General features: G+C 37.6%; 2 protein-coding genes across 2 annotated transcripts; both read left to right on the forward strand.

Moving 5' to 3' along the window:
• The first annotated feature begins 2,302 nt into the window (after positions 1-2,302).
• On the forward strand, positions 2,303-93,244 carry LOC129721757 (ras association domain-containing protein 10). The gene is made up of 5 exons (XM_055674680.1): positions 2,303-3,173; positions 61,075-61,124; positions 71,191-71,775; positions 71,829-72,127; positions 91,803-93,244. The coding sequence occupies exons 3-5, from the start codon at positions 71,239-71,241 to the stop codon at positions 92,779-92,781; spliced, it is 1,815 nt and encodes a 604-aa protein (XP_055530655.1). The 5' UTR covers positions 2,303-3,173; positions 61,075-61,124; positions 71,191-71,238; the 3' UTR covers positions 92,782-93,244.
• Positions 54,864-55,895, forward strand: LOC129720494 (uncharacterized protein DDB_G0289917-like). Its single transcript, XM_055671976.1, has one exon. It carries the CDS (start codon positions 54,864-54,866, stop codon positions 55,893-55,895), a length of 1,032 nt encoding a protein of 343 aa, XP_055527951.1.
• Positions 93,245-144,179: the final 50,935 nt, after the last annotated feature.

Raw genomic sequence — 144,179 nt, forward strand, 5'->3', positions numbered from 1 at the left:
AAAAAAATCGCAAAATACGTGCCTCAGTGAATTTTACCGAAGTTCTCGTAATAATTTGACAGTTCGAATTCCAGAGTAGCTCGGCGAAACATTACCGAGAATCTCGTTAAAGTTTGACAGGTTTTTGATTTTTGCTTTTACAGAATCTCGGTGTTTTGATGTATTGCCGAGATAAATATATAAATAAATAAATACAAAGATTTTTACCGAGATCTCAGCTGTTGAAAACTCGGTAATTTATTTTACCGTACTCGATGATAATATCTAAGTGTGTAGTATGATCTATGTCTGCAGAAAACACAGAAACACATTTAAAGCTACAAAAAAGCAACGATTTTTGTATTCAAAACAGATTGTGTGTTTGGAAATCCAAGTGATTGTTTATGTAGCAGAGCTTTTAGGAGATTTCAGTATGGCACACATAAAAACATTTCTGCAGATCTCGCTGCAATACTTTGTGCAATGTTTTAGTGTATTTTTAGTATACATTTTTCCTGCAAAAAAAAATCAGTCTTTAAAAAAAATGCTACGTCGATTTCACTACAACCCCCCCTCCCCCCTTGTCAGAGCTTGTCACAAGATGATGATATCCCCCCTCCCCCCCTAAATGCTACGTCATTTAAGTATGGTCCCTTAACAGAAACCGATTTGCCAACTTTTTATTTTCTTCAAGGCAGTGGAAACAGATGAAAATACATACAGTTGAAATTCAGGAATTGTAGAATTTCATCTCATATATCGCTGCTAATTCAAGCTGGTTTTTGGAAATTTGAGGTGAACGTTTCAAAGATCATAGTATTCTTAGTGTAGTGAGTGATTTTGTTTAGTGATTAAAATAAAAAATGGTCCGCTAGTGATGAGAAAAACTTTGGTTGGCTGCTGAACGAGTTCCGTTGTAGCCGTACAGAACAATGCGCGGATTTTGTTTTCTGAGGTAGGTGATTGAAATAAATGAGTTTTCGAGTGCAGATGCCTGATTATTATATCAAATTTAGAGCTTTTAAGTGAGTTTTTGAGGTTTATAGAGGTTTATAGAGAAGGTTTATATGAGAAAGTGAACTAAGAAGAATCCATTCCATGGATTAGCAGATTGGTTTAAGAAGAAAATATGCGTTTTTCCCTGTTTTCAATTGTGTTTACATGTTGAATGAGATGAATATACGGGCTGAGATGAATAATGGAGCAGTTCCCCTATTTGGTCGGCATGCGACCAGACCGAACCAAGCGCTATTTTTGTTTAAAATTGAGTTTTTAACACCAGTGGATGTTAAATTTGATGATCTATCTTTCATGATAAAACGAAATCATTTGAACAGTTTATAATGGTATTATAACAAAATTGCAAACAATATCTTTGCAGCAGTTTGCAGGAAACATACGGGGTGGTTAAACTTTGATCGCCGATTACTCGAATTAAAGTTTTTAGCGCTTGGTTCGGTCTGGTCGCACGCCGACCATTTAGTGTTTGATTTATGTTTGTCATTTGAGTAATATTTTAAAATTTGGCCATTGTTGTCATTACTGTTAATCGTGTCATTTATAACATTTTAATCATGTTTGTCTTTGGAGCCATTTTCGTCATCTTTGTTATTAATAGCCTTTTGCCTTTTGTGTATTGTTTCGTCATTTTGGCCATTCTTTGTCACTTTTGTCGTATTTGCAATTTTTGTCCTTTCTGTAATTTTTATTTGTTCCTTTAGTTTTTGAATTTGATATCAATTTATCATTATTGTCATTTTCGCCATCCTTGTAATTCATTTCGGTTATATCAGTTCATCTGATCTGTATTATTTTCAGGCTCGTTACTTAAATACACACTCTTTTTATCTTGTAACATTTTTGCACAACTCTGATCGTCGATTTGCATGTAATTATAAACTAGCGTCGAAGCAAACAAAAAAGCTGTACGCATGGGGTCAATATGGAACTCGCCAAAAACGTAAAACTCCACTGAAAAAAAAAGCATAAACATACAACATGTGCTCGAGCGCCGCTAGCCAGTAGGCCATGCAGAGCAGAGCCTAGTAGAAGTGTTAAGCAGAGCATTGAACATATGGCTGTCTGAGAGAGAAAGAGAGTCGACCTACGAGGAGCTTTTTGAGCGCCGTCTTACGAGAGGCCACTTGGCATTCCTTGTAGACGGTGAGCACTGAACAAAAACGGCTGTTGCTGCTACTGCTGATGCCTGCTGATGATGGTGTTGGTGTTGGTGGTTCCACTCAAGTGGCTTAACCATGGTAACAACAGGCGGCACAGCATAGAATAGGCTTAGACGGTTTTGGCTTCACGGGTGCGGGTTCAGTGTTGGTTCCGAACTGCTTCGTATAGCACGTACAGAAACGGTTGGATTGCGGTCTCTTGCACCCCCAAACGAACAATTCACGCGTGCGCGCGCATTTTCTTAGCAACAAATTATCAACTGACCGGTGCGCACCTGTTCCGTGTCCTGGCAGAACCATTTTTTTTTTGTTTTTTTTTCGGCTATGCCTGGGGGAGTTCAGTCGAGTGGCTAGCCGCTGGAGTGGTGGACTATCTTGACAGTGGAGTGTGTGATGCGTCGTAAGTGCCTCTGACTGATTGGAATCGAACCCGTTCGAATTTGGACAGAGTTTTACGCCCCCGTCTCCAGGCTAATTACTTATTCCGGAACGCGCGTGCTGCTGGGTGCTTTCAGTGAGTGAAGACGGTTTAGTTTTGGCGTTGAACGTCGCTAAGTAGAGTGAAAGAAAAAAAAGTGAGACTTCAGATCGCCGTCTGGAAAAGGTGCTACATTTACGGTTGGCACCACTTTGCCTTTTGCTTGGTGCGACGACGGTTACGAGGGGATGCTACACCGTTGCGAGCATCGAAGTATGCTATGAATGACTTGGATTTGTGTTGTTGTTTTTTTAAAGTTCGATCTACTCAAATCAACGGAGAAGAAAAGTAAGGGCGGCCAGCCGCTAAATGATTATAATGGTTGTTAGTGTTGTTGTTTAGATTTGGCAGCCGAAACGACCAAAACGTGACAGTGGCCGGTGTCGGGTTGAATGACGGACGGCAGTGTGCTTTCATTGTGAAATATAGCGAGTTTAAATTGTGTTAGAAAACTGTTTATTTTAGTTATGCACCCTGTGGATAATAAGGGATTTAGGAAGTTAATCTGTTAAGGAAAAATATAATCCACATTATCGGTAAGTGAACTGTAATGTTTCTCTATATAAAATTTCGATCATTACTTTGTTAATTTATTGTTTGAAAATGAAAATGTGATATCTAAATGATTTTGCTACCTTTGTATATTTTTGATAGATTCTTTCTTCCTTACTTTTTTTGGAAATACGAAATGCAATTGATCATAACGTTTTTTTGAACGTGTTGTTTCCTGAAAATTGTATAAGCCTGAACGAAGAACAAAATTTGTCTTGAAATGATTAAATTTACCATAAATCTAGATTCAACACTCAAAAGAGGAGTGAGATAAAATCTCCTCTGGTGCCCGACAGAAGATTTATAACGATAACTGGGGAGAAATTACCAGTCTTTAAAAAACATGAGTGTGTTTCTATCCATTAGTTGTTGGTGACTCCATATTTTACCATTCTCTTGAACTACATCAAATAATTATAATCGCAGTGCGAATGCAAATTGGCAAAATAATGTTCCTAAACAATGGAAACGCAGTTTAAAATATCTCAAGGTTAACTTGAATGGGCCCTCCACAACTTTTTCGTTCCTAGATGTGGAGTCTGTTTCCTCAACCATTTTAGTCATTCTATGTAATCTTATCGGAAAAAGTAGATTTTTTACTCGCTCTTTTCCCCAGTGCCCCACACTGAGAACTGATGGTAAAACCATTTAATGCCGATGTTTCAACTTCTTTATTTAAATTTTGATGGTGCGAAAATAGTCAGCTACTTATTTTGGTTGTTTTATTCTTCTCTCCTCTGTTTCTTTGGCGGTTCCATTGTACTGTTTTGTCGACCAATATCATCACAGCTAAGAGGTGTTTTAATTTTTTTATGGTACTGCCGTGCTTTGCTTTGTTTTATTTATGTGTGCTATGGCACTTGTACGCAGTGGAAACATCTCTGTCTATCATAATCACAATAGACGCTAGCGTAATATTCTTCCTTTCAGTTAGTCAAACCTCGAGTAGGGCCAAATGACGAAGAGAAACAATAATAATAACAATAAAAAAAAACGATTAAAACCGAGCTGCAAGGCGTTACCAGTATTTTTTTTTTTCAATCGTATTATTCAGGTAAATTCCAAAGTGGTTCCGAAGAATCTAAAGTATGCGGGACGCGCACAATGTTGGTGGAAAAATCCGCACAACAGCCGTTCAATTGCGGGAAACAATGAAGTGGAGAAAAAAAGAAGCCCAAATTAATCTAACGTATCGAAAGAAAAAGTATCAGCATAGAGTTCACCCTGCGTAGAAGCATTGAAGAACGGCTCGAATAATTCGCAGCACTCTCAACTCACCATCATCAATCTATTATTTATTTACGGCTATAAAAATGCAAGCGGTTTTCGGGTGCGCGAAAAGCAGGCTACGATAATTCTTAACCGTTTCTCAAGCTGGTAGGCGTAATGACGTGATAGAAGGCAATTTTTCCGCGCTCCGTAGCGAAGAAGAAAGTTCGACTCGAATCTAAGTTGGCGCAGGCTCACACAACAATAATAACAAATAAAAAAAAAAAAACAGAAAACAAAAAGCAACGAATTGAACTTGTAACACTTTTCGGTAGCATATGCGATTATTGTAATTAGGGGAAAAGTGCGAAAGGAAAATTTCACCGCGGTGAAAATAGCCACGGACGTCGGAAGCGAGTCGTCCGTAAAATTAAGACCGCAAGCGCGTCTCTGCCGTTCGGACGTTCGGAAAAGGTAAACACATCGAAATTATCACACCCCCGCCTGCCACATACAGCAGAGCGGAGTCGGTGCAAAAAATTAAGTCAACTTTCACAGCCAGCTGTTGTTGCGATTGCGAAGTTGCTTTAATTTGGTTAAAATTAAAATCGAGAAGCGGGGGTGATTGGTTAATGCAGCGGAAAATATGAAGATTTAAACTGTTGGAAAAGTTTGCACGATATTTCAAAGTTCATCATTCCACTTGTTTAGGCGTTGTGGATCACTTTATTATTTATTTTTATTTGGTCAAACATTGTCTGCGATTTTTAATCAATCTTCGACTTTTGAAGTTTTATTATTCAAGTTTTTCTTGAGGTGCTTTACCGTAGCAAGGTTACAGAATCCGCTTTGACATACCGGTGGACGTAGGTTAAATCCCAAGCCGTTCGATGCCAACGGACTAAAGCATGGGTTTATTTTCAGGCTAACCTTTTTTGCATGCTGAATCCTGCAACATCTTGCTGACTTCCTCTTGAAATAATAATTCCCTTTTACTATGAATTTGGTCAAAGGCACAATCAGCTGAAACCTATACAAGCCAGTGATAATATTGGCTAATTGGCTAACCCATGATATAAAAGAAAGTTCAATATATATCGCAGAGAGTGGTTCATAAGAAAAATGCTTCATCTCATTGTTGAATTATTTTTTTTTTCTTGCAAAACTTCGTTCAATTTTATCCGAACTTCGCTTTGTGTAAACCGTCATTCCATTTTTATTTTTGTCATTTTGGTTATTTTCTAGGTTTTGTTTTATTTTCGTCGAAATATGGTATAATGGTGCTTATAACGGGAGTCACTTCACGGTGAAATATATTTCACTCTCACGCTCACTTCACCGTTTTAGTCCTATTCCCGATTCCACCTAAAGTGAGGTGACAAAAATCACCTCCGTGGGGTAAGATTGACAGTGAAGTGAAATTGAGAATAGGACAAGTGAAATGAGATTGTTTCCCAGCTCAAAAATCTACAAGTCCCAGAAAGTCGTTTTTTTCCGTTTTTTAGATAACACCAGATCTTGACGTGTTCTGCATTTCTAAAACATTCGGGATAAAAAAAAATTAATTTTTCGGTATCGAAAATTTCCTGGCAAAAAAAAGAAAATTTGACCGCTTTAAGGCACGGATCAAATTCAATAAATCCAATATTTACCATTAGATCACAAATCAATCAACTTTAAGACTTATGGCATCTTCATGGAATCATTTCACCGTTCAAAATGGTCGTGAAATAATTCTACGCGAATCGTCGCTTTTTCCGTTCTCACTTCACTGATATGACACTCATGATAACCCAGATTTCGCGGCAGATGTCACTTTGCGACGTTTTTCTCACTTATGTGAGTCCCGTAATAGGATTTTGTTCACTTCACTGTGATTTCACCGTGAAGTGACTCCCGTTTTTTTTCCTGTAGGAGACTGAACCACTGCGACCATTGGTAACTAGTAGATCTATTGTAGTATGCTCCGCCTTAATCTAGGTGCATTCAATTTCGGCGCATAACTATTATTGAGTTGATGTCCAATTTTGATTTGCACGTGTATCCCAGTCAGGTATCACAATTCGAATGAAGTGTAATATCTGAGAAGGGCTTTCGTTCCAGATTTCGGAAGGACTTAGGAATCCTTTACCGAGGATACGCAGTCTGCGTTGTATTAATACTATGCATTCGCAAAGTAGGTGTTCAGAGGTTTCTTCTCAAGTCCGCAGAAGCGGCATTTTTCGTCATTGAGTTTACCCATCTTCTTTAGATGGTACTTACTCGGACAGTGACCAGTGAAAAGTTCTGTTATCGTACTAAGGTCTTTTTTATTGAGCCTAAGTAGCGTCATGGTTTTTGAGTAGTTTGGTTTTATAAATTTTTTTGATTGCCGTAAACCAGATACAGCATTCCAATTTTTACTTATGACCATCCTCTCCCACTCATATAGTTCTATTTTTAAAGCTCTTGATGAGACGCCACAGAAGGGTTCTGGTCCTATAAAATTTTCAGAAGAGCCTTGTCTTACTAGTAAGTCGGCTTTTTCATTGCCTTCAATTCCGCAGTGTCCTGGTACCCAGTATAGTAAAACCTGTTTTTTTTGTGCTAGCTGGCGAAGTGAAAGAATGCATTCCCACACTAGTTTTGATTTGCAAATGGGTGCTTTAAGCACTTTGAGTGCTGCCTGACTGTCGGAGAAGATACAGATATTTGCGTGTCTGTAATTTCTCTTTAGACAGATGTATGCACATTCCATGATTGCGTATATTTCAGCTTGAAAAACTGTTGGCCAGTTTCCCATAGAGATATATTCATTTATTCCTGGCCCGGTGATGCCAGCTCCGGTGCTGGACCTTCTGTTTCCCAAGATTCCCGTTCGGTCTCAATGATTTTATAGCGAGTGTCGAAATTTGGCTTATTTTCCAGCCAGTCTTCGTTTCTCACTATAAGTTCGTTTATATGAAAATTTTTCAGTATTTTGATGTGACCTGTTAGATTTTCGTCTAGAAAGTTTTTGTGACGGTTCAGCCTTAGGGCTCTCTTCACCGCCTCCAGTTGCACCGTTTGATCAAGTGGAAGGAAATGACAAATTTCTTTCAAAGATTTCGTCGAGAGTACTTCTCATAGCTCCGCAAATTGATACGCAAGCTAGCCTTTGTAGTTTGCCTAACATTGTTTGAGCGGCCGTTTCATTAGTTTTTGGCCACCACACTAGCGAGGCATAGGTGAGTCTTGGTATAATTATTTTTTGATACAACCAGTGTATCATCCTGGGTTTTAAACCCCTGTTTTTACCAATGGTTCTGCTACACACCCACAGAGCGCTAGTGACTCCCGTAATAAGCACCAATATTTATCTATTTCCTCTGTGTATTAAGGGGTTATATACCTCTTTAGTTTTCAAAAAAATCGAAATATTTTTTATTACATTATCTTGAACTACTACTTGAACATCTTGAGAACATTTTTACAAATTTTCATAAAGATCTGAGCAAAAGGGAGTAAGTGAGAGCGATTTGCAATACGCCTCGCTACGGCCGCATAAGCTAAACTTGAAACTTCAAACGCGATTATCTCGGAATAGTGTTTTTATGAAAAATGACTGCCGTGATACTGATTGCGGGAAAATTACTGAACCGATTTTCTTATTATTTTTTTTTTTAATTTTTTTTAAATTCACAGTTACATTTTGCCGCAAAAAAAATTAATGCAATTTTCAGCGCTCAAAACGTGCATTTTTTGGGAAAAACGTTCCCGTTTGCACTGTGAACAAAATACTCATAAAAGCGATCGTTCAAGGACACGACACACTTCTAAACTAATGAAATAATATGAGTTTTTTGATTTCGGTTGACCCGCTGAGTCTCTATCAGGATCACCGCAAGCCTCTGCGAAAAAAAGCTTACAAATCGAATTGTTCACGTTTTTCTTTTTGCATTATGAGCAGAGCTGCGATTAATCCAAGCAACATGCTGACCCTGACGAGAGAGAAAATATCATCGCACTCGTTTCTTTCTCTAATAAATAGCCAGCAACCATCACAGTAAGCGTGGAGATCCGACAAGTGATTCAATACCTTGTCTCTCTTGTTGCCATTTTCGGCTTCTCATTGTCAATCGTCGTGAATATACATAGTTCACTCGGAAATATCAGTGCAATGCAAATCAAGGTGATTTTTGGAATATCAAAAATCGTTTCAGTAGCGTGATTATGTCAGTGCTAGCTTGAAGTTTGTTGCTATCAGGATTTTTTAAAATTGATCTGCTTTGCGGTCTGTGACGATCCCAACTCAAGATATGGCAACCAATGAGCTAGGTTTATAATTTCAAACCAGTGGTTATAGGTGTCGCTTGATGGGCTGGCACAACAACTCCGAGTACTCGGAACACAACCGGAACAGGTCCGCATTTTTACATTTTTCAATGAGAGGCATGGTAGGATTTTGAGCACTTCTAAGCACTGCTTTGATCATCGTTACCATGTTACTGAAACATATTCCGGCCATATATCCGAAACCAGTCGATTAACTCCGGCCATCCTCTTCGTTAAAAGAAAATATGATTGAAAACTAGGAGAAAAGCAAAACCGTTCCGAACCAAAATTGAACAGTTTCAAAGTTGAACCGTGCCAACATTTAACAGGATCTGTATATAAATATACATACCCATACATATTTAAAAGTTCTCTGTTTTGCCACCAGCGATTCATTTTTTGCCGCGAACTAACACTGTCTTTAGTTTTACCTACAACAAGCACAATATTCAAGAATCAAATTAATAAACTCATGCTGTCAAAAAACAAATAAAAATGCAATATTATTTTTCAGATATGAGATCATTCGAAAAATATTAATAGAATTCTTTTTATTACAATTGGTGTTATGAAGAAGCATATTTTCTACTGAGAATAAAAATGAATGATCATACAGATTCAAAATGTACCAAACTAAAATACGCTCAGTTACAAAACGAAGTAATAGTTGTTTATTGACAATGCTTTTAGTCGGCGTGCAGCCAAACCGAACCAAGCGTCGAAAAACATTTACCGCCGCAATTGCTGTGTACAAGCTGTTACAGAGAATTTTTGTTATAATATCGTTATCAAATGCTCAAACGATTTCGTTTCTTCATAATAGATAGATTATTACTTCTCATATCCACTGGGTGTCAATAACTCAATCTGAGAAAACGGCGCTTAGTTCGGTCTGATCGCATGCCGACCATATATTAATATCATACATATCAATTGAAGAAAAATCATTGATTTTATGTTTGCTATCCTCATAACATCATGCTGTCAAAATGAACTTGATATTTCTGCTGGTTCAATCTCAGTACAGCCATACCCGAATGATCGAGAAAGATAGCAAGAAAAAAATGAGAGTGAGAGTTGACGCTAAGAGAATCATTGTAACATCGCAAACTCTTTTGTAATGAACCATGCATCGTAGTTGGCTGATTCTGGTGTTGCATCATTTTGGCGTAATGTCAGTAGTATGATATTGACTTTCCGCAGCTCTGATTATGAGTTTAATATGGGGTAATTTAGGCTTTTTCTGGTATTAAAAATCGTCTTTTCACAGATTTACATGCAGAAGCATTTCTACCTTAAAGATCATTTTTGTGACTTTTTCTGGCCTTGAAGACGCCTTTTTCTGACAACCTGGGCTTAATTTGACTTTCTCAGATCTCAAAAAGCCTTTTTTCGCCATTCTGAGCTTGATTCGGGATCGTTTCAGTTTTGTATCTTCTATGGTCTCATGAAACGTTTTTCGTTTCTCTTGCCTTATATTAGTTTGGATTCATTTTAGGCTTGTTCTGGTGTTGAGAGGCGTTTTCCCAATCGCGTGTTGAATTTTGGCTTCGTTTTTCTTCTGTGCTTTTCTTATGTAGCTTTTGTAGTGTTTTGAATTGCTAGCCTTGTTTAGCGTTTTTCGCCATTCAGGGCAAAATTTGGGATCATTTCCTGGGTCGGCCTTAAGAAATATATTTTTCTTAATTTGAGATCGTGTTTAGCCTTCTGCCGTTTTTACGCCAACCTGAGCTTAGTTGTAGATTTTTTATTGGTCTTCCTGAGCGTTTGTTAGCTATTTTGAGGTAAAGTTGGAAATAACTTCTTCATCTTAGCCTTTTTAGCTGTATTTTTTGTTACCATTCTGAGCTGGCACAGTTTTCTGTACCGGTTCTTCATAACTTTATTCCGATACTAAGTTAAATTTGGGATTAATTTCTTTTTTTGTTTTAAGAAACATACATTTTTAGCAAAATTTGTGATCATATTATATTGTCCATTTCTTCAGAACTGGAAAAAAATTTTAAGTTCATTTGTTTTTGCTTTCAAAGCATAAATCAGAAATATTTTTTAGCTTTTCTGGCCTCAAAAATTTGAGTTACTTATCTTTACTATGAGTTTTGCACACATTCTCGCCCTACCTTCCACTTTGACCCATCCCTGAATGATCGGAAATTTGAGATTTGCAGCCAAAAATTATTTTTTTGACGTCAAATTAATGATTTTCTACTGTAAATGGTTTTGTTATATAAGAAAAGTGTTGTAATGACAATGGACTGTTTATAAACTACGTGAACTAAGGGAAATCTCATATTTTTACGAAAAACAGAAATAATTCCTGAATGTGTTTTGGACCAAATTGTTATGATATACAAAGAATCCAGTTGATAAGTCATTCAAAAATTTAAACCTTTTCAATCATCTCTTTCTACCTAAACGCAAATTTTCCGCAAACTCTTTCATAGATTTTTGATGGGGTCAAATAGGGTGCTCAGGCACATTGTATGCTTACATTTGATGTTTTGATGGTCTAAATTATGAAAATTACACATACTTTCAATATGGCCTACGGCTGAGAAAGCTGAGTAAACGTAGAAAAAAGAGTAAAAGTATAAAACTCCTTCACTTACCACGGTGACAAATATGGTACCATTTCCTCTCCATCACAGTCGTTGGAGATGCAGAGGTGAGCTTGGTCTCCAACAACACTTCATTCCTTACTTCTTCAACCGATCGGGTGAACGAAGCCGGCGCCTTTATCGATCTATGCAAAAGCAGAAGTTATTGAATTGTTTTACCTGAAAAATGGTGAATGAATCCCAAAATTATTCGAAATGTGGTTCTTTTTGTAGCTCAGATCCATCATGGAGGGGCAACTACGAAATGAACGATCGTCGAATTTGAGCCCCCAATTGGGATAAATTTTGAGCCTCCAATTTGGGATAAATTTTGGACATTTAGATGTGTTTTTTGCCACCCGTTTTGAAAAAGTATTCTTATTGTGTCTTTTCTAGATTTAGAGCATTTTTTGGGAACAATTGGTTTTTGGCCTTTTTTACCTTATGAAGCGTTCTTTCACTATTCTGAGCTCAATTTGGATGATTTCGGTTTTTTGACCTTTTATGGCATTGGCCTCAAAAGCATTTTAACAGCAATAACTACGTAAATAACCACATGATGAAAGTGATAAAATGTTTCACGGTAAAACTTCCACCAACAATTAACACAGTCTTCATGAGTCTTTCGGTTGTGACATCCTCTAGATCACTGTTGACAGGATATCCCCGTCCCAATTAGTCAACCAATAATCGCTTACGCGTAGACTATTTTGATGTCTCGAATGTAAAGCTTTTACGAGAAATTTAGAACAACCCGTTTTATCAAACAAGTTAACGATCTAGGGTAAATAAACCTATAGTTAACTCTTTCCTATATTCGCCAGATCTTTTAATTAATGCGAAAATTCGAGGGTTTTTTTTAGAAAACTTTCATTGGGATCTTCATCTTATCCTGTTAATCTGCATCAGAATCACGAGAAACATTCCTAAATTCCGATATGATGTTAAGAGAAATTTAGTAATTTCAACAAGTGAACCACTACAGGAAAGGGGTAGGTCAATTAACCCTACATTGCCGCTGCCAACCAACAGTGGCGCGACTCCATACAAAAGATATCCAAGCAAAAAAAAAGGCTCTAGTTAAAGAAAATACGGTAAATTAACCTAAAGTGGACTCCTCTCCTATAGTGCACCACCCGCCAGATTAGATAGATAACTCAATTTATGCGAAAACTCGAGGGGTTCGCAGAAATCTCCCATCGGAAAACATCTCATCCAGCCAATATGCATCAAAGTCACGAGAAACACATTTTTGAGGTAAGGCCTCCTGAATCCATACGCGATGAAATATTCATTTGAGCATGCAAACATTTTGAGAAAAACGAGTTAAAATTCACTAAAGTACATATTTCCATGGAAACCTGATTTTATCAGTCTCCCACGGTAGTTTTCAACTTAGCTCTCCAATTTTCAAGCTCTATGTTTCTAGAGTAACGTCTTCTGAATCGAAAGATGGTGAAAGATTTATTCTAGCATGCACAGATTTGGAGAAAAGCAAGTTCTTATAAGAACTCGTACTTTAGTGAATTTAAACTCGTTTTTCTCAAAATGTTTGCATGCTAAAATAAATATTTCATCGCGTATGGATTCAGGAGACGTTACCTCAAAAATGTAGAGCTTGAAATTTTAAAGACGGTTTTGTTGCTTGAATTTTTATAAAATTACGTAGTTTTGTGATTTTTTACTTCTACCTGACATGATTTGATACATGAAGCAATTGATACGTATGAAAATTCCCAGTGTTTGCCTAATCTGTTTGAAAAATTAAAAAAAAACAGACATAATTGCGTCTTACAAAAACGGGGAGGGGTCCAGAGGAGTGGCACCTAAACCAAAACTTAGAGCAACTATTCCACTTGAATAAAATTCCAAGTTTTTTCAAATCGGCCGTTCCAGTGCTGAGAACGAGCATTTTCAAAAAACAAGTTCCGTCCCGGGTCTTTACGGGTTAACAAATTCCGATTTTTGTTGAGAGAAATTAAATCTATCAAACGAGTGGTCCACCATAGGTCAATTTACCAACATGATGGTTTTTATATAATTTTTTGAACACTGCACCGGAATTGGACTTTTTTGTATAAAAATGTGTAGAATGGATTAGTCAGCTTAATTCAACATAAATCGGAGTTTATAAATGTTTGTGATGCAGATTGACATGATAAAATATTTCCCGATGAAAGTATTCTGAACATCCCTACAAATAACGCATGAATTGAGTTAATCTGGCTGGTGGTCCCCTAATGGTTGATTTACTCTATTCCTGACGAGAGGTATTATTCAAACTTTTTTATGTATTACATAGGGTAGATTAACCTTTAGTGGACCCCTTTCAATTCAATTAATTCAATTCTTGTGGAAACTCGACGGATTTTCAAAAATTTTCATAGGGAGACATCTCAATCTGATGAGTGTTCCACTGTAGAAAAGGGGCCTTCTATAAGTTAATTTATCCTATATGAGAAAAATGTTACTACGCTTTTATGGCTCTAGCAAATAAAATTGATCATGCCTGAAAAATTTTTGTATACCAGCAAACGGGAAGAAACATTGTTCATTTATCAGGAAAATAAAATATTCATTTTTCAGGGCAAAATTTGCTTGGATGTACCACCTTCTTTAGTGGACCGCCCGTCAGATTAACTCAATTTATGCGAAAGCTCGCGGGTTTATTAGAAAACTTCCATCGGGAAACATCTCATCCCGACAATCTGCATCATAGTTACGGGATTTATTTATCAATCCCGATTCAGGTTGAGAGAAATTGAGTAAATCTTACGAGCGGTTCACTATATGTTAAGAATCGATTGTAGGTTAATTTGTCTACATGGTTTTTAAATAATTTTGAAACGCTGTTCTGGAATCTGACATTATTTTCGTTTTAAAATGTGTAGGGTAAACTTACCTATAGTGGACCCTTTTTTTAAAGTGGACCACTCATCAGAATAACCCAATTTCTCTTAACATGAATTCGGAATTCATGAATGCTTCTCGTGATTCTGATGCAGATTGGCTGGATAAGATGTTTTCCGATTGATGTTTTTTGAAAATCCTTCGAGTTTTCGCGTAAAGGAAGCTAATCTGGCGGATGGTCTACTATAGGAAACTCACAGATTAACTCAATTCATGCGAAAATTCGAGGGATTTTTTAGAAAACTTTCGGAAAACATCTTATCCAGCCAATCTGCATCAGAGTCACAAGAAATATCTGTAAATTCTAATTACAGGGTAAATTAACCTATAGTTGACCCTTTTGCTTCATTAACCCATAGTGGACCACCAGTAGGATTAACTCAATTTCTCTTAACATAAATCGAAATTCACAAATGCGATGTAGATTTGCTGGATAGGATATATCCAAAAGGAAGTTTTCTTAAAATCCCTTGAATTTTCGCATAACTTGAGTTAATCTGACGGGTGGTCCTTTATAGGAAAGTAAGATTCATATAATAAACCAGTCTTAATTAATGCAATTGATCAGACTAATACAAGATACCTTCGTTTATCACTACCAAGATGAAAGCTTAATTAAGCTTTTGGATTTTGTGAAATAGAATTGATTCTCCTTTTGATGGTTCGGGTGAAATTCTTGGTGCTCATTCAAAAACTACGACAGGGAAAATATCGAAAAGTTAGAATAAAACTAATTCGGGGGTTGTAGAAAATATGATAATGTGAAACATGAGAGTAAACTCGAGTAAGTTATTGGACAAATATACGGCTCCCGTTATTATTTTAACTTACATTACCCTTTACTATCTGTTTCGTTATTCATATAATAATTTCAATGTTTTAGTCTTGTTTTAATTGAGTTTTTAGTTCATCTCGTTCCAGCTGAACTGTTTTTTGCATTGCATTCCGTTTTCTGTACTCAATTTCGTCGTAAATCTTATATATAAAATAAAGTTACATATATGTGCGACCGCCCATAACTATACAACGGAGTGTCCGATTTGAGCTGGCTTTGTTTCGTTGTGTTCGTCTTTGTTCAAGGAAAATTGTTACGGCGAGAAAACTAGGAGAATATAAAGGAAAATGGTACGAAAGTAGAATTTCCATATAACGAAGAAATGAGATCGCAGAAGGCGCAATGAACAACAATAATATGACAGCAATTTAAAACAGGTGACTCTCGACAGTTATTTTCAAATCATCCCTAAAAACCTACCACCGGAAATTAAATACAAATAGGAGTACACTCGACTGGTGGTTACCGTCACGGTAATCAGTTGAACTATCTAAACAAATGAAAATGCAGCTCTGTCTGTCTGATCCATATAGGCTTGGAAACCACTGAACTGATCGGCGTGAAATTTCGTATATAGAGATTTTGGGGGCCGAACAAATATGACTTAGATAGTTCGAGACCCCTCCCTTCTCTGGAAAGGAGGGGTCCCATACAAATGAAACAGAAATTTCTGCACATCTCCAGGACTAACCAAGTAAATGGAACCAAAAATTCGGCAGGTTAATATTTTTAGGGAAAACAAATATGCCTCTAATAGTTTAACACCCCTCTCTTTTTTATTAGGGAGGGGTCCCATACAAACAAACCACAAATTTCGCACAGCTCGAAATCCAATCAAGCAAATACAACCAAATTTGCTATGTGAATGTTTTTAGATGTAACAAATATGTCTTTAATGGTTCGACACTCCTTCCTCTTCTGGAAGGAAGGGGTTCAATACAAATTAAACTCGCGAAATAACCAAGTAAATGGAACCAAATTTGGCAGGTGAATATTTTTGGGGGTAAAAAATATGTCCATTATAGTTTGACATCCCTCCTTCTTCTGGGAGAATGGGGTTTTCTACAAATGAAACTCAATTTATTTCACAACTCCAGAACTAATCGAGTAAATGGAACCAAATTTAGCATGTGCAGGTTTTTGGGGGCAGAAAATATTTTAATGGGGGTTCAACATCCCTCCCACTTCTGGATGGGAGGGATCTTATACAAATCAAACATAAATTTCGATGGTGGTTTGATACTCCTCCGTACTCTGGAAGCTTACAATGATCGGGTCGTACACAGGAGTCAAAACTCGACTCCAGACACCATATTTAAATTCAAGATGGAAACTTCCAGGTATTTCCGGAATCGTAATGGTGCACGGAAGCCACAAGTCGACCTCAGACAACATTTTGAATTCTAAGATGGCGACTTCCGGTGTCTGTAAAACAGCCGAAAATGACCCCAAATAACACCTAATATAAGTGTTTCTTAAATCAGAATGACGCTCAGGGGCTAGAAATTGTCTCCAAACGTCATTTTGATATCCAAGATGGCCACTTCTGGGTTCGGAAAAACCGCCGAAAAAGGCCGAATATTACTTAAACCTGTAGTGCTCAGTGGCGCCTTTGGACGTTCTTCAGTCAAACCTCTAAAAAGCTTCAATGAGGACTCAAAAATGTTTATGAGGCTTCATAGTGATTTTTTCGAAGTCCGTCTAAAAATTAATTTGGGCATTAGAGGGTTAATATGGATATTTCCGTAATCAAGATGATGCATAGAAGCCAGGCATTGACCCTGGACACTATTTTGAATTCAAAGATGACCACTTTCAGTTTCTGGAAAACAACAAAATTACTGAATACCACCCAATATGGGTATTTCTGAAATCAGATCGATGCCAGAAAAACAGCTGAAAATGATCGAATACCACTCAATATGGATATTTTCAGAATAAAGGTGATGTACAGAAGCCAAAAGTCGAGCATTTCGATAAAACCAATCATTTCAGACGATTTGCCTTTTGACTTTGATCATATCCCGATATGGCCGATTCATCGTGCATTTGCAGACTATAAACAAATCGCAAAGAATCAATAAATTTGGGATGTTTAAAATTATTAAATTTTACACAAAAATGGGCTAGACGAAGTTTGCCGGGTCAGCTAGTTTTTCTAATTTTACTCTCAAAATTTGTCTCATATAAATGGATCTTTTTATGTTTTTTGTTTTTTTTTTCTGATATTTAAGTGATATATAGTATTCGACGGCTTCTTCAAGTCGTTTGTGTTGTTGACCGGATACAGCTTAATTTGCTCAACTCCTCTTGATTTATTTAGGTTCTCATATAATTTATTTTACCCCTCGACAATCGTGTATAGAAGAGCGCATCTTACACACTTACAGAAATGACTTCATTAGTAATAATTCGCCTTTGAGAACCTATTGGTATCAGGGCTTCACTCATACTTTGAACGACGGCGTAATGAAGGACGTTTACTTCCAATTCATAACAATCAAATTAGAGGAAGCGAGTGTAGTTTCATAAGCTTTTTTTTCACTTTCTTTTAGACAAAGAAAACCAAACAATCAGGTACGAGCACGCAAATAGAGCGGCTAGAATGTAACTGTAAAAGTAAAATAAATACGATCGAAAGCTTTGTTTTACTTTTGGTAACTTTTCTTTTAATGAAATTAATAATATTGAGAGTAGAAGACAATGATAAGAATAACATCACGAATTTTGACTTTTTAAACTGACGAAAATCAAATATTCTACCTGTTTTCTATTTTTTTGTTGTTTTCGTCTATCATTTCAGTGACTGTTGTAATTCTGATTCTTGTAATTTTTGACGTTCAGTGTGATTTATATCTTTTTTTTCGTTTTTGTTATTTTTGTCGTTCTCGGCACACAAGTGATTCATGTCATTTTTGTCACTTATGCTGTTTTTGTCATTCAGTAATTTTATATCATTTTTGTCGTTTTCGTCATTCATGTCATTTATGCCATATTTGTTATTTATGTTATTTTACTAAGCTCTGTCATTTTTGTCATGTTAAGCATTTTTGTTGCAAGTATAATTAAGGTTTCCACATTAAAAACCCTAAGAATGAAGTGTTTTCAGCACAAGGTTTTCGCGAACGATGCCCTTTTCAGCATGCCGGCGCTCTCAAGGCATCCTCCATCCATAAATAAATAATTAATGTAATATTTTATTACCTGGGATGCAATTTACAACCCCGCTGCCCCTAATCCCTAAGCAATTGAGAAACGTTGGCGCGCAAATCAAATGTCCCAATCGGTGTGCAATAAACTATGGGAAAAATGCCAAACCGGTCACCGCAGACTTCAATTCAAATTAACTTCATTATGTCAAATAAAATCCCAGACAGTCAGCCGGTGAATGCTCTCGACGCAAACTCAACCGATTCCGTTGGCTTGGCTGTGCAAAAGGCAGTTAAGATTATTTTCATTAATCTCCGCTTGACATGGTGGCGCACAGCAGCCACCGTAAGCTCGCTCCGTTTGGTTTCCACCGCAGAACCCTTCGGCCGTTGAGTTGGACGCGGTTCATATAATGAACGACGTGACGATCTAGCTCGCACTCTCTCAATCGCATCCAGCCTCCCGGGGGCCAGGGTTTGGCCGTTTGGCATCAACCTGCTGCACACTCCCCACCAGCAAATCGTTCTTCATCTATCGCGGGCTGGCTTGACTGGAAGCTATGAGATAACTCTTGGTGTGCGGTGCATGATTCAGTTGGCGCTCGTGCCACCTAAAAGGCCAGGTAATATTTCACTTTATAGAGCATGCGGAATAAAAAAAAACGTAACCTGCAAAATGTACACGCGCGCACATTTCCTTTCGGATGGGATTTTACTCATGTTTTGTGTTTTTTTTACGCAATCTTCATAGCACCGCAAAAGGCCCCCCGGGTTAGAGACTGATCTCGGGCCGCAGCAAACCGAACCGGTTGCCCTCGTTTTTGCGCGGTTCCTTTATCATGGAGTTGACGGGGGTAAAAAGGACTACGACGGAGTAAAATGTGACATTAAAACGAATATAAAACTGGTCCATTTACTGTTCAGTTCTTTCCTCCCTTGGCCACAAAGTGCGCGAACCCTCGCGGGAGCAAAAGCCGACTAGATATTTATTAGTTTCATTTCATTTTCATTAATGTTTTTTTCACTTTCCTTTGCTGCGAGTGCAGTCCGACTGTGTTTAACTGGAGTACAATGCTGTTATAGAGTGATTTTCTTCTTCTTCTTCCTCCTTCGACTGTTCACTTGAGAAGTGCGAGCACTTAGGCGGGTTCGTGGCTGAATGGCCAACTGACTTACCACGACGGGCTGACCGCTCTGAATGGTGCGTGTATGCTTCGGGCCGCTAGTGATTGATGGATCAGCCAGAAGCCGATTGATTTCCAATTTGAATTGTTATCGGAAAATCAATTCCAGCACCATAAGGGGCGGGCTGCCACCTGCAGGGTGGCATGCCTTTTATCGTTCGCTGCAGCGAAACTGAAAGTTCAGTCTTCCCCAAAACCGATTTAGCTGTTAGCTGTGTGTGAAACAGAGATCATGAGATATGAGATTTCGCAACCAAATATTCACAGCAGGAAAGTTAATGGCTAATGGACTGCAGTTGGCGCTAACGGCTGTTGGAAATGGTAAGAAAATTAGTAAAAAGTGATAAAATAATACGCACTAGATCGTTTTGTGGATCGAGCTTGTTACTCTTATTTCTAAGCGAAATTCTGCTAACGAAATTGCAAATAACCTCAGGCATATCCTCATCGTCTCATACAGTATCATTATTAGGCAAATAAAAATTATTTATTCGCAATTTATAGTTACTTTATTGCCAATTATTGCTTTAATTATGTCCAGTAGATTAAAATGGTTTCATGTTATTGATTTCAGTTCACCTCTAAAGTCTAGTGTAACGAGTTTGCTAGTAATATTCATTGCGAGTAATGGGGCAGGCATATGTTGAATGACTTTGTGGAAATCGATGAATGGCTTAATAGCTTATGACTTTTGCGAGCGATACTGCAATCTTATAATTAGTGTTTTATGCAATAGAAAGATTGGAACATTTAAAAATAATGAATGAATTAGAAAGTCCACTGTGCATCGTAAACGTGTTGATGTTGCGATCAAATTGTACACTGTTTATCGCACCTCAAGATAAGGTTATGCACAATGCGATAAAGAGTGAAATATGAAAATGAAAGCTTAGAGAACTTAAAAGTTCAAAGCTCATAAACTAAAATTGGAAGTTAAAAATCTCAAATCTTAAAACTAAAATTTAAAATCTAAAAGTCAAAAAGTCTTGATAAGAAATAAATAACACATCGGAATTTGACACATGAACCATGAACCTTGCGCTAAATAACGCAAGCTTTAATTTCAACCATTCGATATTTCCTCCCACAAAAACGCACACGAGAGCAGAAACGCACACAAAAAGAAAACCATCTGTCAATCGCAATCCCAAACCCGTAACAAAGAATAACTCACCGGGTGCACAGAAAGGAAAGAGGAAATTACTAAATATCGACACTTCCTGCGTCGCGTGTGCATTCATTGTTGTGATTTCGGTTTCACCTTTCGAGGTTGAAGGGTTCCTCCTGCCGTGGGTGTGTGTGCTTCGAACAATGTGCCACTGGTATCCGGATGGTGTTGTATATGTACGTGCGCTCCCAAGCCCCCCTCGTCACTTGTTGGCGATAGATTGACACATTAATGTTACTCGCGCGGTTGGATGGCGAGAGGAGTGGTGGCGGGTCGCAGTTTGCAAGAATATAGCCCTAGACGTCGTCGATTGGTGGCTCCCAGAATGTGCAAAATAATCCAGCGGGGAAAGGTGCAGCAACAGCCGGCCGCGACAGCCAGCCAACGATGATGCTATACGACGATGACGATGACAATCAATCAATTTGCTTTTGATTCGTAACGCCAGATGCATACTTAGCAGTAGCATGCGGACGACGCTGACGAACGGCGCGACGCTTACCGTTCCTGGGAATCTCACCGATTGTGGTGAGATTCTGGAATAACGAAGAGTATCAGTGTATGTGTGGCATACTTTTACGTTGTGAGGATTGAATTTGGGGTTCGTCGCTTAAGTTAAATGGGTAAAATTTATAACTTCATTTTTTTTTCTTTTCAATACAAATGTGGTCGGGTAATTGATGTTCATCTTGTATGTTCCAAATGGACGCCTGTTGTTGAGTCATCATGCTTTGAATTCGCAGCCGCTCCGGATTTGATGATGATCCGACCGACGATGGTCGCGACCAGACTCTTGCCCTTGCCGGTCTTCGACATTCTCATTGTCGCAATAGCGAAGAGCAAAAAAAAACCTCGAACGGATAATAAAATCACATCACGATTCTGAATGCTGCAGAGTGTCACGGGGCGCAGATGGATTGGAACTCGGAGCGAATTTCTCATTCAATCATATTCCACACCGTCGCGCAGGCGACACCGTTAGCTATCTGCTGTTTGTGAGAATTTTTACGTGTGCTGCTCATGTACATACGGGGAGCCGCGATTCGCGCAGGGAATCGACGTGGGAACTAGCGGGTTCACACCTACTGGGACCGCAATGTTTGCCCTGCTGTCAAAAACACCGAATCCGTTAGGAACCGGAAAATTGAAATTTTACATACCAAGCCGGTTCTTGTCGCGATTCGATGAGTGATCGGCGATTGTGAGGATCATCTTCTCGGTTGGTTTTTATGGTGATATGAATATTAGCCGCCACTTATTTTTTTAACGATTGGTCATGACATATATATTTTTAATGACTTCAGTTTCCTGTTCAGTCGAAGTGGCCTGACTAAAGATTTAATGACACTTAGGAGCTAATTCGAATTTAATGGCGAGAACAAAGTTGATGAGACATATTGTTAAGTATTCATAAATGCAAATAATTATTGCATCGCTTTTGCAACACAATTTGTCTAGTAAATTGGTTTCCTTACTAGCAACTATTCCTCTTGTTTAGGTTCCGTTTCTAAGTCTGGTTAATTGTGGTTCTGAATTCGAATTTCTGAATTTTTTTTCAAAGCTCGAATTAAATTATAATAACTGTGATGCTTCCACGACTCCTAGGTTCTCAAGCTTTTGCATATACTAAAGTAGCAATAAAGAATTGTATTGAAAATGATAAATTATTGACCATCAAAACTAAATAGTAACTGATGTTGAAAAAATCGTTCGAAAAATATGACTTTCTCCAAATGGAACCAGAAGTTATCATCCAACGTCGCGGCTGAGATCTCCAATCTTATGCCTGGAAAACACAAACTAAAATTTGTGAACTGCGTAGCCCCAAGGTTACAAAGTAAGCTTTGTCAAGCGGCTGGTCGTGGGTTCGAATCTTAGTAGAATCAGGCCATTCAATGGAGTTTATTCTCAGGCTCCCCACCAGTTACCCTTCCTTTATGCTGAAATCTACAAAACCTTTGCGTGACTTCCTCTTAACAAATATAAGTCCCTCTTATCAATAAAACTGGCCAGAAGGACGCACGACGAAACTTATCCAGGGAATTATAATTAATGATATTTGGCAGGAGGAACGAGGCTCGGTATAGGAGAACAGTAAGCGTGTAAAATGGAGGGTAGCAAATTTAACACAAGCACTGATAACAAATAATAATAAGCAAGCCACTTCTCAAAAGCGAGCGGTATTGCTAATAATGGAAGTGCGGGATACAGCAGACACCCGGGCATATCTCATAATAGATCAACGATTCTGGTCGCAGTGAGGAAGTCCATACAGCAAAAAAAAGTAGGGGGGTGGTATCCAAGACACGACTGCATAGATGACGTAGGACTGCAATAGTTTTATATTTACTTTTGAGGCTCTGTTCGATTTGAGCTCGTTTTACTTTTGGCACGGTTCGTTTTTGGTACAACGAGCGGTTATGTTTAGTCACATTTTTTAGGTTTCTTGATTTTTTCAACCAATTTAAGCTTAACATCCTCCAAAAGAAAGGTATTTTGGTTGTTTATGTTGCCGAAGTGGATGATCGGAGTCGGTAAAACAGTTCTTGAGATATGACCGGAACATGTTTCATGTTTCGGTAATATAATGATCATGATCAAAGCAGTACTATGCCTCCAATTACTTGGGTGGAAATATCAAGTAACTAGGTCGTCAGGCCACTTGAAAAGTAGAAAAGTCATGAAAAGATAAGGGACCATACTTAAATGACGTAGCATTCATGGGGGGAGGGGGAATATCATCGTTTTGTGACAATCTGTGACAAAGGGGAGGGGAGGGGTTGGATTAAAATCGACGTAGCATTTATTTTGAAAACCGATTTTTTTTACAGGAAAAATGTATACTAAAAATACACTAAAACATTGCACAAAGTTTTCCAGGGAGAGCTGTCAAAATCGTTTTATCTGTGGCATTCTGGAACCTTCTGAAAGCTTTGCTATATAAACAATCGCTTGGATTTCCAAACACACAATCTGTTTTGAAAACAAAAATCGTTGTTTCTATGTGGCTTTTAACAGTGAAAATTACAACATACAAGTTTATTTTTAAAGCTGGTAAGCGCAGGGATTAGGTTTTTATATAGATCACGCGAAGTTGCATAAACATCTTTCCTTCTCGTAGCAATACACAAACCCTTCGAAGCAGAAAGCATTAGTCCAGGCCGGAATTAACGTCATATTAAATACTGTCAAAAGTGTATGAGTGTTAAATAAATTGAATTAGACATGGTGAATTGTTTTTTTCAAGTAATTTTTTTTTGTATTTATGTTACCACTTGTATTTTTGTACGATTCTCTCAGAACCGGAGGGGGGAGGGAAGTAATGGAATGCTACGTTTTTTCAGGGGGGTCTAAATTTTTGTGACCAAATGCTACGAGGGAGAAGGGGGTGTCTGAAAATCATGAAAAAAATGCTACGTCATTTGAGTATGTTCCCAAACCATTTATTTTTGGGCATGGTTCAATTTTGGTAACAGAAAAAAAACTGGCGTGGCCAAAATCGAACGAGGTCAGTTTTTTAATTATTTATTTTCAGCACTCTAGTTTAGAAGAAAAAATGTTCTCTTTAATATTGATGAATACCTTTCATTCTGAAATAGTTAATTTTCTTCAATACGCAAAAAGGCAACCTTCTATACAGATCTAAATTTAGTTCGATTTAGTAGAAATTGAACCTCCCTCTATATTTATTTGTCTTGTGAAAGATAGCTTACTCATCGATCACAAAGCGGCAAAGATGTCACATGAAAATTTGTTCCAGCAGTTACAAGTTCGTGGAAAAAACTACGATGAAGAATTATAGTTTTTAGTCGAAAATGCATATTCACAGAAAATTTAAAATCGACATAAAATTTTATAAACATGTTAACATTCAATTGAGGTCAATTTAAACATTAAATCGGTAAACAGAATCAGAAAAAAATTAAATCAGTTTCAAGATACCAAAAAAGTTAAAGGGTATGTGCTTGAGTGCACAAACGTAGGCTTGACGTGGGACTATTGTGAGTGTAAAGATTTAATTCTGCCATAGCCATAGTATATAACACACACCAAAATACCATACACAACAATCCATGAAAAAAAAAACACACACGCTACTCACACACTCACACACACACACACACACACACATACACACACACACATGCTACTCACACACACAAACACACACGCTACTCACACACACACACACACACACACACACACACACACACACACACACACACGCTACTCACACACACGCTACTTACACACACGCTACTCACAAACACGCTACTCACACACACGCTACTCACACACACGCTACTCACACACACGCTACTCACACACACGTTACTCACACACACGCTACTCACACACACGCTACTCACACACACGCTACTCACACACACGCTACTCACACACACGCTACTCACACACACACATACACACGCTACTCACACACTCACACACACATACACACGCTACTCACACACTCACACACACGCTAACGCTACTCAGGCACACACACTTGGTATACGACACACTATACCTACACAAATTACTATCGGCAGCATCCAAACGGCTTCCAAGTCTTCCAATGGTCCCTTCCAACGGCTTCCAATGGTCCCCAGTGCCGATCACGTCCAGTTTCGGGCTGTATTCCAACAACGATATCTGAATTAGATTACCACTGGTGGGGTCCAACTCAGATCGAAGGGAAGCCGAACTGTTCGCTTTGACGGTCGGCCAGGGAATGAGCTTCTCTTTTTTTTTTTTTTTTTTTTTTTTTTTTATAGGGATTTTAACCGTGACGGTCATTCGTCCCTATGGTTATTGTAACTTTGTATTAAATTTTGTCGTACAGATTAGATTCTTTTAGGAAATTTATTAGTTGTTTCTCGTAAGGTGGTGAGACAACTTCCTCCAAACTATTACTGAAATTGTTCGATATGCGTTCGGTATGGAAAGCTCTACAATCCAACAAAATGTGACTAATATTTAGGGGAAGTCCGCATGTTATGCAGGTTGGTGGATCAGATTTATCTATTAAAAAGCTATGAGTAAGGCGGGTATGCCCGATACGGATTCTGGATAATATTCGACGAGTTCTAGGATTTTTGTTGTCTGGCCAACGGGTGGTGGAGTTTTTTACTTTTCGGAGGATACATGTTCTGTTTCGGAACCAATCAATGTCCCAGCTGTTACGGGTTATAGTGTTTGCCCATCTGATGGCGTCAGAGGGTGGAATGGGTGTAACCTCACTTTCTTTATCGCGACCAAAACCAGCAAGTTTATCTGCCTCTTCGTTACCAGTTATCCCAGAGTGACCGGGGATCCAGCAGAAATTGATATTTTTTTGCAGAGCTTTGAGTTCAGTTTCAATTACCCAAGGGTGTTTATTCACATTAGATCGCATAGCAGTGAGACAACTGGCTGAATCACTGAAGATAACTGTAAGTTTCGGAGAGTCCGGTACAATGTTACATGTTTTCAAAAGTGCAAAGGCCTCCGCGCTGTAGATAGAACAGATTGGTGGGAGGGAAGCATTTAAGTTGAGGTTTGGTGATTTGGAGAATATGCCATAGCCGACTTTTTCGTCTTTAACTGAGCCATCTGTGAAAATGTGTTGGTAATTTTTATATTTATCGGAAATCAGTTGATGGAAATGTTTTTGGACTATTGAAGGAGTATCGCCAGCTTTGATTAGATTTGAGAGGGATAGGTCTATGGTGGGGGCATGAGTGTTCCATGGACGATTTTTTGATCTAGGTAATACTGCTATTGGTGGGATTTTGCATTTATTCATGGATTCCATGAGACTGTTTGTTCTGACTACAAGTGGGACCTCATCGCGGCTGGTAATGCTCAGCCAGCGTATTGATTTTCTTACCAGGCATTCTAATAGGTAATATTCATAGGGAAGTTGACCACATTCTGCCATAACTGCTTAAGTTGGACTTGTGACGAATAGTCCGGATGCTAAACGGAATGCCTTGTTGTATAATGGGCGGATTTTTTCAGTAACTGTATCACCACCAAGACTATAAAAGCCTATTCCGTAGAATATTTTGGGAAGCAACCATGCATTTAAGATTCTGATGATCGTTGTTCTGTGGCCACAAGGTATTCTGGCCAATAATTGTAACTACTCGCATTTTTTTAACGGTATCCTTTCGGATAGCTTCAGCATGTGTTTTGAAGTTGAGGAGGCGGTCAAGATGAATACCAAGTAATTTGAGGCTTGGTTTTGTAGGGATGGAGATTTGTTTAATTTTTAAAATAGGAAGTTTTTTCATTTTTTGTCGGTTGCAACTGATGTGTAAAAGTTGAGATTTGTTGGGAGCAATAGTAAAACCTCTTTCGTCAGCCCAAAGAGAGACCAAATTGACTGCTGATTGCATTTGCTTTCGGGCTATTGATTTGAAGTTGTGGAAGGATATCAAAGTTATATCGTCAGCATATAAGAGAATATGTACATTATGAGGAATGATTTCAAATATTGATTGCATGCAGATAAGGAAGAGTGTCGGAGATAGAACGGAGCCTTGAGGTATTCCATTTTCAAGTGTTTTAGTTTCTGATTGTGTGTTTCCTATAATTACTCTGGATTTTCTATCCGTAAGGAAGTTTGCAATGATAAGACTCATGCGGCCCTTAATTCCCCATTCTTCTAATGATTTAAGAATAGGAAAACGCCATGCTCGATCGTAGGCTTTAGCAAGGTCTAATGAGACAATATCACCATGCATCTTTCGTTCGCGATGTTCCTCTATAATGGCTTCTAATTCAGTAAAATAGTCGTCAACACCTTTGTCGGGGCGAAAGGCAAATTGTCTATTGTCGAGCAGGCCATGGGACTCTAATTCATGGAGCAAACGTCGGTTAACCATCTTCTCAAGAACTTTGCCAATGCAATTTAACAGTGTAATGGGTCTGTAATTGTCTGCGATGGATCTGTCCTTATCTGGTTTAGGGATTGGAACAATGAAGCCTGTTTTCCAATCCGTTGGAATATTGCCTGTTGTCCAAATTTTGTTATATATTGATAATAATATGGTTTTACCGATAATTGGCAGGTTTTTGAAGAGAGGATATCCGATTTCGTCAGGACCGGCCGAGAAGCCTTTTAACTTGCTGAAAGCCCAATCAAGTTCTAATAAACTGAAATCATTATTATATTCCAAGTTGGCATCAGTATCAAAGCAAGGTGGGTTCGATTCAATTACATTTTTACTAGTAAGGAAATTCTTATTGTAGTTAGTGGAAGATGAGGCAAGGGCGAAATGGTTAGCTAAATGTTCTGCGTTAATTAAGGGGTCGGATGATATTTGATCGTTAATCTTAATATTGATAGGGGTCCTGCCACGAGCGCCTTTTAAACGATTAACGTTATTCCATAATTCTTTAGAAGTAGTTCCGAGGTTTATCGATTCTATGAATTGGTTCCAACTGTCCGTTTTAGCTTTGTTCACTATAAGTCTGGCTGAGTTTCTAGCATTTTTGAATTCGGTGAAGGTGTCCGAGTTTACCCTTTCTTCTCTTGGGATTTTTTGAAGAGCCCTCAATTTCTTGCGCCTTAATTTAATTGCTTTTTTAACTTCCGGGTTCCACCAATGTACCGCTTTTTTCCCAAGTTTGCCACTTGTTCTGGGGATATGTTTGAGAGCTATTTCAAATATCATTAAGGAGAATTTGTCTGGGGAGGAAGGAGGATTGGTAGAGAATAGTGTTTTGATTTCTTGTTGGTATTCGGGCCAGTTTGCCAGTTCATACTTCCATCTAGGTCGAACAGAATCGCTTGGTTTATCTCTGTTAAACCTGACAACTATAGGCATGTGGTCACTACCACAGCAGTCGTCGTGAACCTTCCATGTTAAATTATTGGCAAAATTCCAGGCAACGATGGAGAGATCGATCGGGCTGGTGTTACCATTAAGCGGGTTAATTCTAGTATGACTTCCGTCATTTAGTAAAACGAGGTTCTGTTCCTCAATGAAACTCTCTATAGCACGACCTCTAGCATCATATCGATGGCTACCCCAGGTAATAGAGTGGCTGTTAAAGTCCCCCAGAAAAAAGACTGGAGACGAAAATTGATCCAATAATTGTTTAAGTAATTTCTTAAGCTGGTCTATATCGTTGTAAGATTGGGATATATATATAGAGACAATGGTGGCTTTGATTGGATTATCGATTTCTAGTGCTATTGCTTGCAGTTGTGATGAGATCTGGACTCGGCGATGTGGGGTATCAGATTTAATGGCTATTCCAACACCAGTTTTTAGAGGGTTGCAAGAATTTTCATGGATGTACAGTTTGTAATTTTTGATATAGTCGATGGAAGAGTTTGATTCCGGAATAAGGGTTTCTTGGAGAGCAATGACTAGGGGATTGTATTCGGTAATCAGAAGTTGTAACTCGGGTAATTTTGCTCTTAACCCGTGTAAATTCCATTGTAAGGCCAGAATATTCGGATCGACAGAAGGCTTGGGGTTGCGAGTTTTGTTTTTCTTGAGTGGATTGAAGGCTGTTGATAGGATTGGTTACTATATTGAAATTTTTAGAATTGTGAATACTGTCAATTTTGCTGTAATCCCCTGGGGGTTTCTTAAAAGATGGGGGTTCTATTTCGGTTGTGAAATGTCGCTTGTGAGTTTTTGAGCTTTCCATATTTTGAACAATGATATTGGAGGAAGTTCCGCTTACCTTACTTATATCTGTGTTATGTTGGCTAGAGTCAGTTTCCATATCTGTTTCCATAGTTTTTTTCTTTGTTTCGCGTTTGTGTTTCTTTTTCTGGGTTTTTCCTTTTTCCAATTCGTCCAATCTACTGGATAGTTCCGAAATCGTTTTCATTAGCTGTTTGATAGTATTCTCCTTTTCTTTCAATATTTCTTCCAGATTATCAGTTTTGTGAAGATCGAGTCTTTGTTGCACATTAGAAATGTTGGCATACGATTTAGGACCATGAGACCGTTCGTATTCTAATCTGGCTTCCTTGAATGATACACCGGAGCTACATTTTATCTTGATTATGTCCTTTTCTTTAATAAAAAATTTGCAAAAGTTGCTCAATGTGATATGTCCCTCTTTACAGTGTAGGCATTTTGTAACAAACGGGCAACCTTCTACCGGGTTAACTGGGTGAATTTCCGAGCAGTTCCGACAACGTTCCTGCCCTTTGCAGCGCGCTTTAGTATGGCCATATTCAAGGCACCTAAAACAGATCATTGGTGATGGGAAATAAATACGGGTACGCACTCGAAGGAAGCCAAACATTATGAACTTCGGGATTACCGTGCCGCTAACTGTCAAAATCAACATTGGAGTGTTGACTCTTCGATTCCCATCCGACCGGGTAATGCGTTGCACTTGCGAAATACCTTGATCTTTGAGCTCAGTAATTAATACCTCTTCCGATAGATTTATTGCCTCTACGCAGCTGACCACACATTTCACGATATTTAGATTAGGGTGTAATTTTATCTCTACTTGGGTTTTATCAATTAGTTCCTTTAACGCTATTAAACGTTTAGCTTTTTCCTCACTGCGCACTTTCAACACGTATTTTGTTCCTTTGTCTTCTGTATAGCAGTCGTCCAATTTTCCTCCAGCAGCTCGTTCTAAAGAGCGGCCGATGATAAATGGATTGTCAGGAAAACGTCCCTCAGTTGGTATCATTGATAAAATAGTGAGTTTGCCGTGTTCCTTATTCGGATCCATCCAGTCAGGTAATCTGGCATTTCCATTTCCCCCCACGGGGGAGGGGTAATGTTCCGTTGCCATGGCCCTTAGGCCAAAATATTATTGCGTTGCGATGCTCCAGAAAACAAAATAACTCTGTGTTTCCAGTAATAAACTCTGCTTTTCGCCGAAAACTGAATATTTCAAATTAACAAAATTATAACGCAGTAAATTTTTCCACTACGAAAATCGCTGTTAGACGTCTGAATCCTTTGAGCGATGAATAATGAATGAATGATGAATGAGCTTCTCTCAACACGGAATGTCCTTTTATATCGTCACTCAGTGTGGGAAACTTGGGTGATTGGGGGAAGAACCAATCACGTGGAAGCATCTCTGCTTTCTTTCTTCGTCGCTTACGTTGGGTGATGAATGCGATGCCAATTGGCTGGCATTGCTAGCCAATGACTGAATGCGTGAAATCATTTCGTCTATGTTTTTGAAGTCTGCGTTAGGGAATCGTATGAAAAATGTATGTGGATATTCGACCTTCAAACTTTCCCGCAATTTTCACGGAGTAATAAAAAAATGGTAACTAAAATTATCATGTTATATAAATCTTGTATATTTTAGCTTTCAAACGGTATATTAACTATTGAAATCGGAACAGTTGTTTGAGCGCTATTAGCATCTAAAATCTTCCATTCCGCCAACCAAAAACGTTACATGTACAATCCAGTTTTCCAGTAGGTACCTTAGTATAGTGAAGAAAGACGTAGTCCCACGTCAAAACAACGAAGATGTCATATTTGAAAATCATATGTCTGTTCTCTTCAGAAATAAACCAGAAATTTTGAAGAATTCTATTTTCTTTTAAATACTCTATATTTTGTTATTTAAATAAATCTAAAAAAAAACAGAGTGTAGAGTTCAAAAATAAACAACGCATTTTATCTGTACAATGCACCAAATTTATTTACCCTGCTATTTGCTTCTACCGACACGTACAGAATTTTGTGGTCCTCGGCGGCGCAGCGTATTTTGTGGCACCCGAATGATCAAATTGAATTTTGATATTTGCTACTATACGAAACCAGAAGAAGAAGATGACAATTCAAACGGCAATTCGATTGTGTTCCAGGTCACAACACGATATCTACGCGTTAGTCTAACACACACAAATGTACGTCGACAGCAGCAATGTAGTTTACACTTCGCTTGGCTGCACGCAAATGGAGGTCGAGTTTTACTGCACTAACGACGAGCAACCAGCGCTATATTCATACATGGTTCGGTGCAGTACTGTTGCCAGTGCCAGCATGTTTTCATTCACGACATCAGTTTTAATAATATTCTAACAGCAGATCGTTCAATTGTCTGATAGAGGAGGTTGTTATGAACCTTCAAGCTTCACGAAAAAGCTTCACTTTCAAGACATCAAAATGTTCTAGGATCATAGAAACAAATATTAGTTGACCTATTGGGACGGGGAGATTCTGTTAAATTTTTTTTGCCACTGATATATACTGCCTATAAACGCATACCAGTCCCATATGGATTTTCATCGTTTTTGAGTTAAATATCAGATTCCATCTATTTCTTGCTCTACTATCGATTAAGGAAACAAAAAAGTATGTTTTATTTGAAAAAACTCAGAAAAAAATGTGAGGTCGAATTGTCCCATCTTGAAAATAATCACATATCAGTCCCACCAAATGTTTTTCCTGAGTATGGCCAAATTTTTTTCTACAATCATATAATAAATACTTGGTGTTGTTTTTTAAGCTTTTTACTGTTAAAAAACCATGAAATAATTATTAATTGCAAGGTTATCTCAAATAAATTCTACACGAAAGATAATTTTAAGTACACACTGAAACTGCAACTTTTTCTAAAAGTTCGTTCCCGAAAGGTTATTCGTCAATCAGAGGGATAATAGCCTCGAGCAATGCTGCTTTCTGTAACGGGCTAATTTCCTGTGGATTATCTGCTCACTTAAAACAATTATTCAAGTTGAAATTGTCAGAACTCAGAAGTTTTTAGTTGCTTAGCTAAAAACAGCTTGTACCTCTTCTCATCGCCGTCGTCTTTCGTCAAGTCACTGTTGTAATGATATTGGAAACTTCTTTTTCTCAATACCACGTTTCCAAAATGCTAAATACACGGGCTAATGCGGAATAATTTGATTCAGCAAGTATTGCGAAACACTGAAGACGTGAAGACATAAGAAAGGATATTATTCAGTAGCATATCCAAGACTTCAACCTTATATTTTGCTTTTTCAACGACGATCTTAAAGTCGGGGTAAGTAATTGGTGGATGTTTCCGCCATTCTCCATGCAGAATATTGCGGCCATAAACGTCTGCCCATACTAAAATACTTGAGAAAAATATGGAGTAGTTCACCGACTGGTTGAAAGTGACACTGGTATGCGATTATTTTGCTACTCGATGGCCTAAACAATCGCATATCACTCTCTACCTTATTTTTCATTGTAATTTTCACGACAAAGGCAATTCTTCAATGAAGAAGTTATGATTGAGGTCTATTTCATTACGACATGACGAAAAAATTAGAATAACCCACCCCAAACAGGAGAGATATCCACAACAAGAAAAATATCTTCAAGCGCTGTTTTCTCAACTTGATGATTTTCCAGATGGGACTGATATGCGATTATAAGCAGTATAGGCAATCACAGCAGGCAATTGGTGTCTACTCATGAAGTCTGTGCCAGGCGTGCTCGCATGTGATTGGTACATTGTTTGTGAAAATTCGACCTTGAAGCTTTTATTTAATTTTCACTGTTTAACAATGAAGTGACAATGATAACTAAAGAATCAAAAAATTGTCCATCATTTTATCAATCCAACGACATATTGATTATCGTGATTCATACATCAGTTATCCGTTTCAAATCTTTCATTCCAACGTTACACCTTGGTTTTAGTTTCCACAGAATGTATCTCGATATAGAACGGTTAGACGTAGTCCTACGTCAAAAAATCGCGTGATTTTGAACAAATCGTGGTAAGTGCCTGTGTATGTGTGTATGTGTGTGTATGTGTGTATGTGTGTGTATGTGTGTATGTGTGTGTATGTGTGTATGTGTGTATGTGTGTATATGTGTGTATGTGTGTATGTGTGTGTATGTGTGTATGTGGGTGTATGTGTGTATATGTGTGTACGTGTGTATGTGTGTGTATGTGTGTGTATGTGTGGGTGTGTGGGTGTTGTATCTTGGTTCATACACAAATGTCACAAATCGCATAATTTCAAGAAAATCGCGTTTTAAACAAGGTTTCGTGAGATGAAACTTAATAGCATTTGGCATGGTTTGCCTCCAAAAGCCAATGTTGCAGGATACCGACGATATGTGCAAATTTAATAGAGTTTCGAATCTATTTTCGACGTAAGTTGTCAAATTATACAAACTCGAGTCTTAAGATGTCGCTGTCGTCCCGAAATTATGAAATTCGTCGAATAGCCTGAGTTTATTTAAATCTGTTCTTGTAAAAAATATTTGCATATACTTGAGAATGGTTATTGCAATTTATAAAATAAATGTTAACCATGATGAACCATGAAGTTTCTGATTACTCAATAGAAAAATCGTGAGAATGAATGTTTGAGTGTACATTTTTTTAGTAGTTTTTAATGGTAAATAATAGTTGTTATCTCGTAAGGGAGTCAAGTTCTGTTCGATTCTGAAAATTCTTATTTCAGCAGAGGTTGGTGTAGATTTATGATCCTCGTGGCTCTGTGGTTGGCGATGTCGGTCGGCTAGCTCTCGCACACGATTGTGATATCGGGTCCGATTCTCGATCGAGTCGAGGATCTTTTCGAGCTGGACATTTTCTCGACTCAGCACTGGGGCACGGTGTATCGTTGTACTTATCCTACAAAAAAAATGTGCCAAAAAATAATATCGATAACGAATTCACTCAACTAATCTAGTTGATCGAGACCGCTATTAGCCCCAAGGTTAAGCGTGCGATATTGTTGTTGGTGTAGATTTGCAGATATTTCACCAACAATTAACACCCACGATATATCACAAGGTTTCTTTGTCGTACCATCAATCAATAGCCGAGTACTGGAGAAACAGCGCCAAGAGGTGTGTCACAAATTTTTGACGCACTATTTGCCTTAATTATGACGTCTCTTTTTGGACGTGGACGTGAACGTTGTGTCCATGATTTTTTCCCCTTACTCTTCTAACTTGTTGCGGAAATAGACAAACTATTTGACGGAAAAGTAAAATATAGACTGCTTATCACAGTAGATATTTGTAATCTTGATCAAAAAGACATGATCATGATCATTGAATTCTACTGGCATTCAACTGGGTGTGCCTTCCTGTCATTGTTACTTCTGACTCCACTCTAGATTTCTTCGAGATTTTTCCGCATATTAAACAAGGTTGCAGAAAACAGAATCCACCTGTCCAATGTTTGAATTCAGACAAAACAACATATTCCTGGTGAGAACACAGAGCGGTTACCTTGGTTTATCGTGTTTCTACAGACACCGAAGCCCCTTACCTTGTCCTTCCCAAAGGAATGTCAGCCATTTTTCTCGTTCTACGACTCTACCATAATTAAAACTCAATTACCATTCATCATGACCCGTTCGAGAACCGCTCGCTTATCCTTTCGCCCGATTCTGTCACCATTCGGTTAACCCGTGTGCTGTGACTGCGTTTTATCTGTCTCTCCACCACAAACAAGACATTTAATAATGAATGTGATTTATGAAATAGAGTACAAGAATCAGTCGAGACCGAATCCCACCCGTTGTCGTCGTCCGCCTCAGTTTCGCTGACAGTCGGGGTGTGTATTCCGCCGAGCTTGACAACTTGTACAAAGAGTACACGGCCGACTTGCACCAGCAGCCACCTCAAAGACCCGGTGCCGGATCCAGACGAAGCACTTTGCGTTTGATGATTAATTTCCCGTCCGTAAAAATCTATCTGAGAATATAGTGACTCCAATCGCAATGCATCTCAAGGTGGTCTTGACCTATCGTGTAAGGTTCCGCGTCCTGATTCGTTAGCTTCGAAGCTGCAGCGCCCTGGTCGGAAAATAGAACACATACAACACAAGTCGAGCAACGAAAGACAGACACAGAGAGTTTCCATTTCGGAACACCTTGGTAGGTACCTCGACTCGACATAACAGCAAACTTGTCAGCATATCGAGCTGGTAATTAACTTTAGCACGCTATTCGGTTCGGTTGAGTTGCCTTTGCTTGCACCGGCCGATTATTACGAGTGTGTGACAGGAGCAATTTCTCGAGCTGCACTTGACTTTTGTACACGCGGGTAAACGAGAAGCCTCTTGTGTTTTTGAACAGCAACATCAGCTTATTGTGCGCGCATGATGTGAGCATTACCCCTTCTCCTCTCCGCTTGAAGAGTGTCCCAGCCCAGGTTGTTCATAGTTTTGCTGACTTGAATTGCAAACGGTAGTTTACACGGACAAGCTTTGTTTGTTCGCAGCTCGTCGCAATCGCGAGCGACGACGGACGGGGGCTTAAATAGTACACAAGTACTACAGAAATCTCGCAGGCTCTCTGAAGGTAGGTACGTGTGGATCACTTTAAATTGGTTTGGGAAACGAAACCGGTCCAGGCTTGGGGCTTGGGTAATGTTCGGAGCTCGAGTGCAATTAAGCATAAAAAGTAACTACAAAAGTAGGTGACCTGTGCCCTGAGCGACACTCTCAATAAACTCAGTCCCAGGGGCGAACTATTGTTCCTGGTGTGCTACTCGTGTTACACCCGTTGCATCCCACGTTATGAGCGCGGATAACGACGTAAACGAGGCACAAATGATATGAGTCCAATAATAATACCTTTGAGTAACTTACGCATAAAAAAATGTTATTCTTTATTATTTTTATTCACGTAAACGCCGGTATGCAAGAAGACCAACTTTTGTTAGTTCAATTCATAGACCTTTAGTGAGTAAATGTAGTACTTAATGAATCAATTGTTTTTTCATTTTTTCAACTGTATTTTTTTCGTAATTTTCTATCAATTTTTTTTACTTTTAATGTTTTGGTTTATCATTTTTATACTTTTTCTTTTTTTGTACTTGTTTAAGGCATTTTCCAGTTTGGCTCTTTTTTCAAACTTTTTGTTATGTCTAGCTCAACCGGAACTGTTTTCAATTTCCTCCTTGTCTCTTGTGACCTTCAAAGTGATCTTCAACGGTTTGAGTACAAAGTGTTTTCTGTTTTTTTTTCTGATCTTTCAAATGATTTTGCAGCCATTCTAGGTTTAATCAGAATGAATTTTGTGCCGTGTAAAATAAATTTTATGTGAAAAAAAAAAAATCAGAATGAATTGACTATCAGTTTTTTTCTGTGTTTGTTTATACAAATGTTTGATCGAATTTAAAATCATATCAATCATTTAAAATTTTAGATTGTAAAATTTATCGTCCTCTTTCTATTAACGCTTTACCCAACTTTGTAATAATTTTTTTTTGTTCTGTCGTTCTGGTGATTTATAAAGGTCAATTAGCAAGATTATTCAAATTTGTTTTGATCCTTTTCCGGTCTTAAAAAGCGCAATTCAGCGATTTTCGATTGTTATCTAAAGCAGGCTAATACACCAACAAAGAAAGTAGACCTTGCCTTTTCGATTCCTCTGAAGACAAGTCAACCGTCTCCGTAAACCCGTTTCCCTCATTACAATTGAAATCTTTCAATTCAATCAATAAAAAGAACCGCTTTTTCCGCTTTCCCTGTACACTGAAGTGGGCAAACTCAATTGTCGAAGAAGATAGAAGAAAAAAAAGAGTACCGCACCCACTGCCAGCCAGGTGCGGAAATGGGACGCTCTGGTGTTGAAAACAATTTCCATCGCCACCAGCCATGTTTCTTCATATATCCATACATCTCATCAAGTCCAGTCCGGCCGAAGCTAACGGAAATATCCCCATGTAGATGGATAATTAATATTTTTGTTTCGGTCTGCGGCTCAAGCCGCAAACGGACGCAACGAGCGCAATAGAATACTGGTCTGGTCTGGTTGGAATAGGGAAGCAATTCGAGCCACACGTGGTGTGTCTTTCGCCACGCTTCGCCGGACTCCGTCTTATCCATATCACGCGGCCCGCCCAGAGGCACATTATTCACAAACATACGAAAATTAGTCCAGCAGCAGCTCGCTGCTACTCTCCATAGCCTACATTTTTTTCCCTCCGCGATAAAGACTTTACTCCTCCCATGTCACGTTTTTCGATGGCAGCGAACCCCTCTCAACGACGCAAGAACCGCAAGCAGCCGGCAACAATAGGTTCAATGCCCAACTGTCTCGTGGTCGTGTGCGCGACAAAACCAAGTTTTGGGGTCCCATAGAGTTCCAGTGACTGGTTGTTGCCTAGCCGCCCGCACCGACAGTTGCCTTGGGGCTTGCTCGCTAATGCTTCATGAATCGCAAAGTAGATGCCTTAATGACCCCCTCCCATCCGAGAGAGAGAGAGAACGAGCGAAAAAACCCTCCAAGCAAACCAGAATGTTGCACCATCATCCGTCAAGCGGTAAAGAGCATCCGCAGCTCATGGTCTTATAAAAGTCATCATAAAAATAACAGAAGAGAAACAAAACAACGCGCACAAAACCGCCGATTACGAGACTAATCACGAGCCCCTAGTATGTAGAGGTACGAGTATCTTTTGAACCGAGTGAAGATTTGAAGAGTGGCGGCTTCACTAGGCCCTCTGAGCCCCCAGAGCGCTTAGAATTCAAAGCAGCGGTGTGGTGGCTCATCAAAAGAGGCAGTGCACTGAAACCACAATATAAGCAACATAATAGCACAGTAATGTTCTGTTTTATTTTCGACTTGGCTGATCACGATTGTCGAAGCAGAAAGTGGGGAAGAAAAAAAAAACGACAGCCACATCATACCGACACAGGTACTCCGCAGTGCGCACAAGAAAAGATCACTGCTCTTTGATAAATCGCTGCCCGGATAGATTCATGAGGGCGCGCGAGCGTTCGATTCACTAGAGCGTGGCGGAAGGCTTTACCGAACTTGCGAACAAACCGAATTCAATTAGGTACTGCGCGATGCATTATGGGTGTTATGCTAGGGCGAGAAGTTTCGTTGGGCGTCCTTCTGGCCAGTTTTATTACGAGAGGGATTTGTTTTGTTGGAAGGAGGCCACACCAAAGGATTACAGAATTCAGTGTAAGATTCAAACCCACAACCATCCGCTTGACAAAGCGGACTCTAAAGCCTTACCACTACGCAGCTCCCCTTTATGGATGTGTGATTCCGTAAAATTTTATAGAATGATGAATTGCAACTTTCATTGAAAATTTAATCTGATGACTTTCCTCATGCATTTGAAAAATACGGTTGCTGATAGCAACAATATCGCTCGCTAGCTTGTGGGCCTAATAGCGGTTTCAATCAACCAGATTATCGATATTGTTTTTGGCACATTTTACATGTGTAGGGTAAGTACATCGGTATACCGTGCCCCAGTGCTGAGTCGAGAAAATTTCCAGCTCGAAAAGTTCCTCGACCGGATCGGGAATCGTACCCGTGTGGGAGAGCTAGCCGATCGACATCGCTAACCACAGAACCACGGGTATCACGGTTGCACATAGACAAGTTTTAAATATGGACCATAAGTTTTAAGTTTCATGTTTTCGATTGACTTAGACAAATATATTATTTTCCGTGCTTGTGTGCATTTTATCTACTTTTAAACTGTAAATGTAATACACTCCTGATATTCACTAGACAAACCATAGACATACTTGTGCGTAGCACCAACAATATAACCATACACATTTGTGCGTGGCCCCAACAGCCTTTCTATGGTATAGTGGTTTAAATCGGATCTCCAACTCATAATATTTTGCATTTGACTGAGATATGCTACACACATGCATACACACACACCTGTCTGTTAGTCAAATCCGGTACCAAATATACAAGAGCGCATTGTACTGCACTAAGCAATCGACTGAGCAGAGTAGAAACCGGAAATAGCTAGAGACGGGTAAGAGCTTTATGTATGTATTGAGGTGAATCCTGATCCGACGTATTTTTCCCTGCCAACATACATATCCTTCCTGTGATCTTTGTATAGATGCTTAAATTCTCGATAAAAATTAACAGCAAATCAGAAAATATATTCAGTGGTACTGACATGCAATTGTTTCAAAGATGGGACAATTTGACCCAATACTTTCTTCTGATTTTTTAAAATTTAGAAACTATTTTAGACTTAATCGAGGCAAGACTTAATTAGTGAATACAAAAAGGGTATCAAAAGGCTGCAGAGTATTTGCTTGCCGGGTTCGTCACTTCTACGTTTGCTTACGGAAAAACTCATTTGATCTCTAGAAAAGTTATCTTCGCTAGGGGCACCAAAATTCTCATAATTAATAAATTACAAAGGTAACTCAGGTTATAGAGTTATAACCTGAACTTTTTTCACTATTATAAACATTTGTTCCACAGGCAATGATTTAAACTATGTTTGGCAATCTGGTAATGAGTTACCCATGGATAGTTTTTTTAATTTACTTGAATTTCAACAGATTTTGCTAAGATTTGATAATACGCATATTCACAAGAAATTTTCTTGTGTAATTATTCTCGTTTTACCCACTTTTAGTTTTCAGCAATCATTTTCAGTTTTTGTATTGAAATAGTAGTAGTTTGATTTGTGTAGAAAAGATCGCACCATAAACCTCGATGGATCCAGATCAATTCCTTTCCACTAACACTAATTCCTTCCTTTGATACTTGTGGATGATGCAGAGGATTCCTCGGTCTCTAGTATCAACAAGTATTGAACTAACACTCCCGATATCCCTTCCTCTATTGATCTGCATTGGGCGTGGTCAGCTTCGTTATTGACCAGTGAAAAGAAAGATCACCAGGAATTGTACATTGAGAATGGCTTGCTACTCTTAGGCACCATTTTGACGGTTCTTTGTGCAATTCGAGCTGATTCTGGTCAATCACGGGCAACACACGGGCGATCAAATATGCTATGCTATGCTAATAGGAGTAGTTTGAGGAGCACAGGGCTTAAAACCAAAAGTCTCTGTGGGGAAATTTGCTACAAATGATGCTTAGAAGTTACAACAATTTATATATGTGGTGCGTAACTAACTTCTCGATATTTGCTAAAAGATGGTGCCAGCAGTGAGTGATGTTCGATTGTGACATATCTAAAAGTGCAAAGTTAGCAATTCCATTGTGGATTCGTATGATTTGTGGGAAGAGTTACTTTTGTTATTTCATTTGAAGAAAATGACGACTAAAGCGCATCGAGAGTTGAAAAAAAATACGGAAAAGCTGCTTTAAGTGAAACAACGTGTTGTGATTGGTACTGTCGCTTTACAGACGGCAACTCCGGTGTTGACGGCTGCTTGGAGGAACTACTGGAATAGGATCCATGCCGAATGCAGAAACAGTGTGCTACGGTATTGGGAGTGACTCGTCAAGTCGTTTCCCAGCAACTGCAAGCTTTGAAAATAAAAACATAAACTCTAAGAAAAAATTATATATTTTTTGAAAAAAAGTTAAAAGATAAATTAAAAATTAATCATCTACCAAAGCTCATTTTTAAAAAATCTAATCATGGAGAAATCAAGGAAACAGGGTACATTTTTCTATGAAAAAACGACATTATTATCTACAACTTTGCCAAAGAGAATATGCCAATCAAACAAGCCGTTTTGACTGTAAAAATATTTTTAATTCCTCATAGAGTGCTCTATTGTAGAGATGGTCAGATTTGATGTTTTTCAGAGCCCAATTTTTTTTGGTTGAAACCCGAACCCGATATTTTTTTTTGCTCAAACCCGAGCCCGACCCGATCCCGAAAATTTTCTTTCTGTGAAACCCGAACCCGACCCGAGCCCGACATTTTGAAACCCGAACCCGTGATTTCATAGACCCGAACCGGAACATTTTTTTTTTCAACCTAACCCGAACCCGACCCGTACCCGACACTTTTCAAAATTTTCACACCCAAACCCAACCCGAACCCGACGGGTACGGGTCGGGTTCGGGTTTCCGGTTTGAAAACCCGAATCCCGACCATCTCTACTCTGTTGAAAGTTAAAAATATTTCTACAGCCAAAACGGTTTGAATGATTGGCATAGTGTCTTCGGCAGAGTTGTAGATATCAATTTTGTCCTTAAAAAAAAAAAAACAATATGTCACCCAAAACGAAAATATAACAAAAAAAACTTTTTTCTAGCGGGGGCCTAGTGTGGTTGGTAACGTCTCCGCCAACCACGCTCGACGCCTGGGTTCGAATCCCACCGCCGACATAGGTGTCGATGGTTGTGAGGTGGCGTGATCCACTCACAACCAACCCAACTGGTCTAGATTCAATCCTAGCCGACACCGGGAGATTTTCTGAGGCGAAAAATCTCTGGGATCACGCCTTCCACCGCATGAGGAAGTAAAGCCGTTGGCGCCGGTCCGTTAATAAACGGGTCGTGAGTTAGGGTCCTGGGTGTGGAGTCGCCTCCCTGGGCGTCGGTGATTGGCCACAACAGTGGCGGAACTAGACCGACGGAAAATAAGCGAGAATAAAAAAAAAAAAAAAAAACTTTTTTCAAAAAATCATAACTTTTTTTACTGATTCCTTCTAGATCGGACCAATTGCATTGCTACACAATGCTACACAATGTATTCTTTTGTATTTTTAATAAAAAAAATTAGATACAGGTCGGACTCGATTATCCGGGGACTCGATTATTCGGGGCTTGATTATCCGGGGAAAATGGTTCGATTATCCGGAGTATTTTTTCTGTATTTCTATACCATATTTTTGTCTTCCAAGTCATTGGGAGGTTCGGAATCGTTCAAAATTGTAACGGTACAAGCCCTATTTTGTTTAGGCAGTTCGTTTTTGGCAGTTTTCTCGTCGTTTTTTCAACCAATTCTTACTCAACAACCCCCAAAAGCAACGTTTTATGGTTTTTTGCTGCCGATGAGGACTACCGCTACAGGTCAACCGGTTTCGGATTGAGGGCCGAAACATATTTCTATAATATAATGGCCATGATCAACGCAGTACTTAGAACAACAAGCAGGACTGTCCCGATTGTGTTCCGGTTACTCCCGGATTATTGAACCAAAACTTATCAAGCGAAATCAATAACGACTTTAAATTTTCTGTAAAATATTTCCTCTAATCTCTCGAAGACTGTCTTTCTAATGGTAGTATTAGTTTTTTTTTATTTAGTTTTTACATCTTCGAGATGATTCATATAACATAGCTTATTATTACGTATATACAATATGTATAACAAACGCCGACAAACAGTCTAAAGACAATTTTTAATATTTTTCGTCGGCACATGTATTGTGTACAATATATTATAATAGAAAACTCACTGTTCTATATGAAAGATATTGAAAATTTAAAAAGAAACGGCTCGATTATCCAGAGCGAAATGGTTTTCAAAACTCCATATAATCGAGCCCGACCTGTATTTTAAAAATAAGCTTTTTTAGATAAATAATTTTTAAATTTTCTTTTAACTTTTTTCCAAAAAATAAATGTTTTTTTCTTAGTGTGTATGATTTCTTCGGAAAGATAAAATTACTAACTACAACTTTGCCGAAGACGTCACACCGGTCAAACGAACCGTTTTGGACCTAAAAATATTTGCTATCATAACACCTTCCCAAAATAGCATTTTGACGTGGGACTACGTCTTTGTTTTCTATACTGAGATGCATTCTGTAAAATATGAAACGCAACTGGCAAATGTTACGTCAGATTTCAAACGATAATAACAGCATAACCACGTGATGGATAACAATAACCAGTATATTGTTGGATAGATAAAATGTGTAACAATTTTATAATACGCTAGTCATCATTATTATTTCACTGCTCAACTGTGAAAATTGATAAAAAGTTACAAGAAAATTTACGCGAACAATTGACCAATCACACGCAAGCATTCCTAGCACAGACGATGTGAATGGACACCAACCATTCCCTGTGATATTCTCTGTATCAATATAAAAAAAATGGTCAAAGTTTCCCCGTCCCAACAGGTCAATTTAAGTTTGCTTCCATGAACTTAGACTAATTTGAAGTCTCGAAGGTAAAGATTTCTCGAAAAGTTTTGAAACAAGCCTTTTACTTGAACAATTTCAAAACCTGCTGTCAGAGCGCAATAAAAACTGATGTCTTGAAAGAAAACATGCTGGTAAAAGCAACAATACCGTACAGTATAAAATACATATTATGTAGAGCAAGACGCCGCTGGTCTCTCGTCGTCTATGATTGCAGTGGTACACGAATTCTATTTCCGTAAAATCAAGGAAAAACTGCAATGCTGCTGCATTGATAGTGATTAAAAGTTTATCTCATAAATATGGTTACCCCAAAAAAACATAAACTACTTAACCAGAATTGAGCATTTTTGCAACGGTCATAAGATTTTTTTTTGCATTTTATCTTCGATATTCACCAAATGATCGCGATCGAAAGAGTAGATTTCTGATAATACAAATTTATATAAGCTTGTGAGCCAGCGAATGCTTCTAAATATTTTGTCGATTCACTAGAATCAATTCAGAATCTTTTTTCACATTTCAACATTGTTAGATGATCTATTTTTGTTTTCAACTTAACAAATAATATTCTTACGTATATTAGCTGTCTTCGTAATACAGTGAATGTAATTGTTCGCAGATGATAAAAACTTGTCAAACAAAAAACAGAAATTAATCATTTCGAACTTTAACTCCCTTGTAATTATTGATTGTTATGATTTTTCTTGGAACTTGATGATAATTTTGTTCAACTTATCTCCTTAAGTTTCCCTATGAGTGAACCTATGTAACGGCTTCTAAATCATTTTTATAATAAGGTTCATATAATAAATTTAATTTGATCAGAGTTTAAAAAGACAAAAACATGTTTTATGATAACGTAAATAATGTTGGATTTGGTTTATGAGGAAATAGAGTTAATTCTGATTCAGACGCATTGCGAGAAATTCTTGGTGCTTCTTCAATAACAACGACACGCTTGTGCCTTGTTAAAAAAATTTTGTTCGCACAAAGAAACACTACACAACATCGTTAAGTGTAATCGAAGTTCTTTCGAGTATTGTTCAATATATTTCTAAAAAGAAAATTTATGGGGAGTCTGCGTATAAAAAAATACTAAATCACAGGACAAACGAACTGTAGCTGTCTGCAGATTCATTTGTAACTAAAAATCTTTCTAACTACAGTTAGTCCCACATCACCATTTCATACAACCCTAGGGCTGTATACCTAGTAGTATTTCAATTGCTTCTCAAAAATGAGTCGTGATCCAAAAAATTCAACCAATAGTACAAAATGGCATCTTTTGCCTATAGGAACGTCTATGCAAAGTTTCAGCCAAATCAAAAATGGTCGATTAAATTGGTTACTCGTTTTTTTTTTGAGGAATTGCTCTAACCTGTAAAATTTCTGTTTATATGAAAAAAAAAAGAACTTTCTTCGAAAAACCTTTTACAGGTGTTGTTTTATTTTGGCAACAGGCCCAAATTGAATTTATTTTAAGATGCCTACCGGACTAAAGGAAAAAGTCAATAACCAATCCGAACAGTATTGTTCGATACCTACCGGACTGAAGCGAAGGATGGTTACTTGTGGAAACACGTCCAAAGTTTTTATGTTGCCAAAATTGAACCGTGCCAAAAACGAACCGTGCCAAACTCGAACGAGGTCTGTTTATGGCAGAATTAAGGTTTTCCTTCGAGGTAAGGCATTCTATAAAAAGTAATGATGAAAAGATACTGATTTTAACACACTTCTACTTACTTTACTTTCATGGTGCCAGATCGTTGAGATCATATGCATCCTCGTTGACAGTGCACATCCAGCGCGTTTATATTTGTGTAATGTTTATATTTTTTTGAGATTCGAGTACCTGCAAATGTGAACCTTTGAATACCCGCGGCAGTTTTATATATATTTTTGTAAAATTTCGTTTATTCCGTTAAAACTCAACACGAATTACGTTACACTTAGAGAACTAAGCGAAGCTTGATAGAAACCCAAAAATAAAATTGTCAACTGAGGATTTACCAAAATTTTAATTTCGGAATAAATTTGACCTTGCACCAGACCGTATTGAAATCGGTCGAACGATGATTAAACGAGTGCAAAATAAGCAAATTTCAGCTCGTGACCCTTTATCTATGGATTTAATCTGAAAAATCAACAGTTTTGCTTCCAAATCTGTTTCTGTTTAAAGCCTTAGGACCTTAGAGAAATCTCGGATTTTTTCTATAAAGTAAAGTGGCTTTCTTGGGGATGTAACAGTACTCATTTTATTTAATTATTGTTTCAGAAAAAAATAATATTATGAAAAAATATTATACAAACAGTACAGTCCAAATAAGCACTGACGAAGGCACTATGTCAGTGCCGAAATACGAATTTGCAAGTGAAAAGTGAAAAGTGATAGAATTAAATAGTGAAAGTGAATAAAAAGTGAAAAGTGTAGTGAAAATTTTTCTATCAAGATGCTCGAACATAAGTGAATAAACATAAGTGAATAAATATAAAAAATGATCATTTTCATCCCATTCTAAGGTAATTCTCTGCAGCTATACTGTTACTATAATGTTACCTTTTTACGTTACATGATTGAACGAGTCAATTCCTAGGTATATCGTTTTGTACACTTCAGATTTTACATTTATACGGATTTTTAAAAATGAGCTTTTTTATATTATTAATTTTAAATTTTTCTTTCACTTTTTTTTTAAATAATAATTTTTGCCTTCCTCCTAGAAAGGTATACCAATCACTGGAAAAACCAAAGGTATAAAAGTGCTCCAAAGAGTCGAATCTCATATATCAATCAACTTAGTTTGACGAGCTGAGCATTTTCTGTATGTGTGTGTGTATGTGTGTGTGTATGTAACGCTCTCCCAATCTCACTCGTTTTTCTCAGAGATGGCTGGACCGATCTTCATGAAATTAATTGCAAATGAGAGATCTAGTTGCCCCATAAGACCCTATTGAATTTCATGCAATCGGATTTTTATTTTCGAGGTTATGTTTAAAAATGTAAAAATAACGAAACAGCTATATCTCAGAAACCACACAACCGATTTCAATAAAATTTATATCAAATGAACGGGCTATCTTAAAAACCCTTAACTTTTGAATTTTATATAGATTGAACATGTGGTTCAAAAGTAATGAAAAGAAACGTTTTCTTAAGACTGTTTAATTTCACTCATGTTTCTCAGAGATGGCTGGACTGATTTCCACAAAATCAGTGTCATATGATAGGTCTGGCTACCCCATAAGACTCTATTGATTTTTTTGCAATCGAACTATTACTTTGCCTGTTAAAAATATGAAATCTAGCTATGAAAAGAAACATATTCCGAAGAATACATAAACTCTTTCACTTTTCTCTTTGCTTGCTTCGCTATTATCAGATGAACGGGCTAGTTAAGAGTTAACTGATGAATTATGATTTAACACGTGGTTTCAAAGTTTGGCTGCCCTATACATTCCCATTTCATTTGATTATAATCGAACTAAGCAACCATTATGTATTAAATCTATTTATATAAAAGAGAAGTTTTGTATGTATGTATGTATGTATGTTCCAGCATAACTCTCGAAGGCCTGAACCGATTTCAACCAAACTTGGCGTAAGTGTTCTTTGTTCAAAGGAAGGGGTCATAGAAATATTGGATAGGAGGAGGGGTCACCCTTAAAGAAGGAGGGGGTCAAAAGTAATAAATTTTCATACATAATGGAAACCCTTCATTGAAATTTGATGATTTTCGGGTTCTTGGTCATATTTGGAGGCTGGAAGTTGATGTCCAGAGACCGAAACATGACGTTCGATGCCATTTTCAATCCAAGATGGCAACTTCCGGTTTCTGGGAAGCCATTTAAAACTGTGGAAAATGCTCACAAACCCCCCAATGTTGTTGTTTTCGGAGCAAAAATGACTCTTAAAAACCGGTTATTAGTGTCTGACGATACTTTGAAACTTGGGTTGTCGACTTTCGGTTTTTGGAAATCTGCGAAAATTTATAATTGAATTATATACTTGGATATGTGGGTATTTTCTGGATGACGGAATGATTTACGGAATGACCTCGTCATACGAAAATTGATAATATATTTACAAATATTGGTCTTTTTTGAAACGTAGTGACGTCTGTTTGCAGCTGAAAATCGTCTTTCGTGCAAATGTTTCTAAATAAGTGTTTCAAAACATCCAACCTGCTTTGATTCGTTTTTGGAACGATTTCTTGACATATTTCTTGCATAATTCGATAACGGAGAGTCCCATCTAGCGCTGCTGAAGCTCAACTGTTACCGAAAAGAAATTTGGTTAAGAGCATCGATCAAATTAGATAAGAGCTCCTAAAATCCAGCTATTTTTTTGAAAAAAAAAAGTGTTTTGTATGTATGTATGTATGTTCCAGCAAAATTCTCGAATAACTGTACCGATTGCAACCAAACTTGGCATACGTGTTCTCTGTATAGAGGAAGTGGTCATAGAAATATTGGGAAGAGAAAGGAGCAACCCCCAAAGGAGGAGAGGGTGTTAATCGGTCAGAAAATCAAGTTTTTTTCATGTATTATGGGAACTTTCTGAATGAATATGATAGTTTTCAGGCCTTTGGTCATGTCTGGAGACCGGAAATTGATTTCCAGAGACCGAAGCATGATGTCGAAAGAAGAAAGGGGTAGCTATCAAAGAGGGAGGGAGTCTTAATTTATAAGAAAGTCAGGTCTTTTAGTGCCCTATGGGAACTTTTTGAAAAGGTACGATAACTATCATGCCCTCGGTCGGTCATGGCCGGAAGTAGATGTCTAGGGACCGATATATGATGTCCGACGTTTTTCTAAAACTAAAATGGCGACTTTTGGTTTCTGGGAAGCTGTATGCAACTGTAGACAACGTTTACAAACCTCCAAACATTGGAATTTCAGGAACCAGGAAGATTTTTAGAAACCAGAAATAAAAGTCCAACAACATTTTTTTAATTCAATATGGCGACTTCCGGTTTCAGAATTTTGTGAAAAAAGAATATATGCTTTGCAATATGTATATTTTCGATATCAAGATGACGTCCAGAATCCAAACATTCATGTCCGGCACAAATACTTAAATCATACATGGCGACTTACATTTTCTGGAAAGATTACTAAAATTGAGAAGAAGGCTTGGACGTTATATTGAAACGTTGTTTTGAAATCAAATCCACGATTTCTGCTATGTCAGTCAAGCTATGTAAAACTGAATAAAATGGTTAAATAATGTCGAAATTTCTAGAGAGAGAACTATGTTCAGAAAATGACAACGGGCGTCCTACGCTATTTTCCAATTCAAGAAGAAAAATATTCAAATACTCCCTGATATAAGGTTCATAGGTCAGAGCTGACTCCCCAAAACCGAAAATTGGTGTCCAAACGTTCGGTATAGTGAGGGTTGTTTTTCTGCGTTGGAAGTTATTCAAAACTTGAGGAAAATGTGGAGATAGACCCCGTATCTCCAAATTGTTAATTGATTCATGAAGACTGATGTTCAACTATAAGGATGACATTGATATTGTTTACACAAAAAAGTAAAATGATCAGATATAGCAAGTTATTATTTTAACTATCAGGGGTGAGTTTGGCTCTTGATTATGTAATTTCAGTGTAATTTGAGTTTATTGTAAGTCAATCGATACCGTCGAAGATGCTGATGAGACAATCCATTTTCCAACGGAATTTTTGAACTCACTCGACCCTGCTGGAATGCCTCCACATCGATTGTTAATCAACGAAAAATGTGGTATATAAGCAAGTTCTTAAGTAAAACAGAACTATTATTTGAAATGATGAGTTGGAAAAAATATATGGAAATATAGAAAATTATAGAAAAAGCAGAAATTTTTTGCACGAGCAAGGCCGGGTACATTCAGCTAGTTGTTAGTAAAACAATGAAAGTCTATTATCTCAAAGATTACACGATTTATTTGAACATACGTCATACGAACGAGTCATCTCTCAAACTTACAAATAACAAACTTTATAACAATTTGATATGTGGTTCAAAAGTTATGGAAAGAAAAGAAATTCAAAGGCTATTTAAAACTATACCTGCTTTGATCATTATATGTGGCCTCAATATAATTTGAATGTGGTATCGAACTATTTGAATGTTCCCGGTATCGCTCGTGACTGAATTGTTCGAAATTAAGAGTGATTTCTTTTATTTTGCTATTTCTTGAGCATTTACATTACGTCAAATTTCATATTTTATACTTCAACTACAACATCATTACTTTAGAACCCAAAAAGTGAATACACATTTATTGGATTGAAGCGTTCATGTAAATCTACTTTTACAAATAATAAGTTTGAATGAGAAAGGCCGGGTCTGACCGCTAGATGGATTAATTTAGGTTTCTTAGAGTATCATCTACAACTTCACACCAATCAAGCAAACTGTTTTTGCCCTAACAATATAGCTTCTCAAAAATGAGTCGTGTTCCAAAAAAATAAACCAATAGCACAAAATGGCATCTTTTGCCTATAGAAACGTCTATGCAAAGTTTCATGGCCGATTAAATTGATTGCCCGTTTTTTTGTCGAATTGCTCTGCTACAAAGGCCGTGTTTAACTGTACGAGCCAACAGAAAAACGCCAAGTGCCATTTACATTTTTTTGTAAGATTTGGAGCACTGCGACCAAAAACTAGATCTTTTGACGTACACTCACAATAATTTTATTTTGAAAAGTCACTAAATTTTCAATAATCCGCAACATATCAGTAAAATTTGTTTCCAGGTACAAATAGTCGAGAAAAAATTGGCATATCCCTGTATTCTAATCTAAAAATGTCCAGTTTTAGTTTCTGTCGTTTTTTTCACGCCTCAATTAAACTATTCCGCTTAAGCTGTTTCTCCTAAGCCAATCAATATTAACGTGATCAACTTTCCAATTGATCTTGTGAGACCTAACTAGTATTGGAAAAAAGCTTACTTTGAAGGATTGACAGTATACGACCAACGAGCAATAAATTTATCACCTATTTATATTCTATAATAGATTGAAGTTGATTTCCCACTTCACGAAAAATTGTAATTGATATTCCCCTTCTATAAAAAATTGTTTTATTCGATTCGCAGACAGTTCATAAAACAATTCGTTGCCAGCTTAGTATTGTACGTAGCAATTATAAAAAAATCCGACAGTGTCGAACTACTGGAATAACAACCAAGGTGTTAAACTAGCATGTTGCAACTGTGAAAGAAAAAACATGCCAGAATCTGCCTCGAACATGCAAAATCCGCCAGCCGAACTTGCCTATCGCTTGACAGGTGCCATAACCCAGCCTCTGGTTATCTAAAGGCCAAACCGGCACTTCTAGCTCAGCACGAAACGGTCTACTGTGCGCGATCATTTTATTGTCTAGTATATTTTTTTTCGTTGTTACCTTGCTGTCTCTCTCTCTCTCTTACCTTGGACCATAACAAGGAGTGGTTAAGTTAGTGGCAGCAGCAGCTAGATCGCGCAAATAATAAAGTCATGACAAAAACGTTCAAACACACAAACACGCACCAGACAGGCACATCAATCGGAAGCCATTAGCATTCCTAGCAAAGCTGGAAGCTCTTTATTATCACCAGTGACGGGTGGGGCATGCCAGAACTGAACTTCACTCGCGAGGATTCTTCTTCTTATTTTTTTTATCTTCCTTACCAGCGAATCCAACGATTGTGAGAACTAGCCAAACAAATCTGCAGACGCATAAACTATTAAACCGCTTGAGCTGGCCGGCCACAAAGCGACTTTTGAGAGGGAATTTCATCATTCGACTTTTTTTTTTGATTACACAGTCGTTCAGACGGATTGAAGGTTGACCGGAGTCTGCACACGGATTCCTGGCGGGTTTTTTAATTGTAATCAACATGCGTACGGAGCGCGTACAATCCGTTCGACTGACTGGCTGGCCTTGGGGGGCCGGTTCCGGTTTGCGAAGGAGACCGGCTAATTAGCGGTCATTTAAGGGTACTAATGACCGACCGGGCTGGGAATCCACGTTTCGCTTATCGTCATCTGGCGCGAACCAGTTCGGGCGGTCTCGGCCGGTCGGTCCGTGGCGATTGTAATTTGAAAGTGAGAATTTTTTTCCAACCTGCCTTGTCATCAGGTTCTAAACTGTTGTACCGGATTAAGCTATTAGCGCTCTCGTATAATTACTGCCGTTTAAAGGCTAACGCTTTGCGGTTTTCTAGGGTGGTTTTGTTTCTCAATCAATCGTTATTACCGCGCTCTGATAGAATGAGAAGATAACCTTTGTACTGAAAAGGAGGACATTCCGTGACCTTCGCGGGGTGTCCTCAATTGACGAAAATAAAAGCCCATGTTTAGCTTTATGGAACCATTAGCAGCTATATGTAGTGACATCAAAAAAATATCGCGAACAAACCACTTAAAGCTTAACACGGTCGAGTGACTTCAGCCTCTCGAAGTGTCGTCGCTCGCGAACGCATCATTCGGCGAGATGACTCTCCTGCCAGTCAAGTGCGAGTCAGAAAGATTCGCGACGGTGAACCTGACTTTGTGTACTCAGACAAGTCGCTGGTCGCGACATGATTCGTGAATCCCCAAAGAGGTGGAGAAGAAATAAAAAAGGTTAATCCATCGTCAAACAGAAGAAATAATTGAATTCGGGGCCAATTATTATTTACCGCTTGTTTACTAAATTGAAACCACACGAGTCACCGTTCACCAGAGGTGCAGCGACGGAGGGGAGAAAACACTTCTTGAAAGTTGTGAACACAAGCTCCAAGCAGGTAAAACTCTCCGTGCTAACCCGAATGCAGGACCATAAAGTCAGCCACTGGTTGACGCTAGTGGAGCATACTTGGGTAAAGGCCGAATTCGCAACTCAAGCTGCCTTTCTAGTGGCTTTAGCTCGCTTTTGTACCCATAGGTTATGATTTTACTGCTGCTAATCCATTCAAATGTATGCGCTTGCTTTAGTGTACCATACTTAGTCGCGCGCCAATGGCTTAAGCTGTATTTTGTGTAACTTACGAGTATAATGCTCCTTGCAGGGAAGCTTTTTTCCGATTTGTTCTGTACGTGGGAACGATGTTCGAGAAGTCAAACTTTTGCTGATCTTTGGTTAAATGAGAATTAAATAAAAAAGAATTATAAAACGGTTCTAAAAGACTTCCTTGCGGTACAATCTCAAAGCTTATTGATCATTTAATTTTTAAATCATCTGGTTAATAATCAATTGTTTTTGTCCTTTATGAGAAAGTTTATTGCTTGCTGATGTCAAATAAAAAATATATCTCTGAAGACTAATATGGTATATCCCAGATTATGAATTTTTTGAATTTTATGAATTTCCCACAACTTCAAGAAAATTTTTCCCAAGACCATAAATTAATAACGAAATCTACCTTTTTCCCATATGTTCCCAAGAAACCTTTTACCCATATGCTTTCAAGAAAAGCCAAAGCAAAGTATTGCTTTGTTTCCCACTCACAAACCATAATTTCCAAACCACTCATGATTCCCACAAGTCCCAAAACGATTAACAAATCCTTTAATTTTCTCACCAGTCTAAAGTACATGTCCAGCAGTTATTCTGGGTCATGTTCTTTCCCAGCCAATAAATTATTTCCAACCTCACAAGTTGCTTAAAGGAGCTAATGCACTTGAGTTGCATAATGCCCTAGTGCCATAGTGAGTATCCAATTACACCCATAAGTAAATTATCCAGACCTATCCCAAGCCCAGTGCGATGTGCGCACATGGCTGAAAATAATAAATAAAATAACATTCAAGCTAACTGCGCCTGCCGCGCACGCTTGTATGTTATGTATCTCCTTTCACCAATCGTACCGGCGTTATTGAGCTGGCCCACGATTGGTTGACAATTATGTGAATAGCTATGTTTTCCCTCTCTACTTTCTACTCTTGTACTAAAATGACTAGGATTAAGGTTTTGCTGTATCTGGAAGAATTAATAAAGAACATTCTTATTTCAAACGCTAACGTGAAATGTTTGATTGTTGCAATATCCAGAAGAACGTTCCCTCGGTTTAATGTATGTTAGAATAGTTTATGGCGACCGTGCAGCGACGCGAACGGGTGAATAAGTGAAAATAAGGAGTTAGTATCCCCGCGCGTTTGTTGCTTTTACACCACCAAGTGTGGAATAAAAATGTGTATGTGAAAATCAGTAGTTATTGTCCACGCGTGTCAATCAGTGACATCAAGCAAATGCATATAAAATTTCGAACATGAGAATGTCGTTTGCAGTTGCGATCTTTGTGAGAGAACAAAAGTGACAAGTCTAATTGTCTAAACTGAACTGAACACCCGAGTGAGAATAAAAGTGACAAGTTTAATTGCCTGAACTAAACTGAACATCCGAGTGAGAATAAATGGTGGCAAGTTTAATTGTTTAAAATGGGGAAAACGCAGTCAAAATCTGCGACAGTCCACAACGCGGACCCCCAAGTGAACATAATTAATACGCAACAATTACATAGTGAGTCGTTGGAAACTCACGAAGTGCTGTTGTGGGTAATATTGTGCGCGACGGGCTTACAACTGTTACTCACCGCGTACAGCTTGCTAAAACAAAAAATCAACAAACGTGCTCTGAAAATTGCAAAAAGCTTGCAAGAAGTACGAGTAAATAACGTGTAATAAACTTATGTGACATGGGCTACTACCTCGCCCGAAGAAGGTAAACAGTGTAAAAAAAAAAATTTGAAACATTTTTGATAAAAAACTTAACGGTAGCTACCTCGCCCGAAGCAGGTAAACAGTGTTTAAAAAATATATATAAAAATAAACCAAACAAATCGTCACCATCAATGGATTCACTAGTGTACAGTTATCGAAATGTTCGCATCAGCAGCAGAGGTCAAGCTTCATCACCGATTGTCACCCAGCCTGTACGACACGACAGCAGCAGTAATGCCAGATAAGTGATACTTGTGTTTGTATAATAAATATAATAATTTAAAATTAAAAAAAAAACCGCTAGAATTTTGTGTTTGCATAATCAATATAATAATTTAAGATTAAAAATCTGTTCATGCTAAAATTTAAGCAAATGATTTTGCATCATATCGAATTTAGTTAGTAGTAGATGGAGCGGTTGAAAGAGATTGAAGCTTTCATATACAGAGAATATCTTAATTTATATAAAAATAAAACTAGAGGAAGAACATTATCGGGCATACAAACCAAAACAATTCAACTTCAGGAATTGTTTACAGAATATAAAATCTTATTACAATCCCTACGGTATAGAATCAGAACTGAAAACTGGAATGAGGAAGTAGAAGTCTATACTAAATTAAAGGAAACATATAACAAATGCATAAATATTCTGGACAACACCCCAGTGACTCAAAGAGGGTATGATAGTGAGCCTGAAGTTACTTATAAAAAACTTCTTCTGAAACCCGACATTAATGATTCGCTTTCAAGAGCAAACAGCGATAATAAATTAGCAACACCGAGTACCACTAACTCGTTCTCGAGAACGAACAGTGATATTCACTTAATAAAAAGAAAATTTAAATTAAAAATTTTAGCCAAATTAATCATTTGGTGTAAACGTGCTCATACCGCAGTATCAATGGCACTTAATATAAAAACAGCAGCCGAACTGGCTACCTTAATTCCTGCGTATGATGGAAACTCCGGAGGAGTTAAATCCTTCGTGGACGCAGTAAATTTAGTTGAGACAATAGTACCCGCTGAAAACAAAGCAGCGGCTATTCAAGTTATTTTTACTAAACTAAGTGGGAAAGCGAGAAATCTATTCGCTACAATTCCGGATGATTATGACGGAATTACCCAAGCTTTGATCAGCAATTGCAGGGAGAAAAGTACGTCAGATTTAGCTAAAAGTAATCTGAATAACCTAAAGTTAAAATCTCCAAGCGATTTGCAAAATTTTACTAAGCAAGTAGATTCACTTGCTGAAAAATTGACTGAAACCTATATTACCGAAAAAATTCCGAGCGAAGTCGCAAAGAAAATGTCTCAAAAAGCTGCTATCCAAACATTGGTAGCGAATGCTTCAAACTCAGAGACAAAAATAATGTTAAAAGTAGGTAAATTCACCAATCTCCAGGAAGCCATTAATATAATGGTGGAGAATGAAAATGTTACTACGTCAACATCGAACGCAGTGGTACTAAACGCCACGAGTAACAGAAATAGATATCAAAACAATAACGTGAACAGGATACCGCAGAGGAATAATAATCAAAGAACTAATTTCAACAATCGATATCAACCACGATTCCCACTTAATAACTATAGAAATCATAGCAATCATAACAACCAATACAATCAACAGCAGAACAATAGAAACTTTAATCGGTTTAATAGAGGTTTTAATCAAAATTACAACCAAAACCGTCAGTTTAACCCGAATAGAAATTTCGAAGCTGCAAGAATGTTTTTCGCAAGACAGCAAAACATTCCGCAACTACCGAGCAATATTCCAACTCAACATCAAGAACGCTTAGTTAATCCCTGCTATGCTCAAGTAGCAACGGGATCCAATCAACCAAACAGTCAGCAAAACGCTAATAACCAACAGTTAGCAATACCACAAAATGGATTTTCCAATCCAAATTATTTTTTTGGCCAACAGTAACAATTGATCCTAGACGTCGACTAACTAGTCAGTTGTTACCAACCGCCACACCGATATTGACAATTAATTTAAATGCATCAAACTTTATCCAGGTCAAAGTGCACATGACCGGGAATACAATTTGTAATTTAATCATTGATACTGGAGCTGATATATCGTTATTTAAAGCGCGTAATATCAACCCAGATCAATCTGTAAATATTAATAATAAAATAAAATTAGTTGGTATTACAGAAAATAGCGTAGAGACTTTAGGCTTAGTTAACACCGCACTATGCTTTAACAATAGCCTAGTTTTGAACCATAATTTTCATTTAGTTACGCCCGATTTACCTATTCAAGCGGATGGTATTTTAGGACGTGACTTCTTGATTAATTATAAATGTATTGTAGATTATGAATATTGGCTACTTACATTTAACATAGAAAATATACAGATAGCAATACCCATTGAAGATAATTTAAACGACGGCTTTATGTTACCAAGCCGTAGCGAAGTTATCAGAAGAGTCCCACATTTAAGAATCTCAGAAGACATGGTAGTTCATTCTGAAGAGATTTATCCAGGAGTATTTTGTGGAAACTCCATTATTTCAGCAATAAAACCTTACGTTAAGTTTATAAATACTAATAATGAACCATTGTATATATCTTATTCTCAATTTAAACCTACGTTAAGTCGTTTAACTGACTATGTTATTCTTAACGTGAATAAAAACAAACGTCAGCATGAAAGTAGATGTGAACAAATTTTAAATAACATTAACATGGAAAAAATTCCGCAATATGCTAAAGAAAAATTTATGAATTTAATTAATAACTACCAAGATATTTTCTGTTTACCAGAGGAAGTGGTTTCGCAGAATAATTTTTATTCTCAGAACATTGTTCTTAATGACAATATTCCAGTATACATTCCTAATTATAAGACAATTCATGCACAGCACGAAGAGATTGACAAACAGGTGAACAAAATGTTAGAGAGCAACATAATTGAGCCCTCAGTATCTTCATATAACTCTCCAATTTTACTGGTGCCAAAGAAGTCTAATGACAATGAAAAAAAATGGCGCTTGGTGGTCGATTTTAGACAACTCAACAAAAAGATTTTAGCGGATAAATTCCCGCTACCGAGAATTGATGACATCTTAGATCAACTCGGTAGAGCAAAGTATTTTTCAACTCTAGATCTCATGTCAGGTTTTCATCAAATACCGCTAGACAATGAATCTAGAAAATTCACCGCCTTTTCAACAAAAAATGGTCATTATCAGTTCACAAGATTACCTTTCGGACTAAATATAAGCCCGAATAGTTTTCAACGAATGATGACAATAGCCATGGCAGGTTTGACGCCAGAGTTAGCATTCATTTATATTGATGACATTGTAATAATTGGTTGTTCAGTTAATCATCATCTTTCAAACCTAACTCAAGTTTTTGAACGTTTGAGATACTATAATCTGAAACTTAATGCACAAAAATGTAATTTTTTCAGTACAGAAGTGACATATTTAGGTCATAAGATTACTGATCAAGGTATGTTACCAGATGATTCCAAATTTAAAGCTGTGTTGAATTATCCAATACCATCAAATGCAGACGAAGTTAGAAGATTCGTTGCATTCTGTAATTATTATAGGAAATTTGTGCCAAATTTCGCAACGTTGGCATATCCTTTAAATCAGTTGTTAAAGAAAAATACGACGTTCGTTTGGACTGAGAAATGTCAAATTGCATTTGACAGTTTGAGAAATATTTTAATATCACCAACATTGTTACAATATCCCGATTTTTCAAAGGAATTTATACTGACGACAGATGCTTCAGACGTTGGATGTGGAGCAGTTCTGTCTCAACAAACGCAAAATGGAAATTTACCAATCGCTTTTGCAAGTAAAGCATTTATTCAAGCAGAGAAAAATAAACCTGTTATTCTGAAAGAATTAACGGCTATTCATTGGGCCATTAATTATTTCAAGCCTTACTTGTATGGAAGAAAATTCACAGTTCGGACAGATCATAGACCTTTGGTTTATCTGTTTGGAATGAAAAATCCTACTCATAAATTGACCAGAATGCGTCTCGATTTAGAAGAATATGACTTCACAATAGAATACATTCCAGAAAAAGGAAATGTAGGAGCTGATGCGTTGTCTAGAATAATTACAACCTCAAACGAGTTAAAGAATATAAATATATTAAAAGTAAATACGAGATCTATGACTAGAGAGACTCGAAAGAATAAAATAAATGATATTATTACGGGTGAACGGGAGTCGACGCCAGAAGAGATTGATCACCTCTCCGCGTACTCGACTAACAACCCCTCTGAAACAAATAAATTACTTAAATTAGAAACAATTGTAGTCGCAAATGAATTAAAGTTTATAATCAAGAAAAATAGTAAAATTGTTGCACAAGTGCATCAACAGTTAAATAACGGAAGTCAAATTTTAGAATCTGCTCTTCTGAAATTAGAGGATATCATGGTAAAAATGAATCAAGGAAAAATAGCGCTGTCGACTAACGACGAAATATTCAAAATGATTACTGTCGAAAATTTCAAAAATATAGCCAATACACTAGTGTATTCTATACAAATTATAATTTATAAACCACCAATGATGGTTACAAAAAAGGAAGTAATACAGAAAATATTACACGATTATCATTACACACCTACAGGAGGACACGTAGGACAACATAGACTATATCTTCAAATAAGGGAAGTTTACAAATGGAATAATATGAAAAGATCGATTGCAGAATTCATCAAGGCCTGTGAATTATGCAAACGAAACAAACTCATAAAGCATACAAAAGAAAAACAAATAGTAACTACAACTCCATCATTCCCATTTGAAATTATATCAATAGATACAGTTGGTCCGTTACCTAAAAGTAATAATAACAATAGATACGCAGTGACTATTCAATGCGATCTAACAAAATACGTTGTATTAATACCAGTACCAACCAAAGAAGCAAATGTTATCGCTAAAGCGTTGGTTAATGATTTCATACTAACATATGGAACATTTTTAACTTTAAGATCCGATCAAGGAACAGAATATAATAATGAAGTCTTTGATCAGATCTGCAAAATATTACATATCAAACAAAAATTTAGTACAGCTTATCATCCTCAGACAATCGGAGCGCTCGAGAGAAATCACAGATGTTTAAATGAATACCTGAGATCTTTCGTTAACGAGCATCAATCTGATTGGGATGAATGGTTGAAATTTTACGCTTTTAACTACAATACTACTCCACACACAGATCATGGATTTTCTCCACATGAACTTGTTTTTGGAGTTAAAGCTAAATTACCACAAGAAATTTTCAAACAAGGAATAGAACCAGTTTACAACTTTGAACAATATAGTAAAGAATTAAAATATAAAATACAAAAATCGAACGAAATTGCAAAAAATAAATTGATTGAACAGAAAGTAAAACGAACAATTTCAACAGAAATAGGTACAAACCCGATCCAATTAAAAATAAATGATACGGTTTATCTAAAAATTGAAAATAGAAGAAAACTAGATCCATTTTATGAAGGTCCATATATAGTAGAAGAACTTTTAGATCCAAATTGCAAAATAAAAAACATTAATTCAAACCATTCAATACTAGTTCACAAAAACCGTTTAATAAAAACTTAAATTTCATATTACATTTCAAATTACATGTATTCAAATATTTCCAAGATATTATATACTCAGATAGCATATATAAATTAAAATCATTTTCATGTATTTTAATTCAAATAAGTAATCAAACGAAGTCAAAAGCACAGTATTAATGATCATTCAATGTAATAAAATTCAAATACCGTTTGTAAGAGAAAACATAGCACATCCTATTTTTCAAATTATTACAAACTGTTGACAACAATAAATGGTTTCATTTCAATTTCACCATTTATGTTCCTCTTGGAGGGATGGTATGGTATATCCCAGATTATGAATTTTTTGAATTTTATGAATTTCCCACAACTTCAAGATAATTTTCCCAAGACCATAAATTAATAACGAAATCTACCTTTTTCCCATATGTTCCCAAGAAACCTTTTACCCATATGCTTTCAAGAAAAGCCAAAGCAAAGTATTGCTTTGTTTCCCACTCACAAACCATAATTTCCAAACCACTCATGATTCCCACAAGTCCCAAAACGATTAACAAATCCTTTAATTTTCTCACCAGTCTAAAGTACATGTCCAGCAGTTATTCTGGGTCATGTTCTTTTCCAGCCAATAAATTATTTCCAACCTCACAAGTTGCTTAAAGGAGCTAATGCACTTGAGTTGCATAATGCCTTAGTGCCATAGTGAGTATCCAATTACACCCATAAGTAAATTATCCAGACCTATCCCAAGCCCAGTGCGATGTGCGCACATGGCTGAAAATAATAAATAAAATAACATTCAAGCTAACTGCGCCTGCCGCGCACGCTTGTATGTTATGTATCCCCTTTCACCAATCGTACCGGCGTTATTGAGCTGGCCCACGATTGGTTGACAATTATGTGAATAGCTATGTTTTCCCTCTCTACTTTCTACTCTTGTACTAAAATGACTAGGATTAAGGTTTTGCTGTATCTGGAAGAATTAATAAAGAACATTCTTATTTCAAACGCTAACGTGAAATGTTTGATTGTTGCAATATCCAGAAGAACGTTCCCTCGGTTTAATGTATGTTAGAATAGTTTACTAATTTTTTTTTTTTGCTTTTTGCGCCTCTCAGATTATGGTAAAAGAATTTAATTTCGTCTTGTGAACGTTTTTAGCTCAATTGGTGTCTTTCTAATTCTTGTGTGGTTCAAAATCCTTTTACTTTATAAATAAATTTTTGAAGAATTTTCTCAGTGGAAATTTGGAAACGCTTAATTTTTTACATATTTCCAAACATAGACTTGTTTTCTGATTTTTACGCCTGTAATATTTCCATGAGTTATCTTTTCAATACAACAGACTCACGACATCAAATTCACCAACACAAGGTAATAGTTTTTCTCTATGGAAATGGTACCAGTGTTGATTTAAAATCATCTAACTGCATGCGCATTTATCGCACTTCCACCATTCATTAACTGCCGCCGATAAAATCTGCTTAGCAATTATCCTTTCATTCTTTGTGTGTTTTTTTTCTTGTCTCCCCATCATTCCAGATCGCAAAGTGACTCAGGCAACCACCAAACTGGAATAATCCGCTGCTAAGGTAGGTGTTGAAGAAATTTCTCCCTCTTTATTTCCCTTATTATTGTTATTATTTTCTTTTTAATAAATCAACGTCCCATATGGACGCATCCCGACTGATGGCGTTTGAGTGTGCCTTCACCATAACAACAACAACAACAGCAGACAACCCAAAAGCTGCTAAATCATAGTAATTATTCGCATATTTAAATCGCACACCGCGGCTTAGGCAGAGCCCGCGCGCGACTCAATAACCGTCCATGACATAATTAAAGCATCTGTTCACACGAAATCTCGAACGTGGGGAAGTGGCGCTGTTCGTTTGACGCCGAGCTTCGATGTTGTGATTTGTGATGCCGCCACACCGCGTCGTCGTACTTTTCCCACCCGGAGGCAAGTGGTTTTTCAGTTCGCTGGGACGGCGCGATGGTGTAAATGTGATGTGATTAGGGAAATGCAGCGGGCCGGGGAGAAGTTAAATGCCTCTTCTGGTCACGCACGTGGCTGTCGTCACAGAAGCTTAGGTTCAGAAGCCGAGAAGCGGAGCTCTCAGCTGTTAAAAGGAGGTCGACTAAGTCGAGTGGAGATTGAAATCGGTTTTTTCTTTTCCACCGCGCATGTTCTGAACGATGTGAAGCATTAAGGGGCTACCATCGAGATGACTCTCAATGTGCGGTACTGGGTCAGCTTCTGGAGTGACCACTCTAATAGGTACGGTAAATATGGTAATTGACACGCACGCAACGTTCCATAAATCTTTCGAATATCAGATAGAGTCTGATCGATGATATATCAATTCTTTTAGTCCACGGCTGGGGTATGAAATGTGTGTCGTAATTAGTACCTGCATGATGCAGGGTACGGTTGCACACCGCGCATGCACAATACCACCGAGGAATGGCGGTAAATTGGTTGCAACATTTTAAGACAGGTTCTGAACTGGGCGCGGGATAGCGCGACAATCTTACGCAAGCCATTTTTTCTCATCGATTTAGCGCAGAGATTAATAACTCAATGTGTAACGTTCGGGGTTTGGCTCTGAATTACAATAATTGATTGCATCATGGTTTTTAGTCCGTTTGTAGTGACTTCAATTAAAATGGTGTTTTTCATGAAAATCGGCAGAAATTGCACAAAGAATCCTTTCAAACATGCAAAGCTTGATGATCGCCTCTGCTTTTTTTTAATAATTAATTATTCTCGATGCAGACTAGTTGAGAAAATAATTTCAGAAATGTTGTCTCTGGGCATCCGGCCGATTGATGTATTAGAGTACCAATATAGTAGAAAATCCAACTACGTGTTCATTAGTTTTTCATAAGTTTTTTTTGTGTTTCACTATTGTTATTTATAGCTGAAATCAAAAAAAATGTTGTCTTCAGCAAAGTTGTATACAAATTTCCGTACAAAAAAATTTGTTCAAGAGATTTTTAAGGTTTTCATGGCAAAGTTGGTTAAATACAATTTAATACAGCATTCTGAAGTCTGGATGGTCGACTTGTGACGAGACGACTATATTCCGATTCTGATTATTCTGGCGTTTTGTAAATAAAACTTGGGACTTTATTGTGTTTCTAATTTGATATTAAAATTTTTAAAATTTCGAATTCATGAAACTTTTTGTGTGAACAAAAAAAAAACATGGAACTTTGCCATTTTTTTATATCAGGTAGCTCTCTTAGCTTAATCATAATGTTAGCTAACTTATTTAGGAATATCCTGGTTTACTCAGGGCATTTCACCAAATATTTCGCGCGCTATTATATTCGGGCCCAGTTCAACCAATTCTAAAACTTTGATATTCGGCGGCCGCGCTGAAAAAATGTATATTTCATACAAACCACGCACACGTGTGCCTAGCCTAACAGCATTTTTTAATGTTGGTTTGAACCGGATTCGAATCACAGAGCACAGTACACTTTTGGTATTTACTAGACTAACCACGCAACTGACTCCACCAGCATACCGTTGTTTGTGATTTAAATTAGTCTCAAATCTGGAAACAGAACAATTTTTTGCTCTTCTGAAATAAATAAAAATTATATAATAGTGAATGCGTGGTTTCTACAGCATTAATAATGTCTGCTGGTTTAAACCAGTACCAAATATAAATAAACTGGGCGTGCCTTTCTAATCAGCCGAACGAACGAAGAAAAGCTTAATAGAGCATCACTTATCAAAGTGAATCCTGATCCAACGTACCCTTCCCTACTAACAAAAACCTCCTTTCTGTGACCTTTGTGGAGATGCAAAGGTTAACACGGTCTCTGAATAGCAAGGGTCACACTAACATCCCTCTCCTCTTCTTGCAAGGATTGCAAGGACGTGGCCGGCGTCGTTGATGACCCTTCAAAGTATTGAGCCACTAAAACTTGTACAATGAAAATGATCGGTCACTCCCAGCTCCATTCAGTTGATTCACTGTGAAATTTTACTGATTCGGATCAATCACCGAGGTTCAACCATTGATATGTGCAGTCAGTCAAGCTAAGCTAAGCTAAGCTAAGGAATGTTGGTTAAATACATTTTGGCTTCTTACTTTTGACGTAGGACTACGTCTTTGTTTTCTATACTAGATTACATTTTGTGAAATTGAAAACGAAACTGGCAAATGTTGCGTCAGATTTCAAACGATTATAGCAAGCGAACGACTTAATGCATCTTAGTCTTTTATATGTCGGTGGATAGATAAAATGTGTGACAATTGTTTGATATAATGTTTAACAACAACATGGACGAAATAAATTCCACTGCCTAAATATTTTGACTCAACAAAGTGTTTTGTTCCGTTTGTCTTTCTCGAGACTGCGTGGCCACGCCCTCATAGCAAAAATCTACACAGAACTCGATACAGAAGACTGCATGTAAAAAATCAGCTTCAGCCTAGTTTGTCACACAATAGCGAGTGGAGTATAGCTGTTAGAGGTACGCGACATTGAGAAACGAGAGCTGCATACGAGTCAACTTTTAGGCACTGCGGAGCATGTTACCTTTATTTTGCATACGGCAGCATCAGTTACCTGGATTCCCAGGTTTCAAGTTCCGTCTCTTTCGTAATACAAAAAATATCATCCACATATCTTCACCACCGGATTGGTAAAAGATTATTGGTTTCTAATTTGTTTTCTATGTTTACCATGAATTGCTCACATAAAAGGGAGAAAGATGATTTCCCATTGGAGCTCCATTTGTTTGTTTGTAAAATTCACCTCGAAAAGTGAAATAATTTTCTTCCAAACAAAGGCGGGTTAGTTTCGTGTGACTAACGACTTTCTTTTTCCAAGTGCTATCAGTATATCGGAGGAATTAACCAATCCACAATGGACCAGAAACCAAATTTAGAGGGAAATTTGGGTCTATAGCTCTATAGCAACATTTAAGAGAGAAACTTTCTTCTACAAAGTTGCTACATATGATAAAGCACTTATTGAAAAATTATCCAAAATTAGGGTGACCAACATTTTCAATACAATCAGGTATCTAACTTTTTCATTTTTGTGGATAAAAAAAGAAATTGTTCTACAATGTTATAGCTCCATTAATTTCAAGTAACTTTGTAAAAAAAATTTTTCTCTATCTTTGAATACAACCGATTTATATTGAAAAAAACACATTTTACCCTCTAGCTTTTTTATTTCAATTTTCATCTCAAAACTGTCTTTGAACGACTTTTAGAGCTTTTTAAGAGAAATAATTTGCAATACTGACATCGTGAATATCTCGATTTCACTCAAAGTTATTAATATTTTTCATAAAAAAATATGCGTTTTTCATTTGTATGTCATTCTTTTTGGGAAAAACATAAAAAATATCTCTTGGTCTCATTTTGAAGGGCATACTTGATTCTATAAATGGAGGATTTTTTAAGGATATGTTATTTTTTGGTTCACTTCTGGTCACTTCCTCGTTGATGAGCCTCTTGTTGCCAAACATCGATACAAACCACCTGTTCCGGTACCAAGAAATGCAGCGACGGCACTCAGGCTCTGCGGTACATTCTTACACTCACTCAGACCATAGATGACAATCAGTATTACCGAGAATCTTTTTCGTTCGGTTTGGTAAGAGTACTATTAGTACAATCTTGTGGAACTTCTCGGCCTTGTAATTTCCTTCTCGGTAGTGCAGCGTAACGAAAGAAACACCAGCTTTGGCTGACTAACCGCGTGAACACTATCCCGGATAACTTAATTTCAAAACAGGAAATACATATTGCTTTGCGAAGCTTCACATTCTCTTGGCTTAACTTAACAAAGATGAAATATAAAACCAAATCGCAAATCGTTGTGCAATCCCTAAATTCACCCAAATACAAGACTAAAAAAAAGGTTCTGCATAAGTGTTAGTTTTGAATAATAATAAGAAGAATTGTATTTTGTTGGTTCAAACGTTATTATTTTTGTGAATTATACCCTTTTTCATGAACGAGGCAGCATAAGCCGTGTGTTCACTGCGGTTGATCATGCTCAGCTGTAATCTCACAAGGAACCGTCAAAATGATGCCTGGGAATAGCAAATCATCACACTTGTCAACACGGGTGCACTTTAAAAGCTTAAACCGAAACATTTTATCAAAACTACACGATTTGTTCAAAACTACGCGACTTTTTGTACGCGATACTTTTTTTGCGCGGCCTTATCAATCGCGTAAAAAAAGAATCAAGTGTGCAAAAATTTCTCTCACTAAACTTGCATTTTATCAGGCATCGCCGAAGAATAGGTGTTCCTTATTTTTATTTTGAAGTAGAATACTTCCCTTAGGGTGTGCGGCTACATAGGGATGTGAAATGAAAATCTAAAACCGAAAAAAGTGAAAAATATGTCCAATTTCAAATGCTAATAAATCGGTTAGTATTCGATGGATTTCTTTCGTTCGTTCAGCAATGGATTGGAAAATCTTCTTAGATTCTTTCAAAATGAAAATGATTGTAATTTCATTATTCAAACTATTGTACTATTGAAAATAGTCAAGCCTTGTCAAAATGCAAAATTCGACCTCTGATTGGTCGTTATATGATTGCATCCCAAGCACGGTCGACAGAATCATATACCTTGCAATTTAAAATATGATATTTGGCCTATATAAGAGCCTGTTTTAGCCGAAGCCACTCATAATAGTTCTAGACAGCGACAACAGCAGCAGTAGCAGTGCAGTGGACACTAGCTATAGCGGATAGCGGCCATAGCTGTGGCATAGCAATGGATAACGCACTAGTTGCAGTGGATCTCAGCATCGATAGCAGCAGGGCCAGCTGATGCAGGGGCAGCGTTACCAATGGCTGCGTATAACGGCCATAACTGTGGCATGGCTACGGATAGCGTAGCAGTAGCAGCGGGCTTATCTGACCATGAAGCATTTATGCAATAATTGAATGAAAATTGCAATTGCAGCATTCGGTCATTTTCAAGGCTACTAAATGTTTTTGGAAGAGCTAATGAATGGTTATTGATAAACTGTGACAGAGGTTTGATGCTGCTGCAAATGCACAGCCGTTTGATGTTTATTACGATTTGTTGATACTGTGCTTAACAAGCGGTATATACGGAACAAATCCGATTTCAAAATGACTGACACGCAAGCAGCCGGGTTATTTTCTTGTAAAAGTATTCTACTTCAACATTGCGGTCGTGGCTTTGCACACAACCCTCTTGTGATTTTTTCAACAAAAATGAGTTAAAATGTTCGTTCATTTAAAAAAAATAGCAACCGATAACGACAATATTCAATAGTGAACTTCTGAGATATTAAACATTTCGAATGACATGAACATGAACGGATCAGAAAGTTATAAAGAGAGAGAGAGAGAGAGAGAGAGAGAGAAAGAGAGAGAGAAAGGAATATAGATAGAAAAAAAAGAAAAGTGTGAAAGAGAATAGAAATGAGACTGGGAAAAGAGCAAGAGAAAGAAAACGAGAGAAAGAGAGGGAAAGACAATGATGTCAACAGAAAGAGAGATAGAGAAAGAAAGATTAACAGAAAAGAAAAGTGGAATGTTCCAGTTTCTCAGAAATTGATATATTTTATAACTTAAATAGAAAAAGAAAAAGAAAATTAGTATAGAGGAAAGGTAAAGGAGAAAGATTCAGGCAGGCAAAAAAGAGAGAACTTAATAAATGGACAGAATCAGAAAAACACGAAGAAAGAGAAAAGGAATGAAAGAAAGGAATGGAGAGAGTGGACAACTGCCATATAAAATCTAAAAATTTTGTATGGACCGTGGACATTACGCATACCCCCCTTCAAAACTGTCCACGTGGAATGTGGACGGCCCCAAAGGGAGAGAGAGTTAAAGAGACATGGAGCGAGGGACAGAGAGTGAGAGAGAGACGGATAAACAAAGAGAAAGGGAGGGAGAGAGATAGAAATAGAGATAAAGAGAAAGATAGAGACAGAGATAGAAAGAGATAGATAGAGATAGAGAGAGATAGAGAGAGATAGAGAGAGATAGAGAGAGGTAGAGAGAGATAGAGAGAGATAGGGAGAAATAGAGAGATAGAGAGGGATAGAGACAGATAGAGAGATAGTGAGATAGAGAGAGATAGAGAGATAGAGAGAAGAGAGAAATAGAGAGAGATAGAGAGATAGAGAGAGATAGAGAGAGATATAGATAGAAAGAGAGATATAGAGAGATATTGAGAGATAGAGAGAGAGATAGAGAGAAATAAAGAGAGATAGAGAGATAGAGAGAGATAATGAAATAGAGCGATATACAGAGAGATAAAATGAGATAGACAGAGATGGTGAGAGAGAATTAGAAAGGGATAGAAAGATAGAAAATGAAATAAAAAGAGATATAGAAAGAAAAATAGAAAGAGATAGAGAGAAAAAGAGAGAAATAGAAAGAGATAGAGTGAAATAGAAAGAGATAGAGAGAAATAGAGAGAGAAATAGATAGAGATAGAGAGAGAAAGAGAGAGATAGATAGAGAGAGATAGATAGATAAAGATTGGTAGATAGAGAGAGACATCGAGAGAGAGAGAGAGAAAGAGAAATAGAGAGCGATAGAGAGCGATAGAAAGAGATAGATAGAGAGAGATATAGAGTGGGACAAGATAGAGAGAGAAATAGAAAGAGAAAGAGAGAAAAATAGGAAAAGTTAGAAATAGATTGAGATAGATAGAGAGAGAAAGATAGAGAAATAGAAAAAGAAATAGAAAGAAATAGAAAGAAAAAGAGTGAGAGATAGAGAGAGAAATAGGAAGAGAAAGAGAGTGATAGAGAGTGATAGAGAGAGAATTAGAAATAGATAGAGGTAGACAGAGATAGAAATATACAGAGGAAGGTTGATAGAGAAATCGAAAGAGATAAATAGAAAGAGATAGAGAGAAATAGAAAGAGACGGAGATTGATAGAGACATTCGTGTAATCTTTGAGAGAATAAACTTTCAATATTTTTACAATTTAACACATAATGGTTAAAATATAAGTCCGATTACACTGGTCAACACAAGTGTGGCCCGAAGGTCTAACTAAGAAAAAATGAAAAGTTGTAGTTTTTCCTGTGATTTTTTTCTTTCTTGGGCAACTATTGTGAGTTGTAGAGCAGCATTTTTTTTGATTTTGTCAACCAGTGTTATAATCAAATGAAATGAGTACCAATAAAGCAACTAAACCTTCAATTTAAAACTAAGATTGTTGAAATCAGTTCGGCCATCTTTGGCAAAACGAGTGAATTTGAAAAAGATTTTTGAACACGTTTCTTTTCATAACCTTCGAACTACATGTTCAATCATCATAAAGTTCGTTGTGCAAGGGTTTTGAAGACAGTCCGTTCATTTGATACATATTTTATTCAAATCGGTTGTGTAGTTTCTGAGATAATGAAGTTTTAAGATTTTCACATTTTGATACATAACCTCGAAATTAAAAATCCGATTACAATTAAATTCAATAGGGTCTTATAAGACAACTAGACCTTTTATTTGAAATCAATTCCTTGGAAATTGGTCCAGCCATCTCTAAGAAAATCGAGTGAGATTGGGAGAGCGTTACATACATACATACACACACACACAGACACACACACACACATACACAAAAACATACAGAAAATGCTCAGCTCGTCGAAATAAGTCGATTGATATACGAGATTCGACCCTTTGGAGCACTTTTATACCTTTGGTTTTTTTAGTGATTGCTATACCTTTCTAGGAGAAATTTTAGTCAATCAATCGTCGTACAGTAAAATAGTTTTTGAATTTTATTATTAGCTTCTATATATCGCACGCTTAGCCTGGGGGCTAAAAGCGGTCTCGATCACTTAGTTGATTATTAGCTTCTGCTCTTTCAAAAAAATTAAACAAATTTTTCAAAATTGTATATTGTAGTTTCAACGCCGTACAACCAACCGGGGGGAAAAGGACCCCCGTGTACTCCAATGGTTAATAGCTTGAATCATAATTTTTGGGCAATGAAACTTCTCCTGTTTCAATATTGCAATCAATATTACATGCAAATCATTGAAAATTTTTACTCAGTTGTGATTCTCCAGGACCTTCATGATGTATATCTTCGAGCATGTTGATATTAATTTCTAGTTGATTGTGAACAAACACGAGTAACTGTAGAATAAACAATTTAAACATTTTTCTCGAGAAAACTTTCCCCAGAAGTGATCGTCTTTTTAACGCCAGACAGTCGTGGGCGAATGTGTAAAGCACCCCTCTTGGTGCTCACGTGAGGCCCTAGCAGGCGTAATTACACTGTCAGGCGGTAAAATATCCCTAATTACGGAAACCATTACACGACTGACCGATTGGCAGATCGACGCTGGCTCTGCGCCTAGGATCTCAGCCTCTCAGCTTGAGGCCGGCCGCCCCGCCGGCCTGAACGCAACAACGGCACACACTCGGTTGCCGGGGAAGGGTGTTACAATTACATAACCTACTTTTACACCAAACCTATTTTCGCCCGCATAACACGTTTTTCTAGGTGAGTGAGATGATGATGCTGCTTCTGCTGCTGGTGATGACGGTGGGAAAGTATCTCCGCGTGCAGTGCCTTTAATGGACAATTGCACCCCAAAATGGGGTGTCGAAACAAAACAAAACGAAACCGAAAAAATTCTGCGGTTCGAGCTTAATTAGTTCCCACTTCCTCGGTTTTGGGCAACCTTATCTCGGGCGGGGCGGGGGTGATTCGAAAAATGGCTGCTGCAAGGGAAAGATCGAGCGGAAATCGAACCGGTGGCCAGTTCCAATTAAAGTTACAGTGCTGAGTTATCCAACGTGTGTGCGAAACGGATCAGCCCAGCAGCCAGCGTTGAGCGTGTAAAGTGTTGCACGATTGACCTTTCGTGAATTAAAACTTCGTCAGCGATGGGTGCCCCAGTGCAAAATTGTGTTTTTTCTCTTCTTTCCTGCTTTTCAGTTCGCAGGATTTTTTTTCTTCTACATCGATTTTGCAATATCCGCTCTTTACGTTCGATCGGTTTGTTAAATGAAGTGCAATGGTCGATTATTGGTGGCAGTTATTCAACAGAAGACCCCAGTAAGCATGCACAAATGTCAATTATGAGCGACTATTGTGTGTTTTGTGAATTTTATGCTGTGAAGAATTAAAATTATCAATCGAAACAATGGTTACACCTGAAAGATCATGGTCGCAGTCATTGTCTCTACCTTTACCTTCAGAGTAAAAACTGTACTTCAAGCAGAACAGGAACTTCGAAAGGTCATTCTAGACGGTTTCTCGAACTTTTAAAATATAATTGGAACTAAAAAGTCAACCTTCTTCTGACGCAAATACCTAACGCTCTTTGTTCGTTTTTTTTTGTGGCCATATTCGCGGTTGGTCTTGTCTCAGTTTATCCTATTAATTCATATTCATAGTCCCGTTAGTCTTTGTATTGAAGTTCCCTTCCGTTCGCAAACTTTATCTCCAATCTTATTATTTCGTCCATTTGGCATGTAATCTTTCACCTGTGGCATAATTGGTCCCAATTATTGGAGCAGGTTTCGCACACGTGACCGATATGTTTACAAAGTTTCTAATCTAAACGTTTCGTTTTTGTGTTTTGCAACTCATCGTTCTTAAATCGATTCGCTTTAATTACATGTTTTTGTTTTCTCTCAATTTCCCTTTTCAGCATGCAGCAGAACGTCCCGACGGACTCCGGTTCAGACCAATTAGAGCGATGAACAGTGCCGCCGTCGTCAGTCGGTTGAGTGCCAGCGCGTTGGTCAGTCGCCATGCGCAGACTGCACCCACCGCGATCGTCCCGATGAAGCTCGGTGCAGGAGAGCTTCTTCAGCTACCGAAGGGCTCGAAAGAGCGCTGGATGTTACCGGGCAATTTGCACCATTCGTTGCTGGTACCACGGGTCAGTGCCGAAGCGGCGGTTAGTGGAGACGAAGAGGTAGATGAAGACGAGGAGGATCGGAGCTCGCAGAGTGACGGCGATGAGTCATGCGGAACGGTTAGTGACTGTTCTTCCGAGGAGATTCCGGTGTGGATCAAGGGGGAGCAACGGTTCATATCGGGCGTTACGGAGGAAACGACCTGCGCGGATCTGATTGAGGCGTTAATTCAGCAGGATGGTGTGGCGTTGCCGGCCACCGCGGACCCAAAGGATTACTGTATCACGGAGCGCTGGAGGCAGGTGGAGCAGATCTTGGATAGCAAAACCAAAATTTGGCAGATTTGGTCGGCTTGGGGAAAGGAACAACCGGAGGTTAGTAGGAAATTTAGTTTTTGTTATTGTTTTCATCAGCACATCATTCATAGGTTAAATTTATTCTTCGCCGGGCGGAGGGATCTCACGGGTTGGCCATGGCGTCAACGTCCATTGGTGCAGGTGCAACGGGCACCGAACGAGATAAGGACAGTGGACGGGGCAGTCCAACCGGGAGCATCAACAGTGCAATAGTGCGTCGGAAGCGACACCGAGCGCATAAATCGTCGTTCGCTTGGATGACCCACGGAACGACGATTCATCCCAAATCGTCGAAAAACTCGATCGAGCGTCTTATGACACTGATTCTCGAACAAGGCGACATCATTCAACAGCAGCTGACCAAGCTAAGGTGAGACCGGGGTTTTAAGCCGCGGGGGGTAATGAATGGAATGTATTTAGCGTTTGTCCTCTCTGTTCTGTTCGCTCGGACGATTAAGTCATGAATAGCTGCTATTCTGGTTCAGTCGTTTTGCCACAGTGGGAGATTTATATAAAATTATAAATATCTTGATCGTTTACTTGGTTTACTGCGAACATAAAGATTAGAAGAATAACGTGGTAATTAGTTCAAATTATTAGGTGACTAACGACGCCATGCTCGTGGCGGTTTTGGCAGTTTCAAGAATTACGCTGTTGATGAGAGGGTTAAGTAATAATAGAGCGGTTCGAATAGAAATTACTTCAATAGAGGCTAATGAAATTATATGGTAAAGACAATGTCGTGCTAGACAAAAAAATTGCACATCGTTGAAATATTTAATGACAAAACAGTCACAGTTTCAAGCTCAGCAAAAAAAAAAAAATCGACCGATCGACATAAATATATCAGAACTCTGTATAACAGGATATTGACAAACTAAAAGATTTACTTTACCAGAATGCCCTTAACTAATTTTGGTACCGTGGAATTAAAAAAAATATTTGAAGAAAAAATTCCCGTAATATTCTGTAAATATATTAGTAATGCTTTTCAACCTAAGGATGAAAAAGTAAAGTAAAACTGATACTGAGCGCATGTTTTCAATTGCTACCAAGTACTAAAAAATCAAAGCTTCGAAGCTAACAAATTTACTGTTTATTGTATACAGAACTTGCGACCATTTATTAATATATGCAGTGTTACGATCTCACTAACACTAGAAATCTTTCCCAAACCGAGATTCAAAAATACTGGTATCTACCTCGAGACTAGGTGGGAGGCGTAAATTTTAATTCCTAAATCATGAATCCGAAATTTAATACATAATGATAATTTAATTTCTGAAAATCCATATTTTGAATCAAAACTTTCAATTCTAAACCCATAATCTCTGAATCCAAACCTCAAAACTTTAAGTTTAAAATATGCCAAATAGCAAAATTCAAACACCCAAATCCATATTTTACAATCCAAAATTAAAAATCCTCAATTCATCCATCTACCAAAAATTTCAAATTCTAAATCCTGCATTCCTTCTAAATCCTTGATTTGCAATTGATAATTTAGTACTTTTTTGGATCTAAAATAAAAATAAGAATAGTACGGTTGTTCTCAGATTTGAATGTTTTTCCTTCAATAACAATTTTGACAATTATATAAAAAAAATCATTGTATAATCCAAATTAGTATACAAATTGGATGTGAATATTTTATACATTTAAAAAAAAACTATTACAAGAAAAAATTTATTTCGCATCGGAATTCGCATTTCGCATCCCAAGAATGATGAGAGTTCACTAGTAATATTCGTTTCATTTGCATTTTCCTCCACCGTGAAATATGTAGCTAACGGATTTTTTTAGCTTATATATTTTTACGAATTGTTGAAAAATATTTCTTGGTGATTTACATCCATTATGAATCTTGTTAAGAATGGCTTCTAAGATTGTAGTTTTCCCCTAGTTCTTTTTGTCCTGTATTGGCTCATCGCTGCGACCAGAAAGATTGCACTGTTGTGGTTTTACCCAGGTGTCTGCTGTATATCGCACTTTTGTTTTTATCATAACCATTATTGAAAGTATGTAATATGTTTTTTATTTATCTGTGTTTGTATGTATGTTTTTTTCCTTCCTTTGATGCTAACAGTCCTTCTTGCCAGAAGTATCGCCAATTAGAATTCCATGGAAAATTGTCAATCATGTATCCTTTTGGCCAGTTTTATCATGAGAGAGACTTATATTGTCAAGAGTTAGCCAGTATTGAAGAGTTCAACGAGAAGAGAGAGCGAGGGAGTAAGTGAGGAGCCTGAGGATAAACCCATGCTTATGTTTTCGGATATCGAGTGACTCTGATTTTACCTAGATTCGAACTCACGATCAAGCGCTTGTCAAAGCGGACTCTGTAACCTTGTGGTTATGCAGGTCTCCTTTCCCCAGAGCTGTTCAGAATATCATTCAATTTATTAATATTTTGTACCTAAAATTTGACTTAAAAAAGTACTCTTCGATTTATTCGGACTTGTGATGCTACGACGGCATTTTGAACACGACTAAACATGTTAGAGAAATAGAGTGTGTGAGAAGTTTAAAAAGGGGTAAGGATTCCTTCACCTAGGGTGATATTTTTCGGCGAATGGTATTGTACTTATAGAAAAGTAATTCAAATTTAAGTTGATTAAAATGAACCAAATTTAATTCTACAATACCGAAAAATCTCAGAGAACCAATTCTTTTTCCCGAATTTTCTCTCTGTTTACTTTGGCCTTCTCGCTTTTAATTGCTACAAAAAAGATAACCTCATTAGACAATGAGGTTATTATTTACTTTTTCAACTTTGGCCACGCGGTCGACATTGTTTTTTTTCATGGGAAGTAAGGTGTCGAATATCGAGAAAGAATGTGGAAAATGTATGTTACCCATACTATTTTTCTCACTGAAAAAGCATAATTTGAAACAACATACTATGCGATGGAAGATTGTTTCGAATGTCTGAACGTGAGTGGGAAACACATAGTTTTTTCTATTAGAGTGGATTGTAAGGGTTTTTCTCAATTTTGGGAAGAAGGCCGGTGCACCTCCTCCACTCACGAGTCGTTGGTCATCTGGAAGGCATTACTTACGCCAATCAGCCGATGGCAAGTACTTCTTTATATAAAAATATTTCAATGCTACCTAAACTGGTTTATTCATAGGATAAATCCAACCAATAACAAAATTTGAATTTGTGAAAATGGTACGACGGGTTTTAAAATTTGATCTTCGTTTCCAATGGGTAGAGTCGAACATAAGATTTCAAGAAAACCTTTTCTTCATGTTTTTTATCCACACACTAAACCGATCTATTGTACACCCATATAATTTTAATAAATCTAAACCAATTAGTCTTAGCCTGCTACTCAAACGGAGCACATCTTTCTATGAGAAACTGCCCAACCAATCTGATAGTACGCTCAATAGTTTTAAGACCATAACTCCGAGTTATAGGGGTGTTTGAAAAACTTCAAGTATGGGTGCAAGTAACAATTGTGCAATTCAAAAGAAAAAGGTCATCACTACAGAATCTTATAATTACGCAACGTTTACTCCGCTCACTTCCAAATAATACCATTCTCTTAGCTTCCTTGCGTAACGTGATGACATTCTATCTGTATATTAAAACAATGTACGAAAAGTGATCTCATATCGTGTTGGCAAGCAGCGGATTCGAGCCGAAGAAGCACTCTCAGCCACGCGAAATTATAACACGTTGTATCGTGTCCTGGAAGACAACAATATTCTATTCGTGTGGGCCAGCAGACATGATGATGGTCACAAATGGAGTTTGAAAAGCTGCTAAGAACAAATATTTTGTTAAAATATATGCAATTTAAGAGCTATGCACTTCAGCTAGTCACTTATATCCGAGAGAATCGTGAAAATTATTACGATTTGGGGATTTTTTAAATATTGATTTGTGATCTAATATTAATATTGGATTTATTTCTCAGTAACGAAATGAATCAGAATTCGATCCTTGCCTCAAAGCGGTCAATTTTTCAATTTTTATGAAATTTTCCGATACCGAAAAAATTTTTTTTTGATACCAAATGTCTTAGAAACGTAAAAAACGTCAAAAAATTGACCGCTTTGAGGCAAGGGTTTTTTGAGCTGGGAGACATTCTCATTTCACTTGTCCTATTCTCAATTTCACTTCACGGCGGTAATTTTTGTCACATCACTTGAGGTAGAATCGGGAATAGGCCTAAAAAAGTTAAGCAAGCGTGAGCGTGAAATATATTCAGTGACTCCAGTAATAAGCATGAATATTCATGTTGGGTGGCTGTTGTTTCTGACTGTTTTACAAACACCGCAAATAGATTTTAAAACATCTAGAGTTGATTCCTGGCTTTTGAGTATGATTCTGTTGGCAAAAACCGCCATATCTGACAATATTCAGTCACTTTCCAGAACTTTGAAATGACGTCTGGAGTTGATTCTCAGTTCCGGAAATGTCCACATTGGATGATAATTTTCTCATTTTATTTTATCTTTTTCTGATTCATACACCATTTAGGATAGTAAAAAGTCATCTGGAGCTGATTCTTGGTTTCGGAGTATCATTGGATTCCGGGAATATGCATTTCGGATGATATTTGGTCATTTTGGGTTGTTTTCCGGAGGCTGCAAGTAGCCATTCTAAACATTAAAATTATATCTGAGGTCGGCTTCTGGGCGTTGTTTCGGTCCTGAAAATAAATGGTAGTCGGCCATTCTATGGTCCAGTACATCTCAGAAACGAAGGGAACAGTTTCGATACGATCAACGGCGTTACAGAATTTCATTTCTATATATAATATTTCATAAAAAAAACAAATAAACTGTATTAAATTAACCAAATTATTCATAAAGTTTTATTAAAATATTTTTAACACCGTAGCAGTGATGAAATTATTCATCATTCCGGCTAAGTTTCACCTTCGACAAGTACCAAAAATCATCACAAGTATCAAATGTCAGCACATAAACCTATTTTAGTATTTTAAGGGAATGTGGGCAAAATCGACATTTTACGTAAATCAGACACCTACCATTCGATTTCTAAGACTTTTTACTCCAAATAAGATATAATTTAACTATCACTTTAAGATATTGGCGCATTACCATTAATGCTTAAACATACTCGATATTATTTTGCTTTGTGAAATATACTAAAACCATGCCAAAACCGTTTCGTAGAATCACCGTTTTGAGCTCAGTTTTTGTCCGATTTAAGATCTGTTGTTTTTTCAAAAGATGGGTAAAAAGATGCTTATATGTGGACAAACTTTTAGAATTTTGATATTTGGTCTTGAAACAAAATGGCGTCGAAAAAACATCAAAAATTTCCGGTTTTTCAAAAATTCAAAATGGCGCCATTGTTGCCCCTTAAGTTGAAATATGTTCAAACACCGGGAAATTTATTTCGCATCAAACTTTATCAAAAAATCATACAAAGAAGCCAAGGCAAAAAAAAGTGTTGCACTCTGTTATCTAACTTGTTACATAGCCGTTATGAAAAATTCCAAAAATTGCCAAAACGGCGGCCATTTTAAAACAATATTAATTTTTTGATGAAAATTTACTATTTAAAAAATCATTAGAAATTGAATAATTCAGATATTGAAAAACGTCTATGTAATCAGTCAGATGATCCATTTTTATATGCCAGGGAAAAAATTCAGCCCATTCGGTTAAGTAGATGCTGAGAAAAACTTACTACCAGTTAAAAAAATATGGTTTCGAGAAAAACGCTGCCAACACACAGTGGTCTAAACTCGAAAAATCGTGATCGTTTTAGATTCGAGTGTGAAATATGTCAATCAAAGAAATAGTTATCGGTTTCCGTTATACTCTACTAAATTTTTTGGAAATAAATATTAAAATTCAGTCCGCAAATATATATTTCGACTGTGACGTACAGTCTTCCTCAGTGCTTATGTGGACCAGTCCACATAAGCACTGAGGAAGACTGTACGTCACAGTCGAAATATATATTTGCGGACTGAATTTCAATATTTATTTCCAAAAAATTTAGTAGAGTATAACGGAAACCGATAACTATTTCTTTGATTGATCTCAATCACTCTGCTAAGACGCTCGTTATAGATTTTCTAGATGTGAAGTATGTATTTTATGTACCCAGAGTCTTTAGAAAGTTTATTCCATATAACAAGACCTTTCTTTTGGCGTTTTCGGTTTTTTGATCAATCCCCCTAGTAGTTAGATATGAAAACTATTTTTTCTATTTTTCAAAATACCAGATTGCTTTCTTCAGCAAAATTGTAGGAAATACTATGAAAAAAAAAAAAACAATTTCTGAACACTGTAATCTTCTATCTGTACGTCTCATATGACGAAATAGAGTTTTACGGGGAACACTCCTCAAAATTCGTTTTTGACGTGGGACTAGGTCTTTGTTTACTATACTGAGATGCATTCTGTAAAACTGGAAATGAAACTGACAAATGTTGCGTCAGATTTCAAACGTTAATAACAGTATAACCACATGATGGATAACAATAACAAATATGTTGCTGGATAGATAAAATGTATAACAATTTTGTAATATGGTAGTTATCACTCTAATTTCATTGCTAAGCAGTAAATTGATAAAAATTTTCAATGACAAATTTACGCGAACAATGAACCAATTGCATGCAAGCATTCCTAGCACAGACGACGTGAATGGACACCAACCGTTCCCTGTGATATTCTCTGTTTCAATATCGAAAAAAAAATTGACAGAGTCTCCCCGTCCCAATAGGTCAATTTATTTTTGCTTCCATGAGCTTAGACTAATGTGATGTCTCGAAGGTAAAAGTTTTCCGAAAAGTTTGAAACCAACCCCATACTTGAACAATTCCTAAACCTGCTGTCAAAACGTAATAAAAACTTGTGTCTTGAAAGAAAACATGCTGGTATAAGCAACAGTACCATAGGAGCAGAGAGCAGCAGGTCTCTCGTCGTTTATGATCGAAAGGTACTCTTCTATTCGTACATTTCAGCGGTACACTTCCATTCGTACTGCAGCGCGCAGTACTATTCGTATTGCAGTGGTACACTTCTGTTCGTACATTTCTATTCGTGTGCAATCGAGGAAAAACTGTAATACTACTGGTGATTGACATTTTACCTCATAAATATGATTGCCATAAATTACTCAACAAGAATTGTACATATTTGCAACGGTTATAAGTTATATTTATTATATTTTATATTCGATATTCTCTTAATAATCCTGACCGAATAGTATCGCAAAATTGAATTCCCAAATATACAAATTTATAGAAGAGTAAGAGCCGGTGAATGCTTGTGAATTTTTGGTCCATTTACTAAGATTCATTCCGATTTTTTTCTTATATTTCAAAATAGATGATATTTTATTATTTTAAACTATTCCATAATAAACGTTTATTAGCTGTCTTCGTAATACAGCGAATGCAATTGTAGGCAAATGAAAAAAAATTGTCGAGCAAAAAACAGAAATGTAATTGTTGATTGCTACGATTTTTCGCTGAAACTTGTTGATAATTTTGTTCCACATATCTTCTTGTGTTTGCCAATTAATGAACTTTCGTAAGGGCTCCCATATTATTTTGAAGGTAAGAACCATATTATAAATTTGATTTAATCGAAGTTAAATAAGACAAAAACATTCATTATTATAAAGTAAGTATTATTGGATTTGGTCTTTGAGGATATAGAGTTAATTCTGACTTTGACGCATTAAGAGAAATTCTTGATGCTCCTTAAACAAGAACGATAAGCTTGTGCTTTGTCAAATGCACAAAAAATTCTACAGGCATAATATCGCCAAATATAAACGAGATTTTTTCGAGTGTTGTTGAATATATTTCTGAGGCTGAAAATAAAAGTACGTAAGTCTCCGAGCAAACACATTGATTCTGTCTGCGGGCTCTGTATATTTTGGAACAAAAAATCCCCTCATTACAGTGTTTAGTCCCACGTCACCATTTCATACAACCCTAGGGCTGTATACCTTGTAGTATTTTTTATTAATTCCTTCTCCGTTTTCGCGACAAAATTGTTGGAATAGATCTTGCGCTTCCATCTCCTCCAACGATCGCTTCGAGTAGTGAGCCGACGCCAAATCTGGCCAGAACACCGTGTCTTCGCTCTTATGGTATTTCTTGATGAACGACGCAACTTCTGGCAGGCATTTCGTACTATAAATTTCCCCGTTCACGGATTTGACATCCCATTCTCGCTGATTGTCAGCCGGTTCTTGGGGATCTTGGTGTGTGAAATAAATTTCACCTCGGAGCTCACTTCCTTCGTGGGAGAAGTGAAATACGAAGTACCCTGCCAGTCGTTGCCATCCAAGGTGAGATAGGTCTCGTCGTCCATCACCACTGCCATGTCGCGATTCGCCGGGAAAATCGACATGATCATCTTATTCAACCGCTGTCGCTGCGTCATCGCCTGCAGCTCCGAGACCAGTGGACGAGACTGCTGCTTCCTGACATGTATGTCCATGTTCTCCAGATACCTTTTCACTGTTTCAACGCATGCACCAACCTCCCCAAGTGCACTCAGCAATTTAGCCACTTTTCCCTCGGTCTTCCTCTTCAGCATCCTTTGAAGCTTCTTGTCGCTCAGGGTCGTTGGCCGTCCGGAACCGAGCTTTATTTCGATGCTCTGATCGTTGTCCAATAGTGTCTAGATGTTGTAGATGCCGGAAGGGCATACCCGGCGCCCACAAAGTGCCGCACGATGTCCATTTTTGACGCGGCGGGGTACCGTTATTTGAGCGCGCACACTTCTGAACGGAGTAGCTTCACTTTTTTCGCCATCACAGTTCGAGGTTGACTGATAGAGCTGTCATTTTTTTTTGCTAACTCATGGTTTCCCGATCAGAAAGAAAAAACAAAAATGTAACAGAAGTTGTTAGTTTGTTACGGGAAAAACCTTACAGGCTGTGTTTCCAATTTGGTCTCGTTAGGTGTTTAAATAACAGAAATTGTAACAGAAATGATTCTACTAGTATCAAACACATATCAAATTTTGTTACTAATATATCAGCTTTCTAACAAAATAAGATCGTATATAGAACAATATAATAACAAACATTGTTAGAAACAACAGGTTTTGATAAAAACGAAAAATTGGTTAGATTTGTTTCAGAACTACTTCATTTCAGGTTTTGTTATTATAATTCATTCAAATTCAATTTTGTTATCAAAATTATATGGAAAAATACAAAATTGTATCAAAATATGTTATTTGTATCTCACGTTGATAAAATGACAAGAAATTAAACAGCTTGCCCCCAAAACAACAACCGCATTAACACCAAACTGGCTTTTGCCAGGGATACGCCGAGCAAATAAGCGTCTGCGCGGACTCGATGGATCAGCCCAGGCCGTCAGTGACTCTCAGGTAGGATCTAAACCTTTAGGGGAGAGCATCGTGTCTGTCCCTACTAGTAGTTACGCTAATGAGAAGCAAAAATTTTGGCTGTACCTATCTCGAATTCGCCCGGAAGTCTCTGTCGATGCTATTACATCTATGGTTAAGGCCAATCTGGAAATCACAACCGAACCTACAGTTGTTAAGCTGGTCCCCAGAGGAATGGACACAAGTACAATGAATTTTGTCTCCTTCAAAATTGGTATCGATCCCGCAGTAAAATCGAAAGCACTTGAATCGTCAACATGGCCAGAAGGATTATTGTTTCGTGAATTTGAAGATTACGGTTCAATAAAATTTCGCAATCGTTCGGATTCGGAACATGGCACACCGCGTCAACAGCTCCCTGTGAGGACATAATCCACGCCCGACCGCCACCGAGACGCAATGTTTTGAGCCTTAAGGAAGCTCCTTACCCCCCCGATGCAGTCGCGTCTATCGCAGCCAGCCCTCATCTTAGTCGTCTCGGTCCTGTTATCGGTTGGGGGAACGGGGTTTTCCGACCCGCCTCACCAGGCAAGTATTGTAATTCGTGTGAACAGATTTCGTTTCCTGATTTGACGATGAATTTTAGCAACCATGAACGAGTCAGCAGCGATCTTACTACCACCTTTAACGTGATGTCATCTACAACATCGGGACGCAATGTGCAAAGCTTTACGGAAGTCCCCCATTCGTCCGACCCAGTCGAGCCTCTTGCAGCCAGCGATCAACATAGCCGTCCCGATCCTGCGGTCGGAGTGAGTGGTGGGATCTTCCAGGATGCCAGCTCCGGCAAGTATTTTACCGTTGACATTGATTTACTCTCTGAGGAGGCTTCATCTTCCAATTGCGTTACTCTTCCACCATCTGCGCCATCTGCACGTGGTACGATGAAGGATGGTATATCGATTTATTACCAAAACGTTCGTGGATTACGCACTAGAATCGACGAAGTGTTCATCGGTGTGGCTGAATCCGAATTCGACATCATCGTACTGACTGAAACATGGCTAGATGAGAAAATCTACTCAGCGCAATTGTTTGGCGGGAATTTTTCAATTCACGCGGCGGCGGCGTACTTATTGCTGTGTCAGCAAGATTGAGTGCATATATCGACCCTATTCCTATCTGTAACACGCTCGAGCAGATTTGGATCAGAGTGAAGCTACCGCATCAATCATTGAGTGTTGGCGTCATTTATCTGCCTCCCAACCGCAGAGGTGACCAAATTTGCATCAGGGACCACATACGTTCAGTAGAAGCAATTACCTCCAACCTTAGTCTATGTGATCTGGTATTGTTATTTGGTGATTATAATCAATCAGGTTTAGTTTGGAGCTTCCCGATGAATGCGCCACCAACAGTTGACAGCTTGAAGTCTCGTATATCTGTTGCTTGTGCATCTCTCCTGGATGGTTTTAGTGAGCAGGGCTTCGTGCAGATCAATCATGTTACAAACAGAAATTCTCGCCTACTTGACTTAGTTTTGGTCAATGAATGTACGTTCCCGGTTTGCTGCGTTCGGGAAGCTGCTGAGCCATTGACTTTACTTGACGCTGACCACCCCGCAATCTAAATTACTGTTCAGCCCTCCGCACCCATTGAATTCGTTGAAACTCTGGACGAAAATAACCTGGATTTTAGTAGAGCTGATTTCGCGTCCCTCAGTGCGGCACTTATGCGTGTCGATTGGCGTCGCTTAGAGTTGTTCGAAAATTTTGACGATGCGGTCAATCACTTCACACATATTTTGAAACAACTGATATCAGACTCGGTACCTGTCTGCCAACCTCCTCGAAAGCCATCTTGGGGCAATGCACATTTGCGACGTTTGAAACGTCTGAGATCTTCTGCTTTACGTGCTTACAGTAGACTACGCTGCCCACTCTCTAAACAGCAGTTCAGCTTGGCCAGTAGTAATTACCGCTCCTACAATCGTTTCTTGTACCGACGATATACCTTGCACAAGCAAGCAAGCCTTCGTAAAAACCCGAAACTGTTCTGGTCATTTGTGACTTCTAAGAAAAAAGAGGAAGGTTTACCAGTATGCATGTTCTTAAAAGACGAAGAGGCCAACACATCGCGCGAAAAATGCGAACTTTTTGCTGCGCATTTCAAGGATACGTTTAATTCGGTCATTGCTTCAGACGCACAGATAAACGCTGCTATCGAAAACACTCCACGTGATCTCCTTCAGTTGAATATCTTCCACGTGACCGATCATCTAGTTGAAAAAGCTATAAAAAAACTGAAATATTCGAGTTCTGCTAGACCTGACGGGATTCCTTCTTGCGTTCTCAAAAAATGCATGGCTGCGCTTATTCGACCTCTAGTTATTATACGGAATCTTTCCCTTCAGCAGAAAACATTTCCAACGATGTGGAAGAAATCGATAATGTTTCCAGTACACAAAAAAGGAGACAAACGAAATATCGAAAACTATCGCGGAATCACGGCACTTTGTGCTTGTTCGAAGGTGTTTGAAATCATCGTCCATGAAGCGTTGTTTGTTTGTAGCTCTCAATACATTTCCGTGGATCAGCACGGCTTCTTTCCCAAAAGATCTGTAGCAACGAATTTGACTCAATTTGTCTCTTTTTGTTTGAGCCGTCTGGGTGACGGGGAACAAGTAGACGCTGTTTACACAGACCTGAAAGCTGCTTTCGATCGAGTCGACCACGGAATTCTACTGAGTAGGATAGAGAAACTTGGGGTTTCTGGTGATCTCGTAAAATGGATTAAATCATACCTGACGGACCGAGATCTCTGCATGAAAATTGGTTCGGAAGAGTCAGAATATTTCACGAATCTTTCTGGCGTCCCACAAGGAAGCAATTTAGGTCCCCTGCTTTTCACTCTGTTCATTAACGAAGTTTCATCTTTACTGCCACCTGGGTGCTGCCTATTTTACGCGGATGATGTAAAAATATTCGCGGTAATCAAAGCCTTATCCGACTGTCTGGAGCTACAACGTTTGATCAACGAATTTGAGGCATAGTGCACGAAGAATCTGTTGACACTAAGGTTCAGAAGTGCAACGTAATAACATTTCACCGCAAGCTGAATCCAGTCTTATTCGATTACACCATACTTAATCATACATTGCAACGGGTAGCTCACATTCGTGATCTAGGTGTAAAACTTGATTGTGCGCTAACATTTCGTCCACACTTTGATGAAATGATCTCAAAGGCTAATCGTCAGCTGGGATTTATTTTCAAGATAGCTAATGAGTTTCTGGATCCTTACTGCCTTCGATCGCTCTACTGTTCGCTAGTGCGCTCTATCCTCGAGTCTTGCTCGGTAGTCTGGTGCCCATCACAAGCAAACTGGATCGCTAGAATCGAGTCTGTCCAGAAAAAATTTCTACGATGCGCACTTCGCATGCTACCCTGGAACAACCCGTTAGACTTACCCTCGTATGAAGCTCGATGTAAGCTACTAGGACTTGAAACACTCGAGCAGCGACGAACTACTGCTCAAGCCGTTTTTGTTGCTAAAATCCTTTCCGGACAAATTAGACTGCCCTGCAATACTACAACAGATGAACCTTTACGCACCCGAGAGACCACTCCGCACAAGAGACTTCCTGTACCTCGAGCCAAGCAGAGTGAACTATGGGCTGTTTAATCCAATTCGATTTATGGCCGCCCAATTCAATGCTGTCTACGAACTTTTCGACTTTGGGATTTCGATTGATGCCTTCAAACGACGACTCTCTTGTAGACGACAACTATTTTAAGATGTTTAGTGTAATTATGTTTGTAACTTAGATTTATTTCACATTAAGACCATACATGTGTCAGATGACTTTACAAATAAATAATAATAATAAAAAAATAATAATAATAATCATGTTTTCAATTTTTTTCCGGGAAGAATGTTGCATATTGACAAAAATGGACATCGAGAAACTCTTCGACAGAATTGATACCCAATCAGTTAAAAATATCAGCATTATAACAAATCTTGGTATTTTGCTACCAACTTTTTGTATCAGCTTGTGTTCTAAACTCGGTCTCGTTTATAGTTAAAATATCGAAAATCATAATTACATACTGAGTATTACAAATTATAGGAAGTTCCGTAAGGTTTGTTATAAATATGCTCTAAAAAACACTTTTGAACATTCAAGTGTATGATAACAGAATTTGATATAGCTCTGTACTTTTTATCATTCTGGCATATCAAGAATATTACAGGCTTCGTTATTTTATCTGATTTATTTGTGTTACCCGTTTGTTATAATCGTTTGATCGGGTAATGACTATGTTTTTGCCTTTCTCCTAGAAAGGTATAGCAATCACTGGAAAAACCAAAGGTATAAAAGTGGTCCCTGTGGCCGAATGTTATATACCACTCGACTTCTTTCGACGAACTGAGCATTTTCTGTATGTATGTATGTATGTGTGTATGTGTGTATGTGTGTGTGTGTATGTGAAACTTTTTTTTCTCACTCACTTTTCTCAGAGATGGCTGGACCGATTTTCATAAAATAATTGCAAACGAAAGGTCTAGTTGCGCCATAGGTTGCTATTGAATTACATTGTAATCGGATTTTTAGTTTAAAGGTTATGTATTAAAATGTAAAAAACACGAAACATCAATATCTCAGAAACCACATAACCGATTTCAATAAAACTGGTTTCAAATGATAGGGGTGTCTCCAAAACCCTTAACTTTCAAATTTCGTTATGATTGAACTTATGGTTCAAAAGTTATGTAAAGAAAAGTTATCCTGAGGTTGTTTAAACTCACTCATTTTTCTCAGCGATGGCTGAACCGATTTTTACAAAATGTGCAGCTTTTTTTTCGCACTTACTTCGCTCAGCGATAGTCTGACCGATTTTTCCTATCTTGGTGTCAAATGATGGGTCTATTTGCCGCTTAGGTTGCTATTGAATTTCATTGTAATCAAACTTTAAGTTTTGGCGCTGCGTCGGAATGTGAAAATCGTTCTTATATCTCGGAAGCATACATAGTTGAATTCAAATTAATGGGCTTTTAAACCCTTAAACAATGAATTTCATAATGTTTAAACATGTGGTTTGAAAGTTATAGAAAGAAACGTAACTCGCAGACTGTTTAAAACTAAAGCTACGATCAAAATATGTGGCCTCAACATCATTTAAATTTGATGTTGTACCATTTCAATGTTTGCGGCCTTGCTCGGGATTGAAGTTGAAATTAAAAGTCATTTCTATCATTTCACTTTTTGCCTTTCTCCTTGGACTCACTCACTTTTCTCAAAGATGGTTGAACCGATTTCCACAAAATTAATGTCAAATGAAAGGTCCAGCTGCTTCATAACACCCTAATGAATTTTGCTGTAATCGGACGGTAACTTCGTTTGTAATGTATCGAATTGTGAAAATCACGAAACTTCATTATCTTAGAAACTACACAACCGATTTGAACAATATTGATATAAGATGAACGGGCTAGTTAAGGATTAACTGATGAATTATGATTGAACATGTGGTTTCAAATGTTGGCTGCCCTATACGTTCCTTTTTCATTTGATTATAATTGAACTTAAGCAACCGTTATGTATTAAATTGTTAAAACAACGAAAGTCTATTTTCTCAAAGATTACACGACTCATTTGAACATAACTAGTGTCATACAAACAAGTCATCTCTCAAACTTACAAATAACAAACTTCACAACAATTTGATATGTGGTTCAGAAGTTTTGGAACGAAAAGAAATTTAAAGACTATTCAAAACTATACCTGCTTTGATCAATATGCATGGCCTCAACATGATTTAAATGTGGTATCGTACTATTTGAACGTTTCCGGTATCGCTCATGATTGAATTGTTCGAAATTAAGAGTCATTTCTTCTATTTCGCTATTTCTTTAGCACTAACATTACGTCAAATTTCATGTTTTATTGTGGAGCAGTACCACCGTCCCCCGTAGTTTAATTGGTCAAAACACCATGCCGGAGACAGGGATATTGCGGGTTCAAGTCTTGTCGGAATGCGGTATATTTTTCCAAATCTGTATCATATTTCCAATTCGCTTATTTTTCGCTCTCTTTACTTCACATACTGTCTGCTTAATGAACCTGGATATAAGCATTCATGTAAATCTATTTTTACAAATAATAAGTTTGAATGAGAAAGGCTGAGCCTGACCGCTAGGTGGATTTTTTTAAATATATCACTACAATATATACGCATATACCCGAGTGCCTTCCGTTCATCCTCCGGGCAACACAAAATATCGTCGGCAACGATATTTTTTCTCTCGCACGTCGGCAGCACGGCAGCAACTCGGCGCTGCCCCGGTTTCGACACGGCGCTTCGGGGTGAATACGTTCGTAAGAACGCATGCAATCAATCTAAAACAAGCACGGACGGCACAGACACGGCTCTAAAATTACGTAACAATGAACAACTTGACCCCCTCCAAATTTTCAATTTTGTGCAAACATTACAGTTACGTAACTGTGTCAACTACCCCCCCTCCCCCTTACAATAATTACGCAAACTGAACCCCCATCACCCTTCCCCTTCATGCGTTACGTAATTTGTGTACGACGCCTTTCTAAATTTGACGTGGAACATTCTCAATAGTTCGGAAGAAATATCCGGAACAATGTCTACACTAAAGGCCGATTTAGTAAAATTATTATGCCGTCAAATTTCACCCCAAGATGTTTTTGTTTTAAGATTTTTGACGTAGAACTACGTCCCTCAGGAAGTTCGGCTACATAGAGATGCAAAATGAAAATCTTAAAACGGAAAGAAGCAAAAATATGTCCAATTTCACACAAAAATAATACCAATCTCTCACGGAAATATGTAATGAGAAGGTGATATGAAATACACATGAAATAATACAAAAGTAACAATGAATGACTCAGAAAACATACAAAATAGTGCAAAAATTAGTCAAGATTAATACAAAAACTGCATGAAAATTGAAACAAAGATAGTACCAGAAAAATAATACAAAAACTACACAAAAATGGTGTAAAACCTGATCTAGTAATGTCACAAAAAGTGATTAAAATGGGACAAAATTTTTGAATATAAATAGAAAATGATTGTAGAATAAAACAACCAAATAAATAAAAATGTCACCCATAAATAATATGAAAAACTCACAAAAATTAAAACCAAAGTGACGAAAAATGATTATAAAATAAAACATAAAAATTAGATAAAAAAGTTAATAATAGGCGACAACAAATAACGCATGAATTTAATGATAGATATAGATATATCAAAATAATACTGAAATGATGCAAAAACGACACATAAAAGTTACATAATATTCAAAAATGGTAAAACAATAAGATAAATAAGTGATACAAAGACAGTAAAAAATAAACACAAAAATACTGCAAAAATGACCCAGAAATGATTTCACAGTGACTCAAAAAGTTATACAAAAATAGTACCGAAATGATAAAAAAAGACACATGAGAGATACTTGAAACCAGTCAGAAGTAACAAAAATTACGACAAATAAATGACACAATAATAATACAAAATAAACACAAAAATGGTGAGAAATTACACGAAAATGATACAAAAATGGTACCGAAAAGTGATACAAATATAGAACGAACATGAATCAAAATCGACACGTAAATGATACAAAATCAGAACAGGAATGACAAAAAAAAATGGTAAAATGGTAATACAAAGTGTTCATCAACGAAAGTCAAACGAATTCGAAACGACATGTAAACGATTGTGTAACTCTCTTAAAAATAATAGAAATGAAAATAATGAAAAAAGGCACAGAATAAAATAAGAAATCTGAAAATACGCCACGAATAAGAATGGTTTGGCTGTGGAAGAGTAATGCGCCTTCCAGTCGAAAACGAAACTCAAAATCAGAACCAAAAATTTTAGTCAAAGATTTAAGTGTTTTCAGGATTTTGCTTGGGATTGCTGAAACAAACATTTTGTTAAAACAAAAGAGAAAGAGAAGTGAAGAAAACAAACAAGGAGATAAGAGAAAGTAAAAAAAGAAAAAAAGGAATGAAAAAAAACAAAAACTGAATAGAATTAGGAAATTTGAAGCTTAAAACAAATGGACAAGCTGAAATAAAACAAAATAAAGACTAAACTGGTAGAAGACATAGAGAGTTTATGAGAATCTCAAACAGATACGAGAGATAATATAAGATCAAACACTGACAAATTTAATAGACCGCAAAATTGAAAAAAAAATATTGAATGAACCATAACATAGAAAAAATAAAAAAGCGAAAGTAAGATAAAAGAAGTGATCGTGTAAACAAACAAATCGGATGACCCAAAGGTCAAAGAAAGATTGTGTGAGAAAACGATAAAAAAACGAAAGACTAAAATATGAAGAATTTACGGAATCAGGTGTAGATAATCAAAAACCCGCAAAACAAAGCAACTTGTAAGTTTAAAAAGCCGAAAATAAGAGTGGCAGCAAATAAAAAGACATAAAATTGAGAAAAAATTGAAATTGAGGGACGGTGGGACAGAAAAAAGAAACACAAAAACAAAAAATAAGCCAAATTGAAAAACAGAAAGACTGAAATAATGAATAAGAAAGAAAAAAAGACAGACAAAAACATGGAAATATAGAAAAAAAAAACAGAATTATTGAAAGAGAGTAAAGCAGAATGATTAAACGACGAAGCGGCAGAAAGACAAAAGAATAGAAAATTTTTAGAAAGTCAAGCGACAGAAATACATTAAGACAGAAAGACAGATACACAAAAATGCATTAACACAAAAAGATACAAAAATAGACAGTTCAAAAGTCAGAGAGACAGACAGGCAGAAAGAAAGAAATACATAGAAACATAATGGCCATTTGAAGGATAAAAAGACAGTGAGACAAAGGGACGTCAAGGCAGATCGAAATATGAGAAGACAGTTAGACAGAACGAAAGAAAAACAGAAAGACAAATAGACAGAGAAGGAGCAATACAGGAAGACAGGAAGAAAGAAACATAAACAGAAAGAAAGATAGAAAAAAAATACATTTAGGCAAATAATGCACATAAACAAAGATAAGTGGGTCACAGAAAAAAATAACACAGAGAGACAGAAAAACAGACAGACACAAAACAAAAAAAAACAGATCGACATCAAAAATGAATTATAGAAGAACAAAACGACCGAAAGTTTAGAAGACCGAAACAGAGCTAATTAGAAATAAAAAAAGGAAGAGATCAAAAAAGGAAAATGCAAATATAAAACAGGAAGACAGATATACAAACATTTCGAAAGACATACTGTGAAAAGGACAAAAAGACAAATAGTAAGATAGGTAGTAAGACAGATTGAGAGAAAGTAATACAGAAATACGAATACTCAAGGAGCTAGGGAAAACAAAAAGAATGACAAATAGCAAAAATAGAACGAAAACTGGTCAGGAAGATAATTAAACGTGAACGTTAAATATCGAACGCTGATTACTGACTGTCGGACATAACACAGAGATGCGATCAGCATCATATCCGATATCGAATTAAACAACGAATTGTCCCTTGCCTTGTCGGTTTTCGGATCATATCATTTTATTTTCGAATGACTGGATGAACGATTCTTCCACTGAACTGTGGCTGCCGTCTAGTTTTTAGTTTGAATAAAACACTGGATGTATTAAAAGCCATGACAACAAGGCTGACGTAGAACTACATAGAGCTGTTTTTTGCAACACTTGCATTGTTGCATTCGGGAGTGATCGTGAATTCTTTGAATGATATATGTTACGATGCTGAAATTATGATAGACTATGTTGATAACTTTAATTCAACATTATTTATTAGTGTTTTAGTTATTTGACCTCTAAAAAAATTGAATGGCAAATTGAGTCGATTTACGGCCTATTGATAGCACCCCGGCTCTGGCAATACTCATTTAAGCTGATATTTTCGTGGATTGCCCATTAGGATTGTTGAATCTAATATTTTTAAGAGTGTGACAGAATTTCGTAATCTTTCCAGCACACAAAAAAGTGGACAAACGAAAATTTCTAGCTTGTAAGTATATATTCAAAATTATCGTACATGAAGCGTTATTTGCTCGTAGCTTCTAAGACTTATTCGTGGATCCGTAGCATGACTTCTTCCCCAAAAGAACTGTAGTAACAAAATTTTCAACTCACCTTATCCTTTTTGAGCCTTCTGAAAGACGGGGAACAAGTGGGAATTGTTTACACAGACCTGAAAGTTGCTTACGATCGAGTCGACCACGGAATCCTGCTGAGTGGGATCAAGACACTTTAAATTTTTGCTGCTTCCATAAAATGGATGAAATCATATCTGATCGACCGAAATCTGTGCGTGTAAATTGGCTTGGAAGAGTCGGAATATTTTTGCAACCTTTTTGTCGTTCCACAAGGGAGCTCTTTGGGTCCTCTACTATTCACGCCTTGCATCAACGGAGTCTCCACTTTACTGCTATTCGTGTATTGTATTTGATTACATTCTACTAAATCATATATTGCAACGGATAGCTCGCATCCGTGACCTTGATGTAAATTGTGATTGTGCGCTCGGATTTCACCTCACTCCAATAAAATTACGCGGCTTACGGTTAGCTGGGATGTATTTTTAAGAAAGCTGCTGAGTTTCTGGATCTTTACTGTCTTCGATCGCTATACGCGCTACAACCATTATATTACTAAAGTTTTCTTTTTTCGCTCAAATCAATTTTCAATTGCAGGGACCGCGAGCTCCAAATTAGCAAAATCGAAGAAGACCGCCACCGGGTGCGAGAACGGGCGCACGGCAAGAACTACCTCCTGGAGACGTACCTGAAGGGTCTGTCGGAAGCGGCCGAAACGGCGGACCCGACCGCCGGCGATAGTGGAATAACATCCGAAGCAACGACGGCGGCCTCGCCGGAAGTGGAATCCTGTCGGGATGCAGAGTCTCCAGGAGCATCAGAGGAGAAAAACACCAGCCTAAAGGATCAAATCCAAATGATGGAGAAAATTGTGCAGCTAAACAAGCAGATAGTGAAAGAAGAGGAAATGGCGGTGAAGCTGTACGATCGCATCCGACGCTGCCAGATGGACATTCCCAACCAAACGCCGGAACAGGTTGAGGAAAATCTCTCCAAGGTTAACGCAAGCATCGAAAAGAACCAAAGTGAACTGCAAATGATTGATGAGTCACTGAAGCAGTCCGAGCTTGTCTTGCAGGAGAAGACGTTTTTACTGAAAACCCTGCAGGACCAACTGGACGAAGCCGAGACGGAAGCGAACGTCATAATGGATTTTTCCGCACCCAATCCGGTGCTGAGCATAAGCAGAGGCAGTCCTGCGGCTGTCGTTGAGCCTCTAGGATCGACCACCCCCAAACAAACAACCGCAGACGACAGTTACCCGATATTTACGAGCAAGGACGTACCGGATCAAGCCCAAAATGCCCAAACTTTGCCGCGAAACCAACGCTTTCCGGTGACCCCCCAAAGTGCTATTCCGTCCATTTCAGTTCACCAGATTAATAAGTTTATCCAGTCCAACAGTAGATTGGGAAACAACTGCAACACAATGTTGGACGACAAAACCTGCCCGAAGCAGTTGTTCAACTCAGTATTGGGGGCGCAGCCACAGCCCTCAGCTTCTGCGTTGTCTCCTGGTCCTGGTCAAGACATACCTCCGGATGATGATCTTTCTAACATTGGAACGCTAGTTTAGGAAATCAAAGAAAGTGCTCGAATAATTCGTTCATCAAATGCTTAGATTAAGTCACACTCGATGTAAGCGCAAAAACAATCATTCTTATAACCAAACATATCACCTAAGAGTAGCCGTTAGGATCGTTCAGTGCTGAGCTTGCGATATTTTTTTTTCTCTCATAGCTTCCGTAGGATTACGACGAATTGTGTGCAGTTTTTTGTGTTTTGCTGCTATTTTGTTTTCTATGTTTAGTTTTTTTTTTTAGTTTTTTTGATAAACTAGTCATAGTAAGATTTCAGTGCATTTCTGAGGATAAATTCATCAAATAAACGTTTGCAACGAATAAACTAAACGAACAACTCTAGAAGACAGGGCTATTAGTGAAGATGCATAAAATCATCATATTCTCTATATTTATGCTGGCGTTTGTCGATTAGTTATTTTGAGATAATAAAAAAACCCGAAGCTACCGGAATACCAAAACCGCAATCCGCTGTTGAACACGTTTGTGAAACAGTCACTTCACAGCCCCATTAAAATCCGTTCCCACACACTGGCTGTGATTGAATTCGCCCGCACCTGTGCGTACGGCAATTAATTTCATAATTTGTGTTGTTCTTTGAAAAAGGTTTGCAAACAGCTCAGCTGCCAGCCAACGCCAGGATCATGGAACTCCGGAACACGGATTTCGTCTGTGACCGCCAGGCGAATTAAACCCGCTTTTCCCCCACCCATCGCGATATTATTTTCAAAGTTCCGTTTCGCGCAACAGGCAGGCGGCGGGTTTTGGAAATTCATTATTTAAAACAAATTTTCGCGCGAGCAAATTAATGTTAATCTCATACATAAAACCTACCAGGCGGATTTTGTGGACTCTGACTGAGTGCGCACATACACAGACACACACACACACACACCTGGAGTGTGTTCACATGTGAAGCACCCGCGGGCACCGTGTTTGAACTTCGAAAGGACATAATTTATTCAGGACCCATGTTCACACAAATACAACATGGCACCCGAATACACTTTTTCCACCCACTCTTTCCCGCAGACCGACCATCAGCAGTGGACTGTGGACACACACAACGCGTTTAATAGATGCAGCGAAATGCGAACGGGATAAATGTTATTAATTTAGATTTGCATTTATAATCGGCCAGAAGTCAAGACCGAACTGAACAAAGCTCTGCTATAGGAGGACTAGGGGCGAGAGCGATTGTGTTGTTGCCTGTACAGTGTCGGTAAGGGGAAAGGCTTGGGAGGGTGGGGAGACACTTTTTCACACATGCAAATTTGTGTGAGCGAGACTCGGTCGCGTCGTTGTCGTCGTCGTCGGTCGCCGTTTGCCCGGTGGTGCTCTGTCATCGTCAGTGTCGTCGACTTTCTCGTTTCCGGTTCCGCTCGGTGCTTCCGGTGCTGCCGCGTCACCCGTCGGAAAGGGAAGCTCAGAATCGGGAGGCTCCCGGGGAACAGGGATGAAGTGCGTGGGGATTCTTTATCGAAAATTGATGAGAAATGAATAACACAGAACGAACGATGTAATGATGGAAATGATCTTTGATGGTGATGATTCTTAATGGCGATGATTTTTATTTGCGATGATTTTTTATGGCGATGATTTTTTATGTAGTGATAATTTTTTATAACGATAAGTTTTGATGGCGATGATCTTCGTGATGATAATTTTTTATGGCGATGATTTTAAATGGCGATAACTTTTGATTGCGTTTTGATGGCGATAATCTTTAATGGAGATGATCGATAAAGGTGATGATTTTTAAGGCAACGATTTTCGATGGAGAAGATTTTTGTTGGCGAAGATTTTTGATGGCGAAGAATTTTGATCGAGATGATTTTTTGATATGATTTTGTTATGGGTATGATTTTGGATGGCGATTATTTTTGATGACGATGATTTTTGATGGTGCTAATTTTATTGGCGAGAACTCTTTGATATAAATAATTTTTGATAGCGATGATATTTGGTGGCGATGATATTTGGTGGCGATGATTTTCCACGGCGATTATTTTTGATCGAGATGATTTTTGGTGGCGATCAATTTGAATTGCGATTATTTTGAAAGGCGATGATTTTAAATAGCTATTATGTTTATAGACGTTGATTTTTTATTGTTATGATTTTTGATGGCGATGATATTTGATGGCGATAATTTTTGATGGTGTTGATTTTCAATGGGGATGACTTCTGATGGTGGTGATTTTTAATGGCGATAGTTTTTTAAGGAGATGATTTTTTATGACGATCATTTTTGATGACAGTGATTTTCAATGGCGATGATTTTTTATGGCGATTATTTCTGATGGTGATGATATTTGATATTTGATAGCGATGATTTTTATGGCTTATTATATTGGCGATGATTTTTAATGGCGTTAACTCTTTATGGGGATGATTTTTGATGGTGATGATTTTCAATGGCGTAACTTTTTATGGCGGTGATTTTTAATTGCGATATTTTTTCATGGAGATAATTTTTGATGGTGATCATTTTTTATGCCAATGATTCAAGGGCAATAATTTTTTATGGTGATGGTTTTGGATGGCAATGATTTTGAACGGCGATCATTTTAAAGGCGATGATTTTAATTGGCGATGATGTTTGATGATGAACATTTTTGCTGACGGTGATTTTGGATAGCAATGATTTTTTATGTTATTTCATTGGCGATTATTTTCAATGGCGATGACTTTCGATAGAAATGATTTTTTATGGCGATTATTCAGATTTGCGATGATTTTGAATGGCTATGATTTTAAATGGTTGTTGTTTTGGGTGGCGATGATTTTTGGTGGCGATCAATTTGAATGACGATGATTATTGATGGCGATGATGTTTGATGGCGATGATGTTTGATGGCGATGATTTTTGCTTGCGATGATTTTGATTGCGATGATTTTGATTGCGATGATAGTTGATGGCGATGATAGTTGATGGCGATGATAGTTGATGGCGATGATAGATGATGGCGATGATAGATGATGGCGATGATTTTCGATTGTGATGATTTTCAATGAGGATGACTTTTGATGGCAATGATTTTTAATATCGCCATTAGAAATTTTTATGGAGATGGTTTTAGATGGCGATTATTTTTTATGCCAATGATTTTCAATGGCGATGATTTCTGATGGTGATGATATTTGATGGCGATGATTTTAATAATGATTATTCTATATGGCGATGACTTTTTATGGCGATGATTTGCTATGGAAATGATTTTTAATGACAATGATTTTTGATGCCAATGATTTTCAATGGCAACGATTTTTAATGAAGATTATTGTTGATGACGATGATTTTTGAAGGCGATGATATTTGTGGCGATGATTTTTATGATGTATTTTTTTTAATGGTGATGTTTTTTCATGTTGATGACTTTTTATGGCGATAATTTTCATGTAGATGATTTTTGATGGCGATCATTTATGATGGCGATCATTTATGGTGGCGATGATTTTGAATTGCGATGGTTTTGGGTGGCGATGATTTTTGATGGCGATTATATTTGACGGCGATAAATTTTCATGGCTTGGTTTTCAATAGCGATGATTTTTGATAGAGTGATTTTCAATGGCGATAATTTTCGATGGTAATAATTTTTGATGACGATGAATTTTGGTGGTGACGATTTTAAATGGCTAAGATTTTGAGTAGCGATGATTTTTGATGGTGTTGATTTTTGGTAGCGATCATTTCAAATGTCGATGATTTAAGAAGGCGATAATTTTCAATGGCGATGATTTTTAATGGCAATGATATTTGATGGCGATAATTTTTCATTGCGATGTTTCTCAATGGCGATGATGTTTGATGGCAATGATTTCTTATAGCGATAATTCTCTATGGAGATGACTTTCAATAGGGATCATTTTGATGGTAATGATTTTCAATGGCGATGATTCTTTATGTAGATGATTGTTGATAGAGATGATTTTGGGTGGTGATGATTTTTTAGGGCGATGATTATTTAATGGCGAAGATTTTTGATGGCAATGATTTTTTGCTATGATTTTTGATTTTCAATGGCAAGGGTTTTGGGTGGAGATTGGATTTGTTGGCAGTGATTTTATAGGGCTGATATTTGATGGCGATAATTTTTCATGGCACTGTTTTTTAATAACGATTATTTTTGAGGATGGTAATTTTCAATGGCGATGATTTTTGACTGCGATGATTGATGGTGGTGATCATATTTGATGGGGATGTTTTTCAAAGGTAATGGATTTTTTTGTGATGACTTTTGATGGCGATGATTTTCAATGGCGATGATTTTGGGTGGCGATTAACTTTGATGGCAGCGATTTTTTAGGGTGATGATTATTTGATAGCGATGCTATTTGTTGGCGATAATTTTTTATGGCGATGTTTTCAATGGCGATGTTTTTAATGGCGATGATTTTTTATGGCGATGTATTTCGATGGAGATGATTTTTTTGCTATGATTTTTAATGGCGATGGTTTTACCGGCTATAATTTTTGATTGTGATGATTTTAATGGTGATCATTTTTGATAACGATGATATTTGATGGCCAATATTTTTGATGGCGATGGTTTTTTATGTGGATGATTTTTGATGGCGATGATTTTCATTGACGATGATAGTTGATGGCGATGATTTTTGATGGCGATAATTTTTTATGGCGATGGATTTTGTTGGCGATGATTTCTGATGGCGATGATTTCTGATAGCGATGATTTCTGATGGCGATGATTTTTGATGTTGATGATTTTTGATGGCGATGATTTTTGACGGCGATGATTTTTGATGGCGATGATATTTGATGGCGATAATTTTTGATCGCGATTATTTTGTATGGCCATGATTTTCATTGGCGATGATTTTTGATCCAGATGACTTTGTATGGCGATGATTTTTTTATGAAGATGATTTCTTATGTGGACGATTTATTTTGGCGATGTTTTTCATTGGTAATGATTTTTGATGGCGATTATTTTGTATGGCGATGATTTGCAATGGCGTTGATATCTGATGGCGATGATTTTTGATCCAGATGATTTTTAATGGCGGTCATTTTTATGGTGGTGATTATCGATGGCGATAATTTTGGGTTAGGATAATTTTTGATGGCGATAATTTTTCAAGGCGATTATTCAATGGCGATGATATTTGATGGCGATAATTTTTCATGGCAGTGATTTTCAATAACGATAATTTTTGATGGTGGTGGTTTTCAATGGCGATGATTTTTGACTGCGATTATTCATGTTGGTGATCATTTTTGATGGCGATGTTTTTCAATGGCGATGAATTTTTTCGCGTTGACTTTTGACGGCGATGATTTTCAATGGCGATGATTTTGGGTGGCGATTATCTTTGGTGGCAGTGATTTTTTAGGGCGATGGTTATTTGAGATGTTTTTGCGTGATAATTGATGGCGATAATTTTTTATGGCGATGTTTGTAATGGCGATGATTTTTGATGGCAATGATTTTCAATGGCAGTGATTTTTACTGGCGATGATTTTTGATTGTGATGTTTTTGATGGCGATGACTGTTGATGGCGATGATTTTTGATGGTGTAAATTTTTGATTACGATGATTTTTTATTTGGACGAATTTTGATGGTGATGACTTTTGATGGCGTTGATTTACGAAGGCAATGACTTTTGATGGCGATGATTTTTGATGGCGATGATTTTTGAAGGCGATGATTTTTGATGGCGATGATTTCTAATGGCGATGATTTCTGATAGAGATGATTTCTGATGGCGATAATTTTTGAAGGCGTTGATTTTTGATGGCGATGAATTTTGACGGCGATGATTTTTGATGGTGATGATTTTTGATGTCGACGTTTATTTTGGCGATGATTTCTGATAGCGATGATTTCTGTTGGCGATAATTTCTGTTGGCGATGATTTTTGATGTTGATGATTTTTGATGTCGATGATTTCTTATGTGGACGATCTATTTTGGCGATGATTTTTGATGGCAATGATTTTTGATGGCGATGGTTCCTGATTCCGATGATTTTTATAGCGATCATTTTGCCTGGCGATGATTCTGGATGGCGATGATTTGGATGGCGATCATTTTTGATGGCGAAGATTTCTTATGTGGACGATTTTTTTTGACGATGATTTCAGATAGAGATGATTTTTATGGCTATAATGATGATGATGACTATGAAAAATTGGGGATAATATGAAGAACATAGAAAATCCCAAAATTACAACACTGCTCATTTGACGGTCAAGAAATGACAAACGGCAAACAGGAGCACTTTTTCCATCGATTCAACATTGAATGAATTCACCACCACCCGACACAGTTGTGGTGGAAGAAAAACAAAACTCGCTTACCGGTCAGTCTAGCTTCCCAGTCAAAACAGAAACAGAACAAACCCGGCCCGACAACAAGGGGAAAGCCAATCAGATCAAAATTTTTAATCCGATTAAACCCCAATCGTGGCAACATAAATTATTTCATGCCCGGTTTATTTTTTTTTGCTAACGCCGGCAATTGTTGGGCGGAAAAATTCACAGCAAAATTAAAGAGGTCACACGAAATAACTGCAAAGGTAAACACCGGGAAAAGAAAGTTTTAGATTCCTAAGCCCGGTCCTGTGGCCGATCCCGGTGTCTGTCCAAGAAAGACACATTTTCGGAAAATGGCTTCTTTCTCGGGTGGTCAAATATTGACACTTGCCACTGCGCCCCGCCGTCCTTCGTGGCTTCTCGTGACAGAAAAGGGCTCCCGGTTTTACTGCTGCAAGTTATCTCGTTGTAGGCGAAGCACGTGTCTTCCCACTACCGCAACCGAATCCGTATCAGTAAATGCTAATCACGTACTTTTGCGGCATTTTTCAGCGGTTCGCTTGTCGGGGTGTTTTTTTTGTTTCGTCCCGACAGAGTAATCGGAAATGGTTTCGAATGCATCACAAGGATGGTTTTGTGCTGAAAAGACTTCGCCACCCTGAGCCACACTGAGAACCTATTACGCGGTTCAGTGTTTCAAGACGTAAACATTGAGTGTGCAGTAAACTGAGTTGTTTACCGTACTTTCTTGGCTCGAGCCCGAGCCGAATGAGAAACTTTTTGGCGTGAAGTTTACCGAATTCATTGGAATTCTGCACGAAAGTCGAAAACTTTTGTCTATTGTTACGAAATTGAAAGCGGAAGTGAACCACGCTGGGAAAGTTAAATATCTTTTTTTCCTGATTTTTTTACTACTTTTCAAAGCTTCAGAAGGACTTTTTTTGTGAAATTTACTTCCAGAGATGAATATGGAACTAACATTGAAAGCGGATGATGAACGAGAAAACAACACGAAAATCATTACTTTGATTGATAGCTGCACGTACTCACATGTTGGAAAGCTGATATTATCTCTGTACGAAAGAAGGAACCCCTGAGTCAATACAATGGACGGTTCTGTGGCAAAAAGGCAATCAATCGAATTGAAACCATTGAGTTACCACAACGCGAGAAGATTCATTTCCCCGATATGGATCCATTCCACTTTGGGACAATTAAATCATGATACCTGTATCCATGGCAGCTTCTTTCAGACAAATATTTTCTTCTCCCATTTTCATCCATGGTTCATTTACACTCCTCTAGTTGTATCTAAAAACGCATCTCGTATCCTGCCAGCCTCTCGCTAAATCACCCGAAGAATGGCTCCCCCGCAAAAACCGTTGGAAAAACTTTTTAATAATATTTGTCAAACTTTTCCTGCTTACTCGGCACTTTAAAGCTCGATTGGTGCAGCAAATGAGCGAGAATTCAACGCCGGTTGGGCGCGTCAAGAAATTGGCTTTCCGCTGGGCTGGGCGAAATAGTTGCGATAAATTTCCTTCCAACTTTAAATTGACCGCAGCTTTTGAAATCGGTTCGAAAACGAGAAGCGAGCGAAATCTGTCTACTTTTGCCGGATTCGTGCCCCGGTGTACGCGGCAAAACTTCCGCACTGCAAACGGAACGAAAATCAAATCAAATATAAATGGTAATAACAATAATTTGAGATTATAACTTTGCACAAAAGAACGCCACTTTCGTGATTCCGTTCAACAGTGCACACAGGGAGAGGGTGGAGAGCAATAGTCCGAAAGTAAGTAACCTCATTATTTTTCCCTAGACGAGTAAAACTTGCCTACAACGGGGAAAGATTGTTATCTGCTGAGGTGAGTTGATTGTGGTTTGTAAAACTAGAGTAGAGAGGAAAATTTGCACTGAATTAGAAGCGTGGAAAATCATCTCACGCTTTTAATTCAGTGAAAATTTTCCACTCTACTCTAGTCTAGGTCTTCCGAAACTTAATACTTATCAAAAGTAGAACAGACATTAAGCTTCTCTGATATTCATAGGCTATAATTGGAACCAATCTATATTCAAACGCACTACGCATTATTCATTTTTTTCTAGTTACTAATGTTTAGCACGTATTCGCCAAGCTGCGATGGAAAAAGGTATACAAATTTTAATGAACTTTTTACCCACTGTTAGATAAAAGCAATCAAGGGAAATTTCGAAAATTTTGGCACTTGCAAGCGTGATTGGTTAGACATTAGGTTCAATGTTCCTAAGAATCCAAATAGAGTTTTGGAACTCCCGTAAACGCGTTGGCGCTAGATCGAACAGCTGTTGCATAAGAATAGGCGGATCATATTATAGGTATACCTCGGTTTTACGGTTTCACGTGCTTCAATTTTACACACATTTTACCTCAATTTTAAGCACACTTTTTACAAACACAATTAATTCCAATGTTTTTGTGGTTGGTTAATGACTATACTAAAGGCGCGAAACAGACAGATCGACTTGAACTGTCCTACAGTACGGTCGCATTTTACCAACAGCTCGAGGCTAAGTCTTAGACTACCGAGAGATATTGAAATTTTGTTTTTCGTTTTGAACAGGCAATCTTCTTGAAAGACTACCTGTTGAAACGCAAAGTAATAAATTTGTTTTTAACGTTAACGAGTGTTTAGTGAGTAAATTTGGTTTGAGATATTTCTACTAAAATTCTATAGTGAAGTGAAAGTGTAGTGAAGTTGTCTAGTTATGCCTGGAAAAAATAAAAAAGCTCGCTTTGATGCGGCTTCAAGGAAACGTGAGGCCTCTCCTCCAAGTGACACTGAAATTTCGACTAACAGGTATGATATTCTTTCTTCCGTTGGGGATCAAGAAATTCAAACTTCTCATACTGAGCATAAAGCCGTTATGAAGAAGGTTAAAGTTCCACCTATTGTGGTATTTGTAGCAAATTTAAAAGCATTTCTATCAGAACTTTCATCATTTCTGTTGGATGTGAAAGTTAATTTTCAAATTGGCCGCCAAGGCGAAATTCGCATTTTGGCCGAATCTCTTGATGGCCATAAACATCTTTTACAGTATTTGACTGAAAAGATGTATAAGTTTTATTCTTTTGATGCCAAAAACGAGAGACCGTTTAAGGCTGTTTTGAAAGATCTTTCAAATGACCGAACTATTGAGGAAATTTAAGAATGTTTGTCAGAATCACTTGGTTTCGCTCCCAACCAAGTAATTTTGATGAAACGAAAGGCAAATGCCAAAATTAATCAACTGGAATTCACCAGGAAAATTACTTAGTACATTTTGATCGTACCAAAGTAAATAATTTGAAATGTTTGGAAAAAGCACGTGTTTTATTCAACGTGCGAATAAAGTGGGAAAATTTCAAGAGACATGGAGAAATCCATAATCTTACTCAATGTCGGAATTGTCAAGCCTATGGGCATGGAACTCGAAACTGCCATATGGCAGCAAAATGTATGATTTGTGGTGAAAGATACCTGCCCCGTGAAAGAGACCACTAATAGTTTCAAATGTGTAAATCGTGGGGGAAATCACAAATCGAATTTCTTTAATTATCCTGTAAGGTCAAAAATTATTGCTTCCAGACAACGTAGGAATTCTAAGCAACCTGTTGTCAATGTGGGTATACAAAAGACTTTTAATACTGTTCAGGCATCACCAGCACTTTCATTAGCAGGTGTGTCTGTAGGTAATAATTTAAATTCAGATAACAAATTTCAGACAAAAAATCCTGCTCAGGCAAAACCAGGCTGTTCATATGCCAGTGTCCTTACAGGTAATATTTCAAATTCAAACAGTAACAAACCATTAGTGTTTGGTGCTGAAAAGTCAGCCAGTATTGATTTAGGTAGTCCAACTCCAGAAAAGATTGAATACCTATAACAATCCATGCTGCAGCTAATGTCCGTTTTGTTGAACTGTAACTCGATGTACGAGGCTGTTCAAGAAGGTATAAAATTTACAACTAATATTGTTATGAAATTGAAATTCAGCAATGGTATTAAATAATGCTGTAAATTTTCTAAATTGGAATGCTCGCTCTTTAAAAGCGAAAGAGGATGAATTTTTCAATTTTTTAACAGTCCACGATGTGCATATTGCAGTTGTGACTGAAACACTTCTAAAACCAAATATTAAACTAAAAAAGAACCCAAATTACATGGTTCATAGGTTTGATAGAATTGATGTTGCCGGTGGTGGAGTTGCAATAGTTATCCACCGTCGGATAAAACATCGTGTTTTACCCCATCTTGAAACCAAAGTTATCGAGAGTTTGGGAATTGAAATTGAAACAAGTATTGGCATTTTATTTATAGCCGCAGTGTATTTGCCTTTTCAATGCACTGGTGAGCGAAAAAATTATTTCAAGGGAGATTTGCGAAAACTCACAAGAAATAAATCTAAATTTTTAATCATCGGTGATTTTAATGCGAAACATCGATCTTGGAATAATGCTCAAAGCAATTCCAATGGAAGAATATTGTTTAATGATTGCTCGGCTGGATTTTATTCAGTTTTATTTCCAAATGGTCCTACATGTTATTCTTCTATTAGGAATCCATCTACAATTGATTTGGTACCAACAAATCAAAAACAATTAATGCAGTGATTTATTAACTCATGCTGACTTTGATTCTGATCATCTTCCCATAACATTTTCTATTCCCATGAAACTATTTTTAATCCCACTAGATCTGTGTTAAATTATCACAAGACTAATTGGGATAGATATCGTTCTACGATCGAAGAAAATTTGAATGATGATATTATTTTACAAAATAGTGCTGACATTGACAGAGCATTAGATAATTTTAGCAGCCTAATACTCAATACCCGGAATTTATCAGTTCCTAAGGCTCGAGTGAAATTTAATGCACCAATTATTGACAGTGAACTTCAACTTCTTATACGTTTGAAGAACATACGGAGACGTCAATACCAAAGATCTCGTGATCCTGCTTTGAAAATTATTTTTCAAGAATTACAAAAGGAAATTAAACATAGATTCACTCTCTTGCGAAATGAGAGTTTCATGAGAGAAGTTGAACAACTAAAACCTTATTCAAAACCTTTCTGGAAGCTTTCGAAGGTTCTTAAGAAACCTTCGAAGCCCATTCCAGTCCTTAAAGATGGTGATTGCATTTTTCTAACGAATGAACAAAAATCTCAAAAACTTGCTCAGCAGTTTGAGAGTGTTCATAACTTCAATTTGAACGTAGTAAGTCCTATTGAAAATGAAGTAAACCAAAAGTATGATCAGATCACCACCCAAGAATTTCTTTCTGAAGAGGTATTGGAAACAAACTTGAATGAGGTGCGAACTATTCTCAAAAAATTCAAAAACATGAAAGCACCAGGAGATGATGGGATTTTCTATATCCTCATCAAAAGACTTCCCGAAAACTCTTTAAATTTCTTGGTAAAAATTTTTAACAGATGCTTTGCACTAGCACATTTTCCTACGAAATGGAAAAATGCCAAAGTCACTCCAATTTTAAAACCCGAAAAGAATCCAGCTAAGGCATCAAGTTATCGACCAATTAGTTTACTTTCCTCTATTAGCAAACTTTTTGAAAGAATAATTCTCAATAGAATGATAACACATATTAATGAGAACTCAATTTTTGCAAATGAGCAGTTTGGTTTTCGCCATGGGCATTCCACAACTCATCAGTTACTTAGAGTAACAAATATGATTCGAACTAATAAATCTGAAGGCTATTCGACTGAAGCAGCTCTACTAGATATAGAAAAGGCATTCGACAGTGTTTGGCATAAAGGTTTAATAGCTAAAATGTCAAATTTCAGTTTTCCACTTTACCTTACAAAAATGATACAAAGTTGTTTAACTGACCGCACTTCTCAGGTTAACTATCTAAATGGTAAATCTAATAGATTGCCTGTTAGAGCTGGTGTGCCTCAGGGGAGTATCTTGGGCCCAATCTTATATAACATTTTACTTCTGATCTTCCTGATTTACCACCAGGTTGTGAGAAATCTCTGTTTTGTGACGATACAAGAATTTCCGCAAAAGGAAAAGCCTTCGTGTTATACGCAGTCGGCTACAAAAAAGTTCAGATATATTTTCTTCATACTTGCAGAAATGGAAGATTTCCTCTAATGCTTCTAGAACACAGTTAATTATTTTTCCTCATAAGCCAAGAGTTTCATTTCTCAAACCCACCAATAACCACGTTATAAGGATGAACGGTGTGGTCTTAAATTGGTCTGATCAAGTTAAATACTTAGGGCTAGTTTATGATAAGAATCTTACTTTCAAGGAGCACATTGATAATATCCAGTTAAAGTGCAATAAGTATATCAAATGTTTATATCCTCTTATCAACAGGAATTCTAGACTTTGTCTCAAGAATAAACTGTTAATTTACAAACAAATATTTAGACCAGCAATGTTATATGCAGTTCCCATCTGGACAAGTTGTTGTACAACTAGGAAGAAGACACTTCAAAGGATTCAGAATAAACTTTCGAAAATGATTTTGAAGCCTCCTCCCTGGTTTAGCACAAACGAGCTACATAGGCTCACTAATGTAGAAACATTAGAAAATATTTCAAGCCAAATTATCAACAAATTCCGACAATAATCGTTGGAATCCTCAATTGCAACGATTAGCTCACTTTATAGTCAGTAAGATAGTTTTAAGTTTATTTTAAGTTTTGTTTTATTCCTTTTTTTCCTTGACAAGTAGGTTTAATAATTTTCCTACAATTACATTAACTTAACTGCGAAAGCTAATAACATTCAATAATATAAAAAAGCGTACAAATATATATAACAGTGTTGAAGTGTCACAATTTGTGGCAGAACACACAATATTATTTCTGAATAGATATTAGTACATAAATAAATCATTACAAACATTCCCCCCCCTATTAAAAAAAAAGGCGCGAAACAGCTCCCGCTAGTGAACCCCAGCCTTCCGGCTGCCGAACCCCTACCTTAACGCGGTACCAACTGAATAGACCGTGTAACCAGCTTCGGTGGGACTGCTAGACACATGCAGGGGATGGGGCTGCTTTCCTTGGAAGAGAGCTAATTGGGATCGACACCGACGGAAGCGTTATAAGTAACGCAGTGTTCATTCCAGGTCCTGATAGTACCCAGGATTTTAATCAATGGCACTAGTATGCGGTTGGTCGCTGGCCTTGCAAGCCCACATCGTTGAAAAACAACAGTAACAAAAGAACATGGAACTGCGGTCTCTCAATATTCTAGGAAGTCCGAGGGATTGGAGACCCGCAAGTTGAACATAGTAGCGCTGCAGGAGGTATGCTGGCAAGGGACGATGGTGTGTACGTACAGGGATGATCATACCATCTACCAGAGTTGTGAAATCACACATGACCTGAGAACAGCTTTCACAGTGATGGGCGTGGTACAGAAGCGAGTGATCGGGTGGTAGCCGATCAATCCTAGAATGTGCAGGTTGAGGATGAAAGGCTTTTTCTTCAGCATTAGTATTATTAACATGCATAGCACACCCCTTGGAGTACCGATGACGACAAAGACGAATTTTACGCGCTGTTGGACAGTGAACACGACCGGTGCCCAAAACATGATGTCAAGATTACCATTGAAGATTATAATAAATAGATTGGCCAGGAGGAATATAGACCGGTGATTAGACGATTCAGTGCACACCAACTGACGAATGAAAATGACCTCAGACTATTCGATTTTGCCACCTCCAAGAACATGGTCATACGTAGCACCTTCTTCCGTCATAGCCTCCGCTATAGATTTCTCTGGAGATCACCAAATAGAACAGAAACACAAATCGGCCACGTTTTGATAGATAGTCGACAAAGGGCCACCAGGAAGAGAAAGAATGCGAAGAGCACGAGCAGCTGCATCAAACACACGAAACACGAAAATTCTACCAAAAACTCAACGCATTACGCAGAGGCTTTGTCCCACGAGTCGAATCATGTAGGGATCCGGCAGCTCATGAACAACAAAATACCGGGCTACGGGCATGATACTTGGACAATGCTCGAGAAGGACTTGCAAGTGCTCGGAGTTTTTGAACGCCGTGTGCTAAGAACCATCTTTGGCGGTGTGCAGGAGAACGGTGTCTGGAGTGTCGGCGAGCCCAGTATTCAGAAAGTGGCTAAAGGTGGAAGCTGGGCAGGGCATACAGGCTATACGAAACTAGGCGGTTTCCTATTACCGGCGCACAGTGCACAGTGGTCCACTCTAGAGCAAAACACGGTCAAAACCTCAAACTCATTTTTGAACGATTGGTATTGATGATTTACGGTTGTCGAAACATATCCCTCGTCAAAGTAGGCTTCATATATGTAATATATCTGGTTTTTATAGATAAATTATTTGTTATTTTTGTTAATTTCGATGCTTTCTTCTCAATATTTCACTAACCACTTGATCGATATAGCTCCAACCATCGTCAAACAAACGGGTTTTCAGTCTTTTTAAACCCTATTGTTTATTATTTCAAATCGGAATAACTGTTCTAGAGATATGATCGAAATAGTACCAAAATATTTACATAATATATACTTAGAACAGCCCGAAAATGGTCAAAACTGGTCATCCGACCACTCTAATGATTCGGAATTAAAATGGTAGGTTCGCAGACAGACGTCCAAGCTGAGTTCCAAACTTGTGTAAAGATTTTAAAAGTAGCAATCCGTAACCAGATGGCGCTACCAGTGACGCCGGACTCATACACCAGCGAAAAAAAATGTATTGTAGCGATAAGGTCATCAGGCGGCACTAGTGTACAAGTGATTTATAACGCAAATCTCTTTGAAAATTTACACAGAATTTTCGATCAATTTTGTTCTTGCTTGGACGTCTGTCTGTGGTAGGTTGATTGTGACCTCATAATGTTTCTTGGTAGTTACTGATCAGTGTTGGACATGCCCAGTCTATTTATAACTAAACCGTTCCGTCATGCGACCCTTCTTTTACTGGATTTCCTTGAAGGGCTAGTTCGCCAACATTAACCTAATCAATTACTTAAAATTTAATGTAGTAGAAGTGCATTCTACCAGGTTTTTATCAGATACCTTAAGCATTAAACGTTGAACGAATTTTCATACAAAAGTTTTTAAACTGTTTATTCTCCAGTATACATAATATTAATATATATTAAGATCAGAGCCGGATTTATGGGGGGGCCAGGGGGCCCGGGCCCCGGGCCCCCACAATTTTAGGGCCCCCACAAATCGACAAAAAGATTTTTCTCTTTAAAAATGAGATTTAATCAAAAGTTCGATTGACAGTAAGAAAATTTGAACAGACCATTTCAATCTGACACTTTCCTTCAGTGTTATTTTTTCGCGAGCGCCAATATCACAACTACATCCATAAGAGTTCACCTTGGATTCTCTTGGAATAACACACATTAACACACCATTTGAATCGAACCAGCGCGCATTAAACGCCTAGAGTTAAAGTTTAGCCGACTGTCACTAAAAGCGCCAATCGAACAGTCAAAACTCGTTCCAATCGAACATCAGCAATGTTAAAACTATGATGAAAAAACTGTTGACTGTTTGATTGGAACTTTTCAGTGACAGTCGGCCAAACTTTAACTCTAGAGCTTTAGCGCGCATGGGAGGTAAAGCAAAGAAAGAAAATAACCCACAAGTTTTTTTGATGCATTGCTTTTGCTTACTTGTCCGAATCAGGGATACCAGATGTGCTTTTCAAAATGCAGATTTTCTGAGCTCGTGTGCAGATTTTATTGACCTGCAGATGTGTGTAGTTTTTTCGTAGTTTCTATTATTGCCAGAGTCGTCTTATATTTGCGCCGTCTTTCTCAAATTGTGTGCAAATTTTTGCCTGTGGATCGCATTTTTATTTTCAAATTGCGGTAGTTTTTTTTTTTCAGGTATCAAGAAAAAAACTTGAAGATGAAACTTATTAAAAATAGGTTGCGTGTGACTGTGAAGAATGAAAGGCAGTCAAACTTAGCATTATTAAGTTTCGAGTACGAGTATACTGAAGAAGTTGAATGTTGATTATTTAATTAATAAGTTTTCTGCAAAAAAACTCGTAAAGCATAGTTTACAGTTCCAAGCGAAGTGAAAAATTTGACAAGTGAAAAGGCGTAAATTCTCGCTTGCGAAATCTGTCGTGAAAACCCGTTTGTGGAACACGCAGGTATTTCACCACCCTGCAGTTTACAGTTTAAGTGAAGTGAAACTCACGAGTTTACACTCCGAGCGAAGTGAAAATTGGCTGCAACTGACAGAATAGAAACGCACGCAAGTTTTCGCTTGCTGTTCCTTTTTTCACTAGCGCTTGCATGCGTGAAAGAAATAAGCCCAAGTGAAAAAGATGAGATCCACAACCATCGATTTCGCTGGATCGAATTTGTTTACAGTTCCAAGCAAAGTGAAATTTTTTGCAGGTTGCATTTTTCACGAGCGTGAAAAAATGAACATGTTGTATGCGATTTTCACTTCGCTTGGAGCTCTAAATAGAGCTTAGGAAAAAATTCTAACAAATTTTTGGTAATTTTTCAATAGCAAATAAATGCTTTTAACTCGTACGATAAAAAACAGTTTTGTTTTATTTTGGGCCCCCCACTATAACTGGGCCCCGGGCCCCCACAATCGTAAATCCGGCCCTGATTAAGATGTACTACATCTACTATATAAAAATGGAATTCCGTAACGCTTGATCTTATTGATATTATTCCCTCCGTCTCTGTGGTGTACAGTAATCATCATCATTTGAAATCGTTCTAAATCACAAAAATAAGCGGTGACATAAAGGGTTTTTAAACGGAAAATGTTCGCTGATGTTCAGGAAAGACATTCGAGGAAAAATAATTAGTATCTGATTACTAAACCTTGAGATATTATTCACAAAACTACGTAAAACATGCAAAATTATGACTTTTCAAGCTGAATTTGCCTCTAAATCAAAATTCAAAGCGATGACATGTGATTCTTTTTTCATGAAAATGTTTGTTAATGTTCATGAATGACATTTGAGGAAAAATAGTTAGTATCTGATTACTACAATTTGAGATATTATTCACAAAACTACGTAAAACATACAAAATTATGACTTTTCAAGCTGAATTTGCCTCTAAATCAAAATTCAAAGCGATGACATGTGATTCTTTTTTCATTGAAATGTTTGTTACGTTCAGGAAAGACATTCGAGGAAAAATAATTAGTATCTGATTACTAAACCTTGAGATATTATTCACAAAACTACGTAAAACATGCAAAATTATGACTTTTCAAGCTGAATTTGCCTCTAAATCAAAATTCAAAGCGATGACATGTGATTCTTTTTTCATTAAAATGTTTGTTACGTTCAGGAAAGACATTCGAGAAAAAATAATTGTTATCTGATTACTAAAACTTGAGATATTATTCACAAAACTACGTGAAACATGCAAAATTGTGACTTTTTATACTGAATTTACCTCTAAATCAAAATTCGAAGCGATGACATGTGATTCTTTATTCATTGAAATGTTTGTAATTTTAAGGAAAGACATTCGAGAAAAAAAATTAATATCTGATTACTAAAACTTGAGATATTATTCACCAAATTACGTAAAACATGCAAAATTGTGACTTTTTGTGCTAAATTTACCTCTAAACCAAAATTCAAAGCGATGACATGAGATCCTTTTTTCATTAAAATGTTTGTTAATGTTCAGGAAACGACATTCGAGGAAAAATAATTAATAGCTAATTACTAAAACTTGGAATATTATTCACAAAACTACGTAGGACATGCAAAATTATGACTTTTTATACTCAATTCGTCTCCAAAACTCAAAGAGAAGACATATAATTTTTTTTTTCATTAAAAAGTTCGTTGATGTTCAAGAAAAACATTTGAGTAAAAATAACAGGTATTTGATTACTACAATTCGAGATAATAATCACAAAACTACGTGAAACATGCGAAATCATGACTTTTCATACTGAATTTGCTTCTAAATCAAAATTCGAATCTATGATCTGTGATTTTTTTAAAATGAAATTAAGGGAAAATAATAAGTACCTGATCATTTGAAATTTAAATAATTTTAATAAATCTACGTGAAAAATGCAAAACCAAGATTTTTAGGCTTAATTTGTCTCTAAATCATAATTCAAAGCGATGACATGTGTTTTTTTTTTCAATGAAATGATTGTTAATGTTCAGGATTGAAATTTGAGAAGAAATGTTAGGTATCTGATTACTGAAAATGTAGATATCATTCACAAAACTAAGTAAAACGTGCAAAATCATGAATATTTAGGCTTAATTTGTCTGCAAATCAAAATTCAAAGCTATGATATGTGATTGTTTTCCAATAAAATGTTAGTTAATGTTCAGGAAAGACATTTGAGAAAAAATAACACGTCTCTTATTGCTAAAAGCTGACATATTACTCAAAAAACTACGTATGTTCGAAGCATTTTTGAAGATGATTTTCTGCATACAAAGAAACACCTTAAAATACTCTCTGTGATTTTTGTTTTTGAAAAACATATAATACATGCAAAACTTTGACTTTTTAAGCATAAGCTCAAGTCGCATCTAAATCAAAATTCAAACGATGACATGTGATTTTTCTTTCAATAAAATGTTCGTTATTTCTTTAATATTTCCAAATATTTTTTTGTAGAAAATCCATGTTTTGAATCAGTGCGAGTCGAGCATAGAAAATTTACATTTCTGATATATTCGTAGATTTGTGAATAGTAACACATTACGGGGTTCGATTTACTTTTTTTCCTTCACCCAAACTAGATCTTGGAACATTTAGCTGGAGGAAAGGTCCCATTTCATTGGTTTGAACATAGATTAAGAGGCGACTTAAGCATTGAAAATCATTTTTTTATTTTCTACATAGTTTTGTGGATTAAAGCACAATTGTTAGTTATCAGAAAACTTTCACTTCTTCTCAGACGTGTTCCTTGGACACCAACAAACATTTTCGTTTTGAAAAAAATCACAAGCATCTCTTTAGATTTCATTATAGAGGAGAAATAAGCATGAATGGTCATACTCAATTCTTCTTACTTACTCGAATTTCCTAAACAGAGCTTTTACTGTAAACGATTGTCAAATAGCCCGAATATCACCCAGTATAGGTATATTCGAAACTGGGACGACTCCACACAACATTTTCCAAAACGGCGGCTTCCGGCTTCAGAAAAATGACCTAAAGTGGTATTTGGCCAACTATTTCAATAATTCCGAAAGTGGAACTCCATACGTCGTTTGGAATTCCGATATGGCGACTTCCAGTTTATGTGTGTTCTGTTCTCAAAATATTGAAGTATTTAAACTCATGATGAACGTATAAGATGTGAAATATTTTTTAAGTAAGTTGTGCTAAAGCAGTAATGAATTATAAAAAATGATTCTTAAATTTAAAACCTTTGATCCCGAGCATCGCCGGGAACGTTCAACTAGTTATTAATATAACATTTGTGAGATTTGAAGTAAAATAAAGAAAAATTATTAATCTGAAACAAGGTGCTTATTACGGGAGTCACTTCACGGTGGAATCAGAGAGAAGTGAATACAGTCCTATTATGGGAAAAAGAGAGATTACGGTCCTATTATGGGAAAAAGAGTTAGTGAGGAAATCGTCGCAAAGTGACATCTGTCGTGGAACCCACGAAGATGGGGAAGGTTAAAAATCGATTCATTTGTGATCTAATGATAAATAATGGATTTATTTTTCAGTAACGAAAAGAATCAGATCCGTGCCTCAAAGCGGTCAAAGTTTCAACTTTTTGACCGATGAAAAAAATGCACCGTAGTGCATGGAATTTTCGATACAGAAAAAATTTTTTTTTTGATGCCAAATTTCTTAGAAATGCAGAAAACGTCAAGATCTGGTATTATCTAAAAGAACGAAAAAAATCGACTTTCTGGAACATAGAAATTTTTGAGCTGGGAAACATTCTCATATCACTTGTCCTATCCTCAATTTTATTTCACTGTCAATTTCACTTCACAAAGGTAATTTTTGCCACCTCACTTGAGGTGGAATCGGGTATCATCATCTAATTCTGAGCCAGATTGTTTTTTTTTTTTTTTTTAAGGGGGGATTTGTTAGTAGCTTAAGTATTTATGATAAATATTAGTAAATAATGAGTATGTGTGTCCAATCACAAATGGTGACTTCTCAGCACTGTTAGAAATTTGTAATTTTATTTGTTAGGATTTGTTTGCTTTCGCAATTAGGACTTATCATTCGTAGGGATTTAAACCTACTTGTCAGAAAAGGGGAAGTAAACTTACAACTAACTTAATTGCTAACTTATTGGCTATAAAGAGAGCTTATCGTAGCAATTGAGGATTGCAACGATTTTTGTCGAAAATTGTTAGTATTTTTATTTGACATAGCTTCTAATGGTTCAACACCAGTAAGTCTATGTAATTCGAGTGTACCAAACCAAGGAGGACGCTTCAAAATCATTTTCAGAATTTTATTCTGAATCCTTTGGAGCGTTTTCTTCCTTGTTGAACAGCAACTTGACCAGATCGGTACAGCATAAAGCATTGCTGGTCTAAAAATTTGTTTGTAAATCAAAAGTTTGTTCTTTAAACAAAGTTTAGAATTCCTGTTAATAAGAGGATATAAACATCTCGTATATTTGATGCACTTGGCTTGTATACTCTCAATGTGCTCTTTGAAAATAAGTTTTTTATCATAAATTAGTCCCAAGTACTTAACCTTGTCGGACCAACTTAAAATAACCCCATTCATCTTGACAACGTGATTATTGTTTGGCTTGAGGAAAGAAGCCCTAGGCTTATGAGGAAAAATTATCATTTGAGTTTTAGAAGCATTGGGAGAGATTTTCCACTTTTGCAAGTAGGAAGAAAAAATATCTAAACTTTTCTGCAATCGACTGCATATGACACGAAGGCTTTTTCCTTTTACGGAAATGCTTGTGTCATCGCAGAACAATGACTTTGTGCATCCTGGAGGCAAATCAGGAAGATCTGAAGTGAATATGTTGTACAGGACTGGACCCAAGACTGAACCTTGAGGTACACCTGCTCTGACAGGAAATCTATCAGATTTTGAATTCTGATAGACAACCTGCAGAGTTCGATCAGTAAGATAATTTTTTAAAATTTTGATTAGGAAAATTGGAAAATTAAAAGTTTGCAATTTCGCAATCAAACCTTTATGCCAAACACTGTCGAATGCTTTTTCTATGTCTAAAAGAGCAGCTCCAGTGGAATAACCTTCAGATTTGTTAGCTCGTATCATATTAGTAACTCTGAGCAATTGATGAGTTGTGGAATGCCCATGGCGAAATCCAAACTGTTCATTTGCAAAAATTGAATTTTCGTTGATGTGTGACATCATTCTGTTAAGAATAATTCTCTCAAACAGTTTACTTATTGAAGAAAGCAAACTGATTGGTCGATAACTTGAAACTTCAGCTGGGTTCTTATCCGGTTTTAAAATGGGAGTAATTTTTGCATTTTTCCATAATTTGGGAAAATATGCAATTTTGAAGCAGCAATTGAAAATTTTCACTAAAAATTCCATTGTGCTCTCAGGGAGATGTTTGATTAGTATATTAAAGATTCCATCGACACCAGGTGCTTTCATATTTTTGAAATTTTTAATAATTGATTTAATCTCATTCAAGTTAGTTTCAATTATTTCTGCAGGTAAAAAATTCTGGGAAGAAATTAAATCAAATTGACGTGTGACTTCATTTTCAATTGGACTCACAAAATTCAAATTTGAGTTATGAACACTCTCAAACTGCTGAGCAAGTCTTTGAGCCTTTTGTTCATTGGATACAAGAAAACGTTCACCATCTTTTAAAACTGGAATAGGCTTTGAAGGTTTCTTAAGAATCTTCGACAGCTTCCAAAATGGTTTTGAATATGGTTTCAATTTTTCAACTTTAGTCTCAAAATTTTGATTTCTCAGAAGAGTAAATCTATGTTTAATCTCTTTCTGTAAATCTTAATAAATAGTTTTAAAAACAGGGTCACGAGAACGTTGATATTGACGTCTGCGGACATTTTTCAAACGAATTAGAAGTTGAAGATTTTCGTCAATTATTGATGAATCAGATTTCACTTGAGCCTTTGGAACAGAATAATTCCTGGCATCAACAATTGCACATTTTAATGCTTCCAAAGCGGAATCAATATTCACTTCGTTTTGCAAATCAAGCTCATTATTGAAATTTCTCTCAATATGAGTTTTGTATCTTTCCCAATTAGCCTTGTTATAGAGAGAGTTTCTGGCAGCAGGGCCATTGGTAGGCGCGTTAAAAATTACTCCGTAATATTTTCGCGTAATTCGAGTGTATTCTGCTGGATTTATGGAAGAAGAGTCTGAAGTTTGAAGTGATATAATAGTTCAAGTATGCATTGTGTGAAGTTGGCATGAAAAAAAACGATATCATGTGAAAATCGTCCGGCAAAATGTGTTTCAATTTTCTGTTTTTTTTGTAAGCCACATCCAACGAAGAAAAAAATGTCAAAGTGTTACGTCATACAGTGGCAAGTGCTATAGTAAATGTTGAACGAAGGCGGAAGGAAAAGGGTCGAAGAACCTATGTACCTAAATCTAAGTATTCTGCTTTTATTCGTTCAATTATTGTGTCATATAACTAGCGCCAGTTAGCAAAAAATGTTTCAATAAGAAACTGCTAGAAAGATAATTCTAATTGGAAAATTTTGCTGTAACACCTGCATTGTCTGTCTGTAGGGATGTGCAAGTTGTTACGTGTTAATCGATATTTTTTCGATATATACACAGAAAAAAAATATTTTAATTTTAAAAGTGAAATAAATCTACAAGCAGTAAGTGTCATGTTTAGTTTTTGCGTTTCATGCGTCTCGTGGGAGCAGTGTACTGACGTCGGCAGGGATACTTTAAATACCCTGCCTGTGTTGTCAATTAGCTGTTTTGAAAATAATTGGTCTTTTATTTGTTTATTTTTTTGGTAGATGCCAATCTGGGTGCATTGCTTACAATATGTCGAGATTTATTTTAGCGTGGTTTTGTGGAGTCGTTTCATTTGCTAAAGCTCTGCTTGAACAATCAGAATTGCCCCAATAAGTGAGAGCTTTAATCCTTTGTACACGCTGGCTCTAACAACACGGCACTAGTAGCATTAGAATATAATTCAGAAACTTATCGCGGCCTGACCGAACAGTTATGGACGTTTGGGTATAAAACTGACCCTTGTTTTATGATTTTTCTAGCTTTTGAAAAAATATTGAAACACATAGACAATTTTGATTAATTATGTGAAAATCTTGTTGGTCGGAATAGCAACTAAATTTTGATTGCGATTGCTTTGGCATTTTATCAATCAACTTAGAATTCTGTGTTGTTCGATATGCATATTGCATTTTTTTAAATTTTTGAGCTATGAGTGCATGAAACTTTGCCAGTTTTTATACTCAGTAGGTATCTTAACTTAAATACAAAACAAAAGATTATCGGGGCGAAGCACCGTGTCCTCTCGCGTATGCGTCGGTGAGAGGGAATATAGCGGTCGTACATAATGCTCCGGTGTAAACGTGTTTTCGGCCTTGGTGAGCTTTGCTCATCTAAGGATTATCGGTGTATTGTGATTTCCGAGATGTACCAAATCATTATTTCGGAGACTGTACGCCCGTTGGTTCTTTTTTAGCACGTTACGATTCAGAGTAGGTTTCGTTCGTTCGATAAATATTGTAATTATTCAATCGCGATAAAGACAAACCCTGCATGGATGCCAAATCTATTTCTGTTTCGCCGGGTCCCTTTTTTCCTGTTTTTTCTCTTTTTAATAAAGCAGGTGTTTTGGCTTCTTCGTCATACCAGTGGTCGGCACGCTCTTGTTTGCTTTCGGAGAAGGTAGTTTAGTTTCGCGCACGGTATTTTGACTGCGCTCAGTGTGACTATCTCAATACGGCGCTCTATCGGTTATTTGAGCTGGTAACAATAGTTTTCGTAGTTTACGGTCGGCGTGCGGTTGTTGCGTTTTACGAAATCCATTCGTTTCTAGGTGAATTTTGGTTTGGTGTGTTTGGTGTTTGGTGTGATACAGACTGTTAACGATTGGTAGGTTGCCGAAGATCGTTGCGCGGTTCTATTTATATCGTCTCCTGGTGGCCGGTTGCCCAGAGACCGAGAAGTAACCATATCGTTCGCGAATTTGTGCAGAAAAGATCGCACCATCAACCTCGATGGATCCAGATCAATTCCTTTCCTCTAACACTAATTCCTTCCTTTGATACTTGTGGATGATGCAGAGGATTCCTCGGTCTCTAGTAGCAACAAGTATTGAACTAACACTCCCGATATCCCTTCCTCTATTGATCTGCATTGGGCGTGGCCAGCTTCGTTATTGACCAGTGAAAAGAAAGATCACCAGGAATTGTACACTGAAGATGGTTTGCTACTCCTAGGCACCATTTCGACGGTTCTTTGTGCAATTTCAGCTGATTCTGGTCAATCGCGGGCAACACACGGGCGATCAAATATGCTATGCTATGCTATGCTATGCTATGCTTTCCCAATTAGCCTTGTTATAATTAAAAACAGAGCTCATAGGGTTTAAAACTGATTCATGTGATAAAGAAAAAGTTATTGGAAGATGGTCAGAATCAAAGTCAGCATGTGTGATCAAATCACTACATACATGACTTTGATCTGTTAGCACCAAATCAATTGTTGAAGGGTTTCTTACAGAAGAAAAGCATGTAGGACTATTCGGAGACAAAATAGAATAGTATCCTGAAGAACAATCATTGAATAAAATTTTGCCGTTGGAATTACTTTGAGAATTATTCCATGAACGATGTTTAGCGTTAAAATCGCCGATTATGAAAAATTTCGAACGATTTCTGGTGAGTTTTTGTAAATCACCTTTAAAATAATTTTTGTGCTCGCGTGTGCATTGAAATGGTAAATATGCTGCGGCAATAAATAAAATCCCAAGTTCAGTTTGAACTTCAATTCCCAAAGTTTCAACAACTTTCGTCTCAAGATGGGGAAGAGCACGATGTTTGATTCGGCGATGAATAACAATTGCAACTCCACCGCCGGAACCCTGAATCCTATCATATCTATGAACCACGTAATTGGGATCATATTTTAATTTTATGTTAGGTTTCAAAAATGTTTCAGTAATAATTGCAATATGCACATTATTTACTGTTAAAAAATTAAAAAGCTCATTCTCATTGGCCTTCAATGAGCGAGCATTCCAATTTAATATTTTAATTGTTTTATTTAAAATCATTGCTAAATTTTAAATTAGAAACAATTTTAATAGTAAAATTTGTGCCTATTTGAATGGCTTCAAACATTGATTTTGCCTGCAACATGGCGTTCATGAGATCGAACATTGCCTGTTGCAAAAAAGAAAGTTTACCTGCCGTAATAGGCCCCAGGCAGTTGACATTAGAAAAAATATTTTCGGCAGCAATATTGGCTGGAGTAATAGGTGTACAATTATTTTCTAGCGTGTTTTGCTTACCCATATTAACGGTCATTTTCGAACTACCAACACTAGGCGGTATAATGTTCGAACTACCTGTAACCTGTGCATAAGTTAAACGGGTATGCAAAGGAGTAGGTAAACTATGCGTCACTGGTACGCTTGGAGAATTTTGTTTTGAAGTTGGTTTTAATTGAGAAATTGAATTTTGTTTACCTTGCCTTGCCTTAACAATTGCTAAACGGACTGGGCATTGATAAAAATTTGACATATGGTTGCCGTTACAATTCGCACAGCGAAAATTTTTACTCTCTTTCACAGGACATGTGTCCTTTTTGTGAGAAGAGTCTCCACAGTTAAGACATTTTTGGTCCATGTTACAGAATTTGGAACCATGGCCATAACGTTGGCAAGTACGGCATTGGGTGATATGCTTTTCACCTCCGCCATACTTCCTATAAATTTCCCACTTTACACGCACATTATACAATGCATGTGCTTTTTCAAAAAATTTTAAGTTGTTAACCTCATTGCGGTTAAAATGAATTAAATAATTAACAAGGGAAATTCCAGTTCTCTGACTGTTTTCGCCTCGTGATTTTTGTTTCATTAGAATTACTTGGGTAGGGGCTATGCCAAGTAATTCTGTTAAAGTAAGTTTGATCTCATCAACGGTTTGATCGTTGGTGAGACCTTTCAAGACAACCTTGAACGGCTTGGCGTTCTTGGTGTCATATGTAAAAAATTTGTACATCTTGTCAGTTAAATACTGAACAAGACGATCACGACCCTTTACTGAGTCGGCTAATAAGCGGCATTCACCTCTACAGCCAATTTGATAGGTAACTTTAACGTCAGAAACAAACGTTGAAAGTTCCTTTTTGAATACATTAAATTCAGAAGAAATAGTTACCACAATAGGTGGAACTTTCTCCTTTTTTAAAGATTTTATATTTTGTATAGTTTCATTATTAATAACTTCCATTTCACCAGCTTCTTGCTCAGGCAAAATATCAAAAGGATTGTCACTACAGACACTCGAAGTGTCAGAAAGAGATGCCTCTCTTTTCCTCCCCGCAGCGATGCGAGGTTTCTTTTTCCGTGCAGCCATTTCAGGTGATACGAAAAAAGTTAAAACAAATGTAAAATTCAAAAGTAGGTAGTCTTGAGAAAGACAGATGGGAAATAACTTTCAGGTAATCTTTAAAAGACACACTGACAAAACACAAACTTTGAAGCTATAGGCAGTCAAAGACCAGTCCACAAGCAACCGAAAAAACGTCTGATCTGTAGGACAGTTCAAGACGCACTCTCTGAGCCAGATTGTGATTTATCAGTTTCTTCACGTATTTTATTCGAAACTGCCGTTTGTAAAGCACGTGTTCCATGGCTACTACGATTCAATGAAGCGCATGAACCCGATTTGCAATCAGAACAACTTGTGTAAAAATTTGTTCTTGCTCTCTTGAATTGTATGAAAAGCTATTTATCGGTAGTTTTCGATAACTCAAACCTTCACCATTTTGATGCTTATGAAATTACCTTTCAAATGAATTATATTGGATAGCGGGCTCTCATGGGCAACTATAGTTTCAAGGCATATATAACCCGAGATATTTTTATTAGACAACAATTTAACACGATACACAAACATCTAGCTGTTTGGAAGTTTCTTTAAGCAGAATAAATATGCCTTGGGCATATGTAAACAGATTCTCTGAAGACGTCACTCATGTACGTGCATCTTGTGAAGCTACAGGATGGTTTCAAGTTATGTAATGCATACAATGATTATCCTCGAAAAACACGATGTTTGTCCATTCCAAATGCTGTAAAAAAATCAAAACTCAACGGATTACACTAAAATTTTGGATTTTTGTCCCAAAAGGATTAAAGAAGCCTAGAAAAATCTAATTTGATGAATTGGTTCATTTTGACTTTTGAGGTTTTGGCTGCCCTTGGACCACTGTGCAGTGGTCCAGGAATGCAATCTAGCGGAACAAAATTAGTAACTCTCGATCGGGTTGGTTTTTTGAGATAGTGTTTTCGGCAATGTTCATGAGAATAATCAAGGAATATTTTCGTATGAAAATATTTCTACTAAACGTGTACTAAACTAGTACTAAAATTTTTTTCTTCAGTTTTTCAATTTAGAAGGATGGTTTCTTTTACAAAGTTGTTCATTAGCCAATAATATAAAACTCTTCCAAAGTCACCACTATTCAAGAAGCCATAGTGTATGAGATATTGATTTTTTGGACAAAATGGACAAAAAAACTTTTATTTTTAATTTTTTTAAATTTTTATTAGTGTACTAACGAACTTTATGAGCTTCTAATTAAAAATCTTTTAAACTTCGAACTTTGCCAAAGAATAAGGATGGCTATGGCCTGAAGTTTTTGAAATATTTAAAAAAACGAAAATCTCGATGATTTTTTTTTAAATGTCATATCTCCATAAGCGCACAAAAGCGCAACCTGCAACTCTCAGGGCTGAAAGAATATTCAAATAGGTGTGTCTAATCAAAATTTCGGCCCGGAACTCCTTGGAGCTTTTACTCTGTGAGTAATTTTGTAAAATTATTCAAAATTAGAAAAAAGTGCTATTTCGTTTCCAATATTATGCCAAATGTCTCCGGAGATGTTAAAGAGAATCAAATATGAACTCTTTTGGTCTAAAATTATTTAGTTCAATGTTGAAATGAACTATTCCATCTTATGAAATGATTTTTTAATCAAATAGGATACTTTTTAAGATACTAATCAATAAAATGAAGGTATCATTGTTCAACACTGATTTGTTCCTATTCCTCTTCATTTCTCCATTTAAAATAAAACTTCAAAATGCAAACATTAGTTTTTAAATTCAAACTTTATTTTAAAACTCAATGTCCATCTGCTGTAAGATTTTGAACTTTGCTTGGAAGATAGTCAATTAAATGGCCTTTTGTTCTGTAATTCAGAGAAACTATCAGATCATATGTGTGTAAAAGGCATTTGAAAACATCTTCGATGTTCACTATTGTTTTTGGTGAGTGAAATTCTCGATATTTTTTGACGAATTTATTCCGTGCCTCTTGAACTTCTTCTGACATCATACCGAAAGGAAGAATACAATGCCGGATTATAGATGGACCATACATTATTGGTCTGTGAATTGTCGGTAAAAACGGGTAAAAGAAATACAACTCAATTATGCGTTATTGATTAGCATCTTGGAAAGTATCCCATTTGAAAATAGCAATTCATAAGACTTATGAACTATTGAGATATGATCAGTACTTTACAATGAACTATTCATTGTAAATATTGAACTAAATATTCCTAGACCAAAAAAGTTCATATTTAATTCTCTTTAACACATTTGGCATAATATTGGATGAAAAATAGCACGTTTATCTTAATTTTGTAGAACTTTACAAAATTACTCACAGAATAAAAGCTCCAAGGAGTTCCAGGCTAAAATTTTGATTAAACACACCCATTTGAATATTCCTTCAGCCCTGAGAGTTGCAGGCTGCGCTTTTGTGCGCTTATGGAGATATGACATTTGAAAAATAACTTCGAAATTTTCGTTTTTTTTAAATATCTCAAAAACTACAGGTCATAGCCATCCTATTTCGTTGGCAAAGATCAAAATTTAAAAGATTTATAATTAGAAACTCATAGAGTTCGTTAGTACACCTAAAGAATAAAAAAAAAACACAAAAATAAAAGTTTTTTGTCCATATTGTACAAAAAATAATCAATAACTCATACACTATGGCTTCTTTAATAGTGACGGCTTTGGAAGAGTTTCACATTATTGACTAATGAACAACTTTGTAAAAGAAACCATCCTTCTAAATTGAAAAACTGAAGAAAAAAATTTTAGTACTAGTTTAGTACACGTTTAGTACAAATGTTTTCATACAGAAATATTCCTTGATGATTCTCATGAACGTTGCTGAAAACACTATCTCAAAAAACCAACACGATTGGGAGTTTTAATTTTGTTCCGCTAGATTGCATTCCTGGACCACTGTGCGGTGAAAGCGAAGCAAATGCTAACATCTTCCTTTTTTCGGTGGCGGAAGGCACTTACCACGGATTTGTGTGAGTGAAAAGTGAACTTAAATAGGAAGAAAAGCGTGTGTGCAGGAAGATTGTGTCTCACCTATGCGCAGGCATGTCCAAACCCACCACACCACACGCGTGTGTGTTTTAAGCGATACCACGGAGGGTATTTTCATTGCCCTTCAGTGCTTAAATAGAACGAAAACCCACAGTGTTCTGAATAAAACAGCCCTTCGACGGCGACGGCAAACACAGGCCCAATGTTCCCGGCTTCGTGAGCCCTCGGGAGCCCGCTTGCCAACACGTGTTTTCTCAAACGCTTTATTTTTACAAAACTGCAGAGGAAAAAAATATTGCAGGTGGTTGTATGCGATGACTACCGTCATTATTATACCATTGTCGATCTCGTCGTGCCGACCAATGCTTGTGTGTTCCTCGAAAGTGCAAGCCCTCGGTTGCCTCATGTGCCGAAGTTAAAAATCTTCGGCTCGTGTGTTAACGAATGGCTCTCCAGTGTTTTGTCTTTAGCTAGCGACGGAGGGTAATACGAATAGCCCAGCGTGGTGTGTTTGTTAGCAGATGGGCCACACGCGCCTCAGTGTGCTGTGTTTTCCCCATGCCTGCCCATGCGACGTTTCTCGCACTAACGCCATACTTCAGAGAAGAGACGCACCAAACGATAAGTATTAGGGATATTTCGCTTGTATATTTTTTTTTATTTGTATGGCAGAATGGATAAGTCGTGGAAGGGCAGTGGGCTGAGGGTGACGTCTTTGCCATGCTGAACGCCAGCGCTGCCGGTCGGGCGGGAGCCTTGCCGTGGGTTAATGAACAGTTCTACTAACGGCTGTTAATTGACCTACGGCAGGGCTATCGCCCAATCGCTCGCGTTGGTGTTCAGAATGGCAAAGGCCTTACTGTGCGTGCTAAGACTTGCGGGACGTAGACTGGAGGATTGCTGCGAGTTCGTGATTCCTACTGTTTTCTTTTCTCTTTCTCTTTGCAATCACTATGTTAATGCACACATCCTTTTTTCGTCCGATTCGAACGGCGATGGCCAAGCCAGAGAGTTTTTTTCTTTCTGGAGCTTCTAACAGGCTGCCTGCGCTGATAGTTAGCCGTTTCGAAGTTTATCATTCGTGTTCTGACCAGCGATGGAAACGAAACGACTATGACCCGATTGTCGTTTTGTCCCAAACTGTACAGATTGCGATGTGTTCAAGTAATGAATAAACTTGAATCCTCTCAGTACGTAACAAAATGTTGATGCATTGCTCACTCGGAAATAATAAATACATAACTAGACTATATACAGCTCTCAGAAGAGAATGATCCGCGCAATTCGTTGTGTTTTTTTCTCCGTACGTGGCTCGTCGCACGAGGAAAAACGATAGCAAAAGAGAATAATAAACTTGACTTGTCCCCTTCGCATCACAGTGACGCAGTAGCAATGATGTGGTACGGTGACGGCGGGAGGGAGAGTTATTTTAGGCTATCGGACTACTTGGGCAACGATTGTTTTCAGCAGGTTTGCTACACCAATTAATGAAAAACTGCTGGAGTAGTGTGAAACATAATATTATATAATATTTTTTTGTTTTATTCATTTAAAAAAAAGGCTGCTTAAGCAGGTAATACAGAAATTAATAGGTACCAAACTTTGCTATTATTCAATTAACCGAATTAACCTACGTTAAGCTTGCGGTTATGCCGAAAAATTTATCTACCTCTCGTTTTGGTTATGGTTTGGTGAATGGAACATTTTCCTCATATTAATTTCAGAGGTAGTGCTAAGAGGAGAGAGAGAGAAGGTGGCTACCTGATATAAATAAATTTAAAAAACGCAAGCTTGGCATAGTTTGCGTGATTGATAGTAGACATTCAAATGCTTGAACCCATCTCCTAAAACTAAATTCTTTTTAGTCGTATTGAACTAAGATTTTTAGTAAACATAGCAATAATTTTTTTCAAGCAACAATAAGTTTCGGGTACCTACGTGTAACATTTAGTGGTAAGTAATTTTAGGGGGGGGGGAGTCATGTCGAACGCTACCTATCGTTACATAGGAGGGGGGGGGGGTCTGAAATCTAGATTTTCAGCGTTACGTAATTTGTAATATAACACGTCGATGTTGCACCATCATGTTTCATATCAGAGCAATTCCATCACAAAACCGGGCAATCAATTTAGTCGACCATTGCAAATACAGTGATCACCCGATTATATCACCCCCTTGATGATGTTTGGAGTGATAAAATAGGGAAAGTGATAAAATCGGGAATTTTTTTTATTATTATTTTGTTATAAAAGATGGTAAACCAATAATTTAACACGTAAAATCAGCGATTTTAATTACTACAAGAAATCGAATCATATGAAAAAGCAGTTCTATCCGTCTGTCTGCTTCTCTGATCCTTATAGACGTGGGAACTACTGTACTAATCGGCGTGAAAATTTTTATGTAGGGGTTTTTGAGGCCGGAAAAGGTTATTAGAGTAGCTCGAGACCCCTTCCTCTTCTTAAAGGGAGGGCTTCCATACAAATATAACACAAACTTCTACGTAACTGAAAAACTAATCAAGCAAATGGAACCAAATTTGACATGGTGAGGTTATTAGGAGTAAGAAATATGTCAATGGTCACTTGACACCCCTCCCTCCTCTGGAAGAGGGAGGGCTCTCATATAAGTAAAACATAAATTTCACTACTAGTTCGTAGGTTAGGTACTAGTGTTTGCATAAATCTGTGAAGTTGTTCTCTTAGTGTCATAAATATCTCAAGCAGCTCAAAAAATTAGTTTCAGCTATTTCCTAAGGTTACGGAAGAGGGATCAGAAATGACCCAAAATGTGTTTATGTGGTTTACTGATAGCCCTTTCACAAAATATCTCTTCAATACATTTCAAAACACATGAAAATTGAGACTTTTTGTATTGTTTTTTCATTCACCCAGAAGCAGAAACAAATCGATGACGTACGTAACGTATCTAACATTCACAATCCCTGGCTTTTTGGACCGATAGGCCTGAGCAAAACTAGAGAGGGAAAAAAATCGATGAAGTAGTTGAAACAACACCAATGATTTTAAAAATAAAAATTAATCGAGGATACTGTCTACAGACATTAAAAGACGAAAGCTTGTATCTTAAATGACAGTGGAACTGGCACTTGTAAATAATTGCGAGATTCGGAGATGGTGGACATACAATGTTATATGATGATAAAATTGGGCGAAAAAGGTGATAAAATCGGGGGCAGATAAAATCGGGTACTGATAAAATCGGGTGATTACTGTATTTTCATAGCCAAAAAAAAAAATCGGTTTTCGATGGTTTTTGATGCCAAATGACTTAGAAACGCATGGAACGTCGAGAATTGGTGTCATCTGAAAAAAAAAAAAAAATTGCAAAAATCGACTCTCTGGGACTTAATCGTTTTTTTAATTGTGGAAGGCGGAGTTTAAAACATTTAGAATTTATTTAATGAAATTGATTGCTAGTCTCTCGAAATAGCCTGTATAATGATATATACTATAAGTAGCATCGGATACATCATAATTCATAATATTGTGAAAAATGAGTATAAAATAAAAAAGCACTTCGGTTCGTTTGATTGGTGTGGCGTCTTCGACAAAGTTGTAGATAATAATTCTGTCTTTCCAAAAAAATACATTTAAAAAAATCATTTATTGAAAAATAAAATAAGACGAAAAATTAAAAAACAATTATGTATTCAAATGAGCTCATTTTTTAAAAATCTGATTTTTTAATAAAACCTACAAAAGATTGCCAAAACAATGAAACCAGTCCGACCATTCAGAAGTTAAGAAAAAAAGTTATCGTTTTTTGAAAAAAAAAAAAAAAAAATTTTTTTTTGAAAAAACAAATTGTTTGAATCGTTTTTTCAAAAGGAATATTTTTCTTCTGAAAGGACAAAATATTATCTACAACTTTGCCGAAGACACTATGTCAATCAAACAAACCGTTTCGACTGTAGACATATTTTTAATTTCCAATAGAGCACTGTATGAGGAATTAAGAATATTTTTACGGTCAAGAAGGTTTATTTTATTGTCAGTCAGTATGTCAGTACCTGGCAAAGCTGTTAATAATAACTTTGTACTTCCAAAAAAGATGTACCTCGTGAAAAAAATAGCTTTTTTTTCTGATTCCTCCATGACCGGTTTCGTTGTTTAGGTATTTTTCGAAGTTTAAAAAAAAATCGATTTTTTTCAAATGGGCTGTTTTGGATAATTAATTTTTAATTTTCTTTTAATTTGTTTTCAAAAAATCAATAATATGATTTTACAGTCTATATTTTTTTGGAAGACAAAACTATAAGTTACAACTTTGCCGAAGACGTCACACCGCTCAAACGAACCGTGTTGGCTCTAAAAGTATTGGTAATCATCAATACCATCATAATAGCATTTTTCAATAGCTTTACAATATGAGTTGTGTTTCAAAAAATGGGCACGTTCACGTTCTGATGATGTAAACTTGACAGAAAATGTATGGTTGAACTGTCAAAACGACGCAAACTCAGAAACAACGAGTCAATTGTGTTGCTTATTGATTGAGATCCCTATCCCTGGCGAAGGACATTATTGTGGTAAGGGGCTGTCCACATACCACGTGGACAGCATGGGGGGGGGGTTGTGTGATGTCCACGGTCCTTACAAAAATTTTATAATTCATATGGGCATTTGTCCACGGGGGGGAGGGGGTTGTCAAAATCGTTAAAAATCTGTCCACGTAGTATGTGGACGGCCCCTAAATATAACGAATAAATTGTCTGGTACAGCATTCGCATAAACAAGTACAAGTGTCCTAGAGAGTATATTTTTCAAACAAAATCAAAAAAACATATTCCATCAGTATCCACCGTTTCATGTACTTTCAAGACACTTGGAATAGAAAACATTATTCAAATTCCATGCACCTCCCGTGTGTGATTTTGTAAATGACATGGAAGCATTTAACATTTTCCGCGAGACACAATCTTAATTTTGGTTGAGTTATATTTTTTTGCTCAGAGTAGTTTTTTGAAACATTTTGTAAATTTGTTTTGAAATATCTTGCCATTTTACATGGTATTTTTTTCCAATTCAACATTGCCACCCTAACGACAATGATGTAGCAAATATTATATTTTTAGGAATTTTTCTATTGGTATTGAGTGAAAAGTAATGTTTTGCTTTTTATACTCTTTTTACACAATATTATAAACCACTCTATGTCAAATAAATGAACCACCCTAATGAAACATAATGTTTTCGATGCTAGTTATAGTGTATATCATTATACAGGTTATTTCGAAAGACTAGCGATCAATTTCATTAAATAATTTCTTAATATTTTGAACTCTGCCTTCCGCATCTGAAACCGCCATTCTCTATTATTATCAGAGAATGGCGGTTTCAGATGCGGAAGGCGGAGTTCAAAATATTAAGAAATTATTTAATGAAATTGATCGCTAGTCTTTCGAAATAACCTGTATAATGATATACACTATAACTAGCGTCGAAAACATTATGTTTCATTAGGGTGGTTCATTTATTTGACATAGAGTGGTTTATAATATTGTGTAAAAATGAGTATAAAAAGAATAAAATCAGTTTTCACTCAATACCAATAGAAAAATTCCTGAAAATATAATATTTGCTACATCATTCTCTACTGCGAAAACTTGCCGAACTTTTTGCGGATATGTTAACCTTTTCTACCTTTTTGTCCATCCTGACACACGTTTTATACAAGCAAGATCTCTAAACCAACTGGGAACTTGAACCTGCCACCAAAACAATCTCATTATGGGAGTAGGAGACAACACACTTTTTTTTCACTCTCTTTTTGACAAAAATCTCAATCAATCTCAATGATCATGAATGATCTTTGTTCATCATATGTACATATTGCGACTAACCCCATATACTCAGCTGTGCACATTTAGATACAGATGTTGTTGTTAGCAGTCACGACAAGAGGCGAATAGTGCGAAGGAAGAGAAAGAGAGTACGCCAGCAGGGATACTATATACATGGTGCTCCTTTGCAATCCTCGTAACTCGTCTTACACATAGATCTGCTTGCAAATGTGAGAAGAGTAAATGTATATCGCACACTGACAGAGATGTTAATGCATCACAAAGGAGATTTATATGTATTCAAAAATCGCTAGAAACGATTTTCTTCCATCGCTGGTTCTGACCGGACGATTACAGACGTTTTGCCCAGTTTAATGCCCTTGTTTTATGATTGTTATAACTTTTGAACAAATGTTGAAACACATATACATTTTCATTACTCACTTGCTTTGTTGGCTAACAGACCGTTCACTGGTCTAGGGCCGCACGAACTAGAGCTGTCCAGCTTCTTCTGTCTTGGGCAGCCGTTCTCCAGTCTCCTCGTACACCAGCAGATCGTGCATATTCCACCGCGTGCGAGGCCTACCACGGAGCCGACGGCTCTTCCAGGTTCTTTACTGATGATAGTTTTGGCGGCTCTCTCGTCAGGCATTCTGGCTCCAAGTCCAGTCCACTTAAGCCTGCCCCGCTGTATTACCTTCACAATACCGTCTGCGCCACATTACATCTTCTAGTTTACCGCCAAATATCGATCGCAGAACTTTACGCTCAAAAACTCCGAGCACTCGTCTATCAGTTTCCTTCAGTGTGCTTCATGTCCGTAAAGGGCCACCGGGAGTATCAGCGTCCTATACAGCGCTTGTTTTGTGCGAGTTTGCAAACTACGAGACCTTAGCTGGTTTCGTAGTCCAAAGAAGGCCCTGTTCGCAGCTGCAACTCGTCGTTTCACTTCACGGCTCATATCGTTGTCACATGTCACAAGCGTACCAAGATAAACCACTTCAAATCGTTCCCCATCTATTTCGACCTCAGCACCAACACCACGGGGACTCCCACGCTCTCTGCCAGCTACCATGCACTTCGTTTTAGCAGAGTTAATGACAAGTCCTAATCTCGCTGCTTTTTTCTTAAAAGGTACGAAGACCTCCTCCACGGCCTTACGGTTGATACCGATGATATCGAGTTCGTCCGCAAAACAAGGAAGCATGTGAGATATCGTGATGATCGTACCGTTTTAGTTTCGTCGGGAAAACCGTGTTCCAGCATGATCTGCCACAGCTCGTTTCTTTTTACTGAATCGTATGCCGTCTTGGAATCCACAAACAGATCCGTCGTGGAATGCCACCGTCGAAAACCAGCCTAGTAACAACAAAGGATTCCGTTAACGGTTTCAATCTGAAGAACAGGATACGGGAGAGCACTTTATATGCGGAGTTGAGCAACGTAATGCCTCAATAGTTGCAACAAACCAGTCGACGACTCTTCTTATAGATAGGGCATATTAGGCCTTCCAACCAGTCGTTCGGCATTTGTTCATCTTTAAGTTTAGTAAACCGGGCAATGTGTGCAGTTTGCGAGGATGCGAAAATGAACGGGAATAGAAGGTGTGACTTTTAGGCTTAGAAAAAATTTTCCCTCGTCCAGACGGGACTCGAACCCGCAATCTCCGTTGTCTCCGGCAAGGTGTTTTGGCCAATTAAACTACTGGGAAAGGTATAAATAGTTCTAAACCAAAATCGAATCACCCTCTACTATTGTGTTCCCGTATCTCAGCACGCCAAAACACCTTGCCGGAGACAACGGAGATTGCGGGTTCGAGTCCCGTCTGGACGAGGGAAAATTTTTTCTAAGCCTAAAAGTCACACCTTCTATTCCCGTTCATTTTCGCATCCTCGCAAACTGCACACATTGCCCGCTTTACTAAACTTAAAATGTAAGTCATATGACAAAAAATGAAATTAGTTCGTGAAGTAAATTTGTTCATCCGCCCAGATCCTTAGTATTGTCTGGTGGTTCGCATAGTACAGCCGGTCGCTTTCTGCTTTTAGAAGTTCGGCCGGGGTACCGTCCTTCCCAGCGGCCTTACCATTTTTCAGCTCACTAATCGCCTTTTTCACCTCCTCCTGTATTGGCGGCTCCACAGCTTGTTCGTCACTCATAATCGTAATCCTGTTCCTGCTCTGCTCATTCAGCTCCTCACCCTTCAATAGCTCCTGAAAATGCTCCTTCCACCTGGCTGCAACCGTCGGTTTATCAGTAAGCAGGTTGCCGTCCTTGTCATTACACATGACCGGCACAGGGAAATTCCTGCTTCTGACTGTGTTGACAGTTCTATAGAATCTCCGCACGTCGCTTTGAGCATTGCTGTTATCTGCGCTGGCGAGCACCTGCTCCTCGTACTCGCGCTTCTTCCGACGGTGGGTTCTATTTTCAGCAGCTCTTGCCACCCTGTACCTCTCTCTGTTCTGACGCGTAGCCGCAGTGAGCATGCGGCTCCTGGCACGGTTCTTCTCAGCTGTCGCTCTCTGGCACTCTGCATCGAACCAGCCGTTAGGCTGTCTTCCACGCGTCGTACCTACCACCTCTCTCGCAGTCGTTTCGATGGCGCCGTGGATACCGCTACACAGCCCATTTATGTCTTCCACTCCTTCCTACTGCTGTTCTGCGATTCGTTGATCCAGATCTCTGGCGTATTCTGCTGCCACACTATCAGCTTCCAACCGCTGAATGTGAAAACGCGTCGTCCTCTCTATGCGAGATTTCAGCACGTTCGACAGCCGTGCGCGGATCTTAGAAACGACGAGATAATGGTCAGAGTCAATGTTTGATCCCCGAAAAGACCTAACATCAGTAACATTCGAAAAGTGCCGACCGTCAATCAGTACGTGATCGATGTGGGAGCAGGCTTCTCCATTTGTATGCTTCCAGGTACTTTACTTACCAGTCAGCTCCAGGCCGAAGTGTCCCTTGCTGTTCGAAGAAGTCGTCTCCATTCAACTCGGTCTATGGCTGCAGCTCGCCAGCCATGTCGTCTGCGGAGGCCCCGTCGCCTTGTTCCAGTCGGGTTGTTATCAAGAACCATTTTCACCGGGTTGTCGTCCGACATCCTAACGACATTCCCAGCCCACCGTAGTCTCCCGATTTTCGCCGTTTGAACGATGAGTTGTTCTCCCAGCAGCTGATGCAACTCGTGGTTCATCCGCCTCCGCCATGATCCATCTTCCATCTGCACTCCACCACAGATGGTACGCAACACCCTTCGTTCGAAAACCCCAAGGGCGCGTTGGTCCTCCACGAGCATAGTCCAGGTTTCGTGGCCGTAGAGGACTACCGGTCTGATCAGTGTTTTGTAGATGGTTAACTTCATGCGGCGGCGTATTTTATTCGAGCGGAGCGTCCTCCGGAGTCCAAAGTAGGCACGATTTCCTGCCATAAGGCGTCGACGAATTTCTCTGCTGGTGTCGTTGTCAGCAGTCACCAGTGAGCCCAGGTACACGAACTCGTCTACCACCTCGATTTCATCACCGCTAATATGAATTCGTGGCGGGAGGTTGACACTGTCTTCTCTGGAACCTCTTCCTCTCATGTGCTTGGTCTTCGATGCGTTTATGACCAGTCCAATTCGTCCGGCTTCAGCCTTCAGTCTGATGTACGTCTCCGTCATGTTTTCAAGGGTTCGTGCTACAATATTTATGTCATCGGTGAAGCCAAAGAGCTGAACAGACCTTCTAAACATCGTGCCACTCGTGTCGATACCAGCCCTACGTATCACACCTTCCAAAGCGATGTTGAATAGCAAGCACGATAATCCATCACCTTGCCGTAACCCTCTTCGAGATTCGAAGGGGCTCGAGTGTGTCCCCGAAACTCGAACTACGCACATCACCCGATCCATCGTCGACTTGACCAACCGTGTCAATTTATCCGGAAAGCCGTAATCGTACATAATCTGCCATAGCTGGTCTCGAACGATTGTGTCGTATGCCGATTTAAAATCGATGAACAAGTGATGTGTGGGCACGTTATACTCACGGCACTTCTGTAGGACCTGCCGTACCGCGAATATTTGGTCCGTGGTGGCGCGGGCACCCATAAATCCCGCTTGGTATTGCCCCACGGATTCCCTTGCAAACGGTGATAGTCGACGGCACAGAATTTGAGAGAGTACCTTGTAGGCGGCGTTCAGCAACGTGATTGCGCGGTAGTTGCAGCAATCCAACTTGTCGCCTTTTTTGTAGATGGGGCACACTGTACCCTCAATCCACTCCTCTGGTTCTACCTCCTCCTCCCAAATTTTGGCAATAACCCAGTGTAGCGCATTAGCCAGTGATTCCCCACCGTGTTTTAACAGCTCGCTGGGGAGTTGGTCAGCTCCAGCGGCTTTATTGTTTTTCAGCCGGCCGATCTCCTCTCTAACCTCCTGGAGGTCAGGGACTGGGATTCTGTCGTCATCTGCGCGTACACCGAGATCTACTACCACTCCGTCGTCGTCCTCTGCTACATCGCCATTAAGGTGCTCATCGTAGCACTGCTTCCACCTGTCAATCACCTCACACTTGTTCGTGAGAAGGTTGCCGCCCAGGTCCCTGCACATGTCGGCTGGTGGCACATAGCCTTTGCGGGAACAGTTCTGCTTCTCGTAGAACTTTCGTGTGTCATTCGCACGGTACAGTACTTCCATCGCCTCGCGATCCCGATCTTCCTCCTGGCGCTTCTTCTTCCGAAAGACCGAGTTTTGCCTGTTCCGTGCGCGTCGGTAGCGCTCCACGTTCGCCCTCGTTTGGTGTTGCAGCATTCTCGCTCGTGCTGCATTCTTCTCTTCCACTAACTGTTTGCACTCGTCGTCAAACCAGTCGTTTCTCCTGTTCGGAGCCATAGTACCAAGCGCCGCTACAGCAGTACTACCTATGGCTGATCGAATGTCCCTCCAGCCATCTTCAAGAGTAGCTGCGCCAAGCTGCTCTTCCGTTGGTAATGCTGCTTCCAGCTGCTGCGCGTACTCCCTTGCAACCTCGGCGTCCTCGCACTGATCGGCTGCCACCCGATCACGCGTTGGCGCATCCTACCCAGCACTATAAAGCCCGTTCCAAGCTCGTTGGTAGTGCCACAGCTCTGATAAAAGGTAGCCTCTCGATGTCCGCTTTTCCATACCTTCTGTTCCGACCAGTAAAGTTCCTGCAGTGCTACGACTTCGAAGTTGCGTGGATTTAGTTCATCATATATGATCCTTTTGCAGCCGTGAGAGCCTAACGATCTGCAGTTCCATGTACCGAGTTTCCAATCGTAGTCCTTATTTCGTCGCCTAGGTCTGTGCCGATTGTTCCAATCCGTATAAACTTCTTCGATATTTGCAACATTTGGTGTTTTTCGGGTCGGCTTGTTGGGCCTTCCCCAACCCCCTGTCTCGCCGGAGGCCATCGTGTTAGCTCTGATTAGAGTCCCACGCTGACACCAGGACGTTGATCAGCCGCTCCTAACATGGAGATCAGACACTGTTTTGAGCCGCACCATCTTGGTGGACAGACGCTCGGGTTGGCGAAGCATTTCCTCTACCGCCGAGATATGGTTACCGCGCCAGGTGTGTTTCCGAATATTCAAACGTGGAAAATAGGAGCTACGTATTGCCATCCCTCTGGCCGCGGCTAAGTTTATCAGCCTCAGGCCGTTTTCATTGGTTGACGAGTGGGAGCTATGCCTTCCAATGACTGGACGGGAGAATTCCTCCCTCCCAACCTGTGCGCTTGCGTCTCCGATGACGACTTTTACGTCGTGTTTTGGGCACTCGTCATAGATTCGCTCAAGCTCGTCATACAACTTATCTTTGACTTCATCGAATTTGTCGTTTGCGTCGGTGCGTAGGTGTTGCTTAAACTGTAGTTGAAGAATTTGCCCTTAATCCTCAACACGCATATACGCTCATCTAAGGGCGTCCACCGGATGACTCTTGTTTTCTGAATTCCCAGCACTACGGAACCAACGCTTCGTTCCGCTGCTTTGCCGCCCCTGTAGTAGATGTGGTACTTGAAAGGAGTGCCTGCAATAGAGTCTACTGCACGGAATCCGTTTCTCTGGAATTTGACCACGGAACCTCCTGAATCGCTGCGAAGTTTGCCGGGTCAGCTAGTTGTGGAATAAAATAAAAAGATTATTGCTATTTTATCAAAAATATCATTTTGTTAGTCGTATCAAGATGAGGTAACAGAATGAAGTAATGTTTTTCAACAGTTGAAAAATTATGACTAGTACTCAAAAGTGTCACACTTTTCTTCAGATATCAAAAAAATAAAAGCAGAACTTTTTTAGATCAATTGTAAATAAAAATAAGAAGCAATAAAAAATGTTATTTGAATTCCGTTTTCGAATGTCACCTCTATTTGTTGTGAACTGCTCTCATAATCGTCTTGCAGTCAAAAAGTAAATTGTATAATATCGATTATTCTCAAAACTGTGAAAATAAAAAAATACTCCAAACTACATTTTAACAGAAACATTAACAGAGTGGACAAAATTGATTCGAGTCTCTAAGTTAATTTTCACACTCTACGTTGTGATTTAAAAAAAAGCCTCAACTGAAATTTTCATGTCGTTGCATGAGCTAACAAGTACGAAAAAGTATCTTTAGGTTAAAAGACACTATTGGATCTACTGTTAGCAGCCCATCTTGCGTCAGTACTGTGAACCTTGAAAAGTTTTTCGGAATAAATTTAGTTAAAGAAAAGCCATCTTCTTTATTTAGAACGAAACCAACCTTGCAAAAACAATTCTAAACAGTTTTTCCGTTACATTGACGATTCAAACCTTGGATATCAGTTTGGTGGCATCCAATACGGTAACAATGAGTTTTTCCTACCAGAAGCAAAGTTGGTGAAAAAAATAATCAAAGATATTTTCCGATACTGTAGGGTACTGGAGGGTAATTTCGGCATGCTGGTAAATTGGGCCTATGTCTCAGTATTTGCCTAGCATCTACGTTCATGAGAAACATTACACAAAATGTATCATAGATAATCATATTTTTGAACAACGGCTAGCTAATTTATTATTTTTTGGTGAAAAAAAAACCATAAGTTGAGCCTTTTTCATGCAATTGTTTCACTAACCTTCTTTTTTCTGCCTGACTTCAAGCCTCGCCTAATTCGGCCGAATAAATACCATCCACCGCTTACACTAAAAGACATCTCGTTCGCCAATTTTCCGATGCAAAATTTTTCGAATTTATCCACTGAATGAACAAAAATTTTCATTGTATATCTTTTTATAACACTTATTCTACCAAAAAATTATACATTCTGCTCTCATTTCTGCTTATCTTCGAAAAAAACACGATAAATTTGCCTGGTTCTCTGAAAATATTCGCGATTGTAATTTCGGCACAGTCTTATTTTTGAACACAATTCACACTACTACATTTATACATCCAGAGCTGCTAGTTTTAATTTCATCATTTTGAGTAAAATCCCTAATACTTAACAGATTTCGTCTACCAACTGGCACCCAGGCTAAAACACATACACGCTAATTGGCTTACACCGTTTTGCAAATTCAGGCAATTATTTTTGACAGGTGTTGCAGAATAAGAACACAGATACGTAAAGCTGTTGTTTTGTTTTCTTGTTCAGGTACCGAAGTGTCTTTATGACATCGAAAACATATTTCTAATAGTTAATTAGGTTGTATAAATGGACACGGCTATGAATCTCGCGACGAGCCGCTGCGAAATTGCGCAGGCACCGCCAAAGAAATTGGCAATCGAGCCGTCTCTGCCAATTGATTTGTCACTGAAAAAAAATTCTGTTGTGAATGCTTCACATTTGGAACCAGCACCCGTTTTGAACAATCCGCAGCGTGATTTGCAGTCATCTGTGTTGACGGAATGTGACCCGCTGCTGTCGCAAATATCTCAATGTTCTAAATCGCTACTCTATAATAACAATACAGGTGAGTTTATATACTGAACAATCTTTGTAGTCTGTATGTAAGTTACCTAGTTAGATTTGAATGAAGAAAAAACAAAACTCAGTCGTGCAGACGACGGTTTAGCTTTCATACATGGATTACATAGATTTCTTTATATTATAGTGCTAAATACAGAAATATTTATACTGAGTTGGTTTTCAGGAAAACAGACTCATCAACGATACAGTCAGATGCATTTGAATAGCGTCGTGGAAAAGGTTCGCTGTTCAAGAGGTCCCAGAACAGTGTTTACTGTAAAGGAAGAAAATAAAATTGCCAACTGGTTGCTGGAGATGCAACGAAAAGGGTTTCCTGTTACCGTTGATAATTTGAAATATAAAATATCCAGCTACTTAGAATCAAACCCCAGACAAAATCCATTTCGAAAAAATGTTCCAGGTAATTATAAACAAATTTGTTCACTTGAGAAGATAACATATTGCAATAGGGGTTCTTTTATTTGTAGTCTCGTATCGTGTGATATAAAAAAAAGAGACAGGAAGAATAAATATTTCTATCTTGCATTTACTTTTTCAGGGAAAAGCTGGGTTAAAGGTTTTTTTTTAAAGGCAACCAGCGCTCACAATTAGGAAACCAGAAGCAGTAACGAAGGCCAGTGCATGTGTGACTGAAAAAGATATTAAAAATTGGTTTCAAACCGTGCTTGATTATTTCACGGAACACAATTTGATAGATGCACTGAATGATGACGACTCACGAGTCATTAATGGCGCAGAAACAGGATTCCTATTGAATGCATGTCCATCACGAGTTATTGCCAAAAAAGGAGACAAGAACATACCCATTATAGAGATTGCAACAACCAAAAAAAAACATTACTGTTTTGTACTGCTTTTCTGCCAATGGATATGCCTTTCCACCAGATGTCATCTTAGCATACCGGCGGCTGCCTAAGGATATTATACGTAGCTTTCCTGGTACTTGGGGACTCGACACTAGTGACAATGGATGGATGACTACCAAAAATTTCGTTCTTTGCATTAGAAAATTGATTTACCCATCGTTAGTAGAAAGGAAAGTGAAATTCCCTGTAATTTTTTTCATCGATGGCCATAAGAGTCATACGACATTTGAAGCCGCGGAAGCGTGCCTAGAACTCGGGATCGTGCTGGTAGCTTTACACCCTAACGCAACTAGAATCATACAGCCTGCTGATGTAGGCATTTTTGGACCATTGAAGAAAAGCTGGAACAGATGTGTGGAAAATGTCCGACAGCAAGGCCATGAAATAACGTTAAAAAAATTTGGACCAATACTAGAGCAAGCCATGAGTGAGTCCTTAAAACAAACAACAATAATCAGTTCATTCCGTCGCTGTGGAATATTTCCATTCAACGCCAATGCTGTAGACTACAGTAAGTGTTTGGGAAAATCAGTTGATCGCGGTAACGGTATGAACTTACTATCATGTATATTTACTTTCACTCATGTCATGGATATATTTTCAGGTTCTTCTTCAAACTCTGAGCTTGGAATTTTTAATGACACTTTGCAAAATACTTCTCAACCTTCAACGTCGAATTCGTTGTGGCCAATAAATGAACCAGAGGAAACACATCAATCAGTGAAAGAAAGAGATTTGAATTTTTCGAGAGATTTTATAGAAGAGGCCGCATATAAACTTATTCAAATTGAGCCTCAAAGCACAAAACAGGACCTCATTGCGTACGAAATTAGCAACAGCGAAACTATTAAAAATAGGCGCTTGTCGGAATTTTTATTAACACCACCAACTCCGACACGAAAAGGAAAACATATTAATTTTAAACAAAAGTCATATTCAATTTTATCAGCAGCAAAAAGGTTGACAGAGTTGCGAATTGAAGAAGAAAGGAAAAATGCAGAAATGAAAAAAAAAAGCCGAAGCGGCCGCGAAAAGAGCAGCACTGAAGGCATATATCAAGATGGCTTGACAAAGTAATTTTTTTTAATTCTTTTATCACCAATATTTAGTGGTTAATTTGTGAGTTCGAAATCCAATTTGTGGTAATTTGTGGTTAAGTGGTTCCCGAGAAATTTTCAAAAAACTGAGTCAAGCCATCTTGAAACATGATTTTTCTTCAAATGAATCGGACAACGATGATATATACATCAATCGAAAGCTCATAATTTGTGGTTCACGAAAATGTAATTTTTATCGTCATAATTACTAGTGTTTGTAAAGAAATTTGTGTTTTATTGTTCACGTAGTTCTACGTTTAGTTTATTTGTTGATGACGCTACTGGCCGCTAGTGGCGTTGGCTGTTTGCGGTGTTTGTCATTACTTTACTGAGCGTGCGTGTGGGAAATATGGTAAATATTGAGATTCGGGGAACTTAGCCAACACACTTGCTACTTGAAAGCAATCCAAATTCGACAGATTATTTTTCGAGCGCACAGAGAACTAACTCGGGTGGAAACCTGGCCAAAATTATTTTCGCTACTGTTTAGTTACATGTTGGAAAATATTTGAGTGAGAAGTGGAAGTGGCTGGTTCGTGTATTGTATCAAAGAGTAACTCTAAATATCACGCACATAACTTGATGTTTACATTTACACAACCTATGTGGCTTCATTAATGTTATTGAATAGATGAAGAAATACGCTCGTATAATTTGTGTTCGCAAAACGGGCAGCGAAACAAATCGAAGAATTTACAAGAAAAATTATGTAGCAAAATAACTTCATTTTGATTTTTCAATTTGTTGCTCACAGATTATATGATGCCTCGTGGATCTACGTAGGTTGGAAAAAGGCTTTTGGACAGAGTGTTATTTACCTGGATTATTGATTCTGTGCATCAAGTTAGTTTTAAGTTAACTTGAATTAGTTGAAGTTCATTCACTTAACTAATCTCATTTAATCTTTGTTGAACTTAAACTCTGTTTTAAGCATGAGGCAGGTATTCGTCAAAATATGTCATGAACAACATTTTTCAAACGGGTCGCAAATGTCAATCCGGACGTTACCGGATGAGATATTTGCGAGGATGTGTTGTTATGAACTTCCATTCCCCCGATGATTATACGATCGGATTCCGCGAGATTTGATAACTCTTTCAATATTGAAAACGCTCAAAAATACGTAAAAATCACTAATTGCGAAAACTTCTTAAGAGTAGCTATAATTTTTAATATCGGAATTTTTATCAATCGGTTTATTAGCATTGAGCATAAAGAATTCATTTGGTGCATAATATTGATCAATTGTCATTTTTTTTGACGCCTGGCCCAACTTGTTTCAATTCCCAAAAAATGCTTGAAAATTTGTCAATGTTTACAGCACTCTCAGCATATGATAATACCGTTTAACGGTAATCGAGTGATGGTATATTGTGAAGCATTTATTTAAACTGCAGAAAAAAATATAGCGGCACCAAAAAGCGACAAAAACTTTTTTTCTTATTTTGGCCAGATTTCTGTTCTAGGTACTTCTCTGTGCAACGGTGCCACTAGTAGCTTGACAGACCCGCGGACAGCAGACATCTTCTTTATTACTTTGCTCATAAGTTAGCACATATGCATGAAAAATAACAGAAGAGTAACATTAAGTTGGATCCCGGCAGCTTATTTGAACATTTGTTTGAATATTTCCGAAACATTTCTCAGAATCTAGGTGATGAAAAAGTGATAATTATTGTTTGCCATTCCTAATGGTTCTGAAAAATAATCCGTCGAATTTGGATTGCTTTCCTTTGAAAGTACATTTTCGTTACCGGTATCTTTTTTGACAACAAATTTACACATATCCATTCTGCGCCTGTAAAGCTACCTGTAATGCAAGTGTGTTGGTTAAGTTTCCCGAATTACGATATTTACCATATTCCCCACACGCACGCTCAGTATAGCAGTGACAAACACCGCAAACAGCCAACGCCACTAGCGGACAGCAGCGCCATCAACAAATAAACAAATCGTAGAACTACGTGAACAATAAAACACAAATTTCTGTACAAACACTAGTAATTATGACGTTAAAAATTACATTTTCGTGAACCACAAACTAAGAGCTTTCGATTGATGTATATATCATCGTTTTCCGATTCATTTGAAGAAAAATCATGTTTCAAGATGGCTTGACTCAGTTTTTTGAAAATTTTTTCGGGAACCGCTTAACCACAAATTACCACAAATTGGATTTCGAACTCACAAATTAACTACTAAATATTGGTGATAAAAGAATTAAAAAAAATTACTTTGTCAAGCCATCTTGATATATGCGCACTGAAGGCAGAGAAAATCCAACAGAAGAAAATCAAGGACGAAGAAAAAGCTCTAAAAGTGAAGGAAAAGGAACGGATCCAAGAGTTAAAGGAACAGCGAAACAATAGCAAAAAAGAAATGAGAAAAGGTGGATGTAAAACTAATGGACAAAGAACTAATCACAAGAAAGTTAAAATCAATGTTAAAGCTTCTATTAATAATAAGGAAAACATCCAAAAAATGCAGCTTGACTCAATTTGAATATTATTGAATAAACGTATGTTTCTAGAATATGATGATACTTGATTGTATACCGCGACCCAAAAATTTTAACAGTTTTATGATCACCATACCCAACACCCTATTAGTTTGAAAGTTATAAGATAAGTATTTGGAAAAGGAAAAATTTAAGATACTAGAGTTTTTCTATTACAACATTTTCATACAAAAAAATAGAATTTGTTATGAAAATTGTATATCGTGTCCTATGTGGCAACAAGATGTTTATCAGACGCTAGACTCGTAGCAATTGGTTCAACGAGCTCTGAGGAGGGTAGCCCTGAATGGTGACAATAGCATAAGCTTGCGAAAACGCTCAGTTTAACGAAGTGTGCTGAGTATATAATAAGTAACTCGGCCCATATCAGATATATCATAATGGGTGCTATGCTTTTTAAGAGGCAAAAGTAAAACTATCCAGAACGATTCATTTTCAACAACACTTGTCGTTTATAAAAAATTAATAAAAAATCTTTTAAATTGATTGTGACTCATTCGTGTAAAATTACTCTCCCAATTTTGTTATAAAATTATGAACAACATTTATTATTCTCGTTGTTCACAATAAAAAGATGATAGCTCATTTAAAAAGTACGAACGCTGTTGAGCAGTAGGAATTCAACAATTTGGGAAAAAGTATTGAAAAAAGCGGATTTTATTCTAACTTATCATACATTATTTTTCTTGCTAAACTAAATGGAGAAAAGAATAAAATATCTTGTGAATGGTGAAGGAAAAATGATCAGATTCGGAACAAAGATGTAGAACAGAAAGTAAGAACGTTATTTTTTATCGAACCAGAAATTGAAAACAAGAATTAAAAAAAACAAGTTAGACCCTTTTCATATTCTTGTAACACACTTCATTACATGTCCATGTGTTGGTTATATGTTTTTATTTGAAATTAGCCAATCATTACCATGCCGGAAATAGGATCGAAACAGAACCGGAAAATAGATTTTTTAGACCGAAAATACACGCTTGGAGTAGTTTGCTTTCTGTGGATATAGTTTAATTTTGAAAACGTCTGGCAATTTTCGAAATACATTTACTTATTCACAGATTGTTCGAGAATAAGGTGATGTAAAACACGTTACTATTGAATTGACAATTAGTTTAATGTTACCTAAAATAATCCATCGCGTCGCCTAATAGGCCGAAAATAAGTCTTTTACCCTACCAGTTCTGTTTTCATGTAATCTCTTGAATTTTTTTTCCTTTGCCAGCTTTATATCTATACATCAAAGTGCATCAAAATTCTGATGATTCCTAATTCCAATGGGTGTACTAACATTGCATTTGAAGGGAAAAATGCAAGCTTGATCGACACCAATCCTCCAAAGAGAAAAAACGCTTATTCACAGCGCGATTAACTTTTGATCATGTTGTTACACCTTGTTATATACAGCATGATCAGCCATCCATTGTTTCAAGTTGCGTTGAGAAATGTCTTTGTTTAGAATATTATCAATAATATATTTTGTCGCTATGAAACTTATACAGCTGACCACTGCTACTTTTGAAATCAGAAACTTCGTCTTTTTCTTCTAGTGCATAAGCATTTTCCCCTATTATTATTCTTGGAAGAGAAAGGTTGCCGAGTTTTTTAGGATCTCTGAAGCTGTGTTTGAGGAACTTTTGCACGACTTCAAACCCCTCGATTATCAGATCCTTTCGGCAACGGTTAACACATTCAGTTTTTGTTTCTCTTCTGGTTACAATCTTTAAGCGGTCTATAATTTATTCGTTTTTCTATTATGTTTTACATAAATGGCATTTTTCATCATTTCTGATGATACAGGACAAAAATGGCATAAGACATCAATTTTTGTCTTTTGAAATTTTTACAGAAATTCTATATAAATCGCTCGCTGGTAAACTAACTTCACTACGATGCGGAAATAACCAATGGGATCGAATGCATATGAATGTAATTTTTTCAAACCAACTTTTGACGTAGGACTACGTCTAACCGCACTATATCGAGATACATTCTGAGGAAACTAAAAACCAAGATGTAACGTCGGAATGAAAGATTTCAAACGGTAATTTTGATGTAACCACATGATGGACCACAATAATCAATATGTCGTTGGATTGATGAAATGATGGACAATTTTTTGATTCTTCATATATCATTGTTACTTAATTGTTAAACAGTGAAAATTAATGAAAAGTTTCAAGGTCGTATTTTCGCGAACAATGTACCAATCACATGCGAGCACTCCTGGCACAGACTTCATGAGTGGACACCAACTGCCTGCTATGACAACCTCTATTCAGTGGCAAAAAAAAATTGACAGAGTCTTCCCGTCCCAATAGGTCAACTAATATTTGCTTCCATGAACCTAGACTATTTTGATGTCTTGAAAGTGAAGCTTTTTCGGAATGTTCGTTACAACCTCCTTTACCAGACAATTAAACGATCTGCTGTGAGAATGTTATTAAAACTGATGTCTTGAAGGAAAACATGCTGACACAGGCAACAGTACTGCACCGAGCCATGTATGAGAAGACGGTCGCTCGTCGTCAGTGCAGTAGCACTCGATTGCCATTTATGTGCAGTCAAGCCAAGTGGAAACAATGTAGCTGCTGTCGACGTACAGTGGTGCGTGTTCGCACACTACGCTGTGCGGCCGGGGATAAAATAATTCTGTACGAAACAGTATATCACGATGTTGGATGTTGCATCCAATATGTGATTACAACTGAACGGATTTTGACCACCAATACTTTGATCGAACGACGACGGTTTCCAAAGCATGTGATACAATAATTGACATATCATTGTACATTGTACATTGAACAGTAAATTAGTAAAAAGTTCAGTTGAAATCCACTTTTTCTAGTTCAGTTTTGCAGCTTTCAACCAATCACGAGCTCGCTTTATATAGCTCCAACAGATGATGTTTTCTCATCGTTTTAAAGTGCTTATTGTATTTCTACCCCTGAACAGATTTCGAACACCGATGTCTTAATCGACAGGTAGAATATTGCGAAAGATTGTTATACAATAATTAAAATATCTCTTAAACAAAAGTTGAGTTAAAAATCGGGGACATTCTACTAATCAGAAGCTTGCTACCCCGTTGTTCGTTTCGTTTTGGTTGTCGTGACGAGTAGATGGCATTTGAACTGCAACCGTAGTGATTTTCATGTCCATGTTTAATGATAAAAACTTCTTTCAATCTCCTAAAATTAGAAGTTGCATTGGGTTGCTGTCTTTTAGAATTCTACACTCTGTTTTTCTCAGATTTATTTAAATGACCAACTATAGGCTATTTAA

Source organism: Wyeomyia smithii, chromosome 2 (genome assembly GCF_029784165.1).
Source record: "Wyeomyia smithii strain HCP4-BCI-WySm-NY-G18 chromosome 2, ASM2978416v1, whole genome shotgun sequence".
In the NCBI taxonomy this organism is placed as follows: domain Eukaryota; kingdom Metazoa; phylum Arthropoda; class Insecta; order Diptera; family Culicidae; genus Wyeomyia; species Wyeomyia smithii.

Bases quoted from the DNA above. Each gene is read 5' to 3' on its own strand.
- LOC129720494 (XM_055671976.1), top strand. From the start codon at position 54,864: ATGGCACTTAATATAAAAACAGCAGCCGAACTGGCTACCTTAATTCCT.
- LOC129721757 (XM_055674680.1), top strand. From the start codon at position 71,239: ATGAACAGTGCCGCCGTCGTCAGTCGGTTGAGTGCCAGCGCGTTGGTC. The intron at 71,776-71,828 runs GTTAGTAGGAAA...CATCATTCATAG, and splicing joins GGGGAAAGGAACAACCGGAG to GTTAAATTTATTCTTCGCCG. The intron at 72,128-91,802 runs GTGAGACCGGGG...TTTCAATTGCAG, and splicing joins CAGCAGCTGACCAAGCTAAG to GGACCGCGAGCTCCAAATTA.